Below are 101,594 nucleotides of genomic sequence, written 5' to 3' on the forward strand. Positions count from 1 at the left end.
TGGAAAAATGACAACTTATTTGTAAAAAAAACAATTATATGAGGATTTGATTTTTTAGATAGTTCCAAGATGGGGGAATAAATTTAAAGCTAAATGATAAGGAAATGGATCCCCTAACATTGCCAATTCAATATTAGGGGTGACATTGATCAAATTAGGCCGTCCAAATCAAAATGGACGGCCTAATTTGATCCATGTCACCTCTTGAAAAGGGAGGGAAAATTTTGGGCGAGAATTTTAAAAAATTTTGAAGATGTGAATAGATCAAATCAAGCCGTCTATTTTAATTTGGACAGCCTGATTTGATCAATGTCACTCTGGCAATGTTAGGGGATCCGGATTCAAATGATAAGTGAAGGAAAAATGTATGTTTACGTAATCCTATAAAACCACGATCTTTCCCATGACTCGATCATATGCAATTGTTATTCAATTTACGAGCAAGTATGGCCTTTCATTTTCCTTGCAAAAATTTGAGTTTGAAAAGTTGTTTGATTTTGTTTTACATAAAGTGAGGTTGTGTGTAAAATTAAAATTAACCTTGCCATGTGTATCCTTAACGTGTGCATTTGGAGCTAGGGATAATCTTCTCAGTGTGTGACCTTTTCCAATTGCGGAGCTCATATAAAAACACTAGCAGTATGATGTCATGGTTAACTTCATTTTGGTACAATAACGACTACTTTATACACTTTGTAGATGTTCATATATTTTATAGCCTAATACCCAAAAAAATCTCCAACTTTAACATTTGTGACAATTATATCCAAAACTTTTTTTTGTCTCATAAAAAATCATTAACTTTTACTTTTGTCCCAATTCTACTAATTTAATAAAAAAAAAAGCCTCAACTTTAGCATATGTCCCAATTATATCCGAAACTTTTTTTTGTTTCATAAAAAACCTTTTAACTTTTACTTTTATCCCAATTCTACTGCCATCAGCCTTCCGTCGATAATCATCATTACTTAATCCTACATGACTCCAATTTTCTAGCTGAACTTACCAATAAATCGTCAAAATTTAGAAATAGTAGGTTTTAGAAATGACGATATTTTAGATCGTTTGTCCAAATATTTCCATGTTTAGCCTTTTTTTTGGATTGTTAAGTGTCGAAGAGAATATGAAACGCGTTGTCTTGAGCGATTCTATATCTCCTGGCAATATGTAGAGAAGCAAACAACAAAAGAGAAATTCAAGGGCTTTTCCATGTCAGCTTTGTTAGATTTAATTCATTAACGAAGTGAAAATGTCACGTAGAATTAATTAATGGTGATTTTGGACGGAAGGCTAACAGTAGTAGAATTGGGACAAAACAAGAAAAAGTTTTGGATATAACGAGGACATATGCTAAAGTTGAAGTTTTTTTGTACTAGGCCAGTAGAATTGGGATAAAAGTAAACGTATGGGGTAGAATTGGGATAAAAGTAAAAGTTGAACTTTTTTTATGAGACGAAAAAAAGTTTCGAATATAATTGTCACAAATATTAAAGTTAGAGGTTTTTTTTTGGGAATTGGGCCTATATTTTATTCTAAAACTTCTAGTATTAAAGCAAATGCGACACTATTTCTACTTCCATTTTGGCTAAGACACTTCTTTCATCCAATTAACTTACCAAAATATCCTCATCTCTTTCTCCCACTTCAATTTATTATTTTCTTTTAATCATGCTAATCTACAAAACTGCCATTATTTCATCTAATGGTTAAATCAATTGAAAATAAAATCGATGTGTTACAAAAAGGACAAGTTGAAATGGATGACAAAGAATAACGTCACGTACATTTATATTACCCACCTTGGCATCTACTCATTCTTTTGTACTGTCGAATCAAAAAATATATTTGTTAGATTGGATTGTACCTAAACATAATCCACCAAAAACTATATTGTGCACACTTGTTCCTAAACATGATTTCTCAATATTTGCTTTAGTTACGGAAATCTGAATATAAAATTTCTTTTTGTTTCTGGATTTAAAGATAAAGATGGCTACCAAATTTAAGAAAGAGAGTGCAGAGCACTTATTTCATCTAATGACTAAATCAATTGAAAACAAAATCGATGTGTTACAAAAAGGACAAGTTAAAATGGAGGACAAAGAAAAACATTACGTACATTTATATTACTCATCTCGGCATTTGTTCATTCCTTTGTACTATCAAATCAAAAAGTATATTTGTTGGATTGGATTGTGCCTCGACATAATCCACCAAAAAATATAATGTGCACGCTTATTCCTAAATATGATTTATCAATATTTGCTTTAGTTACGGAGATTTGAATATAAAATTTATTTTCCTTTCTGGATTTAAAGATGAAGATGGCTAACAAATTTGAAATAGAGAGTGCAAATCACATATTTTATCTAATGGCTAAATCAATTGAAAACAAAATCGATGTGTTACAAAAAGGACATGTACATTCATTTGTACAGTTGAATCAAAAAATATATTTATTGGATTGGATTGTACCTAGACATATTCCACCAAAAACTATATTGTGCACACTTGTTTCTAGACATGATTTCACAATATTTGCTTTAGTAACAGAGATCTGAATATGAAATTTCTTTTCCTTTCCGGATTTAAAAATGAAGATGGCTAACAAATTTGAGATAGAGAGTATATAGCACATATTTCATCTAATGGCTAAATCAATTGAAAACAAAATCGATATGTTACAAAAAGGACAAGTTCAATGGAGGACAAATAATAATGTCACGAACATTTATATTACCCATATGTTCATTCCTTTGTACTGTCGAATTAAAAAATATTTTTGTTGGATTGGATTGTATCTCGACATAATTCGCCAAAAACTGTATTGTGCACACTTGTGACATCCTGAATTCCAACCCACTTTCGAAGCTATGAATGAATGAAATATCTCATTGATGTATTTCAATCTAATCTCACTCGGAGTTGATCCCTCTCGAGCAGACTAACCAAATGGGAATGACTAGTTAGGAAAATCAAGTACGTTGACCTAAGAACTTGATCCTGGATTGGCTCTTTGGCCATGAAAATTGTCGAGGAAATTTTCTAGACCAATATAGGCCAATCCTAGAATGATTAAGGAACGATTTGGATAATACCCTACGCTTGGATCATGGGTGATTCCGCTTGATCTCGTATGAGTTCGGAACGTCCCTAAATTATTTTCTAACGATTGTGTCCATTGGGACTAGTGATTGACCCTCGCAATTGAATGACAACCAAAGTCGCAATGGCTCGAGAAATTCTTAAACGTGATATTAATCACGGGTCGATATGTGTAACTCCTAAAAACCGCCCGTTAGTTTGAGATACGCTGAAATTTCAATTGATTGAGATTGATCATGAATCAAGCTTCGGAATTTGACGTCGGACCTTCGGGGTTTTCAATAATTAAATTTTGGGCGTTTCCTCATCCAGTGTACAATTTCTTTACGATTCGCCCCAAAAGGTTCAGGAAAAATAAAATTTGGACTAGAAATGGGAAAAGACCCATTTACCCTTGGAGGATATCCAATTTTTCACTTGGACCGAAGGGCATTTTGGTCAAATCACCCCTTGGCCGAATTTGACTATTCTTGTGGTGGGGAAATTTCATTTTTGCCCTTCTTGACTTTGAAGACCCCAAAATATCTACCCTTGAATTATCCTATCCTTTTATTACTAAAATAGTCTTCTTCTTGCTCAAAAATTTCAAGAACTCTTTCTCTCTCTAGCTCACTCCCTCTCTTGGCCGAACTCACCCTTGCTCACTCTCTCCCTCACCGAAAATTCTTCAAACAACCGCCGGTGTCGCCTTGAACTGCCGGAGCTCGACTACCACCGTGAACTACGGGGAACCGCCGCATCTTGTGGGTTTTTAGCTGAGCAAAGGGAGTCGCCGGAGCCGCCGGATTGGGGTCAAAACTTTTCCTGATTTCTCACCGGAAAACTTGTTAAAATTGTGGTAAGTTGGTCCCTAACCTTAGATTAGATATCTAGGTTTCCAATAGACTATAGATTGAGTGATTTTGGCGAAAAATGGGTTGGTTTTGTGCTAGTTCATGGAGTTGGCAAAAAATGCAAATGAAGGGAGGAGAGAGAAATGTGTTCTTGCATGAATAGTGAAAATGCATGATTGGTTTTGGATGGCTAGGATTTGATCTAGCTTATCTTGCTTTAATCCAACGGCCTAGGATGAATCTTGTTGAGGAAGATTGATTGGACGGCCAAGATTATTTCCTGCTTAGTGAAGATTAATCGAGTGGTGGAAAATAATCGCACGTGATGATATTTTAATCGGACGGCTCAGATTAATTGCTACGTTACTATAGTTTATTTCTATGGTACGTATTAATTGTACGTTAGTGGAATTTTGATCGTACGATAATTATTGATTGCTACATTAGTATAATTTCGATCGTGTGGTGTAGATTAATTTTTGTAGCAACAAAAATTAATCGTGTGGCCCGATTGGCCATTGGTCTATTAACCTTATCGGGTGGTCCCGATTTATTAATTCCCTAATGTGAGTGAATCACGTGGTACCGATAGAATATTTCTTTGGTATAATTAAATCGAGCGGTCTTGATTATGTGGAAGGGAAAAATTGGAAAGATCGTGTGGGCCTTATCTTTTATTGTAGAAAGTTGGGAAGATCGTGTGGTCTCGATCCGCTAATTAGGAAAATTAGCAGGATCATGAGATGAGGATTGATCGATCGGAAGGATATATGTGATCGTGTGGTATCGGATGAGCAATCAAGGAATTATTGGGATTAGATGGTCTCAACATGGAATTATTGAGAGGAAGTGTGAAATTTTAGCTTGAGGCGTTATGACGCGGGCTCTGTTATCATTATTTTACCCCGAGACGTTATGACACAGGGTACGTATCTTATGAGACCATATTATAGCCTAATGCGTTAAACGCGGGCTTTGGACCAATATAGAATTTTATATGATAGCCTGATGCGTTAAACGCGGGCTCCGGATCAACGTGGAATATTTATAATGGCTTGAGTCGTTATTACGCGGGTCTATCCAGTTATAATATAGCCCGAAGTGTTAAACACAGGCCTTGTATCAACGTGGAATTTTATACGATAGCCCGAGGCATGGAACGGAGGCTTTGGAACAACATGGAATATTTGTGAAGGTGTGGCAATTTTTGGAGAAAGAATGGAATATTCGGGTATTTTTTTGTGGAATTTTTTATTGTTGGATAATTTGTTGAAAATTGTTCGCCTAGGACGTGTGTAGAGGCACTAGAACCCTAACCCGGGGTTAGGGGCTTTCTTGCTGAGATTTTATCTCACCCCGTCGTGGGCTCTTATTTTTCAGACACTCCGCCTTAACAATGAATGATCTGCCTAGGAGATTTGGTATTCCCCGAGGTCATGGTACCGGGAGAAGATAGGAAGGTTGTAGAGCCATCGAATGCGGAACAACCACCTGAGCTTGACGAGGATGAGTTGGAGGCGAGAGATGATATAGTACCGGATAGTGAGGACGAGGCCTAGGGTAGTTGGCCTCTTGAGCTTTTGTAGAGTATTTTCTTTTGAAAGCATAGCGGGCCTCGACCACGTAATCTTTTATTATAGGTGATCACAGGCTTGTATAGTGGCCTTTGAAGCCCTAGGTTTGAAGGTTGTAACAATTATGTATTTATGTACATAAGTTCATTTTACCGTCCCAAGTCATCGTGATGTTAATTGGTTTCTGTACGGGGAATTGTTTCTGCTTCTGTAAGTGTTGTATTTGTTGGCCTTTGGATCCTGGAGAACCGTACACAGTCATGGTCAAGTGGGATGTCGACGGCTCGCAGGGTTCGGGTCGTGACAACACTTGTTCCTAAACATGATTTATCAATATTTACTTAGTTACAGAGATTTGAATATAAAATTTCTTTTCCTTTCTGGATTTAAAGAAGAAAATGGCTAACAAATTTGAGATAGAGAGTGCACAGTACATATTTCGTCTAATGGCTAAGTCAAATGAAAATAAAATCGATTTGTTACAAAAAGGACAAGTTGAAATGGAGGACAAAGAATTATATTGCCCACCTTGGCATCTATTCATTCCATTGTACTGTCAAATCAAAAAATATATTTGTTGGATCGGATGGTACCTATACATAATCCACGAAAAAATATATTGTGCATACTTATTCCTAAACATGATTTCTCAATATTTGCTTTAGTTATGGAGATCTGAATATAAAATTTCTTTTTCTTTCCAGATTTAAAGATGAAGATGGTTAACAAATTTGAGAAAGAGAGTGCAGAGCAAATATTTCATCTAATGACTAAATCAATTAAAAACAAAATTGATGTGTTACAAAAATGACAAGTTAAAATGGAGGACAAACAATAACGTTACATACATTTATATTACTCATCTCGGCATTTGTTCATTCCTCTGTACTGTCAAATAAAAAAATATATTTGTTGGATTGGATTCTACCTCCCCATAATCCACCAAAAAATATATTGTGTACGTTTATTCCTAAACATGATTTATCAATATTTTCTTTAGTTACATAGATCTGAATATAAAATTTCTTTTCATTTCCGAATTTAAAGATGAAGATGTCTAACAAATTTGAGATAGAGAGTTCAGAGCACATATTTCATCTAATAGCTAAATCATTTGAAAACAATATCAATGTGTTACAAAAAGTACAAGTTGAAATGGAGGATAAAGAATAACGTCACGTGCATTTATATTACCCTCCTTGGCATCTATTCATTCCTTTGTAATGTTGAATCAAAACATATATTTGTTGGATTGGATTGTACCTAGAAATAATCCACCAAAAAATATATTATGCACACTTGTTCTTAAACATGATTTCTCAATATTTGCTTTAGTAATGCAGATCTGAACATGAAATTTATTTTCCTTTCCAAATTTAAAGATGAAGACGGCTAACAAATTTGAGATAGAGAGTGCAGAGCACATATTTCATCTAATGGCTAAATTAATTGAAAACAAAATCGATGTGTTACGAATAGGATAAGTTGAAATGGATGACAAAGAATAACGTAACGTACATTTATATTACCCAACTTGGCATCTATTCATTTCTTTGTACTGTCGAATCAAAAAATATATTTGTGGGATTGGATTGTACCTAGACATAATTCACCAAAAAAATATATTGTGCACACTTGTTCCTAAACGTGATTTCTCAATATTTTCTTTAGTTACGGAGATATAAACATAAAATTTCTTTTCCTTTCCGGATTTAAAGATGAAGATGGCTAACAAATTTGAGTGGAGAGTGCAGAACACATATTTCATCTAATGGCTAAATCGATTGAAAACAAAATCGATGTGTTACAAAAAAGACAAGTTGAAATGGAGTAGATATTTCATGATGCAGTTGAACAAAATGAGGGGTAGCAGTAAAAAAGCACCATCTTTTACAAACACTCTCCAAATTAACAACCTAATCAGCAGGTAGCCTGCTGAGAATATTAGTCATGACATTATCCGGTAGGCTTTCCAAGCTGGCCATATGTTGACTGGTTGAGGAGTCGATGAAGTGACTCCAAGGATGTGAATGCCGAGTGAAACATATACAAATCCCCATATCTATGGATTAGAAACCAGACATTATGCGATTAACGATTAAGGTTTGTAGGGTTAAAAGGGAAAATAAGAAATTGTACCAAATCCAAAGAAAGGTAGAACAAGATCAATCACAAATTGGTTGTCAATTGTATGTACGTAGAAAAATTAAATAAAAAAAAAATTTCACGGTTGAGTATGCGAGTTTGACTTTATCATTATGCGATTAACGATGATGATGGATTTGGAGAATAAACATATGAAATGCACAAAAGAATTTCTGCTGATGTCGGCAATACTTGAAAAAATAAAATTAAGTAAATGGTAATAATTCAGTACGCAAATCTGACTTTATCGTTATACAATTGGAATGCATCAATGAAAATCTTGTCATGAATCCAACTGTTGTTAAAATGAGAATGAGAAAAGACATAATTGAACCCCCAATTCCTTTTAACTTATCCAAATGCCCACCGACAGACATCTCTTAAAAATAATTACTAGTACTACCCTTCCTTGTCAATGCGTCTACGTATACTTTTCTACAACTTTAAACAAATCAAAGAAACCTCTCAATGATGTAAGGCTCATCGTACTTTCAATAGCAATCACATCACAGAACTCAGGCATATAAGGTAGATGTGCAAATTGAGCTTTCGTAACTGCTTTTAGCCGCATGTGGTACCGAAAAAAGCCCTTTTCAGGCACTACCAAAAGCACTTCATCCTTCCATATGTCGATAAGCTTTATTTGGCTTAATTGGCGAAGATATGCCTGATAGCTCATCATGGGATCATAAACTGGATACTGTTCAAGATGGATTCTGAACTTTTTAACCCAATACCAATTTGCAGGGTCCTCCAAAACCCATATGTCCAAGAGTTTGCCACACATACCATATGCATATAGGTGGCCCTTGGTTGCCAACAAGTGCATCTTTTGACGAGCTTCACATTATTCATTCGCCTTAAATGGATGAGGCAGAAAACGAAATTCGCAATGTTCTATGCTAAAGACCATGATGGAATGTGTACACGGGGGCCATATGTCTTTCTCCCCTCGCTTCCCAATCGCCATCCAATGAAGACACCCATTTACAACAGATGGGGCAAATATTTCTCTAGGACGATAAGGAAAGCACCCAACTTTCCTCCATGTGAAAACTGGCCCTAAACCACCTATGTAAAATCTGAAGTCATCCATAACATTATCACATGCAAGCAACTCGTACTTGTTTGTGAGCGAGTCCAAAAAGAAGCCAACAATCAAACCCGGGGTAATGGTGATTTTCTCTCTTCTGATAGGGTTGAAAATGTAGTAAGTAAGTGGGGACACCCAATTTTTTCTGAAGATGAAGAGCCCATTGCAACTACCCGAAAATTGAAGAGAACTTTTTGACGGCAGGAATTCAATTATCGGCAATCGTATTTCCCTAATCAGCTGCTTCCTCTTCTTAGAGCTCCAGTCAACGGAGGACAGAGTGAATGTACCAAGTTCATTCGAAGAGGTCAGGAAATACATTACTGGAGTAGATCTTTCAAGATGCAGCTGAACAAAATGAGGGGTAGCTGCCAAAGAGCACCATCTTTTACACACACTCCGCGAATTAACAACCTGATCAGCAGGTAGCCTGCTGAGAACATCAGCCATGACATCATCCGGTAGGATTTCCAGACTGGCCATGTCTTGGCTGGTTGAGGAGGAGATGAAGCAACTCCAAAGATGTGAAAGCCAAGTGAAGCATAGACAGATCCCCATATCTAGGGATTAGAAACAGAGCAAACATTAGCTAAACCAATCGCCTGTTTCGACGGTATTGGAGGGGAGATCCACTCGGCAAATGATACCAATCAACCGAACTTACCTTAAAATTAGCCGCAAAAACACCAGGAAAGAGTCTATCTACGTCAATACAGGCACACCGCACATCTCCTCAGGCAGCAGAGGAATCTGGATACAGGGCAGCATTTGCAAAAGAAAAAAAAAATTACAAATTTAAGGCAGACAACCACAAGTTTTTCTTTTCTCTGTTTTCTTTCTGTTCTTTGGACATGTAAGCACACAACACAACTGATTTCACGATATTTCAAACTAGACGATCTGGAAAAACAGAGTCTTTGAAAAAGAAGAATTGATCCAACCAAGGTTTAAGGCGGAGATGAATCTTAGCAGAGAGAGACCGGAGAAGATCCATAAAGACAGAGAGAAACATAAGGACGACGAGAAGATGGCGATCCGTCGCTGTGACCAAGCAAAGGCAAGGTGAGTCGCTGCTGTGGTGGCCGTGCAGAGGCTGCGGCGCGGAAGAAGGGGAGCTTTTATAACTGGGGAAGAAAACTGTGGTTCGACAGTGAATCCGGGTTCTCAGTACAACTCCTTGACCCGCACGTGTGTACTGTTTTAGAAGAATGGTGTTCAAAATTACTTTCGTATAAAACAATTCAATAAAGAGACTCTATTTGTGTTTGGTTAACAAAAACAAATCACATATGCTGAAAATTTATTCTGAAAAGAAATGATTCTGGCAAGATAAGGAGAGACGCCGAAGAACTTGAAAATAATTAGATTTGATTTTGTTTGGAATGGCAAGGAAAAGAGGACAATACAATATATAAAATCAAATCTCATATGCTGGAAAGTTATTCTAAAAAAAAATGATTCTCGCAAGAAATTAATCACTAAATATTATTAATTTATTACCATACATGATATTGTGATAATTATTGATAGGTTTTTAGCAATATAAATAACAGTATTCTAACTGTCATCGATTACTTTTTCTAATTAAGTAATCCCTTGCTCGCCTCCCTAATTTAGTGATTTTTTTGTCTTGGATTGAATCTTTTAACTCATCTGTAGTTATAGATATAAAAACTTAATCTTGTTAGGTGCTAAACTAATTAATTTTTAGCACTTAATTAGGATGTCAAAGAGGCTCTAAGTTTATAAAGACAAAAAGAGAAGAAAACATCATGATGAATTAAACAAGCAATTTAGTTCATTACTAGATAGATACAATTAATAAAATCTTTTTTATGTAGGTAGATTAAAATAACAAATTGAGTAAGTACTGGTGAGAAAACTTTCTAATAAATTTTGAAGCCGATAAAACAATTCTTAATATATTCTTGACACCTAATTTTGGCAATCCCATATTATTATTATTATTATTATTGTTCGTTAAATAAGAATCGTCTAATTTATTTTTGTCTTATTGCAAAATAGAAAAAGTAAAAATAATAATAAATATATATAACGAATTTAAAAAAAGAAAAAGAAAATAAAAAGAAGAAATGAGAAAATAAAAAAAAAGGAAGAAAAAGAAAAAGAAAATATCGGGTCGGGCCAGTTTGACTCAAACCCGCTCGTGTCTGTCGCATTTCACATGGTCCACTTCATTACTCTTTCTCAACCAAATCGGGCCCAGACTTTTCTTTTCCTTTTTAATTTCTCGCAGCCCATTTTCTCCTCAGCCCACCTTTTCCTTTTATTTCTCAGCCCATCTCCCTTTCTTATTTCTCTTCACCCCACATTCCCTCCAAAGTCCATTTCTCATTTATTTTTTCTTCTTCAGCCCACTCACTTTGGTCTCTCACGTCACTCACCTGCACACACACACGTTACTTTCATTTTCACCGCACACCTCACGTGGTCTCTCACCAATCCACGTCCACATCGGTCGGTTTTTACTCTCGTCCGGAGAATGAAACTTGGGGAAGGAGTCAAGAAGGTGATAAAAGAAGGAGAAATGGGCAGGCTGTTGGTTCGGTGGTCCCCAAAAAAGAGGACGGAAGAACTGAAGAAAAAAAAAAGAGAGAGAGCACGAAGAGGACGCTCCGTGAGTTTTCGTGAAGTTCGCTCCTCTCCTATCCGCCAATCGGGTAAGTTCATTTCTTGGCTCTTCACTGTGGCGTCTCGCCCCAGCCAAGATTGGCATTTTCTTGTCCATGTATGCATCATGTCCACATATAATGAATGTATGGATTGTTTTCTTGGGAACCTGGATGGTCCCGTACCCACAAAGAGCCACGTCCTCACTTGTTTGATGCACCCCATTTAGTTGTAGCATGGCTGCGCCGCCACGATCTTGTTGTTGCTCATACGCTCTTTCACCTGTATTGTTGGTTGAGAGTTTAGTTTAGGTGCGATCGGGTCTCTTTTATGTTGGCGGTTGTTGAACCGGTTTTGAGGAGTTTCTTGTCATCGCTGTTCTCGTCCTGGGAAGGACCATCACGTGTGCCGTTGTTGGATATCGAGGCAAAGGTTAAACGCTCGAAGAGGAGGAGGTGGTGTGGGACGGTAGCGATTCGGAGCTCCATTCTTTTGGAAAGTTCTCTGCGGTTTATGGCGAGGTTAGACGGGTTCGGTGGTATGTGTCGATGATCCTCCCACCTCCGACATTCAATGGTATCTCACGAGCATGAGAGATGGCACACTAGCTTGGGCCGGTGACGACGAGAAAGTGAGTGAAGACAGAGTGCGAGCAGGTCTTCATAGTTAGGCGACTTGACGTAGTTGCGGGCGAATGCGAGCTTGGACCAACAACAACCTGCGACGTAGATGGACTCAACATTTGCGGCGAAAAGGTCCTGCGAGTGTCACTTACTAGCGGCAACGAGCGGGTTTCGTGGGCGGCGGCGCGACGAGCGAACCCCGGCGTGGTCATGGCGAGGCAAGTGAAGGCTAATGACGTCGAAGGAGTTACGCCGCCGTCTAGGTCACAAAGAAGGGCGTCGGAAGTGGGAAGAGTCGGTTGGCTTCCAACAATCCCGAAGGGTATGTCCCGGTGGCGGTGCGATCGGCGGTTTCCGGTGTTGCGGTGGCGAGGTGAGCAAAAAGCTATTGTCGTCGTCGTCGGGATGTTGCGGAAAAGGGGACCAGAGGAAGAAGACGGTGAATAGTGGCACGGCCTCTCCACGTTTTTCCTCTTTTGTTAGCTGTCATGGGCTTCTTGGAGGGCTGGCCCTAATGAAATGAAGGAGAGTGGGCTGGTTCGTGTGGGCTGCTGTGGAAGAAAAAAGACATGCATTTGGGCTGGGTTATTTTGTTCAAGAAAGGAGCTGGTCATGGGCTATGTGGTCTATTCGAGCGGGCTGAGCAAAAAGAAGGGAAGCTTCTTGGGCTGGGCTGTCTTGTTCAGGGGAGTGGCTGTTTTGGGCGTGAGGGAGCTGGGCCGGAAGTAGGGCTGAAGCCCGGTTCGTTTAAGAATAAAAGTAAAGTGGGCCTGAACTCCTTTGTATCAACAGGCCCGGTTCGGGTTCTTTCTCTCGGGCCTGATCAGGTCCGACGGCCCCGATCCAGGCCCGGATCCGAGAACCCGACCCGGACCCGGTTCCCTTTAATAAAATATTAATAAAAATAATAAAATAAATAAAATTCAAAAAATAAATAAATAAAATTCAAAAAATCAGAAAAATTTCAGAAAATTAGAAAAATGATTTACATGACCTTTTTACCCCTAATGTGATTTTTCAAGCCTCGGATTGGTGTTGATTGAAGACCGATGTCCAATCCGGTCTGATAATCGTTGTAATTCGACCTTCGCGTCGAAATTATTTGTTTAAATATCACCGTCATAGATTGGATCTGCATGTGCTTATCCTAATCTTTATTTGGCATATTTACACGATTAAGTGTTTACATACACTATCTTTTGAAAAATTGTCTGTTAATCGCTTTTCCTATCTATTATGTTAAGGATAAATAGGTAATTGCACGAAATGACGGAAAAACATTATGCATGATCATTTAGTATTGGTTAGATACCCGACAAATTTAAAATGAAATGCGGAATGTGTGGTCACCTTAGGGAATACCGATCGGTTAGGTACCGAAAGGACGTTAATTATCTAGTTAGCGTAAACAAGTCTCTCAACCTAGAAGCTCTGATTGCGTAGGAATCGAGATAACCCTCCCGTGTCTCGATTGGTTTCTAGCCGACTCCAATAGGCTAGTGGCGACTCTTAATAGTATTTTATTTTGCTAATCAATAAAAAGAAATCCAATGTCACGCGAGGTAGGACTTGGGAGAGTCCACGCCATTGACCTATGGCAATACCTCTAAACCCGCCGGACCCTCCGCGAGAGGCCGAAGGCGAGGTCGCGACATATATCTAAATCTAATAAATGCAAGTAATTATTTGTACGCATGTGATACTCAAGAAAAGAGGAACAAATCAATGTTGTTATGCTTTCCGACTATATGAGTTGAATTACGCAACTATAGTCCGTAACAGTGTTTTCGTGGACTTATCTTATATATATCCGCATCGTTGTTTCCATAAGTCAAGTCCTGGATATATTAAGAAACTAGAACGAATCGATTCTTAAAGCATTTGATATACTCAGTTATCATACTCAATGATTTATATTCAGACTAAGACCGAGGTTACTAAGTTTTAGACTTAGAGGGAAAAGTACCAAAAAATTCCTAAAACTATTGCATTGGAATTTAGTCCTAAATATATCAATTGGACTAATTTAGTCCTAAACATTTTTGTAACGGTACTAATTCAGTCCATCCAGTCAATATTTAATCGAAAATCGCTAATCCAAATTTTTTTTTAATTTTTTTTTTTTTTTTTTTCCCTTTTTTCTCTTAAAGTTTGGCTTTGGCCAGCGAGATCGCCATCAACCCTCATTAGCCCTTGGGTGAGGGTCGGCTGGCCCTTGCATGCCTTGGTGAGGGTTGCGGCCCTCGTTAGGGCTGGCCATCCCTCGCCGATCAAACCTAACATTTAAGAGAAAAAAGAGAAAAAAAAAGAAAAAAAATTGGAAAGACAATTATTTAAGAAAATATTATTAAAAAAAACTATTCACGTCAGCATGAGCCGTCTTACGTGGTACCGCCAGCTTCTACGTTAGTGATTTCCGATCAAAATTGCGCGATGAATTAATTGATGCCAAAACAAAATGATTTAGGACTAAATTGATTCAATTAAAAGCTTTATGACAGAATTGGTATCAATGTAATAGATTTATGACTTTTTTGGTACTTTTTGCCAAAGTTAGTTTGAGATGCAAATAATTTATATCATAACGGCTAGTAATCTGGCTTGGATTTCATATTTTGGCAACTATCAATAATGTAGATTGTCTCGAGAATCAAATATTAGAGATCTTCGCTGATTAGCAAAGACAAGATTTATTTCCAAATGAAGAACTCTACTTATGAAAACGTAGATTTAGTTGTATGGGTGACCGAATAATAAAATATTCTAATCTCATTTCTCAATAGCTACATAATTTTTATTTGACAATTCTATTCAACAAGTTGATTGGAAATTGATCTTCTAAAGATTGTCCAACAGGTAAATTGAAAGTTAATGAGTATAAAAAAAGACCGAGATGTTAAAGGGAAGTGTGAATGTAGAATCTAAAATCCCAAAGTCTGAAGAAAGTTTCGATCCTACACTTTTCTTTCTTGGGCTATAAATTAGTCTTTTAGAGGTTTTGTTAGAGTGATTGTGTGTGACAGTGGGACCTATCAACTTGAGTATCATCGCCCATTATAACCTTTGGGTAATTTATTAGTGAAATCTAATCGGTGTGCTATCAACGTGAAGAGTGGACATAAACTTATTCTAAGCCAATCGACTATAAACATCGTGTACAAACTCTTCCATCTTTTAGCCCTTACTTATTGCATCTTATGTTCCACTGCACACACGAGAATTTAATCATATTATTGTTTTTATTCAAACTCTAACTTAGTTATGAACCTAATAGTTTAAATTTTACATTAGTTTATGAAGTTCTTTAAAATCATTTGTCCACCCTCTCTAGGTGATACTGCTAGTTGTAAAGAGTGCCATTTATATGTTGTACATATGGTTAAAGACGGAATGAGCGAATGTTCATTCCAACTCCCATCATGTGGGCACATGCCACTTGTTGGATGGATCCACGTGTAGAAGAGCCAAATGAAGACGTGCCAGCGAAATGTCCAAGATAATCAAGATTTTCAGAGTTACAAAGCTTAATTGTAGACTGAATTTGAGCATGTCTTCTCTCCATCTATATATTGCTACTTCTCTTGCATGTCTTCAATCAGGTGGGACTCGACTAGTTAAGGGGCACTTGACGAGATATACATTCAACCTGTACATATGATGGCAACTTTCAATTACTCATCTTCATGGCTGATTTTTATCCCAATCTACTTGCTGCATGGTAGAGCCCCATGTAGTCAAGTCAGGTGCTGGTCCGTTCCAAGATCAATCTTGTTCCATCACTCCCAAATGCAACAATGTTCAGCCAATCTCGACCATCACAGCAAGCATATGATGCAACAGTATTAATCACTTATTGATTGAAACTCTAATTCTTCTTACCAATAAAAGCATAGTCGACCCTACCAGTATTGGCTCCATCCAAATTGTATCTATTACACTCCTTATATTGTGTTGTAGCGACCCATGTCCTACGTCTATTTTTAATTTGATATTAGTAATAATAATGGGCGCACGCAGGGGACCACCATAAAGCAAGTGCATGGAAAATATGCGGCAAACACAACGTCTAAAGAGTACGGCCTTAATTACATGGTTCATAACCCGTGACAAGCACGCATATAGTATTCAAGGAGTGAGAGGATATGATAAGTTATGAAGATAATCACATTAATGGTTCCATACAATCCATTAACGAGGACAAAGTACATTTGGGGGGATTTAAACTGCGAGACTACGCCGATGCACTAGCACCAACGGCGTGTCCCATCACCCCCTTCATGTTGAGCCGCCGGTATTTGAATATCTATAAAAACAAAGTTCAACAAGCAGGAGTGAGCTATAAGCTCGGCAGATAAAACATCAATTGTGCTACCAGATGAACATGACCCGCGGAAAATGCCGCGATGTGACCCGCTACTTGAATAGTTAAAAAAAATCGAACACCCGCTTTCGCTTTTTCCCAAATACTCTCGTCTTGTCAATTAGGGGTGTGCAAACTGGACCGGACCGGCCCGGACCAACCCGGGACCGGCCCGGACCGGCTAGGTTGGTCTGGTCCTTGAGGTGGATGGTCCAGTCCCCGGTCCCAATAAATGGGACCGGTGACTGGGCGGTCCGGTCCTCGGGTTTCTTGCATTGGGACCGGATCGGCCCGGCCCCGACCGGACCGCCAATAATATATAATTATTTATATATAAATATATACAATTGCAAAAAAAAATTGAAAACAAAACAGAATAATAAAAGTCCATTGCCCATTTTTTTCCCAACTTTGCACGGTCGCACTTTCTTCCTCAAGACTCTCTTTTTAGTTTTATTTTCCATCTTGTTTTTAGTCATCTTTTCTCCCTACGGGCTTTTTTAAGTGCGGTTGGTGATGTTTTTATCATGTAATGGCTGGATTTGGTATTGAATTCGAACATTTTGGTCAAGTTCGTCGATCATAAAAGTCATAGCGAGTCGCTATGTTTTAACCATGGCATAATTTATTAAGTTGACTAGATTTTCAATAGTTAGCGGTCCCTCTTGGGCGGGACCGAGACCGGACCGGGACCGGCATGGAACCGGGGACCGGCGGTCCCGGTCCGGTCCTTGGTGCTGAAAATATGGGGACCGGGACTACGGTCCGGTCCCCGGTTCCGTGCCGGGATCGGACCGGCCCGGACCATGCACACCCCTACTGTCAACGATCGCTCAAATAGTCCAACCTACAGCTATACAGTATTTGGCTCTACCCCTAGTACACCCACCAATATAGTTCTCTCATACATCCAGGCTCGGGAATTTTTTTTTTTTTGGTTGAATATTCTCTACCAAAATCTATTGCAGAACTCCCTTAATGCGATTGAAGCCCTTTTAACTGCAACTCCATAATTACATGGTGGATAGGGCAAGAACACCAAGTCTGCTCAAGTTTCACTTTCTGATTTCCAAGATTCACGGCCAAAGCACTGTCTAGGGCCTTAATCTACATTTGGACGAAGTAAAGACATCAACCAAACAATCTGATTTCGACTCCTGTCCACCCCAAAACTACACAACGTTAGCTGAATCAAGAGGAACCAGCCCGCCACTAGTAAACCTTAACCTTCGCCACTACCGCTTCATAGCCGAGATACCTGTTGAAATACTAACGCGCGGAAACTAATCAGGATCTTGCAAATAAGTCAATGCAAAAGCACAGAAAAATTAACGATGAACAATAAAGGACACCGGAGATTACGTGGTTCGGTCCGAATATCGGTACCTATATCCACGGGAGAGCCAGCAAGAACAATCCACTATAATCGAAGAATTGAAATTACAATCGCTCAATACGCTCGTGTTTCCCGCACCTAGATTATACCCAAATCCAAAGTGTTCACAAATAAATAACTTAATTAGATATAATAAAACTCACGAAGCACAAAATCTTCTTCTGTGTGTCTGAAGCACATCGTACGGCTGAACTCAAGAATGTCTGGTACGTTCACTGCCCTCTATGCGCGACGTTCTTCTTCGAGCGGCTCGTTGATGGACTTTCTGTGCATGTACGGTTTTCGTCCAGAGAGAAATAACCCCTTTTACGTCTTCTTCTGTATAACTTCTGTAGGCACATGTTAGGGATAGATAAAATCAAAGAAATCCTTCTTTCTTTTACTCCATGGGCCGCTCTTTCTTTTGTCTTTTAGTGACTCTCTTCTTTTCCAAAGAAGAATTTTCTCTTCTGTACGCAATATCAAGGATCGGTCAAACAAAGAAAAAAATTTGACTTTCTTCGTCCAAACAATTCAAACAATTCAATGGATTGGTTTCTGTAAACGATCAAACTCGAGACATAAATTAACAATACCCACCACTTAGTGCACTTCAATTCACGAAAAATCCAATAATAGACTCAACGATCTGACGTCAAACTCGGGTTACCCAAGACTTACAAAAGCTTACCCGAACAACAAATCAATTTACCAGGTGCAATTCCTCTTCCATGCAAGCCAGGAACCACCTCGGCAAACCCATCTTCAAGACCACCCACACTCGTATCAGTCAGATTTCGTGTTATGAAATTCGAATAAATTTCACCAATAATCCCGCAAAATCACCTCGTCCAAAGAGGTTCTTAAACTCATATACCCATTGCGTCCAGATGATATTAATCCTCTCAATTTCACACTTGTCAATAATTCGAACTTGATGAGTTATAATCCGTTCATTAATCCAATTGGCGGAAATTCAGGCTGCTACAAACTCTCTCCTCCTTAAAAAAATTTCATCCTCAAAATTCAGGGTGTTACATGTTCCTTCAATAGTTTGTCTCATGTTCAACTCCTTATGAGAAAGCAAATACTTCAAACTTTACTTTTATGGTCAAACTAACTGGGTATCAATGACTAGCATGAAATATTTTCTTAACTAACTGGGTATCAATGACTAGCATGAAATATTTTTCCAAAAATGTTTTATTGATATATATTACAACAACGTTCCCAGAGATCGAACCCTGGTCGACTTTGGACCACTTCACTCCCCGTACCACCTGACCGAAGCTCTAGCGATGTTCGAGAGTGTCCCCTTTTTCTTTTTATTTTAAGCAGTGTGGGGGCTACTCAACCGTATGTTGGACATAGCATATACCTTATGCTTTCTTAGGATCCTATTGCTGCAGTGTCTTAATTCTTCCTATAACTTCTAGCTTGATCTCTTGGGTAATATGAATTATCGAACATTCACCTTGAACTTAAACTCTAAGCATGAGGCTTCCTCCAAATAAATCCATTCTCGAGCCATCATACTTGTTGCCATTGCTGACCTTCGACTGAAGGCATCTACCACCTCATTCATCTTCCCCGTGAGACATAGGATCTGACAGTTGTAATTCTTTAATGGTTCTATCCATATCAGTATCCAACATCTCAAAAATTTCTTTCGAGTCCCTTAAGACAATAACTCACCAAATGGATATGGCCTCACTACGCTTCTGCTGCGCTACTCTAATAAATCATCTCTGAGAAACCCAGATTGTCGTACTTTTGCAATAATCCTTTTATCGCCAAATAAATCCTATGGCATCTATCCATACTCAAAATCTAACCTGCCATGTCCATTAGATCGTAATACCTTCAATCCTCGACAACCCTCATCATCGGGATTTTCACCAAATTTCAATGAATTCATCAAGATTCCTATCATCTTACTGAAATGTAGCCTATGAAACTTCACGCCAATCAACTCTTAGTACACAAAAACCTTTAATACTTTTTGTGAACTTATTAATTCCTCAAATAGGCTCCTTGCTAGCATAACTTCAAAAATCATTATTGCCAATCTCTGGATGGTTTTTCTCATACAAGCATCTCCAATTAGATATAACACCTTAGACTAGAAAGATTATTGTCTTTTATATCAACAAGTTAAGGGTTATGCTTAATCCACAATACTTAATAACAATATCATCGCTCGAATAATCAGCATCTAATTGAATGACCACAACTTCTCAGATCATCAAAGATAAGAACTTATCTAATCTCTATCCAACATTCCTCAAGTTCTGAACCTAAGGGATCATCAGTCAATTTTCAATTCTGATATCACTAAACCATCAAATGATCATCGCATACAAATATTTATCGCCTACGATTCATATTATTCTCTTTCTTGGTCATCTTCCTTACAATATTCAAATCATTAAAATCTACCCTTTCAATTAACAAGGACATTCATGCCGATTGGCAAAATAAATCTCTCAAACCACCAACATACAAATACACATTCATTCCTACAATCCTTGAATGCTAATCACCTCATCACCAATCTATGATTCATCCTCAATTGTATTAAACTAAGCACCAATCACATCAATTTAGACCTTTAGAAAATCATCACCTGTGTTTGTCACTCTAAAATCAATAACTTACATTTATCCTTCTTCTCTGAGGAGAGTACAATCATGTCCTCTATTTCCTTAAAAAAAATCTTTAAAATAAGATCATAATCCAATGTGTAGAAGTTGATAACTTGGTATATAAAATCGAACCTATTACTCTATCCTAAAAAAATTCATGCTTATAGCTTCCAAGATCAATCCCTATCACACTAAATATCTCCACATAACACATGAAGGCTCCCAACCTAAATTTTCCTTCAACCTAATCATGCACTTATGCCAAATAACCTCGACATCCATCCTTAAGGAGTCGATAAGCTTCCAATGTTGTATGAGTGGTATGAATTGATTTGCGCAGTTCCCATAAAATTTTAAAGCTCTAGTGATTTGATGGATTAAACTAGATGTCTTCCTATAACATTCCATGTGGACGCATTGTTCACTAAGCCAATCCATTTCGATTATCACGTCAAAATCCAATATATATCTGGGTAGATTATTCGTCACCACTCAAGATTTGCACTATTCTTGCTATTCATGATGCTACACTATATGCCATGCCCGTGATTATGTTGGTTACAGTCTTTAACAATTCCACAAATATCCCTTACACAGACATGATCGTCTCCCAATGCAATGGAGGCATTCCCAGACTTTTCACCAACTTCCCATGAGGCTCATTAGGCATTTTCTTATCCATGGCATCTCATTTCACTCATCCATCGCTTCAATTACACTCCTTTTATTCATCATCCGTCATTCGAAATGTAATGCAATGCTATGTTGTAACAAACTGCTTGAGTTCAAACTTAGAGACCATTTCAAACATTTGAAACAATTTAGTTTTAAAACATTTCACATTTTGAGAACTATTCCAACTTTAAAACAGTGCAGCTTTCAAAAATGAGTCAGACTTAAAACAACACTTATACCTATTTTTCAATGCATAACTTGGTTCATTCCTGCCCTCATTGCTATCTTAAAAGCCTGCCGGAAGCCGCTCCTTGCTCAGGCCATTCTGCCCTTGCGCCACTTCTCGCCCTTGTCGGACCAAGTCGTTACAAGTCTACTAGCTTTTACCTGGTTCGTTCCCAAGTCGGACACTTACTAAGAAAGTTTCGTTCGACATATCTTATACCATGTCTTAGTACGGTTTGTAGGCATTTCATACAACCTGTTCCATACTGAGCTGACAATTTATCAAGTCCGACTAAACATGAATGATATGCTCATGCATATACATTTCAAAAATTCAGCAATTTTAAAGGCAAGCAACTCGTGCAATGCATGATTGTCCTCACTAATCTTCGTGGACCACTCACTTTCACAACAATCCTGATCTTAAATTGAACTTTCTAATACCACAAGCGACCACCCACTTCAAGACCATTTGCCTAAATTCAATCTGTTTATCTCTTGCTTGGTCGCTAACAATTTCAGAATAAAAATCATGTAATCAAATTCACCCTTCGTCCAAAGCAAATCATTAAACCTTAAAGTATAACCACATGTTCAAGCCTAAACTTCTTATCTTCGTTCACTTTCTTGCGAACCTATGAATAATAATGCGATGTTCGCATTTAGGGCCTTTAGATAAGAATCGATATCTACAATCATCAATACGACAATACAAACAATACATACTTAAGCCTATAATTTCCAAGTGTCATTTCCTTTATCCCAAGTTTGCAATAACAATCGCAATGAAGTGATTCCATAATCCAAAAGCAACTATATCATATTAACCATTAAACTCCAATAATTCCAGTTTACAATAAAGTTATCACTAAAATTTTAGGGTCTGGGATGACCGTGCAAGTGAATCTCTAAATCAATATCTAATTTATCCTATGATATAACAAGCACGGTAGGTCAGGTAAGCATCAGGATTCCATGCAATCAAAAACTCAAATATCACCTAGTAATATACTACAATTCGTAGCACAACAATACGCCATGCTATGCATTATGACCATGACCATATACACATATAGTGAGTATTAATCATCTCTATTGTAGCTCGATCATATCGGTTATACAATTTCGATGTTGTCTCGTACCGCCTCAGAAACCGGCCTAGTCACACAGCAGGCCATCTAGTCACGCAACAAGGTATTCCTATAAACTCCATGGGGTGTATATGTCTGAGCGCAAAGCACATTTCCACGAACCTTATTCAATCCAAGTTCATGATATATAAGATCCTGACTATATTCCATATCAATGTTTTGCTATATGTCATGATATGTAGTGCTATGTTACATGAACACTCTTTGGAGACTTCCGTATCGTGTCATGTCGTGTCAGACACTCTCCGACAATCTGACGCTCTCTCACATGTGACCAACATATGATTAGCACTCCGGACACGCCAGCAATACGCGAGTCCAGCATCCCGACACGCCATCTTGACACGCAAAGGGTCAATTTTAAGCACAAAAAAAATCTAATTTTGAATCCTTAATAAATAAAAAAAGAAACACACCGCTGATATTTTTATATATACATAATAATTGATCATGTATATATAAAAATATACACATTTAATATACAACGGATATACAACGTGTTCCAACGCATCAAAATTATCTATTTTTTGAGAAATCACGTGTCGATATGTCATGTTGTGTCATATCATATCGCGTATCGTGTCGGTGCAACATAAATGTAGTATTCCACAATTACAAGTGTTATTACTATGAGGACGATGCCACCTATCAAGCAAATGCGAAACTATCAGTTCAACTGATCTAACCAATTTAACATCGCCACAAACATTCGCCCAGCATATCAAGTCAGAGATCAATGAATCAAGCTATGTCAACCTCGTCTGAGCCACTAGTTAGCATAATCTAGTAGTTCAATATCCCTATGTGTTATGAGGGCTATCCAACCATAATAACCCACCTCATGACCATGTTCGCCTAAAACCACGCTTTTGGGACCTAAAACACAACCATATGCACTTGTAAGTTTTAACGCATTCGTGACTACCAAATACTTCAACCACTAGTGCATCTTATTACTCCATTTAACCTAAGCTTGAATACCAAGTTATGTAGCGACTCATATCCAACGTCTATTTTTAATCTTATATTAGTAATAATAATGGGCGCATGCAAGGGACCCCCATAAAGCAAGCGCATGAAAAATATGCTGCAGGCACGATGCTCAAAGAGTACGCCGTAATTATAGGGTTCATAACCAGTAGCAAGCGCACGTATATAGCATTCAATCAGTGAGATGATACGACAAGTTGTCGAGATAATTACATTAAGGGTTCCATACGATCCGTTAACGTGGACAAAGTACATAGGGAGGATTTAAACTGCAAAACTACTGCAGTGCACTAGCACCAATGGCGTGTCCCATCACCCCTTTCATCTTGCGCCGCCGGTATTTGAATATCTAAAAAAAAAAGTTCAACAAGCAGGAGTGAGCTGTAAGCTCAGCAGGAGACTTAGGTGCTGCATGATAACACTTCTTTTTTTGGATTTCTCTGCTAGAAGTTAATCTCGCAGGGAAATCCGTTTGGAAAAAAAATTGACTTCCGGCAAGATTTTTAACTTCCGGCAAGATTTTTGGCCAATTTTGAAAAGCAATTTTTTTTTACTTCTCCACCTTAGAATGACTTCTTTCATCACGCTGCCGGCGGCCGCGCGCTCGCCTCGCCGGCCGCCGCCGCCGCCGCCGCCGGTCGCCGGCCGCCGCCGCCGCCGCCGCCGGTCGCCGCCGCCGCCGCCGCCGCCGCCGCCGGTCGCCGGCCGCCGCCGCCGCCGCCGCCGGTCGCCGGCCGCGCCGCCGCCGCCGGTCGCCGGCCGCCGCCGCCGCCGCCGGTCGCCGGCCGCCGCCGCCGCCGGTCGCCGGCCGCCGCCGCCGCCGGTCGCCGGCCGCCGCCGCCGCCGCCGCCGCCGGTCGCCGGCCGCCGCCGCCGCCGCCGCCGGCCGCGCCCGCCCGCCGCCGCCGCCGCCGGCCGCCGCCGGCCGCCGCCGCCGCGCGCCGGCCGCCGCCGCCGCCGCCGCCGCCGCCGCCGCCGCCGCCGGCTGCCGCCGCCGCCGCCGCCCGCCGCCCGCCCGCCCCGCCGCCCGCCGCCCCGCCGCCGCCGCCGGTCGCCAATCGCCGCCCGCCGCGCCGCCGCCGCCGTCGCTAATCGCCGCCCGCGGCCCGCCGCCACGGCTGAAGTAAAAATTTGTTTCGGTTATCAAACGCATTTCTCTATCAGAAATCAACTTATGAAGTAGAAATAGAAAAAACTACTTTTGCTAAAAAGCAGAAGCTGAAAAATTCACTTCTTGCCGGAATGACTTCTGGAACAGAGAAGTGTTATCATGCAGAGCCTTAATGTTCTTGCGCTGTCCACCACGTAATTTTGGAGTTGTAGTTAAAGGGCTTCAATCGCATGGAGGGAGTTCTGCAATTGATTTTGGTAGAGAATATTCAGCAAAAAAAAAAAAAAATTCCCGAGTCTGGATGTACGAGAGAACTATATTGGTGGGCGTACTAGGGGTAGAGCCAAATAGTTTATAGCTGTGGGTTGGACTGTTTGAACGGTCGTTGACAGGACCAGAGTTTTGGGCAAAGGCGAAAGCGGATGTTCGGTTTTTTTTTTTTTAACTATTCAAGTAACGAGTCACATCGTGGCATTTTCCACGGTCGTTCCTGATTTCCAATATTCATGGCCAAAGCACTGTTTAGGGCTTTAATCTACATCTCGACGAAGTAAAGACGTCAACCAAGCAATCTGATTTCCATTCCTGTCCACGGCCAAATCACACAAAGTTAGCTTAATCAAGAGGAACCAGCCCGCCTCTATTAAAACTTAACCTTCGCCACTACCGCTTCATAGCCGGGATACCCACCACTTAGTGCGCTTCAATTCACGAAAAATCCAATGATAGACTCAACAATCTGACGTCAAACTCGGGTTACTCAAGACTTACAAGAGCTTACCCGAACAGCAAATCAATTTACTAGGTGCAATTCCTCTTCCATGCAAGCCAGGAACCACCTCGGCAAACCCATCTTCAAGACCACCCACACTCGTACCCGAAGAGCTACAATTTAGGCAACCTAGTAGTGGAGATTAGATTGTTACTTGCCTGGAATCTAAAGCGACGACGAGCTCGAGAAGTGTCGTCCACGACCTCCAAGCTTCATCCTCCTCCTTCTTGGCATTGTGGGTCGAAGTGGGGGTCTGGGCGTGCGTCTAGCGGGCGGCGTGTTGTAGCAGATGTCACATCCCGATTCTCCAAGAAAAAGGACATGACACGGCCGTCCTTCTTTACCCAAAGGACGCAGCCTCAAAGTAAGAACAAAAACCTGATATCCAAAATATATACCTCCACATATATATGATAAACAGGTCACATGTTCACAAAAATTTAGAGCTCATCTCCCAAAATGGAAAGACAAACATACATAGCTTTCCATTTTGCTTGAACTCACCAACTATATACAGCTTATCCAAAAATATATCCCCACTATCCCAAAAGTCCTACGACTAACGAACGCTCGATCCTACTTGCGGCTCGCCGAAGAACCCGAAAAGCAAAAGAGATAACGGAGTGAGCAACCACGGCTCAGTGAGAAGTACAATATCTTCTAAGCGGATCGAGAAATCACTATGCAATCATCAAAGTAAGTCAAATATCAAATCATAATAACAACAAACTATCAATGGCTTAAACCATTGATTAATCTCATTAAACTAACTTTCGATGGTCCATCCATCGAATAATCTCATACTCATCATCAACTATGGCCACGTTTAACGCCATGGCAAGGCGACCAAGTTTACCCCTCTTGGTTAAGTCTACCACCCATTTTAGCCGGTGGTTTGGCTTAATGACGTCCCGACAGTATGCATACTACCCCCACCTCGGTGGGTTCTAATCATAGGGACATGAGTATTGAAACCCAATACCAAAATCCGGAAAAACCACAACAATCCAGTTTCACAAATAGAAGGCTAAAAATCAAATACATAGCCTTTTTTCATAAACATATTTCTCAACAGTATTTCAGCAAGATAATCTTCAACAAGCCATATCAAATAATCAAATGGTAGTAATAGCTCGATCCCGTTTATGCAAAAATAATGCTCCAAACGTCACCTTACATCACCTTGTCAAGAAAATCACACCAAAGTACACGTGCTCATCTTTAAAGCATGAGTTTTATAAATTCTTAGAAGATAGAGTACAACTCACCTTAAAAAGTCGCAAACCAACCTAAAGTAGTCATTGAACCGTAAAGCTTGAAATCCTAAAAATTAGTTGAAAAATAACATTGAAAGCTTGTAAAATACTACGCATGTGAAAAACTTGCTTAAATGACGTATAAACGCCAACAATCGGACACCTAGGGGCCAAAGAACTACCGGTCGTGCACTTGGACAGCTTGCACGCCGAACTTCAGAAATTTCGTTTGGACAAACCGTAAATCTAATTCACAAACCATCAAAAGCATTAGCTCCATAACATCCTTAAGTATATTTCGTACAATAATCATGGCTAACCAACACCAAAATCAGGCCCTGCGACATCAAATTCTCCAAAACTCGGATTTTCCAGCCCTAATTGCAAAAACTTCCTCAACTCGATCAAACGAAGTCCGATTGATGCAATATTGTAGTCAAAACGAAGATTATTTAACGTACTACAAAAGTCTCAACAGGGTCAACCTCAACTGACAACCAGAAACTAAAGAAAATAGCCCTCAAAGTCCACTGTTCGCGCAGTAAGTCTGCGCACCAGATTTGAATTGCTCGGTCCGGGCAAACCATAACACGAAATCATGATCCGTCGAATCCTACGGCTTCATAACATCCTAAAGTTTCATTCCCAAGCAAAAATGTGGCCAATCGCCCATGAGATAGGACACAGCAACTCAGTTTCCCTCAAGATCCGAATTTTGCCCTAAATCCAGAAAATCACTTCAATAGAGAGGGAAGAGAGGGCGAGCGCTTACCACGTGCTGCGACACGTAGGGAAATGACTTCAGCAAGGCGCTCGTGGAGGGTGGCGCGCGCACGTGACTGGTTTCTATTTCTCTTTTTCCCTTTTCTCCTTTCTCCTTTTTTCTTCTCTTCTTTCTCTCCCTTTTCCCCTTTCTGTTTTCTTTCTCTCTTCTCTTTATAGATGGAAGACTCCCGATGCCTCTTTTTGGAGAAACCATCTGCTCTCTTATTTTTTTTTATTTTTTATTTTACCAGTGGGTCCTACCACTTGTTTTGACCTAGTCAAAAAAACTCAAATATTACATTCTACCCTCCTAAAAAAAAAATTTCGTCCTCGAAATTTAGACGTACCATATTCATCAAATAAGTGAGGATATTTGCGTCTCGCTTCCTCCTCAAGCTCCCAAGTGGCCTCCCTCTCGGTGTGGTTTTGCCATTGAATCTTCACATAAGGGATTGTACGACGCCGTAATACTTGATCCTTCCTATCCACGATGCGTAAAGGCTGCTCTTTATAAGTTAAGTCTTCCCTTAACCTCAAAAGAGTATAATCTAATATATGATCGGGACTTGGCACATATTTTCGCAATAAAGATACATGAAACACGTCATGCACTCCGGATAACACCGGCGGCAATGCCAATCTATAAGCAACCTCGCCAATCCTCTCCAATATCAAAAACGGTCCCACATATCTAGGACTCAGCTTGCCACGCGTGCCAAATCTCATAACGCCCCGCATAGGAGAGACCTTCAGAAATACATGATCGCCCACATTGAATTCTAACTTACGTCGTTTGAGGTCCGCATAACTTTTCTGGCGGCTTTGTGCTGTCCTCAAACGCTCTCGAACAAGTCCGACTTTCTCTTCTGATTGTTGTATAAACTCGGGACCAATTAGCCTTTTCTCACCTACATTGTCCCAACAAACCGGTGTCCCGCACTTTCGACCATATAAAGCTTCAAAAGGAGCCATCTTGATGCTGGAATGGTAGCTGTTATTATAAGAGAATTCCGCCAAATGGAGGTGCTCGTCCCAAGAGCCGCCAAAATCAATAGCACATGCTCTCAACATATCCTCTAAAGTCTGAATGGTTCTCTCTGACCGGCCGTCTGTTTGTGGATGAAATGCTGTACTGAAGTTGAGTCTAGTACCCAACGCTCTTTGAAGACTCTTCCAAAAGTTGGACACGAATCGTGGATCCCTGTCAGAAACAATGCTCACTGGAACCCCATGAAGCTTCACTATCTCATTAACGTATCGTTTCGCCATGTCTTCAAGTGAGAGACCGAATCTATATGACAAGAAGTGAGCAGACTTAGTCAACCGATCGACAATCACCCATATAGCATTCTTACCGCTTGGTGTCCTCGGTAAACCGACGATAAAATCCATGGTAATATGCTCCCACTTCCATTTAGGTATCTCAAGTGGGTGTAGCTGTCCACCTGGTTTTTGATGTTCAATCTTTACCCTTTGGCAAACAAGACACTGGTCGACAAATTTGACAATATCTTTCTTCATGTTGACCCACCGGAAGTTTTCTCTCAAATCTCTATACATCTTAGTGCTCCCTGGATGAATAGAAAATCTGGTGCTGTGGGCTTCCCGCAATATCTCCTTTTTCAATTCTGACTCATCGGGGACACTGAGTCGACCACGAAATCTCAATGACTCATCGGCATGAATACTGAAGTCCTCTTGCCTTCCGGCTTCGACACCTTCTTTAATCTTTTTCAACCGAGGATCATCCTTCTGTTTCACTTTGACTTTATCTATCAATGTGGGTTGTACCCCAAGATTAGCTAACCGGGCGCCAAGATGATGTATCAACACCTCTAAGTCCAACTTTCGCATGTCCTCAAGAATAGGCTTCTGAGAAGTAAGTAATACCGCCATATTTCTAGAAGATTTACGACTCAAGGCATCAACTACTACATTAGCCTTACCCGGATGGTAATTGATGGACAAGTCATAATCTTTCAAAAGTTCTAACCACCTCCTTTGCCTCATATTCAACTCTTTACGAGTAAAGATGTACTTCAAGCTCTTGTGATCCGTAAAAACTTCACATTTTTCACCATACAAATAGTGACGCCATATTTTCAAGGCAAATACGATCGCTGCTAACTCTAAATCATGAGTCGGATAATTCTTCTCATGTGGCTTCAATTGTCTAGAGGCATAGGCTATAACTTTCTCGTCCCGCATAAGAACACAACCTAAACCTTCTTTAGATGCATCACAATAGACAATATAACCACCAATACCCGAAGGTAAGGTTAATACTGGAGCCGACACCAATCGTCTCTTTAGTTCTTGAAAACCGTGCTCACATTGATTTGTCCAATCGAATTTAACTCCCTTCCGGGTTAAGCGAGTAAGTGGATCGGAAATCCTAGAAAATCCCTCCACAAATCGCCTATAGTAGCCGGCTAAGCCGAGAAAACTTCTGACTTCGGTAACATTGGTGGGGCGTCTCCACCGAACAATCGCTTCAACTTTCTTCGGGTCAACTGAAATACCATCCTTTGAGATTACATGGCCCAAAAATTCAATGTGATCAAGCCAAAACGCACACTTACTGAATTTTGCATACGGTTTCTTGTCACGCAAAGTCCGCAAAACGATCCTCAAATGTTTCTCGTGTTCTCCTGGATTCCTTGAATACACCGGAATGTCATCAATGAATACCACAATAAATCGATCAAGATATTGCCCGAACACCTTGTTCACCAAGTCCATGAAAGCAGCGGGTGCGTTCGTTAATCCAAAAGGCATGACAAGAAATTCATAATGGCCATACCTCGTCCCGAAAGCGGTTTTAGGCACCTCATCTGCTTTAATCTTCAAGCGATAATATCCGGAGCGGAGGTCAATCTTAGAAAATACTTGACCTCCCTGTAATTGATCAAATAAATCGTCAATCCGAGGTAAAGGATATTTATTTTTTATCGTTACCTTATTAAGCTCACGGTAGTCTATGCATAGCCTCATACTACCGTCTTTCTTTTTCACGAACAATACGAGAGCTCCCCAAGGTGAAACACTAGGCCGGATGAATCCCTTATCCAAGAGTTCTTGCAGCTGTGTTTTCAACTCTCTTAATTCAGCCGGTGCCATTCGATATGGTGCCTTAGAAATCGGTGTGGTGCCGGACATCGGATCAATGGAAAATTCGATCTCTCTATCAAGAGGCAAACCAGGCAAGTCTTCGGGAAATACATCCGGAAAATCTCGAACAATGGGAACATTTTCCAGCTTTACCACATCCTTATTTGTGTCTCTCACATAAGCCAAATAACCATGACAACCCTTCTTCAAAAGCTTTCTTGCTTGCAAAACTGAAATCAACCTTGGAAAGTTAACCTTACAACTTCCCGAGAAAAAGAATTCAGCTTGATTTGGAGGTCGAAAAACAACTTTTTTGGCATAACAATCAAGCGTAGCATGATAAGTTGATAACCAATCCATTCCTAGAATGACATCGAAATCTTGTATATTTAATTCTACAAGATCCATAGGCATCTCGACATCATCAATCCGGAGCATACATCTCTTATATACACGATCAGCAATCAAAAAATCCCCAGTGGGAGTATCCACACGCAAATCACCATCAAGCGACATAGGTGGCACATCAAGTTTCTTAGCGAATTTCATGGAAACAAAAGAATGTGTCGCACCAGGATCAAATAAGGCTTAAGCATATCGTGAGGCAATAGAAACATCACCTGCCACAACCGCATTAGACGCCGCTGCATCTTCCTCTGTCATCGCAAAGACCTTCCCAGTTGTCCTTTGCCTTTGTTGATTCTCCCGTGGTCTATCAACCGGAGGTGCATTTTTCCGCATAGGGCAAGTGCGTGCTAGGTGTCCGGGTCACCCACATACAAAACAGGATCTGTTATCCGTTGGAGCCTTCCTTTGCATAGGACAATTTTGTCGTATATGTCCCGCCTTTCCACATAAAAAGCAAACTCCGGTCCTCCAATAACATTGACCACCATGAAGTTTCCCACAAGTAGTGCAAGGCTCAAGAATAGCTCGACTCTTTGCCTTCTCGGTCCTACTAAAGCCCCTTTGCTTGTTACCCTCACTTATACGACTTTCTTGAAAATTTCTAACCTTGTGCCTCTTATGTTGAGGAGCACCCGCAATGCCGCTCTCCAAGATCTCTTGCTCAATCCCGATCGCTCGTTCCAGCACGTCCTCATAAGTTGTCGGTAGGAGGGATGCGAGTTCAAAACGAATCTCGGGTCGTAGTCCCCTTTGAAAGTGCTCCGCTTTGTCCTTCTCATCGGCCACAAAACTCCCGGCAAATCTGCTCATTTGGTTGAAACGACCCGCATATTCCAAAACGGTAGACTCGCCTTGTGATATTTGTAGAAAATCACTTTTCATCTTCGATTGAAAAGACTTCGGAAAGAATTGAGCGTTGAAAGCCGCCTTGAAGTCCCTCCAATAAATGGTCGCGTCCTCATCTCCAAGAGTGGTCTTTAATCCCTCCCACCAATACTCGGCTTCACCCTCCAAGTATTGGGTTGCAAAGTTAACCTTTTTATCCTCGGGGACTTCTTCAACTTTAAAGATTCCTTCGATCTTCCTAATCCAACGTTACGCCATAAGAGGATCGGTTTTCCCATCATAAATTGGTGGCTTCGCCTTTCCGAATTGAGCAAAGGTATAAACTCGATCATTGCTAGGTTCAATGACTCCGGATACATTATTGTGGACCCTTGGCTGTTGGCTTTGCTCTCTTGTTTCTTGTGAGTCTGCTCTCATATCATCTTGACGTCTTGTCGAAGGCCCGCCTCTAGAGCCTTGAGGCACATCTCTAGGATCGAAGTCAAAAGCCCTCTTGCCCCTATCTCTGACAAGAAAAACAAGTGGTGGATCCGAGTCGGAGCTCATAACTACCTGAAACCACCCATAGAACATAACCTTAGTATCTAAAAAGATAACGCGTTAACATCTATCACACAATCTCACAACGTCCCATATCTATACCCAAAAATCATAGCTTATGCTCTGATACCAACAAAATGTCACATCCCAATTCTCCAAGAAAAAGGACATGACACGGCCGTCCTTCTTTACCCAAAGGACGCAGCCTTAAAGTAAGAACAAAAACCCGATATCCAAAATATATACCTCCATATATATATGATAAACAGGTCACATGTTCACAAAAATTCAGAGCTCATCTCCCAAAATGGAAAGACAAACATACATAGCTTTCCATTTTGCTTGAACTCACCAACTATATACAGCTTATCCAAAAATATATCCCCACTATCCCAAAAGTCCTACGACTAACGGACGCTCGATCCTACTTGGGGCTCGCCGAAGAACCCGAAAAGCAAAAGAGATAACGGAGTGAGCAACCATAGCTCGGTGAGAAGTACAATATCTTCTAAGCGGATCGAGAAATCACTATGCAATCATCAAAGTAAGTCAAATAGCAAATCATAATAACAACAAACTATCAATGGCTTAAACCATTGATTAATCTCATTAAACTAACTTTCGATGGTCCATCCATCGAATAATCTCATACTCATCATCAACTATGGCCACGTTTAACGCCATGGCAAGGCGACCAAATTTACCCCTCTTGGTTAGGTCTACCACCCATTTTAGCCGGTGGTTTGGCTTAATGACGTCCTGACAGTATGCATACTACCCCCACCTCGGTGGGTTCTAATCATAGGGACATGAGTATTGAAACCCAATACCAAAATCCAGAAAAACCACAACAATCCAGTTTCACAAACAGAAGGCTAAAAACCAAATACATAGCCTTTTTTCAGAAACATATTTCTCAACAGTATTTCAGCAAGATAATCTTCAACAAGCCATATCAAATAATCAAATGGTAGTAATAGCTCAATCCCGTTTATGCAAAAATAATGCTCCAAACGTCACCTTACATCACCTTGTCAAGAAAATCACACCAAAGTACACGTGCTCATCTTTAAAGCATGAGTTTTATAAATTCTTAGAAGATATAGTACAACTCACCTTAAAAAGTCGCAAACCAACCTAAAGTAGTCATTGAACCGCAAAGCTTGAAATCCTAAAAATTAGTTGAAAAATAACATTAAAAGCTTGTAAAATACTACGCATGTGAAAAACTTGCTTAAATGACGTATAAACGCCGACAATCGGACACCTAGGGGCCAAAGAACTACCGGTCGTGCACTTGGACAGCTTGCATGCCGAACTTCAGAAATTTCGTTTGGACAAACTGTAAATCCAATTCACAAACCATCAAAAGCATTAGCTCCATAACATCCTTAAGTATATTTCGTACAATAATCATGGCTAACCAACACCAAAATCAGGCCCTGCGACATCAAATTCTCCAAAACTCGGATTTTCTAGCCCTAATTGCAAAAACTTCCTCAACTCGATCAAACGAAGTCCGATTGATGCAATATTGTAGTCAAAACGAAGATTATTTAACGTACTACAAAAGTCTCAACAGGATCAACCTCAACCGACAACCAGAAACTAAAGAAAATAGCCCTCAAAGTCCACTGTTCGCGCAGTAAGTCTGCGCACCAGATTTGAATTGCTCGGTCCGGGCAAACCATAACACGAAATCATGATCCGTCGAATCCTACGGCTTCATAACATCCTAAAGTTTCATTCCCAAGCAAAAACGTGGCCAATTGCCCATGAGATAGGACACAGCAACTCAGTTTCCCTCAAGATCCGAATTTTGCCCTAAATCCAGAAAATCACTTCAATAGAGAGGGAAGAGAGGGCGAGCACTTACCACGTGCTGCGACACGTAGGGAAATGACTTCAGCAAGGCGCTCATGGAGGGTGGCGCGCGCACGTGACTGGTTTCTATTTCTCTTTTTCCCTTTTCTCCTTTCTCTTTTCTTCTCTTCTTTCTCTCCCTTTTCCCCTTTCTGTTTTCTTTCTTTCTTCTCTTTATAGATGGAAGACTCCCGATGCCTCTTTTTGGAGAAACCATCTGCTCTCTTTTTTTTTTTTATTTTTTATTTTACCAGTGGGTCCTACCACTTGTTTTGACCTAGTCAAAAAAACTCAAATATTACAGCAGATCGACGGCAGAGCTGGTCCCCCGTGGGCTACCGGTGCTGAGGGGCTGTGGCACCGCATGAGTTCATCCGAGCTCGAGGAGATCTCGACAGAGCGGGTAGAGCGAACAAGGCCAGAGAGAGCAAATGGGTGAGGGTCTCGTGCGAGGGAAATGGAAATATCGGAGAGATTATTGGGAGCCTTCATAAAAAAAAGAAGCAGAGAGAGAATAAAGGTGTCTTGAGAGAAAAAGGGGCGGGGGCACGCGGGAAAACGAAATGGGTGGCACAAAAGGATGGGTGATATTGAGGCTTAATCTGAAGAGCTTCCGTGGTTCGACTGTGAACTGGATTCGTATAAGTCCGATTTCGTGTTATGACATTCGAATAAAATTTCCCCAATAATCCCGCAAAATTACCTCATCCAAAGAGGTTGATGAACTCAAATACTCATCGCGTCCAGATGATAGTAATCCCCTCGGTTTCATACTTGTCACTAATCCAAATGTGATTAATATTATTCCGTTCGTTAATTCAATTGGAGAAAATTCGGGCTGCTACATGTGTTCTTCTTTATCACGATCAACATTAATTACCGTGTCATGACGTTCTACAAAAGGAATCATAAATGTCTACTTCTGCTGAAATTCAAAATGAAACTCCATTTAAGTCCTATATGTATGCCAATCTCCATCTATGCAAACCTCACCAATCAGCATGTGGACAGAAAAATTCTACACGTCATATTATTGTAACACCCCGTTTTGTAGTTCAAAATAAATAAGAATTGGACGAAACAAATTGGGAAACTGACTCATGTGACAGAACGTTGCGGTTGGTTTGGATGTAATTGCCGAATCAATTAACGGGCCCGAGAAGGGGGTGGTGACTGAGAGACAAATGATGGGCACCAGACCATTATTAAAGTTTCGCCCAAGCGAGCCTAAGTGCGAAAGGCAAGGAACCAGACCCATTGTGGGGGCTTCTGTGCCTCAGCCGTGTCGTCACCCACCAGCGACGTTTCGGCTCCCCTGCTAGTCTGGTCTTGCGCACAGCGACGCTGCGACATGACGTCAGCCGGAAGACTCAAGTTCAGCCGCCGTGACAGCTAAGGCAATTTTCTTTTCTAAACCGCCTTCTAGTCTGAGTAACGTGTGGCTGCCGCCGGTGAACTAGGTGGTAGTTTCGGGCGCTGGAAATTTCGGGTTTGCTGTAGTGAGTTGTTGTCAAACAAGCTGGTTAATTTGTGCTTTCGGCTCTAGCAAGGGTAGTTGGAATTAGTTATGGAATCGTCGCAAGGCGACGTCAGGTGGGTCTGGTCGTCGAGGAGCGCCGCTGCGTAGTCAAGTCCAAGGAAGACGTGTGGCGTTCGTTGCAACGCAAGATCGAGGAGTGTTGAGGGGGAGATTGGTGGGAAGCAGAGGGAGCTGACTTCGGTGAAGGAACAGGTCAAGAGGTTGTGTGATGAGTGTGAGTTGGGGGAGAAGCGATTAGTTATAACGCGTGGCGAGCTCAGTGATTGCGTTTCCTTGATCAGAGCCAAGGAGGAGGAGCTGAGTTCTCTACGGAAGTCGGCGGGGGAATGTCTTGGGAACTACAGTTCAAAAAAAAAAAAAAATTGTCGGAGGACGTTGATTTTAAAAGGCAGGACTTGAGTATGGTAGAAAATATGCTCAAGGATAGTTACAAAACAGTGCACACAAGAGAGAATAAGTCGAGCATTCTGGAACACTCTATCAAAGAGCTTGATAAGGTGACTGCATTCAAACAGGGAGAATTGCAGTCTCTCGAAGATGAGATAAACGACCGCTGCCTTGAACTTCAAGTTAAGGAGGAGGAACTTGGTCGAGTCAAGAAATGCGTCGAGGAGTCCACTGAAGCGCTCGAATCGAAAGAGAGTCTCCTTGATTCAACCGAAACATTAATCAAGGAGAAAAGGAAAAGCTTGAATCAAAGGAAAAGCAGCTTGATGCAATTCAAAAGTTGATAAGTGAGCGGTCGGTGGCACTTGATTCGAAAGAGAAGGTGTGCAGGTTTATCGAAACGACTATTGGAAAGCTCTTGGAAGATCTTAAATCCAAGGAAAGTCATTTGGAGGGTATCAGGAAGTGCATAGAGCAGCTTGAAGAGGAAATGAAGAAAAAGAAAAGAAAAGGAAGAGCTTGCTTCAGTCAAAGGAAAAGAAAGAAAGGCTGGCAGATGTCTTGAATATATATGCAGAGAATTAAGTGCTACCAAATCGTCTATAAAAGATCACGATCTTGAACTGGAATCCAAAAGGAAACAGCTAGAGTCCATCGAAATTCAAAATAGGGAATCTGCGGAAGGACTTCAACTGAAAGAATAAGAGTATGCTTCCATCCAAAGCTCAATTCTTGAAAGCTCATTGACACTCGAGTCCAAAAAGAAGCAGCTGGATTTGATGCAGAAGTCTTTGGCAGCTCTCAAGAGCTTGAATTTAGAAAAGGGCATTTGGGTTAAATTGAACAGAGGAGCAAGGAAGGCCGCAGAGATCTTGAACTCAAGGAAAAGCACCTTTATATGCTTGACTTGTTAACGGAAGAATGCTCCAACATACTCGAAATGAAAAAGTAGGATTGTGAGGTCCAACGTAATAAACTAGAATTGAGGGGGGAGCAACTCGATTTGATTGAAAAAGCACTCGAGACGCGCACTAGGGAATTGGAATCGAGAGAGAGTTTTAGTGCTCTTTCTGGGGTAAGGACACATGCATTAGTAAATGCATCTGCTTCGGCTTCAGAAGTAAATTCTCAACCCTGAATTGATGTTGATGGAAAGAATCTGCTGATGTTCCTAGGTCAGCAATTCAAGGAGCATGACAGGGCATTCTATAAGGCGCTGGAAATAATCCAAACATCAACTGAAGCTGCAAAATCGGTGTTAGTTGGCATTGACGGATTCTATCCTCAAGACTCTAGTAATAGAGATGGATTAGATATTGGTATAATCAGAAGGGTTTGCATCTTCTTATTAGAGTCTATGATAAAATTTTCAGCAAAGGTGAAGCCTCAGGTGAGGGAAACTGCAAGGAAACTGGCCCCTGAATGAAAGGCGAAGCTAAATGTTTTGCCATTACCAGAGAATTATTTGGAGAAAACAGAAGAGACGCAACAGTCATTTTTTTATGGGCAAGAGAGCTACTAATCTTGATGTTAGTCCAGTTCCACCAAAGCGCATGCGAACTACTCCCAGACAGAGAGTCTTAGGTCCCTTTACTGGTGGAGCTAGTTCGAGGGGTTATCCCAAAAATGATGCTTCTAGTAGAGATACCAATTCCCTTCAGGACGATCAGAGTACACTGCATAGTAGATCACAGGTTCAGAAAATTAGGGAGACCGAGTCATGTAGGGGCCTCTATAGTATCTATACTAGTCGGATAGCGCCAGTTCCAAGAAACGAAGTTTTCCCACTTACTTTCTGTGAGGAGCAAGCGCGGTGAAGTCTCTGTGGGCATGTGGGCCCGCGTGAAGAATGGTAAATACAAGGGGGATCTTGCACAGGTTGTTGCTGTAAATGATGAGCGAAAAAGGGCAACAGTGAAGTTGGCCGCCAGAATCGATTTACAAGCGCCCGGATTAATCAGGTCAAGTGAACTTGAGGAGTTTCGTCGTATGATCGAGTATCGGCACGATCGTGATACTCACAAACCTTTTGAGGTTCCTGATGGGTTGAGGCTTAACGATGGATATTTATACAAAAAAATGCCATTAGAAGCATTAAGCTTTTGGAGTGTCATGCCTTCAAAAGAGGATTTACTGAAGTTTTAGCCTTTTGAGAATAATGAATCTGGAGATGTAGAAAGCTTTCACAGCGTTATGGCGACTTGGACGGTTCCTAAAAACAATATTTACAATGAAAGAAACATAAAATAAGGTTTGACTTTATTTTGACATATTGGATGCTCTCTATTGAAGGTTCGCGATGGTAGCAACTATGGTGGCTCGATAGAAGGAGTTTATTGGAGGACCATGTAACACTTTTAAGTTTCGTAACAAGTACCCCTGCTAGTCTGGTCTTGCGCACAGCGACGCTGCGGCATGACGTCAGCCAGAAGACTCGAGTTTAGCCGCCTCGACAACTAAGGCAAGTTTCTTTCTAAATTGCCTTCTAGTCTGAGCAATGTGTGGCTGGCGCCGGTGAACTGGGCGATAGTTTAGGGCGCTGGAAATTTTGGGTTTGCTGTAGCGAGTTGAGTTGTTGTCGGATGAGCTGGTTAATATGTGCTTTCGACTCTAGCAAGGGTAGTCGGAATTAGTTATGGAATCATCGTAAGGTGACGTCAGATGGGTCTTGTGACGCCCTGAAAAATCAGACTTCAGTAAAATGCTTGAATTCAATAAAAAGGATAAAAATTGAATTTCATTCGGTACAATAATTTGGATCGTATGGACATAAGTGACAATTTTTGGACATTCCTGGAAAGCCGATCAAATTAGATTATGTTCCGATAATCTTAGTCATCGCAAATTATGATTGATATCCTCGCGCCTGAGCATAATCCTGACCGAGCCTAGCCTTTGAAAAGGCCAAAATTAACCTCCGTCCAGAACGGCAAAATTTCGTTCTGCCCTGAAATACCAAATGACTCTTTTTATCTCTCATTAATACACATGAAGACAAAATTCTTTAAAAATCCCAAGTGAGCCCCACTTATCCCCTCATCCCATCCATCTCCCACCAACCCATCACTATCAACTTCTTCTCTCTTCCTTTCTTTCCCCCCACATGCTCTCTCTCTTTTTCCTCCTCCCTCTCTCTCTCTCTCTCTCTCTCTCTCTCTCTCTCTCTCTCCTCCTCTGCCGCACGACAGTCCCCCCATCCCTCCTGTTCACTTTCTTCTTCTTCTTCTTCTTCTTCTTCTTCCCCCTGCAACTCACGAGACCAGCCCCTCCGTGTAAGAATTAAAAACCTGATAAATTGACGATCCCGATTCCTTAATCACGAAACGAAACTCGTACAATATCGGGAACGAAATGCGGAAACGTGGATAGTGAACGAACATACCTCCAGCTATTGATGAAGACGATGATCAAGAATGCTTGCGTTAAACGTCCGGAGAAAACGAGTTCTTTCTAGCCAATTACCCCTTACGATTCTGATGGTGTGTGTATTTTCTGTCAACGTACGCTCTGAAGTACGTTCTGAAGAGAGAAAAATGACGACGCAAAATACGTCATAACCGCCTTCTTTTAAAAGCTGACGTAGGGGGTTTGGCTTAGATAACCCATTTAAACCGACGTCCGCCTCTTATAGATAACTGTCTTCCATCAAGACGGTTATTTGGCGTGACGGTTATCACTTAAAATTAATATGCGTAATATAACGTTAATGTAATTCAAATGTCGGTATATCATTAATGTGGGATCATAATCAATTAAATATAACATTCTCCCACTTGATCCCAACATTCATCAACGAAATACTGAACCAAATACACATTAATTTCATGCTGAAGACAAAACACATGAATCATGGCGACAAGTCCTCTTAGAGTGAGTATTATCTTCCATGTATCACAATGCATCTTATCTCATCAAAATCAACCTATATGTGATAATATAACTTAATGAATAAACCTTATGTTTATTCCAGGTCTACTTAATGAATAAACCTTAAGTTTATTATAGGTCAAAATGACCGATTTTCTCATAATAACTGAATGTGCACCTTAATTGAGAAAAACATCATAAATATATAAGAGTTCCACAACTTCGTCTAGACGAAGAAAATTTACATGATGGCACGAATTCCCATTCTATCCACATGATCCTTGTAACTCCTTGGTGGCATGCCTTTAGTTAAAGGATCAGCTAACATCAATTCGGTGCTAACGTGTTCTATGACCACTTTCATTTCTTTAACACGTTCTCTAATGGCTAAATACTTAATGTCGATGTGCTTACTTCGACTACCACTTTTCTAATTTTTAGCCATGAAAACAGCAGCTGAATTGTCACAAAACATCCTTAATGGCCTAGCTATGGAATCCATAATTCTAAGCCCCGATATGAAACTCTTCAACCACACACCATGCGAGGTGGCCTCAAAACAGGAAACGAACTCAGCCTCCATAGTGGAAGTAGCAACTAAAGTCTGTTTCGCACTCCTCCAGGATACGGCTCCTCCAGCAAGCAAAAAAATGTATCCAGATGTTGATTTTCGAGAATCAACGCAACCAGCGAAGTCCGAATCCGAATATCCAATTACTTCCAAGTTGTCGGTTCGCCTATACATAAGCATGTAACCTTTTGTACCTTACAGGTACCTCATCACTTTCTTTGCAGCTTTCCAGTGGTCCATACCTGGATTACTCTGATATCTTCCCAACATTCCCACAGCAAAAGCTATGTCGGGTCGAGTGCAAACCTGAACATACATTAAACTTCCGACAGCAAAAGCATATGGGATGTTGGTCATTTCTTCCCTTTCTAAAGCATTCTTCGGGCATTGGTTCAAATTGAACCTGTCACCCTTCACTATAGGTGCTATACTTGGTGAACAATCTTTCATTCGAAATCTCTCTAAGACTTTATTGATATAGGTTTCTTGAGACAATCCCAAAATGCATCGAGCTCTATCCCTATGGATCTTAATGCCAATGACATAAGATGCCTCACCCATATCCTTCATGTCAAAACTTTCGGAGAGAAATTGTTTCACCTAATGTAACAACCCTTTATCATTGGTTGCAAGTAAAATGTCGTCCACATATAGGACAAGAAAACATATTTTGCTCCCACTGACCTTCCGGTATATACATTGGTCCATGACATTCTCTACAAAACCGAATGAAGAGATAACTTCATGAAACCTTAAATACCATCGGCGGGATGCTTGTTTCAAGCCATATATTGATTTCTTAAGCTTGCACACCAAATGCTCACCATCACTAGAGAGGAATCCTTCCGGTTGTTTCATATAAACCTCCTCCTCTAGCTTTCCATTGAGGAATGCTGTTTTTACATCCATTTGATGCAATTCCATGTCAAAATGGGCAACCAACGGCAAAATAATACGAAGAGAATCTTTCTTAGACACAGGAGAAAAAGTCTTTGTGTAATCGATTCCTTCCTTTTGAGTAAATCCTTTGGCAACGAGTCTAGCCTTATATCTCTCTATATTGCCCAATGAGTCCTTCTTAGTTTTGAAGACCCATTTACAACCAATAGCCTTCTTACCATCGGGCAACTCAACCAAATCCCGGACTGCGTTAGATGCCATAGAACTCATCTCTTCCTTCATGGCATTGTACCACAAATTAGAATTGTCGCAATTCATTGCTTGCAAAAACGTTTCAGGATCATTCTCAGCTCCAATATTATAGTCAGATTCTTGCGGATACACAATATAGTCATTAGAAATTGCTGACTTCTTCATTCTAGTAGATCGCCTTAATGTTGCATCAACATTCTCCCGAGGAGTGTGTTGTTCAACCGATTGTTCAACAGTTTTCGGTAAGTGTTCAACAATTGGATCTACCGGATCAATATCAGCAGGTTGTGGAGCTTCGGTGATTGGTTGTTCAATAGCCATTTGAACTGGAGAAGCATTATGAATAACAATCAATCTGGTACTTGAAGTGGACGGTCAAGCATCTGAATGATCTCCCTGAGGAACATGATCTCGAAATCGATCGCTCCCACTAATCAAGTCATTTTCAAGAAACTTTGCGTTTCTCGATTCCACAAACCTAGTTGTATGAGATGGACAATAAAATCTGTAGCCCTTAGACCTTTCAGCATATCCAATGAAATACCCACTTATAGTCCTTGGGTCTAACTTCTTTTCTTGTGGATTGTAGACTCTTACTTCAGAGGGACATCCCCAAACGCGTACATGTCGCAAACTTGGTTTCCAACCTTTGAATAACTCAAAAGGCGTCTTTGGGACGGCCTTGGTTGGAACTCGATTTAATATGTACACTGCCGTTTTAAGAGCTTCAGTCCACAAAGACTTAGGAAGTTTTGAGTTGCTAAGCATACTGCGCACCATGTCCAACAAAGTTCGGTTTCTCCTTTTCGCCACACCATTTTGGTCCGGAGAACCAGGCATAGTGTATTGGGCAACTATCCCATGCTCTTGAAGAAACTTCGCAAACGAACCAGGTGCTTGTCCATCTTCAGTGTATCTACCATAGTATTCCCCACCTCTATCTGATCTCACAATTTTGATTTGCTTATCGCATTGTTTCTCTACTTCGGCCTTAAACACTTTAAAGGCATCCAGTGCTTCGTGCTTGTTATGAAGCATGTAGAGATACATGAAACGTGAATAATCGTCTATGAAGGTGATGAAATATTTCTGACCATATGAGTCCATATCTGGACAACAAATATTTGTATGTATGATTTCTAATATTTCCGTACTCCTCTTGGCACCTTTCTTTGACTTGTTGGTCTGCTTTCCCTTTATGCAGTTCACACAAGTATCACAATCGATAAAATCCAAAGCACCGAGTACTCCATCATTTACCAATCGCTTAATTCTATTTACGGAGATATGTCCCAATCTCCGGTGCCACAAAATAGAGGAATTTCATTCACATCACATCGTTTTATACTAGCGTTATCATGAACATGCATCGCACTATAAAGGGCATTGTCTTGCAAATTAATTCGAAAAAGACCATCAGACAAAATACCATTCCCAACAATTTCAGATTTATATGACAAACCGAATGTCGAATCCGAAAAGTTAAAGGAATAACCAAACGGTACAAGTCTTGAAACTGAAATCAAGTTTCTAGAAAAACTAGGAACATAAAAGGTCCTTTCCAAATTTAAAACAAAGCCACTATTGAGGACTAAACTGCATGTCCCAATAGCTTCTACATGCGAACGCATCTTGTTTCCTGAATAGATGCACTGTTCACTTCCCACCGGCTTCTTGTGGCTTTGAAAGCCCCGCAAGGAATTCGAAATGTGGATTGTAGATCCGGAATCAATCCACCAAGTGTTGTGACTCACATCAGTCATATTAGATTCATAACAAACACAAGAGATTAGATTACCTTTCTTCTCGAGCCAAGCCTTGTATTTGACGCAATCCTTCTTTATATGCCCCGTTTTTTCTACAAAAGAAGCATTTGGATTCCTTCTTAATTTCAGCTTGAGGAGGTATTTTACCCTTTCCCTTACGCTTGCCTTTCCCCTTATTCCTTCCTTGTGTTGCCAAATGAGCACTCTCTCCCACTTCCATAAGCAGTCTCTCTTCCTCTTGAACACACATGGTCATGAGTTCATTAATTGACCATTTCTCCTTATGTGTGTTATAGGAGATCTTGAAAGGAGTATCTTGCTGTGGAAGAGAGTTCAGAATGTAGTATACAAGGAAGGATTCGGGTATCTCAACCTCAAGGTTCTTAAGCCGAGCCACAATATCCCTCATTTTCATAATGTGCTCACGCACACCTCTAACACTAGTGAGCCTTAACGATGAAAACTTCATGATCGGGGTCATGGCATGGGCTTTTTCCAAAGACGCAAATTGTGCATCAATAGCCGCTAGTAAAGCCTTAGCATTGTTATGCTGAGCGATCGAACCACGAATGCTAGCATAAAGTTTGCTCCTTATGAACATTACACTAAGGCGGTTGGACCGCTCCCATTGTTCATAAAGAGAAACTTCAGCTGGAGTGCTAGTTTCTATAACAGCGGGCGGTTCATCTTTCCGAATAGCATAATCAATGTCCATACACCCCAATTGAAGGAGAATTAATTCCTTCCGGGACTTATAGTTGTCACCGTTCAGCTCGGGAACATTAATATCGGAGATATTCACAGGTGGTAAAACCGCATAGTAAACAAAATAAACATGCTCACGTCATAATGTTCGAGGCAAATTCACTTAATACATGTCTCACCCATGCAAAACATGTCATATAATATGAATCAAATAACATCAAAAGCGCACTGTGGGCTAAGTTTCTAATTTAAATAGATTCATAATAACCGCATGATGAAACTATCATATTATATTCCTTTTTCCTAATCCCCGTGGGGAAATTAAGAAAAATAATATGGTATTTCAACCTAATTAATCATATTAATTTAATGAAAATTCCTGTGGGATAAAATTCATTATATTAATATAATTAATTACAAGTTAATGTCATTTACTATATGTGATCTAGAGGCTCTTAATATATAATTTAATCAATCGAGTTCTTTGTGGCTAAGCTCTAATTAATCAAATAATACATAGATCACTAAACATTTAATTTCATGCAAAATATATTTAATATTGCATATAAGGGCAAATCTGTAAATTTACGTGGGCAAGGATTGAAATATAAATTAACCAAAGAGGTAAAATCGTAAATAAACTGAATTGGGGTTAAAACTGTAAATTTCCGGCGCAATTAGGAGGTTGAACGATAAAATAGGCGGCGAGGGGCAGAACCATAATTTTCTTTTTCTTTTTTTTAAAGTAATAATAAAGGAAGGTGCCACGTGGGCATGCCCCACTTTCCCTCTTTTCCCACGCAGCATACCCCTTCCCTAAAAGAAAACCCCCCCTTTTTTTTTATAGCATAAAGAGGTCTTCCATGTGTGGGCGCGTGCAAGATGCTGCTTCAATGGGCACGTGTCATGCACGCGTCCCACTTCTTCCCCAAAGATCGTGAACAGAAGGTTTCCCTCGAAAAGCGGAACCTTCGCCGCCCTAAATCGCCGCTCTACCACCGTCGGATTCTCCTCCAATAGACCATATCCGATCAAAATAAATAGTGGGCCTTGAATATTATTTCGGCGCGACCACATAGGTCCAAGAATCAACGGAAACGACGAAGGATTTTACCCAGAATCGAGCGATAACCACTCGGATGCGAAACCCTAACCGTGAACTACCATCGGCAAATTCGCCTCCGTCGAATAACTAAATGCCGAGAAACCTTAGGGCTATTGTTCCCTATGACGAGGCGATCCTGTTGTAGCAAAGGCAAGCCATCACTCGCCGGAATCTGGCCGGAATCGGCGATTTCCCTTTTGGCGGGAAAAACCCCAATATACGATTTAACCAAAACCCACGAAAATTGCACCCATAATTCAATAATTCAACGCAAATCAAACGCTAAACATCAAGGCAGAGATTAACCTGGCTCTGATACCAAATGTAAGAATTAAAAACACGATAAACCGACGATCCCGATTCCTTAATCACGAAACGAAACTCGTACAATATCGGGAACGAAATGCGGAAACGTGGATAGTGAACGAACATACCTCCAGCCATTGATGAAGACGATGATCAAGAATGCTTGCGTTAAACGTCCGGAGAAAACGAGTTCTTTCTAGCCAATTACCCCTTACGATTCTGATGGTATGTGTATTTTCCGTCAACGTACGCTCCGAAGTACGTTCTGAAGAGAGGAAAATGACGACGCAAAATACATCGTAATCGCCTTCTTTTAAAAGCTGACGTAGGGGGTTTGGCTTAGATAACCCATTTAAACCGACGTCCGCCTCTTATAGATAACTGTCTTCCATCAAGACGGTTATTGGGCGTGACGGTTATCACTTAAAATTAATATGCGTAATATAACGTTAATGTAATTTAAATGTCGGTATATCATTAATGTGGGATCATAATCAATTAAATATAACACTCCGCCCTCACCTTGCCCGACCACCACGCCATCCCGTCACCGCCACCGTCCACCAGCTCATCCACCAATCATCGGTCCTCCGCGTGCCATCGCCGACCGCACCCGTTGACCCCGACCTCTGTCCGGAGCCGACCTGCGCCGGTCGTCGCCCGCGAGGTTAACTCGGCCGCGAGACCTCACGACCCCCAAATCTGTGGACCCGAAGCCCCGCCGACCCGCGACCTCCTACTTTCCTCCTCGGTCGCGTCGTCCCGAGCTCACCTTGTCGCCAACCGCGAGCGAGCGGGAGCCGCTTGTCCTTCGACGTGACGCCTCGCCACCGTGAGCCGCCGAAACCCCCGGATCCGGCAGCCTCGCCGAGTCCCTACGCCACCCTCAACATTCTCGGTCGCAAGCCCGGGTCCTCGACGCCTATCCGACTCAGATCCGAGCCGTTTCGCCGAAATTACTGTTCGGTGAACAGTATCATGAACAGTAATTCCGGCAGTAAACGGTGCGTGATGAACAGTGTTCGGTGAACGATACCGTTGTGAACATTGCCGACGGACGTGAACAATGCGGTGAATAGTACCCCCGTGAACAATACCGGTGAACAGTACCCTCGACCCGAGAAACGTCCGACCCGATCCGAAAGTTTCGTATCCGACCCGACACCGGCCATCGGTTTTTCCGTAAGTCAACCTCTAAACCTCGATTAGGGCCCTAATTGCGCTCAGTTAGTGTAATTAGCGATAATTAGTTTTTGTAATTAAAGTAATTAGCCTAATAGGGTGTTTAGGTAGCCTAGTCGTGGTCGGTTAAGTAGAGACTGTATTTAAGTTAAATGACCACGATTAATTAAGTTAGTTTGCTAGTTAGGATGTCTACGGCTATTTGGTAGTAGATCGGATCGATTGTTTGGGCAGTGCTTGCCGGTGTGTGATCGCGAGCGAGCGATAGGACAGGGCCGATTGGACTCTCGATTGGTGGTTGGCTTGGAATTTCGATAGTTGAATTATAAAATTTTGATTGACTTTTATCGTCAGATTATTGAAAGATATTGGTTGATTGTCCCGATTGCGTGTCCGGATGCTTGATTTTGCGTGTTAGATGTTTTGAGCGAAAATTGTGGGTGTCGGTCCCATGTTTCCGGATGCAAAGTCTAGTGGACAATTTGTGCATCCATGCGAACCGAGTGAAAGCAAACTGCATATTTTTAGTATGAAAACGGCATGGTGCCGAGTCTTTGATCATGAATACATGAGCATCCGGCTAAGTCTAAAGATAAGAATTTGACCGATTGTTGTCGGGTGCGATTGAGTGGTCACTTAATGGTTGTTCCCGTTATGATCACGCCGTGTCAACCGGAATTACACAACTTGTTAGATGCATGCCTTTCCGTGTCGTCGGATTGAGCGGATGCCGGTCGCAGCTTGTGACGGACCGACGCTCCTTTTAGAATGTCTGCTATATCGTGCCATGTCGATCGAAATTACACTGGCATAGTAGTCGCCATCGCCGAAGTAATGGGACAATGTCTGATCCCGCCAATAGAGCACCAATCGTCTAGTGTGCTAGACACCAACCGTCTAGTGTGTCGGGTCATGTGGCCTCTTCTGTTAATAATTGGACTTCGTGTGGTGTCCCATGTGTGCAAGTTGATGTGATGCCTTGCCGGTTATCTGTCTGTCGTGATTGTTGATTAGAGTCAAGCATTGCATTACGCGTGGCTAAAGACTGGTAAGTTCGCATGTGGTTGGAAATATCTGCTCTTGGATGATATGGCTATTTGCTAGGATGTACGAGCGAATCAACGCCCTAGCCGGGCTTAGGCGTTGACTCATTGAAATTTATTTCTCATCCCGTCGTTGTTAACCCTTTTTCGGGTCCCGAGTGATGGAACCCGTGGAGGTTAGGGCCTGGTTGTTAGAGCAGTTTTTGGGAGTAGATGAGAGCTTAACCTTACCGGACCGTATTTCTTTTTGAGGTCTTAGTGAGCCGCCCCGAAGAATGGGGTTGTTTATGTCTTCGTAACTCAAGTAGGGTTAAAAATCATCTACTTTGACTCCATGAATGAAATTGTCTTTTGTGAATGACTATTGTGTCTATTTCCTACTTTACTATCCCATGTTGTTTATTGATTGGAGAGTTCACGTTTCCGCGTGTGCCGTAAGTGCGAAGGTTGATAGCTTGCCCGGGTCGCTATCTTTTATGACCTGTAGCCAGACAATGCCAAATGGACCTGTGGGCCCGGAACCGGCCCGTTGACCGAGCCCACGGTTCCAACCCGATTTTTTTTTTTTAAAAAAAGGGAGTAGGTTTGATAAAAAAGAGTAATTGGGCTTTGGAACCGGCGGTTCCGAACCGGAACCGGCCCGGAACCGGCGGTTCCAAACCCGGAACCGGAACCGGCTCTTTAAGGGCCGGTTCCGGTTCCACCTTTTTTTGGAACCGGAACCGCCGGTTCTCGAACCGGAACCGGCGGTTCCGTCGAACCGGCCCCCTCTACCCGTGGCGATATTGGTAGGGATGCTGCGAGCTCGAGAGTCGGGGCGTGACAGGTCTAGTTGTCGAGAAGTCAAGATGTAACGACCCCATAACCATTGCCCCGTTATCCTACCTTTTTTATAATTTATTTATTATTTTATGCCAACATTTATTTTTTATTTGTGAAAACATTGGCAACTAACTTGAATTAACAGACATAGCAATTTCCAATATATTTATAAACATTACTTAGTTTTACACATTTACCTCGAGTGTATTTTACAATACGCTAACCTCCTTTATTATATACCATCAAATTTGAAGAGGTTAATTTGACTATAGTTTTACTAAACTATTAGAACATCTTCCTCATCCCGACTTGGGTACTCTCCTAAGGCATCACTTCATATTGAAGACATGATAGTTCATTGAAATTGCGCAGAGGACTCATGAGTATTGTTCCACTTACTCTTCGAAGCCGGTTTCTACATTGACATCTTCCGACTAGAAATATTCCATGCAAGTCGGCAATCCAAATAGCGAGGCACGAGGCAAATCCATCTTAGTTTTCCGAAAAATAAAGGAATGAGCGATCAGCCCGGAAAATGAAATTACTAAGCCTAAACCAGGAATGTCAACTTTATACTCAACAAAGCTATCTTGTGATCTATTGTAAATATGAGCATCTTCATTTTGAATCATCAAATGCGTGGAGTCCACCACACAACTTTTGTTCAAATGCTATGAACACATCAATCCATGCAAGTCACATCAAACGGCCATTTCTAGCTCGTCAATTTTCATGCCTATTCGGGCCATAAATATTTGCATATTCGGGCCATAGTAATAAGTCGTATCACGGGAACGATCACTTGTGGGTTCAATGTTATCAAATGGTAAACGTCTCACAAAATCACCTTCACGGGAACGACGGCTCAATATACTCACAATACGAACCCTTGAGACTTTAAGGGAACGTGGTCTATCCGGACCATACGTTGTTCCTCGGATGATTTGCGCAAACGCATTCTTACAGACGCATGCGTCAAATCATTTTAATGCAAGAAAATATTTTCGTAGCTTGATGCAATAACACTTATGTAGCACACGAAATGTACACAATTCATGTCAATCTAATGCAATACTTCGTTTAAGTAACAAACCGACGTTGCCGCGTTAGATCTAGTGATCCCATTTACCTGGTACCCTAATTATGGTGTCCTACGTCAAGCAACAAGAAAACAAGATGAGAAGTGATGTGACGGTGGTGGTAGCGGCGATGGCAGCACAATGTGGTAGCGACATGAGGTGGTGGTAGAAGTTGGTATGGGGGAGAGGAATGGGCATGAGAGTAGGGGAAGAGGAATAGAGGGAGAATTAGTGGCTATGAAAATTGAAGAAACTACACCCTTATTTATAATAGTTTCCTAGCTTCTTTCGTAAGCTTTGTAGCTTCCTTTACAAGATTCTTTGACAGCGACTTGATGCTTGTCCTTACCATTAATGCTTGAAAGTGACTTGATGGTTATTTCTTATCATTAATGCTTGAAAGTGACTTAAAGTTTTTCCTTTAGAAAATTAACTTATATCCTCTTAATTGACTTGGCCTTGATTTAGATGTTCTAATTGACTTGTCATTGACTTGTATATTAATTCTAAAAATATTACTTTGAGTCATGATTTCTAATACGAAATTTTTGGAAAAATTTCTTAAATAAGTAAGGTAATAGCTTCTTCGAGAAGCTTCGGGATAACTTTCTCAAGAAGTTACGAGATGGCTTTCTCGAGAAGCTACGATATAGCTTCTTTGTCAAGTTTTCTATAAATATGAACGCATTTATATCATCTCAATGTTGTCAATCCTACAGTGTAAACTTATTTATAGTTTATTGACTTTGTAAATCGTATAGCGTGAACTCACTAATAATTTGTTGACTTTGCTAGTATTATAGTGTAAATTCATTTATAGTTTCTTGACTTTGTTCTTGAAAGTGACATTGATCTTATCCTAACATTAATTACTTGAAAACGATATTGATATTATCCTATTACTTGAAAGTGATGTTGATCTTATCCTATCATTAATTACTTAAAAGCGACGTTGATCTTATCCTATTTTTAATTACTTGAAAGCGACGTTGATCTTATCATATTACTTGAAAACGACGTTGATCTTATCATATCATTAATTATGTGAAAGTGACGTTGATCTTATCTTATCTTTAATTACTTGAAAGCGACTTGAATCCTATCATATCATTAATTACTTCAAAACAACATTGTGCTTATCTTATTAATTAATGCTTGAAATTGACATTCTTCTTTTCCATTAGAAGACCTAATTGATTTAGCATTGACTTTTATTCTTATCTTTTAGAAAATTGACATGTCGTTGACTCAATTCAAGAGCTACTTTTTAATATTATGTTTTCTAAGGAAATTTTCGCATAACTCCCCAAATAAAAAGATGAATTTCTTGAGGAATTTAGAAATAACTTTCTAAAAGTTATGAAATAGCCTCTTCTAAAATTCCTTGAAGAAAGATCAAGAGAATTTATTTTACTCTCTAATTATTTTTAGTGTAAGGAAAAATTTGGAATGTCACATGAGAGGGTGGGTAGGACATGGCTGGCCGGGAATGTGGTTGCATGTCGGAATGGGTAGTACGGTAAGCCTTGGTGGTTGCTGGGTTAGTTAGAGTGGAGAAGGGATTTCTGAGATGAGCAATGAAATGCGCTGGTGGTATGGGAAGTTTGGCAAGTGACGATAGGAGTGCGTGGTGGTCTCTAATTTTGGTTTGTTGCTGAAGACTGTGAACAACTGCTCGTACTCTAAGGCCGAGTAATATGAATTTGCTGTGGGGTTATAGCATATCGGGTGAACCATGAGTTTTTGGGATCACTGGATAGGTTCGAGCTGTGGGGTTGCGGGTACAAGATAGACTTTTAGTGAGGTAGCAAGCTAGTATTGCAACTGCGAGAGGACCTTGCGGGAATAGTTAGATGATTCAGATGGCGACACACTTTAGAATGCAGGAATGTGCGAAAATGTATCAGTTCGATCTAGGGAGCGCTGGATTGTAGTATACAATTTGTATTTCAAGAACAAGGCTAAGATGCCAGACTAGCTTAGCTATTAGCCCCACCGTTATTCATATAGGTGAGGCTGGTGAGGCTGTTTCGTGGTAACGAAACTTGTGTTTGCAAGGCACGACATAAGTCTGTATTGATGTTACTCTATGCATAAACTGGCATGACATGTTGCTGGTCGAGAAAGACGCTTGGAATATGGGTCTTGCGTTCGAAATTGTATACCCCATGGAGTGTGTGGGAAAACTCCGCTGTATGACTGGGTGACCCTCCTATGTGACTAGGTGACCTTGCTGTGTGACTGGGTTAGTTGTATACCCCATGGAGTGTACGGGAAGACCTTGTTGTGTAATCTGGTGGTCCTACTATATGATGTGGACCAGTCCCCGAGGCAGTACGAGAAACCTTCTAACCATATGTATGAAATACGCACGTCTTGCAGTAGTGGCAAAAATGCATCTTGTGCATGGGCCAATCGCACTCTACAGTCTTAGATACCTTTATCTTACCACCCTTGATATGCTCTTTGGTAAACACTAAGCTAGGCTATTTGGAAACTGTGAATCTTTCCAACTGATTGTTGCTCGTCCTTTTCATTAGTTAGATTAGTCGGTGTTTTAGAAAATTAACTTGCTGAGATTTATCTCACCCTTCTTCGTAGGCAAATTTTTTTTAGGTGAGTGACATGTACTCATTAAGGTGTCAGAGCTGATGTTTAAGGTTGGGCTGCTACAGACGGTATCGGAGAAGGGGGATCGGCGGTTCGGTTTGTCACATATTGACCATTGTAACTAAGCAAATTGAAAGTTCACCCATGAAATTTGCAAGAGTCAATCACAAATTGATAGACCTCAATACAGACACATAATTCAAGTGGTGCTCGAAGATTTGAAGCCGAGGGGTGAATTGGGTATTTTCGTACCAATGTTACTATAGTTAGTCAAGCAGAATAGAAATGATCTTGAATGGACTTCTGTACAATTCGTTTCGATAAAAGACAAATTTAGTTGACATTGTAACAGCATTCATTACTTTGAAGAGGATTTTAGAAAAAATAACTCCTGCCCCATAATTCTTCGAGAACGCGAACCGGCCCAAAGATGATTATGTGATCTTGGGTGCACTTAGGCCCTACCATTTTGTGAAGAAAATTATGTGATCTTGCCCGCAGATAAATTAAGTGATATATCTTTCAGCTAAATTTTATCTTGAGCTTTCAATTTCACAAATATGCATTTATTTAATTTTTTTACCCTTTGGACAATAACACGTATATATACAAACATGTATGTATACATATACACACACTGAAGCCCAATCAATATGGAATTGGAATTGGGCTTGACCTTAGCATTAGAACCGATCCTACCAACAACACTGCAACCTTTCAATTTAGCCAACTACCTAGTGAAAATACCTACCCTGCCGGCTGCGGCGGAGATGAACACATTCCTCCTTGGCTTCAAATCTCCAAGCACCACTATTCCCACACATGCTACAAACTCGGGAACCCTTGCATTGAACACACCAAAATTGTCAATCCTACATTGATCTTACGTTATCGTGTATTTCTTTTGTGTAACAGTATTCGTTGAAGGCGAAATATATTGAATACTTGCATTAACAAGAGAGGGAGTAGTTGAACTTTGATTAGAGATTGGGACTTCGGGTCATGAATTCATTAACAAGTACCATTCTCAGATATTTGTCATAGGATTTTAAGAACAAATGTCACTGTTAGAGATTTGTTGTAGATTTATTTCACGTGAAAGTTGCTTCATACAAGATCGAATTGTTATAGAGGGTACAATTTTAGTTTTTTTTTAATCTATTTTGGATGTTTTAAAGAGTTTTGACTTAATGGGCTGGAAGCGGGGCTCGTTAGGCCATGGCTTGGTCTATTTCCTAACCCTTTCTAGTGGGCCTGGTGTCAATCGGTGTCAACCTCACTTGCAATAGTCCATGATTAGCTCCCAACTGTCATCCTGACAGTTGGGAACGTATCTATAATTAGTTTTTTAGGATTTGTTTATTGACATGCTCTTTGACTTACTAGAAAAAGCTTGTCCTTATAAATGTGTGAGTTGGCTTTGCAAATTCATAGGTTTCCCAACACTAGGGGTGTCAACGGGCCAGATCTCGGCCCGGCCCGAAACTAAATAGTACCTACCTCGACCCGGCCCGGCCCAAATTACATATGCCCCAACTTTTCGGGCTGGGACGGCTCAGGTCAGATTCTGTTTTCTTTTTTTTTTTGAATTAAAATCACTTGACAAAGTCGTTGAATGAAACAATATAAAAAATAAAAAATGAAAATAAATTAAATTAAAAATAAAACGTGGGTGCCAAAAAAGAGCCAGCACCGGCTGGCCCAATTAGGCCTGATGAACAGTACCAAGACCGGCCCAAAAAGCCCGAAAATTAGGTGAATTTTCTAACCGGACCAAGCCTGATTGGGCCAGCGCGAGTTTTTTTGACACCCCTGCCCAACAACGTCAAAATTGGACTCGACTCTTTAAAGATTTCAGACTCAATCTTCCTTTCCTTCACTTCCAAGCATTCTCCAGAGTCGCACCTCGCCCCTGCCCTCGCATCGAATCCGGTCATCCTTCTTCTCTTCCCTTCTTCCAGGTCTCTAACGTCCGAGAAAGCTATAACAGTTGTGTTGGTAATCGGTGTTTCCTTTTTTGCAAGCCATGGACGCTCGTGTAAAGCAAGAGGCCGTTGTGTTCGTGTCCTTTGTGGAACTCAGCGGTACGATAGCAGACCATGTTCGAGACGGGGAAGCTGGGCGTCGTTATCCTCGAGGGTCCCCCATCAGGGCAATTGCTGCTGCCGCCTCTTGCTGTCGCCTCTGCTAAGTCAGAAGTTCTGAGAGGCTGGGGATTACAAGGGCTGCCCTGGTGGCGTTTGGTTTAGGTTATTGTTGGTGGGGAGGGTACATTGCATTGTTGCTTCTGTTTCGTCCTCGTTTTAGTTTATTGAAATGCATGATTGGAAATATTTTGAGATATTGCTCCCTTTTTCAAAAGCATATCGCTTGCCAGTTCCAGGTTAGAGCATCGGTGTCTTGTTTGTGGTGTGGCCTTTCTTTGAGTTCCGAGTGTTGTGTCACCTGTACATATTCTTATGTCTGTTGGATGATCCAGGGGGCATTGATCATGTCCCGGTTCATCCAAGTTTCTACACTCCAATGCAACCAGTCATGAGTGGGCTCTTGGAGGCAAACTTGCCTATCTTTCGAACTTTGATCTTCTCTGTATCTCGAAGTTACATGTCTTTAAGCTTATCCAAGCACCTTGTGCATCTTTTGCAAAACTTTTGGATAACGCGTTGGATGAGGTACGCATAGTTCCTATATCTGTTTTCAATCATGTAGTTGCTATTTGTTGTCTTTACGTCCTCTGTCCTGATTCATGTTTCTAACGGGTTACCATATGTTGAAATAGAAAGGCTATACAACTAGAAAGATGGGAATAGAATGTTGCTCATGTAAGGTGTTTTGCTTTGTTGGTTTCTCTCTATTTTATTGCATCCTCCTTTTCCCTTCTGAAATATATGCTTTTGCTCGCATCATATTTTAAGCTTGGTCATGCACCTTCAGGCGAGTTGTACCCAATTGTTGATGGTATTTGGGAAGTATGGTGGCAAATTGGCAATCAGTTGTAACATCTACAATCGTAAACCAACTACTGCAATGTCAAAACTTTTTAAAAAATGAAAAATGTGGCATCAGAAACGGTGGACTTTTACTTTATCATATTAGATTGCTAATCTTGACTAAGTGGATAGAGCCTGAACTATTTGTAATATATCGAATGAGAAGCAATCAGAATAGCATGTAAACAGCTCTGCTCGTCAATGCTACGCAGAAACTTTTATGTCCATCGATATGGGGAGGTTAAGCAACTATCTATAATCATAGGATGCTGGGGAAGTGGTGAGTTGGACAACAACGTGGTTGCTAAAATTGTGGTTCAAACGGGAATGACTCTGGAGATGGAAGTGACATCATGGATTTATTCAGTTTCACACAGTTGCTGCTGGAGCTGCTTTCTTTAGAAGCGACTGGGTTTCTTTTTCCACGTTCTTTTCTTTCCTTCTCTGCTGTTTTGAACCAGGATGACGGCTTTGTTACCACTGAAGTGCATAGTGCATAATATAAATGACTAATGTACAATCTATATCGTAGATCTCAAATTCTTCATTTTGTTGCTTACCTTTTTAACTCTTTGTCTAAGAGTCGATTGTGTGACCCTTCTCAAATGTTGACTTTCTATCGTCCTTTGATTGCAGAAAATGGCGGGTGGCATGGATCCAGATAAAATGCGGAAAGCGCATGTCTCTGGGTATTCTGCTAAAAGCAAACTGGCAAGTACAATTGGAAAATCTAAAAACCTTTCTGAAGGGAATTCTTGTAGTGTTTTCAAGTTATATGCTCGATAGCATGGTGTTCTTTCTTTTCCATCTGCAGATGGCAAGGGTTTTAAAACGAGTACATTGAGGCTAGGGGCAGATTTGATAGGGTAAGTGGTGGTTGATGCTGTACTTTGTCGTGTGACTGAAATTAGTCGTTTCACTCTCATCTGCAAGTGACGAGTTTTTATTCTTACTTTGGTTCAATTGAATGCGTGCTTGGCTTTAACTGGACATCTAATTGAAATGCGAAACAAACCAAACAAGAAAAGCGAACCTCCGCCGCCGTCGCCGCCGCCGCCGTCTTCTCACCTTGCCCCCCCATTAACGGCCCAATTGAGGATCTCATGCTTTGGATTCGCAAACCAAAACAAAAACAAGAAAAAAACGGATGGACGAAACGCAGCGGCACAAGCGGTGAGAGAGTCGAGGATGGATGGGACTCGCTCGCGCCACTCGATCTTGAGCTCTTTTCTACATGGCCTTTGTCCACGGAAAGCTTGTTGCTGAATTGAAAGTGGGAGAAAGAAAAAGATTGTCTCTCGAGCCTTTGCGATTGTGTTGTTTTGTCTTGTTTTGTGGCGTGGAGAATATTAAGAAGGAAAAAATTCACAAAAAATTCTAATAATAATGCCAATTATGACACATTGACCCTAAACTTTTTTGGGCGACACAAAAAAATCTCAAAATTGTATCCGCGCGACATACTTACTCCAAACTTGTACCAGTATGATACTTGTATCCATGTGACACATTTACCTCAGAATTTAAGATAAACATGTGTCACCTACCTACAAATTTGAGGTTATTAGTGTCACATGAAAAAAAAACTTGGGGTAAAGTGTCGCACGGGCACGAGTTTAAGTTTCGGATAAATGTGCTGCAATGGATAAAATTTAGGGTATATGGTGATTTTTTCCTATTAAAAAAACAAGTCCAAGCCTGAAAAGGCTGAAGTGAACAGCTTGTCAAGTGGATGATTTTCTTGTTTCTACAAAATTATGGGACCTAAATTTACTGTTGAACCAAAAGCTCTTTTATGCATTTCATTCGTTCATGCTCCAAATCCATCATAACCCTTAATTGTATAACAATAAAGTTAGACTTGCATATTCAATTTTTAAAATTTTCTTTATTTTTTTCTTTGTAACATACAGTTGAGAAACAATTTGTAGATGGACTTGTTCTTCCTTTCTTTGGATTTGGTACTTTTTGTTATTCTCCCTCTTAACCTCACAAATCTTGGTGGGTCTGAATATCGTCAAAATTTTATTCGTGGATCTTTTAATTGAATCACTGCCATCAAATAAATTTCTTCAATTAGTTGCAACGGGCTGTTCATCGTCAAAATAGTCTTGATGTGTCTCCACTTAGCACATTTTCAAGGAAATCACCGTGATGCCGGGGTTCGATTGTTGTTTTCCTTTTTCACAAGCGAGTACAAGTTGCATAGACTTAATAATAATACCGATAGCTTAGGGCAGGGAAGTTGGGTAGTTCAGTTAAGGTCCTAGAGAACTAGTTGCCCCCATCCTTCATTGGGTGAGGAACGGATGGCGATGGGGACCCAGAGAAGGAAGACAAATTGGCCCGACGTGCACATTCTATCATGATCTTTAGCATAAGAAAGGTCCCCAAACTCTCTCAGCTTTCTGTTAGCTTATTTACTAAGTGTGTTGTTTTGATTAGTTTGCGCAGTGTGAAAAATAAGTACGATTAATCAACGCCAACGACTATTGTCTTATTTATCAAAGAAAAATAGAGGAGGTTCTACAAAATTAATTAGTCGGCTGGATATTCGGGAATCAAAAACTCGTACAACTTTCTGTTGTACTTCGCTTTCCAAGAGTGATTCATCTTTGTGAAATAACCCTGACGAGAAGAAGAAGAAAGAAGATATTATGTAACGATTTTGCTTGTGGGAACCCATTTGGGATTGCGATTTGTCAATGAGCCCATCTGCTTCAGCTTTGCTAGTGTATAAAGGTAAAAGTATTGGATTTGGAGTCATGTATTTGAATTGATAGAACCAAGTGAGGTTTCTTTTTGGTTTTCCTGTTAATTTTTTGGCTTAATTTGAGAGCACATTTTCCTTCTTATCTCTTGAGGCACTTTTTTTACTATGTAAGATCTCTAACCTATGGGAGGCTATGGAACTCTGTACTCCATTTGCGAATAACGCAGGGCGGATTAAAATTTGGACTCTACATCAGTTAGGGAGTATCATGGTGAATTAAAATTCTAGTTAGGCTTTTTTTATTAGGATACTACACGGCTAGAAATACTAAAACTTGTTACGAAAGTGTCATTGAGTATTAAAACTTTCAAAAATGCAATCAAGGCCTGCTAGCATTTGCCATTACTAAACATGAAGCATAAGACTAAATGAACCCTCATGTCCTTACTACCACCATTTAACTCGGCACAAGGAAAAATCCAGTCCAATCTTATAAAATTCAAAAAGCCGCAATCCCATATTATAATGGCTAGAGCTTGGATGGAAGGTCCAACACATTAAAACAACTAGGAAGTATAAGAACACCTCAGCTCTAATACCAATCTTAAAAACCACAGATTCTTCAGATATTATACCTCCCATGGTCTCTGCTCCTCTTCCTTGCCTGTATTTTTAAAATTCAAATGGTGATTGTCACTTGATGCCGATTGAAAAACAAACAAAAGATCCCCAGAGCTTTTCAAGACGAATAAGGAAAATTCACCTACCCTACGCATGTCGATCATCAAAGCTAGATCGAGGCGCAGTTAACGAGCGTCATTACAATGCTCCACCATATCATCTCACCCCACAACCGCCGGCAGTAACAGAACACTACACACCAATGTTCCGATCTTTTACTCCATTCAAGCACAACGCAAGCAAAATAGTTGAGCCATTCAATGGTCACGCTAGATTTGTGCACCACGGTCTCCATTTAACTGAAAACTAAGCATCAGTTCATTCCCTTCCCGTTTGAAGATACAATTGAATGTGACAAAAGCTCTAGGGTTTACATCGTACCTATGCCATTACATGCAGCTGGCTTGAGCACATCATCAGACCATGGACTAATGGCACACCCCGCCGTAAATGGACTTTGTCCCTCACTAAATAGCTCTAAAATCAGAGGGTAAGCAGAATCTCACCATAATTGCATAACAGTGAAGTATATCAAAGTCTACAATCTTCTAAACATGAAGTAGTTAGACACCCGTGTCCGATGCCTAATATCTTGATTTTCCATTGAGAGATTTCATCTTTTCCAGCGGCTTCACCTTGTCCAGCAAATCTTGGATGGTAGCAAAAGCTTCCTACAAAAATGTAGATGAACAGGGAAAAAAGAGATGTTCAGTGACCAAAGCCCCAATTCATGCGCCAACATGTGAAGGCTATGATCTTGGGTCTGTGATTGATATAATGAAGATCCAAAGCATAAGGGTATTAGGGGGTCAACAAAAAAGTGAAAAAACAGAGAGATTATTCATGAAGACATTGAGCATTTTTATAGGAAAAGGGGCACGAAGATAAAAGATTGAAGTGGATATGGTGCAGAGGTATTTTTTACATTGAAGTTACATGATGTGTGTCTACTTCTTGTGGAAGGCACTTGACACTTGAGAAATAACAGCAAAAGGTTGCAAGTGTGGAAATTACAACAGATGAAATCAGAGCACTCAAGAATCCTCCTAACATTTAACAAAGGAAATAACGAGAAACCATATTTCACTGCCAAACTAACGAAAAAGACAATATAAATAAAAAAAAGGGTATTGCTACAACACAAAGGGTCAAGAAGCCAATATACAAGAGGAGGAAGACCATGGTACCAAAGGATCCACGCAGCTTGGTTCAATCATAATAATGACTTCATACAATCAATCGAGTTTATCGAATTTGAGAGGAAAACGGCTAAATGCAAATGCTCTTTTGGAGAAAGAAAATAGAATGCTTTTATCTCTAGACACCCATGTCACAGTTACTTTTGCGATAACTTCGCTCTGGTCATTTATCCCTTTATGGAAATCAAGTGGTTCATAAGCAGTTTAGAATGTGGGATACATAATTACACAAGTATCGGACTGAATCCCCTAAACATCTGACAAAGGATTATTATTAATGAGTAAATTTACTATATTCTTCTTATACATAATTACACAAGTATATGATTGTAATGAAAGACAGAGATGAATGAAAGTGATAATCGAAACTATCTTCTTCTTAGTCGTGCATACAAATCCACAGTATAAAACAAAGTTTACCTTTTAGGTATCTTTAACTTCATCACACACTGTCACATATCGCAGATGTTATAGGCGACATGTCTCGGCGTCCTATCTATTCAAACAAATTACACAATTACTAGTTGAACATCAACTAAGGAGAACAAAAGCAAATTATCGTACCGCAACTTATATGACCACCAATAATGATTGCAGCGAAAACAATGAACAATGCGGCCGATGGGATACTTAGTTGCACTAAGGAAGCGTAGTAAAATCTTGACAAGCTCTTCTCCAACTCAGCTAGCATCTCAAAAACCTTAACTCGTCTTCAATTGTTTGATTTCGTCTATTGAGTCGACCATACTCGGTGGCAATACGGAACTAGCCTGCGCAGCCTCAACCCGCTTAGCCTCGACAGTCTGATGCTCAGCAATAGAGTGGACCAATCTCTCAGCCTCCTGCCATGTTTGCCCACAACCTTCTAAGTAAAATTTCAGCCACCCTCTTGATATTCTTTATCTTGAAGGTGGATATCAGAAATTCTGCAACCAATCCTACAAAAAATACCATCCCAAATACCAAACATATCCAAACAGAATAGTAGCAGGAAATGTGGGCTTGTAGTACAGCATGGCTGTGTTGCAAAGCAATGAATAGATGCCTAAGTGAGTAATATAAATGTACATCACATTGTTTGCTTTATCCTTCATCTCGACTTGTTTCTTTTATAAAAGATCAATTTTGCTTTCAATGGATTCATCCGTGAAACGAAATACGTCTATATCCATCTTCGAATCCTTGAAAGGAAAAGAAATTTTATGTTGGAATCTTAGCAACTGAAACAAATATTGAGAAATTATGTTTAAGAACAAATGTAAACACAAATTGTTTGGTGCATTATGTCGTGGTACAATCGAATCCGACAGTAATACGCATTCGTATCTTTGAGGCATAATGTCAAACCGATCGCAAGCTTTGAGAACACTAAGCTGAATCATGGAATCAAAACAACTCGTGTCTAAAATGGATATGAGATCACGCATATTAGTGCAAGTCATCAATAGCATCTCTTCTCTTTTGATATAAACGATCATCAATACGGTTTGGGTTGTACTTTACTAAAACACAACAAAACAAGCAAGGGAGGAAAACAATTCACCTTTGTCAATTAAAAGAATACGCCGTAACGAATTGTGATTACATGCGTGTAGGCGAGAAACGAGTTGTGGCTATTTCAAACTCAATTGCACAACTATATTCGGTATATCATCTTTAGAATCGAACGCACAATCTCACATACGAGAAGCGCGGTAATCTTAGATTTTGGTAGCTTTCATTTGTCTTGGGTCTCGTTTTACTTCGTTTAGAGTATGTGAGATCGTGCGTTCGATTCTCAAGAAGATATATCGACCGTTGACGATTACTTTGGTAGCGAGGTAATCTCGGATTTTGGTAGCTTTCGTTTGTCTTCGCTTCGATTAGATCTCGATTTACTTCGTTTAGAGTATATGAGATCGTGCGTTCGATCTCGAAGAAGATATATCGACCGTTGACAATTACTTCGGTAGCGAGGTAATCTCGGATTTTGGTAGCTTTCGTTTGTCTTCGCTTCAATTAGGTCTCGTTTTACTTCATTTAGACTCAGCTGTATGTAAGATCATGCGTTAAATTTCGAAGATGATATATTGAATATAGTTGTGTAATTGAGTTTGAAATGGCCACAACTCGTTCCTCAACCATACACACGTAATCACAATTCGTTATGGCATATTCTTGTGATTGACAAAGATGAATCGTTATCTAAGTAAACTCCATTGCCTGTTTTGTTATGTTCTAGTAAAGTACAACCCGAACTACATTGATGATAATCGATCGTATTAAAAGATAAGATGCGTTATCGATGATTTGCACTAATATGCTTGATCTCAAATCCATTTCAGACACGAGTTGTTTTGATTCAATAATTTATTCCATAATTTAGCTCAATGTTTTCAATGCCTACAATCGGTTTGATATTGTGCCTCAAAAACACGAACGCGTATCATTGTCAAATTAAGACATGAGTTGTTATGATTCAATGATTGATTCCATGATTCAGCTCGGTGTTCTCAATGCCTACAATCGGTTTGACATTGTGCCTCAAAGACACAAACGCGTAGACATGTCAAATTCGATTATACCACGACATAATCCACCCAAAAAAATTTGTCTACAATTGTTCTTAGACATGATTTTTCAATATTTATTTCAATTATTGAGATCCGAACATAAAATTTCTTTTCCTTTTAAGGATTCAAAGATAGATATGGACGTATTTCGTCTCACGGCTGAATCCATTGAAAGCAAAATTGTTTTTTGATAGAAGGAACAAGTCAAGATGGAAGATAAAGCAAACAACATGATGTAGGTTTATATTGCTCATTTAGACATCTATTCATTACTTTGCAACACGTACATGCTGTTACTACAAGCCCACATTTCCCGTGACTATTCTATTTGGATATGCTTGGTATTTGAGATGGCATTTCTTGAAGGATTGGTTGCAGAATTTCTGATATTCTTTCCAAGATAAATAATATCAAGAGGGTGGCTGAAACTTTACTTAGAAGGTTGTAGGCAACACGACAGGAGGCTGAAAGATTGGTCCACTCTAAGACACCGAGACATGTCGCCTACAACATCCGTGGTATGTGACAGTGCGCGATTAAGGTAAAGAAATCTAAAAGGTTAACTCTGTTTTATGCTATGGATTTGAATGACCAAGAAGAAGATAATTTTGATTATCACTCTCATACATCTCTATCTTTCATTGAAGCCATATACTTGTGTAATCATGTGTAAGAAAAAGATAGTAAATTTACTCATTGATACCAGTCTTTTGTCAAATGCTTTAGGGATTTAGTCTGATACTTGTGTAATTATGTTTCCCATATCCCGAATTGCTTATGCACCACTTCATTTCCACATAGGAGTAAATGACCCGAGTGAAGTTATCGCAAAAGTAGCTGTGACATGGACGTCTAGAGATAAAAACATTAAATTTTCTTTCTCCAAAAGAGCATTTGCATTTAGCCGTTTTCCTCTCAAAGCCGGTAAACTTGATTTGTTTTTATGAAGTCATTATTATGATTGAACCAAGTTGCTTGGATCTTTTGGGACTGTGATCTTCCTCCTCTTGTATGTTGGCTCCTTGACTCTTTGTGCTGTAGCAACCTCTCTTTTGTACTTTTACTTGGACTAATAATCGTGATAGGGATGCTTTGGTGAAATAGAGACTAGATAGGGCCATTTGCAATCTTGAGTGGAGAGTGTCTTTTCCTAATGCAGAGGTTTATGCCTTACCAGCTTTCAGCTCTGACCATAGTCCACTACTCCTTCACCTAGACCAATCTTTGACTAAGAGAAAGAAAGAGCTTAAGTTTGAGGCTTTCTGGCTTGAAGAGAAAGAATGCAATGAAATAGTCAACAGAAATTGGGTTGGGCAGCTTGCTGATCTGAACAACTTCTCTAGTAAACCAAGGAAGGTCACAGCCGCTTTGCTTGCTTGGAGTAAGAAGTTCTCTAATGCACATCATCAAATTGAAAGGTTGAAAGAAAGGCTTACTGAGATTACGAATAGGGGTACTGGGGATTCTAAGAAGAATGATGCCCAACAGCCTGTCACGCAAATTGAAAAATTATGGAGGCAGGAAGAATTATATTGGGGCATGCGTTATAGAATCAGCTGGCTCAAATGGGGAGACAAGAATACTAAGTATTTTCATGCTACTACTATTCAAAGACGGCACCAGAATAAAATTTCCATGCTGAAAATCAGTGAAGATAATTGGTGCCGCAACCCCAGCACCTTGAAGCAACACATAGCCACATTCTACCAATCTTTGTATGAGTCGGTGGGGGCCAGGAATTTTCGACCAGTTCTTGATCAATGCCCAGACTTAGCACAGGAAGGAATGAATGATGCTTTCCGATTGACTATGGAAGAAGTGAAGTTCGCTACATTCCAATTGGATGCTGGGAAGGCTCGAGGGCCTGATGGATTGAATGGCCAGTTCTATCACCATTTTTGTGGGGAGACCCAGCATGATGTGTTCAAATGGTAAACAGCTTCTTTGAATCAGGTACCTTTGACCCCATTCTAAATAGAACTCACATTGTACTTATCCCAAAAGTTTCTAATCCGGAGGACATAACTCAGTTTCGACCTATAAGCTTGTGCAATTTCAGCTTTAAGATCATTTCCAAGGTTATGGAAAATTGCCTTAAACCTTGGCTTCCTGCACTTATTGCCTTGGAGCAAAGTACCTTTGTTAGTGGCAAGCAAATACAAGATAACATCCTTATAGTTCAGGAAGTTTTACATCAGCTGAGAACCAAAGAGAGAAAGCAAAAATGTCAGGCCATACTTAAATTAGATATGCAGAAAGCTTATGACAGGGTGGAGTGGGATTTTTTGTGTGCTAGAATGCGAAAGATGGGATTTTGGGATAAATGGGTCTCTACGGTCATGCAATGTATATCCACAGTAACTTTCAGTGTCGAAGTCAATGGAGAGCCTCCGGATTATTTTCAACCATCTCGAGGAATCAGGCAAGGAGACCCCCTTTCTCCATTCTTGTTTATAATTATGTGGAATGCCCTATCCTCCCTCCTAAATAATGCCGTCGAGGAAGGTTCTCTAAAAGGAATCAGGTGGAATAGAAACTGCCCGGTACTCTCCCACCTATTATTTGCAGACAATGCAATCTTCTTTATGGAGGGAAGTGTTCTGGAATGTCAGAATTTGGCCAATATTCTGAATCAATATTGCGTCGCATCTCTCAAGCAATCAACCTGAATAAGTCAGGGATATTTTTTAGTAAAGAATGCCCACCCAACCTCAAGAGGAACATGGCACATGAATTGAGCGTTCCTGCTATCGAAAACACCGGTAAATACCTAGGAATTCCTTCAGATTAGGGCCAAACGAAGAAACAGATGTTTGCATGGCAAGAGTTACCATGAAGCTCGAGGGATGGAAAGAGAACTCAATTTCTAAAGCTAGAAAGGAGGTTTTGATTAAAACCATGGTACAAGCCCTTCTGCAGTATGCTATGTCTATTTTCAAAATCTCAATATCTGTCTGCAAAGCCATAGAGCAAAAGATTGCCTCCTTTTGGTGGAAACAAAACACATCTAGGGCAGGAATTCATTGGAAGAGTTGGGAGACACTCAAAACAAGAAAAGATAATGGAGGATTGGGTTTCAAGGATCTTGTTACCTTCAACAAGGACAGGCTGGGTAAACAAGCGCGGAGATTAATACATTTCCCAACAGCTTTGTGGAGTCGTCTTTTAAAAGGCATTTATTACCCAAATGGTGATTTCTCAAATGCACGAAAGGGCTCTGGCCCTTCCTTAGGATGGCAAAGTTCACTGATGGGAAGAGAAGCAATTGGTTCAGATGTCTGCAGGGCGGTAAGTGATGGAAGGAGCATCAAAATCCATGAGGACAAATGGCTTCCAAGAGGAATCATTGGCGGTTCAACAATCAGAGACAAACCCCAAACAGTTGCAGAGCTAATGCATCATGACTCTACTGAGTGGGACGAGCAAAAATTGAACAGTATGTTTGATGAGCATACAGTAAGATAAATTTTAACTATACCAGTTAATTCCTACTCGGGCAAACACAAGAGAGCTTGGCAGGGCAGCGAGACGGGTGACTATTCAGTCAAAAGTGGCTACAACAGAATTTTATCAACATCATCGCAGCCAAACACAGTCAAAGCGTCATCTTCATATCAGAACCTCCGCGCCCTATGCTCTATGATATGGAAATTAAACGTCCTCCCAAAAATATTCTTCTTTTTATGGAGTATGTGCCAAAATGCATTACCCACAAAGGAAAACTTGAACAAAAGGAAGGTGTCACCTGACTCATTATGCCCGGTATGCCAGCACGCCCCGGAGACGTTGGAACATCTCTTCCCTCTGTGTGACTGGATCAAAGGCATATGGTCAGACCTGAGAATTAACATCATGATATAGCCAGTGACTCTAACCAGAATAGATAAATGGTTGTATGAACTAGTGGGAGCTGGTCATACCTCATTACCGCTTGAGCAAATCGCGGGTGTCATGTGGCTGATTTGGAAGGAACGCAACAAGTGGGTCTTTCAAAAAAGTAGACCAGATCCAGCTTCGATTGTAGACGACGCTGTAATCTTGAACAACAATATCAGCCGACAACCCATAAATGAGAAGCTACAGGGCAAAGGAGATGGAGCCGTACCTGATTTGTCGTCCGGCAAGGCCTGTTTGAGAGTGAACGTCGACGCGTCTTGGCTCGCCGGCTCGTCGGAGGGGTCGATCGCCGGAGTTCTTCGAGACGACCGAGGATTAATGATTCGTGGGTATGCGAAGTCAGTCGCGGCCTCCTCTGCACTGCAAACAGAAACCCTTGCCCTAGGAGAAGCCTTGCCGTACTTAATCGCGGAGAAGGAACAAAAGAAGACTTGGAAGTCTTCAAGTGATCTGTTGGAGGTTGAAAATGATATGCAGGCGCGGATATCAACCAATAGCTTATCGATTTTATTAGACCAAAAAAAAAAATATTCTCTGTTTTTTCACTCTTTATTTGCCCACATATACCCTTATGCTTTGGATCATCATCATATCAATCACACACTTAAGATCATAGCCTTCACATATTGGCGCATGTTCGTCACTGAACATCTCTTTTTTCCCAGTTCATCTACATTTTTATAGGAAGCTTTTACTACCATCCAAGATTTGCTGGACGAGGTGGAGCCACTGGAAAAGATGTAATCTCTCAATGGAAAATCCAGATATTAGGCATCGGACACAGGTGTCTAACTACTTCATGTTTAGAAGATTGTAAACTCTGATATACTTCACTGTTCTGAAATTATAGTGAGATTCTGCTTACCCTCTGATTTTAGAGCCATTTAGTGAGGAAAAAGACCATTTACGGCGGGGTGTGCCATGAGTCCATGGTCTGATGATGTGCTCAAGCCAGCTGCATGTCATGGCATAGTGACAACGTAAACCCTAGAGCTTTTTTTCACATTCAACTGAATCTTCAAACGGGAGGGAAATGAACTGATGCTTGGTTTTCAGTTAAACGGAGACCGTGGAGAAAAAATCTAGCGCAACCATCGAATGGTTCAACTATTTTGCTTGCGTTGTGCTTGAATGGAGTAAAACACCGGAACATTCGTGCATAATGTTCTGTTATCGCCGGCGGCTGTAGGGTGAGATGATATGGTGGAGCGTTGTAAAAATGACGCTCGTTAGCTGTGCCACGATCTAACTTTGATGATCGGCATGCGCAGGGTTGGTGAATTTTCCTTCTTTGTTTGCTTTTCACTTGGCATCAAGTGACAATCAGCATTTGAATTTTAAAAATACAAGCAATGAAGAAGAGCAGAGACCATGGGAGGTATCTGTGGTTTTTAAGATTGGTATTAGAACCGTGGTGTTCTTCGTACTTTCTAGTTGTTTAAATGTGCTGGACCTTCCGTCCAAGGTCTAGGTTGTGAGCTTTTCGAATTTTGTAAGGTTGGACTGGATTTTTCCTTGTGCTGAGTTAAATGGTGGAAGTAAGGACATGGAGATTCATTTAGTCTTATGCTTCATGTTTAATAACAGAAAATGGCACGTGAAAAATGAAATAATGTTAAAATTCACATCTACATACTAACCAAATTTGATGGAGTTAAGAGAAGGACTTAATTGCACAAGTTTGTCAATTTTTATGACTTGATCGCACTTTTGAAAGTTTTAATACTCAATGACACTTCTGTAACAAGTTTTAATACTTCTAGTGGCAAAAGTGCCTCTAGATATTGAAAGAAATTAAACCGAAAAATTAATAGGAAAACCAAAAAACTCACTTGATTCTATCAACTCAAATACATGACGCCAAATCCCATACTTTTACCTTTCCACACTAGCAAAGCTGAAGCAGATGAGCTCATTGACAAATCGCAACCCCAAATGGGTTCCCATAAGCAAAATAGTAAAATAAAATCTTCTCCTTTCTTTTTCTTCTTCTCATCGGGGTTGTTTCACAAAGATTTGCCATGATAAGGAAGAATGGTGGATGAAACACACTTGGAAAGCGTGGTACAACGGAAAGTTGTACGAGTTTTTGAGTCCCAAATATCCAGCCGATGAATTAATTCTTTATGACGTCCTCTATTTTTTTTTTATAAATAAGATAGCAGTTGTTGGTGTTGATTAATCATACTTATTTTTCACACTACCCAAACTAATCAAAACAACACACTTAGCAAATAAGCGGATAAGTGCACTAGAAGTGTTATAACTTATGTGCGGCGTTCATTTAAGGGCCATAACTTTTTTTTTTTTTGCTTACTTGAGTACCGCAATTTTGAAAAACGATCGAGTTAAGTGTCATCGCGGATTTGCCCCGCCGGAAATCCTACGTGGAAGCTGAAAAATGTGACGTGGCATCGCTAGAGCAACTTTTTGAATTTTTTAATGTACACGTGGATTTTATTTTATTTTGAATTTTTTTTCTTTTTTTTCTTTTTTTATTTCTTTTCCCCTCTTGGCCGGCAAAGGTCACTGTGAGGGCCCTCGCTGGCCATGGTCGGCTATCCCAAGGGCGAGGGTGGCCTCATCCTCAGCCGAGAGGGAGGGAGGGTGCCTGAGTACAAATCTAGGCATTCAGGGGCGGAAGTTTCTTGTGTTTTCACTGCTGCTTTTAGTACTTCATCTTCGTAGTCATCACCATCACCAAGCGACCCAGATATGTGTGGGCTTCATCGTGGTCGTCATCATCATCACCATCGCGACCTAGATCTACGAGGGGCTTCGCACCCTCTTCTGCAGCCGCCAGTTCCATGGCGGCTGTCGCCAAGGGCCGTCAAGGCCCCCCTGCCGAGGGCGAGGTGGCCGTGGTCGGCGAGGGCCCTCACGATGACCCTCTCCGACCATGGGGGAAATTCAAGTTTTTTTTTTCCAAAAAATATTAAATAATAAAAATAAAAATATACTAGAATAAATAAAAATAAAAAATTCCATAAAATATTAAAATATATATAAAAAATTCATGTGTCACTAAAAAATAAATAAAATAATAATAAAAAGTCCACCTTTGACGATTTGCTAGAAATGGTATGCAAGTGGACGATTTTACTCCGATGAGGCATTTAGGCGAACGAAAAAAAGTTGTGCCATTCAAATGAACTCCGTATATAAGTTATGGCACTCTCGGTGTACTTATCCCGCAAATAAGCTAACAGAAAGCTGAGAGAGATTGGGATTTTTTTATGCTAAAGATCATGATAGAATGTGCACGTGGGGGCAATTTGTCTTCCTTCTCTGGCTTCCCATCGCCATCCGTTCCTCACCCAATGAAGGATGGGGGCAACTAGTTCTCTGGGACCTTAACTAAACTAACAAACTCCCCTGCTCTAAGCTATCGGTATTATTATTAAGTCTATGCAACTTGGACTTGCTTGTGAAAGAGCTGAAAAGGAACAATCGAACCCCGGCATCACGGTGATTTCCTTGAAAATGTGCTAAGTGGAGACACATCAAGACTATTTTGACGATGAACAGCCCATTGCAACTAATTGAAGAAATTTATTTGATTGCGGCGATTCAGTTAAAAGATCCACGAATAAAACTTTGAAGATATTCAGGCTCATCAAGATTTGTGAGGTTAAGAGGGAGGATAACCAAAAGTACCAAATCCAAAGAAAGGAAGAACAAGGCCATTTACAAATTGTTTGTCGACTCTATGTTACATAGAAAAAAATAAAGAAAATTTTAAAAATTGAGTGTGCAGGTCTGACTTTATTGATATACAATTAAGGGTTATGATGGATTTGGAGCATGAACGAACGAAATGCATAAAAGAGTTTTTGGTTCAACAGTAAATTTAGGTTCCATGATTTTGTAAAAACAAGAAAATCAACCACTTGACAAACTGTTCACTTCAGCTTTTTCAGGCTTGGACTTGTTTTCTTAATAGGAAAAAAATCACCATATACCCTAAATTTTATCCACTGTGGCACATTTATCTGAAACTTTTTCTGTGACATCAAAAACCCCAAATTCATGTATGTACGACACTTTACCCTAAGTTATTTTCGTGTGACACTAATAACCTCATATTTGTAGGCATGTGACACGTTTACCCTAAATTCTGAGGTTAATGTGTCACATTTTGATGTAAATGTGTCACATGAATACAAGTCTCATACCGATACAAGTTTGGAGTAAATATGTCTCACGGATATAAGTTTCGGATTTTTTTTGTCACCCAAAAAGTTTGGGGTTAATGTTTCATAATTGACACAATTATTAGAATTTTTGTGACTTTTTTTCTTGTTAATATTCTCCACGCCACAAAACAAGACAAAACAACACGATCACAAAGGCTAGAGAGACGAACTTTTTCTTTCTCCCAGTTTCAATTCAGCAACAACTGCTTTATTTTTTTTTAGGTCGAAAGCCACTGCTGCTACATTTGCTTCAATGTCTTTTGAGTGCTATAAGAAAGAGTAAGTACACCTGCAGTGTCACAACTTGTGTATGACGCTCAGTTGAGAATCATAATTTTTTTCACTCACTTAAGTACCACAACTTTTAAAAATCGATCGGTTGAGTACCATAAGTGGTTTGGCTTACCAAAAATCCTACGTGGACGTCGGAAAGTCCAATGAGGCATCGCCCGCACAATTTTCTGGAATCTTTTAATATTTTCTGGAATATCTTCATTATTTTTTTATTTATTTTGATTTTTTTTTATTTTCCTATGTATTTTTTTATATGGTTTTTTACATTGGCCGACGAGGGTCACCGGCGAACCTCGCCGGCCTCGAATCTGTTGTCGAGGGGCGAGGGCTGCCTCGTCCACGGATGGTGGGGTCGCGACAACCATGTCGTGGCGGCCACGACCGAGGGCGCAGAGGCCCTCGCGCCTCTGTTGGCAGTCGGTGGTCCGGGCGAGGGTCTTCGCGACCATGGCTGGTGGGGTTGTGAGGGCCCTCGCGCCCTCTCCCATGGTTGTTGCTACCTTGCCGCAAGGCGGCCCTCACCCCTCGGCGACGGATTCATGGCCGGTGAGGGTGGTTGGTGAGCCTTGCCAGTCAATGTCAAAAACTAGAAAAGAAAAAAAAAAGGAAATTGACAAATAAAAATAATAAAAAATAATGATAAAAATTCATGTGTGACGATAAAATCAATACAAAAATAAAAAAATTCACATAGGATGATTTGCTAGAAATGGCAATTTTGCTCCGATTTGACACTTAAGTGGGAGGAAAAAAGTTATGGCACTCAAGTGAACACGCCGTACACAAGTTGTGGCACTTGCGGTGTACTTAGCCCGCTATAAAAATCTCGGGTTTGACTTAACGAAATCATGGTTATGACATGAGCTTTCTAATGAATTAAGAAAATTATTTGCCATATTTAATTATTTATTTTCCAGAGTTGTTGTTGAATAATACGTTTGACTTAACTTCTCTCTCAATTGAAAATCTAATCAAGGGGCATAACTTGATTGACACTTATAATAACCATTTTAACAATATTTAATTCTACCAAATTTAGGATAGATAGATGTCAAAATATATCATCATGCAATTTTGATGGCGTCAAGAAATCTATGAATTTGCTCAACGAAATCATACATTTATAGAGATCAAGCACAAGCTTTCCGATGAATTAAGAAGATTTAAAACAACAACAAAAATCAAACACTTCTCCATAAGCATTCTCTAAATCAATTTCCCCGTGTTTCGAAAAATTCAATTAATAAGGAAAAATAAATTAAGTAAACTTTTAAATATTGAGTACGCAAATCTGACTTTAACATTATGCAATCAGAATGCATCATCGAAAATCATGTCATATTTCCAATAGTGGTTAAAATGAGAACGAGAAAAGACTGAATTGGACCGCCAGTTCCTTTTAACTTATCAAAATGCCCACTAACAGGCCTTCCTTAAAGATAATCACTACCCTTTCTTATATACATGTCTACATAAACTTTATTCTACAACTTGAAACGAGTCAATGAAATCTCTTGAGGACACGAGACTCATCGTCCTTTCAGTAGCAATCACTTCATAAAGCTTACGCATATAACTACCATCTTCAACTGGTACATGTGCAAATTGAGCTTCCTTAATTGTTTTTAGCCGCATGTGGTACCTAAAGAAGCCCTTCTGGAGCACTAACAAAAACACCTCATCCTTGCATATGTCGATAAGCATTATCCAAAAACACGTCAGATAGCTCATTATGAATATATCATGAACTAGATACAGCTTTAAGTCCCATTCAAGTTGGATGATGAACTTTTTAACCCAATGCCAATGTGCAAAGTCCTATGCATATCATATGCACGCAGTTGGGCCTTGGTTGCCAACAAGTTTATCTTTTGATGACCTTGACATGATTCATTCACCTTTTCCGGATGAGGCAGAAAGCGAAATTCGCAGTCTTTTATGCTAAAGACCATGATAGAATGTGCACGCCGGGGCAATATGGCTTCCCTCACTTCCCAAACACCATCCAATGGAGACACCCATTTACAACATGTGGGGCAAATAGTTCTCCAGGATGATAAGGAAAGGACCCAACTTTCCTCCATGTAATAATTGGACCTAAAGTACCCATGTAAAATCTGTAGTTCATAACTTAATATTAAATTATCTCGAGTTTAAACTGGCTTATGAAATCGATTCAAATTGGCTGATGCAAAACAGAATTATAAATCGGATCTTTCGGATGTTGAAGAATATATTGTAGCCTTGTTTATTATCCTCAAAGAAGACGTGCAGTAGCTTCTGTTCTCAAATCCTCATCATTAAAGGGAATGAGATAATTTGGTGGGTCCCAGTCAAAGTTAGATTTGTTGACTTTCTTTTAAGGGAGGCACAGATAAATAACGTGGGGATTTGTTTTTTACTTTCTGATGAAGAAGCCGCACAAGCGAAGGAGCTACACAGAGGAAGGCTTCTGATATTCGCACAAACTTCGAACGGGTACGAAGAGGACGTCTGGGTTCTTGTTTTGTTGGCCGTGCGAACGTGCTACAACACGATTGATTTGTGCTTCGTGAGTTTAACTTATTATATCCAATTAAGTTGTTTATTTGTGAACACTTAGGGTTTGGGTATAATTTAGGCGTGGGAAACACGAGCGTATTGAGTGATTGTAATTCCAATTCTTCGATTATAGTGGATTGTTCTTACTGGCTCTCCCGTGGATGTAGGTACCGATATTCGGACCGAAACACGTAATCTCTTGTGTCATTTATTGTTCATCGTTATTTCTCGTGGCTTTTCGCATTGATTTATTTGCAAGATCTAGTTTAGTTTCCGCACGTTATATTACAACAATTGGTATCGGAGCGCCGGGTTCGAATATTCTAGATTGTGATTTGGGGCTTTTGCTTGTTGTCGATTATTATCTGGATATTCTGTTATTGCAATTATGTCTAGAGTGAAAGCTGAAATTGAGAAGTTTAACGAGAGGAACAACTTTGGGTTATGGAGCCTCAATATGGAGGCGTTATTGACAACTCAAGGTTTAGCAGAAACATTGGAGGGCAAGGCTGAGTTGCGCGAAACGATGACGGATCTTGAAAAGGATGTGGTAATGAGGAAAGCTAGAAGTTTAATCCTGTTGAATTTATCGGATGAAGTGTTAATAGAGGTAGGCGAGGAGAAGGATACCGCAACATTGTGGGCAAAACTTCGGGCACTCTATGTAACGAAGGGTTTGAACAATCGCTTATGTATGTTGAAGAAGATGTTCCGGTTCGGATATACTGAAGGTACGTCTATCAGAACCCATCTAGATGAATTTAATAAACTCATGATGGATTTGAAGAATGTCGGTAAAACATTTGATGATGAAGAGCGGGGCATGATGTTGTTAGCTTCCCTACCAGAGTCATGGGAGCACTTTACCGATTTATTGTTGCGGGGGCGTACTACGATTACCTCGGAAGAAGTAAAGTCTGCCTTATTTTCTAAAGAGTGGCAGAGAAAGTTGCGAGATGACAGTCTAACGCAGGATGTGGCGCGAGGACTAGTGATTCGGGGTAGAGAGCAACAGCGAGGGTCCAGATGCAGCAGAGGTAAAAGCGGATCTAAGTCACGTCATAGAAAGTCCAAGGGACGCATGAAGTGCTTTGAGTGTCACGAAGAGGGGCACATCGGGAGAGATTTTCCTAAATTGAAAAACAGAGGTGATAGGCAGAAAGCCACAACCAGTGTGGCGAACATTGCTGAAGAAAGCACTAGTGATGCAGATGCTGTCTTGTGTGTGATTGCAGGTTCGTCGGGAGATGAATGGGTGCTAGATTCGGGGTGTTCTTATCATATGACGCCTCATAGGAACCGGTTTACTACTTACCAAACTGCAGATGGTGGTAGAGTTCTGTTGGGGAATAACGCAGCCTGTAAGGTTGTGGGGATAGGGACGATTCGGATTCGGATGCATGATGGCGTAGTGCACACATTGACGGACGTGAGGCATGTACCGGAGCTCAAGAAGAACCTTATTTCTCCGGGGACACTTGATGATATCGGGTGTAAGTACACCGCTGAAAGTGGAGTGCTGAAGATCTCTCGAGGTGCTATGACGGTGATGAAAGGGAAGAAAGTGAGTTCTCTCTATCATGTGCTGGGAGAGACCGTGACGGGAGCTGCTGCGGTTTCATCAAGTAAGTCATATTCTAATTTAACTCGTTTATGGTATATGCGTCTAGGGCACATGAGTGAGGCGGGTATGACGATGCTGAGTGATAGAGGGTTGTTAAAGGGTCAGAAGGCAAGTAAGTTAGACTTATGTGAGCACTGCATCTTTGGGAAGCGGCGCGGGATTAAGTTTGCTACGGGTATTCATTTGACCAAGCAACCGGTAGAATATATTCATTCGAGCGTTTGGGGCCCGTCTCCGGTTCCTTCGAAAGGAGGTGCTCGTTATATGCTGACATTTATCGACGACTATTCCAGGAAGGTATAGGTATACTTTCTGAAGCACAAATCTGATGTGTTTGATCGATTCAAGAAATTTAAGGCATTGATTGAGAAGCGATCGGATAAACAAATCAAGTACACGAGAACCGATAACGGCATGGAGTTACGTGGTAAAGATTTTACCGAGTTCTGCGAGAGAGAAGGGATTGTGAAACACCGCACCAGTGCACGGGACACCACAGAGAATGGCGTGGCGTAACGGAAGAACAGAACTTTACTTGAGCGGGCTCGGCGCATGCTTTCGCATGCTGGAATAGGCAAGGAATTTTGGGCCGAAGCAATGAACATGGCCTGTTACCTAATTAATAGATCTCCATCATCTGCTATCGAGTGGAAAACTCCGGAGGAAGTATGGTCGGGGAAACCCGTTGATTACTCCGGATTACGAATATTCGGATGTCCTGCGTATGCTCATGCGAGTGATGGTAAGCTTGAGCCGAGGTCGAAGAAGTGCATATTTCTAGGTTATGCACATGGGGTGAAAGGCTACCGGCTGTGGTACACCGATCGCAGATCACCCGATTTTCTAATCAGCAGAGATGTGATCTTCGACGAGGCTGCAATGCTTCAACAGAGGAGTTTCGAGACACAACCAGCAGAGCGGACGGATCATGGTGTTAGTAGTGAGGTGGAGCTTTAGGTGGAGATTGCGGAGACCTCGGAGGTAATAGATGTTGAGATTGCAGATGAGGCCGCAATTCGTGAAATCGGTGATAATGAACAACCAGTACGATCGCAGCGTAGTATAGCCGCTGACAGACAGAGAAGGCAAATTAAACCACCGGTACGTTATGCTTATACTGATTTTGCTTATGCTTTGACCGTAGGTGACGAGGTGGAGACAGATGAACCTTCGTCTTACTGCGAGGCGATGGCTAGTTCCGAGTCGTCGCGGTGGCTAGGGGCTATGAGTGAAGAGATGGAATCACTCCATCGAAATCGGACATGGGAGTTAGTTAAAGTACCCAAGAGCTAGAAGATTATCGGAAGTAAATGGGTCTACAAACGGAAAGAAGGCATTCCCGGTGCCGAGGCAACGAGATATAAGGCGAGGCTTATTGCGAAAGGGTATACCCAGCGAGAGGGCATTAACTACAATGAAGTGTTTTCTTCCGTGATAAGGCATACTTCTATTCGTGTTTTACTTGCCTTAGTTGCTGCACAGGATCTCGAGTTGGAGCGACTTGATGTGAAAACGGCGTTTCTTCACGGTGAGTTGGAGGAGCAGATTTACATGAGGCAACCGGAGGGATTTGCTATTCCGGGTAAGGAAGACCATGTTTGCTTGTTAAAGAAATCATTATATGGGTTGAAACAATCTCCTAGACAGTGGTACAAGCGGTTTGATGCTTTCATGGCTAGTCAAGACTATTCAAAAAGTCGGATGGATAGCTGTGTTTATTTTAGGAGATTGGAGGACGGGTCTTTGATATATTTGCTATTATACGTTGATGATATGTTGATAGCGGCGAAAAATATGTCTAATATTGATGTCTTGAAGAGGCGATTAAGTGCTGAGTTTGAGATGAAAGATTTAGGTGCTGTGAAGAAAATATTGGGTATGGAGATTTTGCGTGGACAGAATGCAGGATTATTAAGTCTATCTCAAAAGAAATATATTGAGAAAATTGTCGCACGTTTTAATATGCGATCAGTGAAATGCGTGAGTACGCCATTAGCGAAGCACTTTAAACTTTCGGTTAAGTTATCGCCGCAGACCGAGGAGGAGGAGGAACATATGTCTCGTGTTCCTTATTCTAGTGTCGTGGGTAGTATTATGTATGCTATGGTATGCACTAGGCCCGATATTTCACAAGCTGTCGGTGTAGTTAGTCGTTATATGAAGCGTCTAGGTAAAACTCATTGGGAAGTTGTGAAATGGATCCTCAAATATTTAAAGGGGACAGCAGACGTTGGTATAGTGTACCGGAGGGACGGTAATGGCAGTGAGACCACTAGTTTTGTGGATTCTGACCATGCAAGTGACTTGGATGAGTGCAGGTCTTTAGCGGGGTATGTATTTACGCTTGCAAGTGGTGCGATTAGTTGGAAGGCGTCCTTACGGGACCACGTGGCCTTGTCGTCGACCGAGGCGGAGTACATGGCACTAACCTTTGTAGCGAAAGAGGCGATATGATTGCAAGGTTTACTCATGGACTTTGGGTTAGAACAGAAAAATGTTGACATATCTTGTGATAACCAAGATGCGATTTATCCGGCGTATAATCCAGTTTATCACGAGCGAACGAAACATATCAATATCGGGTACCACTTCATCCGAGATGTCTTAGCGAATGGTAAGGTTGTTGTGAAAAAGATTGCTACAACAGAGAACCCTGCAGACATGATGACTAAGCATGTTCCTTTGGCGAAGCTCAAGCTTTGCTTGAGCACTATTGGCGTCTGTAGAGAGTGATCGCCCGTGGGGGCGTTGAGAGAGCAGCATGGATAATAAGCACTATGATTTGGTTTCAAACCTCGAGCTAAGGTGGAGAATTATTAAATTATCTCGAGTTTAAACTGGCTTATGAAATCGATTCAAATTGGGCGATGCAAAACAGAATTATAAATCGGATCTTTCGGATGTTGAAGAATATATTGTAGCCTTGTTTATTATCCTCAAAGAAGACGTGCAGTAGCTTCTGTTCTCAAATCCTCATCATTAAAGGGAATGAGATAATTTGGTGGGTCCCAGTCAAAGTTAGATTTGTTGACTTTCTTTTAAGGGAGGCACAGATAAATAACATGGGGATTTGTTTTTTATTTTCTGATGAAGAAGCCGGACAAGCGAAGGAGCTACACACAAGAAGGCTTCTGATATTCGCACGAACTTCGAACGGGTACGAAGAGGGCTTCTGGGTTCTTGTTTTGTTGGTCGTGCGAACGTGCTACAACACGATTGATTTGTGCTTCGTGAGTTTAACTTATTATATCCAATTAAGTTATTTATTTGTGAACACTTAGGGTTTGGGTATAATTTAGGTGCGGGAAACACCAGCGTATTAAGCGATTGTAATTCCGATTCTTCGATTATAGTGGATTGTTCTTGCTGGCTCTCCCGTGAATGTAAGTACCGATATTCGGACCGAACCACATAATCTCTGGTATCCTTTATTGTTCATCGTTATTTCTCGTGGCTTTTCGCATTGATTTATTTGCAAGATCTGGTTTAGTTTCCGCACGTTATATTACAACACTTAATCATATGTAACCAACTAGTACTCGTTTGTGAACGAGTTGAAAAAGAAGCCAACAATCAAACGCAAGGTGACGGTGATTTGCTCTTCTCTGATATGGTTGAAAATGTAGAATGTATTGGGAAATATCCCGATTCTTCTGAAGATGAAGAGCCCATTGCAACTACATGAAAATAGAAGAAAACTTTTCGACGGCAGTTATTCAATCATTGGCGAACGTATTTCCGTAATCAGTTGCTTCTTCTTCTTAGAGCTCCAGTCAACGGAGAATAGAGTGTACTTGTTATGAGTTTGTGAAAGTCAAGTCCAGCCAAGCAAGGGCAAATCCCCATATATATGGATTAGAAACAAAGCAGACCTTAGCGAAACCAATCACCAGCATTGTCCAGTCCCAGCGACAACTGATTCATATCGCCGTACTGGATGGAGATCCACCAGGCAAATAACACTAATTAACCGAACCTACCTTAACGTTAGAGGCGAAGACAGCAGAAAAGAGTCTATCTACACCAATAAAGGCACACCGCATATCTCCCCAGGCAGCGGAGGAATACTGGGTACAAGGCTGAACTTGCAAAAGAAAAAAATCACAAATTTAAGGCGGACAACCTCTCCTGTTCCTTTCTTTTTTCACCTTTTATTTTTGGTTTTTTGGATACGAAAATACCATCCTACCACAGAGAGACCAGAGAAGATCCACAAAGACATGGAGAAACATAAGGACAACGAGAAGATGGCAATCCATCGCTGTGACCGAGCGAAGGCAAGGTGACGCGCTGCTGTGGTAGAGCTTTTATAAATGGGCCTACTTATGTTATTATCACTTTAAGACGATATCAAGTTTAATTATCGAGCCAATCTTGATAAAACTAGAAAAGAAAAATTGATCAAAATATGGAAAAGGTTAACATGTTAAAGCATGATCAAATGTCAAATATATTTATATTTGGATAATCTCTACCTACTAACAAAAGAAAAAAAAAACATGAATCTTAGTGTTGTTCAGCTCCTGCTATGAAGAAAGTAATTAATATGGATTGTAAATTCAATTTGATAGGAGGGGGGGTCAAAACTTTACAATATGATTAAAACTTTCCCCTTCAAAAAAATTATGTGGATTTGAAAATGCAAAATGTGTAAAAACAATGTCAACCCACCTCATCTTGTAACTCATATTAAAATGTGAAAAGGTTGAAAGAAAGAACAAATTAGCAATGTTTAACCTAAGAAACCTACGAATTTGTTTGGAAAATCACCCACAAGGTGAAAATGTCCTTGCCAATTATATTGAATTTTAATTTTCAACTTTATAATAAAGTTTCCCTCAAACTATTTCGTAAAAAACAAAAGAATCCAAATAAGGGCATTCATTTTCTCAAATAATGGCCTAAAGTGTAGCTTGTTCCAAATAAGAGCTTGAAGTGCTCTTGTTGTTTCAAAGAAGCCTGACCAATGACATTTCGTCATTTTTTTTTTCATTTTTTTTTCCCCTTTTTTTCTTTTTGTCTTCTTTTTTCCTTCGTTCTCATCGAGGCGTGGTGAGGGCAACCCTCGGCATGCCTAGGCAAGGCCCTCGCCGGTGGCCAGCCATCAAGAGAAGGAAGGGGAAAAAAAGAAATGAAAAAGGAAAAAATAATAATAATAAACCAAATGATGAAAATGCCATTGCTCATGGCCTTTTTTTAAAAAATGAAGCAGCTGATTACAATTTTCTCCTATTCGAGGCAAATGTACAACTGGAACGCGGTTGCCCGGGCACTATCGACGGCATCCACACTCTTCAAACTGGTTTTCTGAAGAAGTAAAAACAGGAAAATGATTCTTTTTTCCCAATTTTATGGTGGGTCACCAATGACACTTGACGGAAGATATTCCTTCCCGATTTGTGTTTGGTGTTGCTGCAAATGTGATACAAAGTGTCCTTTTGTACACTTGTATGTGGATACAATGCTGCTTGAGTTTTTCTGTGGTTGCGGAAAGCTTATAGCTTTAAGGTACTATGATTTGTGGTGTGTGTATACTCTCGTCAAGAATTCTTCATCAACAACAAAAAAAAAAAATAAATAAGACGCCTCTAAAATCGATGGATGATGCCCGCCGATCATATCCAACACCTTCTTGATGTGCAAAGACAATATTTTTGGTAGTGATTTTCATTATATATGTCCGTAATGATTTTATCACTTCTTGAATTATTATCTATAGAAATATCTCACATCGCTTGTATACACTATACAGAATTTACGTATTCTTTGTATGGATACGGTCTCTCTCCACCTATTATCTCGATAGTTGATTTCACGGGTGTGGTTTTCCCATTCATCTGAAATTCATAGTTACTTTTTTTTATATCCATGGACGCTCTAACATCCATGTAAGATGGTAAGCTCTAACATCCACGTAATTTGGTAAGCGCTAATTTGGATATTCAGAGGCTGGAATTGGTATATAAGGTGCGTTGTTATGCATGCATCAAAATGAAGTCTTAGCCCGTCAATTGGGAGAGAAAGCTGCAATGAAAGTCTTGCTATGTTCAGTATTACTTTGAATGTGGGAAATTCAAGAAAGATCAAGCTCCAAATAGCACTAACCGCTTGTCTTTTTCCTCCCGCAATACTTAAGAAACAAACCTTTGTTTGAAGCAGCACCTCAGAAACTACCAGAACCAAATAATCACAGAGAGAGAGAGAGAGAGAGAAAGAGAGAGATGGAAGTGGAAAGCAAGGAATGGATCCTAGAACAGTATGTGAGTAAAGGTGTGCCGACGACTGAACATCTGAAACTCCGAACCTCAAACCTCAAAATCACCAAAGATGTCGTGCCAGACGACCATGTGATGCTCCGCCTCCATTGGCTCTCCGTCGATCCTTACCTCCGAGCCAAAATGAGCTCCCAACAAGATGGTCTCTACCTCTCCCAGTTTCAACTCAATCAGGTCTTCAATCACTTTGAATATTTAGTTTTTTCTCTATTTTGCAATATTTTCTTCTTTTACAATTACCCTTCTTAGTCTTTTTTGGGTGTGTTAAGGCTGTGACCACATTTGGGGTAGGTGAAGTGATAGAGTCCAAGCGCTCAGGCTTGAGTGTTGGAGAGATTGTGATCCACCCATTTGCTCCTGTGGCTGAGTACTGCATTGCACCTGCCTCTTTTCTCAGGAAGATTGACCCTCATTCTGGGGTCTCAGTTCCTGATTATCTCAGCGCTCTTGGTAAGTTTAGACAAAACAAGCGAATTACTCTCTCGTTGTTCTTGTAACTTGTTGGTCAGCCACTGGAAAAACTGAGCATTGAAATGTGTTTGTCAGATGGCTGGCAGGGAACAAACAATAGAGTGCTTCTTCGTCAGTGTGGAAATGATATATGCTTGATCGATCCAGTTGTGATTGGTTTTTTGGGCAATGGTTGAAATAACTATCTTGAAAACCATGCTAGGTGTCGAAAATGGTTTTCAGGTTTTCCCATGAACAGCGTTGGGAATGTCTGGCAGATTAAGTTTTGGCAGATTCCGATCCAAAGTCCCAATCTCTAATCCAAATTCAAGAATTTGAATATTCAAAATACATGTTAGACTTTAATGTATGTTGTTAGACGAAAGAAATAAACACTAACGTAAGATCGATTTAGGGTTAACTGCTTTGGTGTGATCAATGCAGGGATTCCGGGATTTGCGGCGTGGGTGGGAATAGTGGTGCTCGGAGAAACGAAGCCGGGGGAGAATGTGTTCATCTCCGCAGCAGCTGGAGGAGTAGGTGTTTTCGCTGGGCAATTGGCTAAATTAAAAGGTTGCAGAGTTGTTGGCAGTGTTGGTTCTGATGTCAAGGTAAAGTCCAGTTGGTTGACAGGTAGCGCTTTCCATATTCTCAGAGTGGTAGAATTGTCAAAAATTTCAAGAGCAAATCTCTATTTAATAGTAAAATATTTCAATATGATTTAGGTACTCTGTATGCAATAAACACAAGATTGAAATCTTTACTGTTGAATTGAAAAGGTAGATTAACCTCCATAACGTTCTTTTTCCAAATTGGTGTTGACCCTTTCGACGAGGTCCAACAATTTCTGGCTCATGTTTTTCACCATTTAACAGCTTCTTATAGCAGTGACTAGGACCTGCTCCTTTAATTGAGCAATAGCCAAACACATTTGTCTGGTTAATAGAAGTTTCAAGTTCATGAATCTTTCAGAGCAAAGTAATCACCCCGTTCTCAGTCATGATACCATCATGATATTTGACAGCACCTTAAAGTTTTACATGCTTCGTTAACCGACTTATGATAGGCTACAACCAGTTAATGTGGTTTAATTGATAACCAAAGCATAACCGCGAACCAGTGCTGAAGGAAAGAAACCCTACCATTCTATAGCTTAAAAGATCTCTGTGCTGTGATCCGTGTTTCATTGTGTTAGATGGTGCAGAGAAATCATTACACCACTCATACCATGAGTTCTTGAATTGAGAAAGACCTGTTCCAATCTTGAGCAGGTCAAGTTTTTGAAAGAGGAGATTGGATATGATGAAGCATTCAACTACAATGTCGAGACAGATTATGATGCCGCTTTGAGGAAGTAAGTCTGTAATACTTTTATCTCAATCGAACACTCACAAAGAACAGCCACCCATGATGTTTGTTTCCATTGATGAATGAATGGATCTTTGATCATGCCATCCATATGGACACAGTGAATGAGTATTCTCTGCCTCCTGCCCTCTTTATCTTCTGATATATTAGTAGGAATTGTGATGTCATGTACTGATACACGATTGCTGTAGGTACTTCCCTAACGGTATCGACATTTACCTCGACAATGTCGGAGGCAGGATGCTCGAGGCCGTCCTTAACCACGTGAACTCCCACGCACGTATCCCTCTCTGTGGCATGATCTCGCAATACAACAAAGTAAATGTCATATCTCGAATCCTAGTTTCTTGGATGATGGAACTGCAACCTTCACAATAGAAGCCAGTAATGCCTTGAACAGCTAGTTGATATCTAATTTCCTTATTTGTGTGCGTTAGGTTTGGACCGAGAGAGAAGGCGTGCGGAATCTATTGAACATGGTGGGGAAGGAGGTGAGGATGGAAGGCTTCATGCTGGCTTCGTACATGAACCGGTTCGGAGAGTTTCTGGAGGAAATGATCGGCTACGTCAAGCAGCGAAAGATTGTTTCCAAGCACAAGATCTACCATGGAATCGAGAGCTTCTTAGAAAGTTTCGAATCGCTGTTCACCAGCTCCAACGTGGGAAAAGTCATGATTCAAGTGAACAAAGACGCAAAAGCTTAACTGAAGTAACGTGACGATGGTAATGACCGATGGAAACATCTTTCATAACCTGAAGAATTTACCTAGATGAGGTGAAGTCTGGTCTCCTCGTACTGTACTACTATTCAGTTCTGGTGTCCTGTTTGGATTACAAATGGCCTTGTATGGTCTCTCAGGGACCAATCCCTCGGTCGTAAATCGGTCGATCACATTTATTCTGTCGTACTTCCTATATAAAGTATGGTAATATGCTAAACTTGGATAATATCCAATCAATGGCGGCGATCCTTTTATAATCATAATTGAACGGCTATCGCCAGTTAGTCTAAATCAGTGTGTTTAACTAATAACAATCGGCAACAACGAAAGGGTGATCGATATGCAGCGGACAAGCATTGATATGCCGATCGATTAGGGACCCGAGTTTGCGACACCTGCAACTCCAAGCGAATTGTCTGGCAAATTTTGGTCCTCAAGGTAGGTGCACTTAGAGCCAACATCAGGAGGTTATTTTCCTTTTATTGCTCCCCTAGGGTTTTCCCCATCCCAACAACCGCCAAGCCCCTCTGGCAGCAACCTTACGAGGGAGAGAGGGGGTTCATTCTCTCTCTCTCCCTCACCCCTCATCCACTTCCTTTCCCTTTGTGTTTTCCTGTCTCTTCGTATCCTCAACTTCTTCCTTTTTTATTGATTTCGCAGACGATCCTGCCGACTTCTTCCATATGAAGAGTTTTGTCCAGTGAGCTCATAAGTTCGAAACGTGAGCGTCTCGGACAAATCAACTATTCCGGATCTGTTTGCTCGTTTCAACTCCGATGCTTGCTTCATATAATCGAGCGGGGTTCCTCTCTTGCTTCAACAATCGGCTTATCCGAAAGTAATTTTATGATCAACTAGTATCTCTTTTGCAAGTCTTCTCTCCCAATCTAGAGTTATATTTAGATTTGGTACTGGAGACGTCGAATCTAGGTGCGCACCACCTTTTGACAAAACAGTAAGTGGAGAAGGATATCTCGGAGTGTGCAATCGGTGATTGGCCGCTAGTTGAACTTTGATACTATGACAGATCCGTATTTATGGTGGGATGAGCGAGTCTCTGCAGCCTATACCAAATTAATTATCTTTCAGATTTACTTACTTTATTAATTTTCATATTTATCTTGAAGCGATATACCTCTCGTTCAAGTGAAATGAAAATTTGCTTCTGACACAAAAAAAAAAAAAAAGTGGGTGAACTTCTTTTATTTCTAGCCTAAACCTACTTTTTATGGTTTGCAATGAGCGCTTCATCTAACCAAGAGAGGGGAAAAGAAGAAGCAGTGATCATGAATGGCCAGGAAAAAAAAAGGAAACAAACAAATAGGTCATTTTCCTCATACTTACATACATAAACTTTTGAGTTAATACCACAAAAACCCACAAACCGGCATATACATGTGATAAGTTTACTACAAACTAGTACATCTATGACAAATTTACCCTCTGTTAGTTTCCGTTAAAATTTACCATCAAATTACTTAGTTGGATGACGCATGAAAATTGACGAGTATACCAGTTTAGGCTTTTTACCCTCTTTTTGTCATGTGTATCATCGGTTTGAGATTTTTCACGGTGTTAACCCAATTTAACGGAAACTAAAGAAGAATAAATTCATCATAAGTATACCAGTTTGGAGCAAATTCGTCATACGTATACCAATTTGGGATTTTTTTTGGGGGGGGAAGAGTTTTAGGTAAATTCGTCACTGATGTATCAATTTGAGAATTTTTATAGACAAATAAATAGTTTGGGATTAATTTGTCACAAGTATATCAATTTAGAGTTTTTTATGATATTATCCCTAAACTTTTATTCCGAAATAGATTTTTTTCAAGTTCATCTCGGAAATGATCTCCCCCTCAATTATGAAATAGACTTTGTATTACGACGTCGCTTTTGGAGATTGCCTAGTCATCATCGTCTTATGCTAATCCCACGTGCCCCTCTATCCTTACAAGTGCTTAAATGATTTGTAGCACTTTGCCCCCATCTTATCGTCTTTTTTTTTTTTTTCCGAAGTTCAATTTAGCATAAATAACTAAAGTCAGTGGCAGAATTTGCACGCATTCAACTCTAAATTCTCACCTGCCAAAACAAAAACTCTAAATTTTACGACAACAAAAAGCTCCAAATTCCAAATATGAATAAAAAGTTTAAATACATTTTTAGAATAATCATTACAAAGTAACGCGGGGCTAAATTATTTCATTTGAAAAAGCAAAGTAAATTTAAAAATTTAACAACCTAATGACATGTATTGGTCATTATCGATTGAAATATTACAATATCCGGAGTAGAATCATTTCATTAAGTGAAATTGCTCTTGAACATATAAGTTTATTTAATTATAACAGAGAAAATTGCTTGGTGTCAATTCAGTCTCAAATCTTTTAATTAGACTAATTTAATCCTAAATCTTTTTTATTGGTACCAATTGAGTCCATACGACCTATTTTAACCGAAAATCGCTAACGTGGATGTTATCCCTCCTACATGGCACTTTATTTTTATTTTTTATTTTCTTTTTTGTTCTTTACTCTCTCTTTTTGCTGAGGGCTAACAAGGGCCATCGGCCATCCCACGCCGGCCACCGGGTGAGGAATCGTAGAGCCCCTTGCCCAAACCCGGCGAGGGCCGCAACACCCTCACCCCGATCCGGTGAGGATGTCCTAGGTCTCACCTATAGCCGGTGGCCATTGCCGGCCCTCAGCAAAAAAGAAGAAGTAAAGAATAAAAAAGAAAACAAAAAGAAAAAATCAAAAGAATTGTTAAAATATTACAAAAATGTCCACGTTAGCACCAGCCGTGCCACATCTATAAGCCAATTAGCATCCACATCAGCGATTTTTAGAAAAAATAGATCGGATTGACTCAATTAGCACCAATGTAATTGTTCAGGATTAAATTGATCCAATTAAAAAGTTTAAAACCAAATTGGTACCAATGTAATATTTTTATGATTTTTTTTACACTTTTTTCTAAAAATTACCCAATCAGTCCTAAACATATTGTATGGTTGTCAATTCAATCCTAAACTTTTTAATTTTGAAGATTTAAATTATAATGTAATCCCGTTGATCAATTCTCACAAAAAATCACCGACATGACAATCTAGTCATCACCGAGTGCCCTATGTGGCGTACAGCTATGCTTGCAAATTTCAACAAAAATATAGAAGTGTTTTGGGAATATAAAATTCACGTAGTGAAAGGTTACAATTAAAGTAAAATTTGAAAAAAAAAAATGGAAAAAGAAAGTTGTATCCACAAATATAACTTACCATCCTGTTCTGGAAAAGGGGACGCGGAAATAAATGAGAGTTTCTTTAGAAAAACCATTATAAGATAGCTTAAGATAGCTTACTTTGTATTTAACTTACATTTTTGTACTTAACTTACAGAAGAAAGTAAGATAGCTTATTTTGTATTTAACTTATAGAAATAAATAAAATTGGTCCATTTAATATGATTGGAGTTAACCGAACCAATTTAGCTTCTTTCTTTCCCTTTGCATTTGTCAGAATGAATTTTGTCAATATTTTCAGTGAACTAGCTCATATTCACAATTAAAAATATAAGACACAAAAAATATGGTAAGCATCTTTGTTTATGAAGATGACTCCCCATCAGGAAGGAGGTGGGTCGGTTCCCGATTCCTCCCGGTACCAAAAGATTAGGACTGGGAACCGATCCGGCGGTTCTGGAATCGGCCAATTCCGACCCATGTGAAAAAAAAAAATCAAACTCTTATAATAAAATACAAATTTTAATACAAAATATATGTTTGTCAAGTGGTTATTTTAGTGTTTCTTCATGTTTAAGACATGGTTTGAGGCATCAAAACTGATTTAGAAACAACTCAACTCGAGAATTGGTTTGAATCGGCGTCCGGGAACCAAACCAATCCTAGGCTGATTCTAAGTTTGTGGTGTCGAAACCGAACTGGTTCTCCCTACAACAATGGTTGAATCGGTTAACCCGATCTGGTCCAGTTCAATCCACCTCTCGGGTTTAAACGGACTCAATGCACGGTCCCTCATCTAATGTCTCATGTGTCACTTTTTGAAATAGATAAATAAATTGATGTATGTTGCAAAAATGAATGGCGAGAGTAAAATAAGACGGATGTCTTTGTTTTAACTTATGTCGATATACTTAAACTAAGCTATGTTATCTCAATATCCTTTTTCAAAAAGTTCTCTTCTATTATGTGCCACCATTCTTCAAATCTTTATTTCCATATACCATAGGTTCTTAATCATTAACAAACGACAAAATTCTCTTTTTGCCCTTTTGATGCTGTAGTTTCGTTGTAATCTTTCAACTAGGTCAATTTTTACTTTTAAGAGAAAACTCACTCGATGATAACGAAAATATTAGTAAAAAAAAGTTTGGTTATGGTACATATAATATCAAGCAATTATCTCTAAATTCAATGACTTTATTTATCAGAAAATGTATTTCAAATTCTTTTATCTTTATCCATTTCCCTCGGTAATCTATTATTAACGACTTCTTTCCAACTCCATTCATTGTAAAGGGGAAAAAAAATAATAGGATATTCTAGATTTACGACTTCTCATAAATATCAAACAAGAGAAAGAAACAAACATAAAACTATTCATAGATCTTTATGATATGTTCCCTATGATAACTGGGTTCATGAATTATGATCAACAAATAATACGAGCCGTAAGGTACATTGATCAAGGGTTCATGATTATCTTATCCCACATAAATCGTTTACCTATAACTATTCAATATCCTTATGAAAAATTAACTGCATCCGACGTTTCCGGGGCTGAATCCATTTTGAATTTGATAAATGCATTGCTTGTGAAGTATGTGTTCGTGTATGTCCTATAGATTTACATGTTGTTCATTGAAAATTGGAAGCTGTTATACAAAAGAAACGCTTGCTTAATTACAGTATTGATTTCAGAATTTGTATTTTTTGTGGTAACTGTATTGAATATTGTCCAACAAATTATTTATCAATGATTGAAGGAAAAATTACCAAAAAAGTTTTAAATCTATTGTAATTGTGTCAATTCGGTCCTAAACATTTTTTTTTTACCGTTTCAGTCCTAAATTTTTTGCAATTGTACCAATTTAGTCCATCCGGCGAATTTAGGCAAGCCGGTGCTATCATGGAAGCCGGCCAGCCGACGATACAATATTTTAATAATTTTTGTGATATTTTTATGATTTTTTTCGTTTTTTTTCTTTTCCTTTTCTTATTTTATTTTTTTCTTCCCTTCCCCTTCCCTGTTCTTCGGCTTCAACTGCACCAGTTCACCGAAGAAGAAGAACCCGAAGCAGCTGCAGGCCACGAGTACGTCCTCAAAGGATCGGAGCTCCTCGAAGCTCCTTCTCCATCGTCATCGTCTTCGACCGCAAGACCTCTCGAGTCGGTGTCGTTTCACTCCCCGAAGTCAATCAACACGCCCAAATCGAGCGACGAATCAGACTTCCTGATCATAGCTCGTCGGAGGAACCAGCCGTGGAGCTCGATCGACCTCCACGAGTATAAAGTCTACAACACCGAGTCCAACAGCGAGTCGACGCCGAAAGCGGCGGTGTACTCGTCAGCCCAAACGGATGACAAGAGAAGACGAGGACGCACATGAAAGAGAGGGAGAGCGAGATCCGTGAGCTTCACGGAGATGGAACCGACGAAGCAGATCAGAGTCAAAGTCAGGATCCAGGTCAAAATCAGAAGACGACGGAGCTGAGCAGGGGCAAGATCTCACCGCCACCGTCGGATTCAAGCCCCAAGACGCTGGAAACTCTGATGAAGGCCGACGGACGGCTGATAATAGGCTCGAGCGGAAGCAAAGAGGACAGAACGGATTAGGCGGCTAGGAAGTCTGATTCGTCGTTTGATTTGGGCGTGTTGAAGCTGAAGAACAGGGAAGTTGAAACCGAAGAACAGAGAAGGGGAAGGGAAGGAAAAAAAAAGTAAGAAAAGGAAAAGAAAAGGAAAAGAAAAGGACAAATAGGAAAAAATCATAAAAAAATCACAAAAATTATTAAAATATTATGTCACTGGCCGATCGGCATCCATGTCAGCGCCGACCCGCCAAAATTCACTGGATGAACTGAATTGACACAATTACAAAAGGTTTAGGACTAAATCGGCAAAAAAAAATAGTTTATAACCGAATTGGCACAATTGCAACGGATTTAAAACTTTTTTGGTAATTTTCCCAATGACTAAAGACTGTGAACTTTCTAATAATGATCATCACAAATTGAATTATAATGAAATCGCTTTGGGTCGTTTGCCAATGTCAATAATTAACGATTATGCAATTCAAACAATTTCGAATTCATAATAATAAAATCAAAAAAAATGTTAAAACCCTTTGATTAAAGAGGAATCTCCACCAATTGGTAAGGTTCAATTTGATCTAATCTACAGGAATGAGCTCTTTATTTTTTTTTTGTTGGACAATAACTATAAATTCCAATTAACTGTTGATTTGTTGGTAAGAAGTGCAATTCATGTAGGATTAAAAATTAAATCTAATAATAGAATTTGAGTTTTAAGCTAAATTACCATTTTCTTTGGTGTAAATCTTTTGGGTAAAGAGAAAACCATATTCTATTGGTCCACTAATTGGACCTAGACCCATTTTAAATCCATTCGATTAGAATTAAAAACAATTAGGAGCATATCCTAAAAAAATTAAAAAATTCCTTGTTGGGTCAATAAAATCATGAAAAAACATTTCATAGTCCTTTTTAGGGATTGACGACTTACCCACTCAGTGACTTTGGCACTGGACGTTCTCAAAATGGGTATTATCGCATCGGATGAATTCAATACTAAATGTATATTGGCATTCCAGCCTTCCTTCTCCTTTCGGGGCCTATTCGAAAGAGAATACAGCACTTCTTGGTTGTGAATATCCGAATAGTATGAACCGTTTCGTGGACATCTTTGCTTCGAAACAAAACAATTCGAATTCTACCCGATATGATATGAAGAGAAAAGTCTATATATTTTATTTAGTTATTCAGTTAAACTTAAATCGATGATTCATTTTTGGAGCATATAGTAACAACCATTTCATCCGACATGTACAATTTTGATTTTCAATAGATTTACATCTTTTATTAATGGAAATTTTTTGATGGAGTGAGTAATAGCTTTGGTTATTATTTGTTAAAAAATTATTATTTAGGCAGTTCATATCATCCTTACATAGTGTTTTGATCTAAGATTTCAATTCTTCCGTGCTTGAGCAATAACATATTATTCTGTGGAGCTAAGGTCTAAAATAGGGAAGAAAGAGGTATTTCCAGCACTCTACCACTCAGTCAATTCTGTTCCACTTAATCCCTATTGCATGGCCACATATTTTTCTGGCTGAAGAGTGGGAAACCTTTCTACTGTTACATGAATCTGATATTAATTTCATCTGGGGAAAAGCCATTTTTTCTCACGAAATTTGAAAGCTTCGCTTTTTTTTTTTGTGGGGGGGGGAGAGAGGCGCGATAGCTTGGCTTTTCAACGTGTGCAAAATGCATTATTTTATAGGCGAATCCATGCTTATATTATTAGCAGAGTAAGATTTGAGATCAGATGAGCATACTATACTTATAATCACTACCCTTCCTTATGTACACGTCTACATAAACTTTATTTTGCAACTTGCAGGTAATCCAAAAAAATCTCTCAACGACACGAGACTCATCATACTTTCAATAGCAATCACTTCACAAAGCTTAGACGTACGACGACGATATCCAACACGTAGATGTGCAAATTGAGCTTCCACTATTGTTTTTAGCCGCATGTGATACCTAAAGAAGCCCTTCTCAGGTACTACCAAAAGCACTTCGTCCTTCCATATGTCGATAAGTTTCATTTGGAAATATGTCTGGTAGCTCATTATGTGAATATCATCAATCGAATACTGCTTCAAGTCCTGTTCAAGATGGATACTGAACTTTCTAACCCAATACCAACTTGCAGTCTCCTCCAAAACCCATATGTCCAAGATTTTGGCATACATACCATATGCATATAGGTCGCCCTTGGTTGCCAACAAGTGCATCTTTTCATGACCGCGACATGATTCATTCAGCTTTCCTGGATGAGGGAGAAAACGAAATTCGCAATCTTCTATGCTAAAGACCATCATCGAATGTGTACACGGGGGCATTATGTCTTTCTTCCCTCGCTCCCCAATTGCCATCCAATAAAGGCACGCGTTTACAACAGGTGGGGCAAATAGTTCTACAGGACGATAATGAAAGGACCCAACTTCCCTCCATGTAATAATTGGACCTAAAGTACCTATGTAAAATCTGAAGCCATCCATGACATTATCAAATGTAACCAACTGATACTTGTTTGTGAGCGAGTTGAAAAAGACGCCAACAATCAAACGCGAGGCGATGGTGGTTTGCTCTTGTCTGATAGGGTCAAAAATGTCAAAATAAAATGGAGACCTCCCATTGCTTCTGAAGATGAAGAGCCCATTGCAACAACCTGAAAATCGCAACGAACCTTTTGACGGCACTGATTCAATTTTTTGCCACCGTATTTCCCTAATCAGCTGCTTCTTCTTCTTAGAGCTCCAGTCAACGGAGAACAGAGTGAACTTGTCATGAGTAATATGTTCGTGCGAACACGTTTGGAAAATCATTACTGGAGCAGGTCTTTCAAGATGCAGTTGAACAGAGTAATGGGTAGCAGTCGAAGAACACCAGAAAAGAGTCTATGTACACCAATAAATGCACAGGTAGAAGAAATAGATTTCGAATTTAAGGCAGACAACCACAACTGTCCTTTTCTTTTTTTCACCTGTTCTTTTTGGCTTTTTGGATATGTAAGCACACAACAAAGAGACGATCAGATAAAAAAAGTACGATCTTTTGAAAGAAAGAACTGATCCAACCAACGTTTGAGGCGGAGATGAATATTACCAGAGAGAGACTGGAGAAGATCCATAAAGACAGAGAGAAACATAAGGACGACGAGAAGATGGCCATCCGACGCTGTGGCCGAGCGATGGCAAGGCGGGTGGCCCTGGAGAGGCTGTGGCGAGGAAGTGGCAGTGTGACGAAGAGGGAAGGCCTTTTATTATTTCTTTTTTTCGTGTGTGTGTTGGGGGGGGTGGGGGGGGCCACTTGTGAGTGAGCGTGCCCCCTGCCCGCTCGGCAGTATGACTACCGAGCGGAAGGGCCTCCGTCTGCAAGGCTGCCCGCTTGGCAGTGTAGGGGCCTCGCGGGCCTCGCTCGGCAGCACAAACGCCAAGTGGACTATAAACTAGTAAATAATTTTTTTTTTATCTATTTTGGTAAATTTTTTTAATCGTAATTTGGAAAAAAAAAAAACCCGCAAAATACATTGTTTTATAGGCGAATCCATGCTCATATTAGTAGCAGAGTAAGATTTGAGATCAAATGAGCATACTATACGTATAAGGAAAAGGATCTTACGAAATCCAAACTTACCATAAAAATGGTGCACAACATATTATAAGTTGGAAACGAGAGAGAGAGAGAGAGAGAGAGAGAGAGATGGAGGTTGAGAGGAAGGAGTGGACATTGGAGGAGTACGTCCATGGCGGCGTGCCAACATCCAGACATCTGAAGCTCCGAACATCGAGCATGGTAGTTTCCAAAGACGACGTCCCAGATGGCCACGTCCTCCTCCGCCTTCACTGGCTCTCCGTCGACCCTTACCTCCGATCCCGGATGGGCAGCCAAAGAGATGGTCTCTATTTCCCTCCGTTCGAGCTCCATAAGGTCATATCAGATTCTCTCTCCCTCCATGAATATATAGTCGGTCGCAACGCAAAAGTTGAGGGCCATTTGGTTCTTCTGTCTGAAATCCACGGCATGGAATGCCATATACAATCATATACAGAATCCTTTAGGAGGATTCAGAACAGTTTTCGCGCGGTATAGGTAGAGGATGCCAAATTGACCCGTGGGCCCGGAACCGGCCCATTGACCGGGCCCACGGTTCCAACCCGGAACCGGAACCGGCCCTCAAGGGCCGGTTCCGGTTTGTAAATTGTTGGAACCGGCCCGGAACCGCCGGTTCCGGGCCGGTTCCAACCCGGTTTAAAAAAAAAAAAAGGTAGTAGGTTTGATAAAAAGAGCAATTGAGCTTTGGAACCGGCGGTTTCAAACCGGAACCGGAACCAGCCCGGAACCGGCGGTTCCACCTTTTTTTGGAACCGGAACCGGCGGTTCCGTCGAACCGGCCAACGCTAGGTATAGGCTCGGATTTTTCTCTTCTTTTACGTTGACCCTGTGGAGGGTTTGACTTTTTAGGGTCTCCCTTTGCTTTGTGTAGCCTGTGACAACGTTTGGGATAGGAGAGGTGTTGGAGACGAAGCACTCGAGCTTCGGCGTCGGAGAGATGGTTCTGAACACGGTTGCACCGGTGACGGAGTATTGCACTGTGCCTGCCCATGCGCTTAGGAAGATCGAACTTGAACCTGATTCTGGAGTCTCTGCTCTGGACTATCTTAGCGCTCTTGGTAAGAATCAGAACTTACATTTTACTTTCTAGTATATCAGGTGGGAGATGGTTAAGAATATGTCGTGCCATATTCGTCTCGAATTTGGCTCGAGAGTAGAAAGAAACGAATATCGGATTGGATATTTGCCTATACATTGAATTTGGTTCGAGTGTAGGAATCCCAGGGTTTGCAGCATGGATAGGAATAACGGTGATCGGAGACCCGAAGCCGGGAGAGAACGTGTTCATCTCCGCTGCAGCTGGAGGAGTCGGCATTGTGGCCGGGCAGTTGGCCAAGTTGAAAGGTTGCAGAGTGGTCGGCAGTGTTGGTTCCGATGCGAAGGTAGGTGAAACAATAGAGGTTGCACTTAATCTCCCTCATGCCTAAAATTGCACGTACATTAGAGGTTGCCCCAATTTCGCTCTTCCGCTCATGGACCTGGATAGATATATGTACACGTTATCTTGTGCAGGTGAAGCTCCTGAAAGAGGAGATAGGATACGACGACGTGTTCAACTACAATGTCGAGACTGATTACGATGCTGCCCTAAGCAAGTAAGCCGGCGCTTTTCGTCCAACATAAATAACAACCGAGTCCCGTATGTTTGATTGAACACAGCGATTCTAATCTAACTGATACTCATTATTAATTTGTGTAGGTATTTCCCTGATGGTATCGACATCTACCTCGACAATGTCGGAGGTAGGATGCTCGAGGCCGTCCTTAACCACCTGAACACCCGCGCACGCATCCCTCTCTGCGGGATGATCTCCCAATACAACCAGGTAAAGGGAAAAAAAAAAGGCATCCGAAGGTCTCATGCCAGTGAAAATCACTACTTTGGGCTTCTAATAAGTTGGTTGTAACTTATAGTTATTACCTGAGTAGTGAAAACATCGTGTCATCGTCCTTGTTTTTTTCATTTGCTGCGATTAGGTTTGGACGGAGAGATTCGGGGTGCGCAATCTCTTGAATATGGTGGGAAAGGAGGCGAGGATGGAGGGGTTCATGCTGGATTGGAACCGGTTCGGAGAGTTTGCGGAGGAAATGGCGGGGTACATCAAGCAGAGAAAGATCGTTACGAAGCATGAGATCTACCGCGGCACGGAAAGCTTCCTAGAGAGCATTCAATCTCTGTTCGCGAGCTCGAACGCGGGAAAGGTCATAATTCAAGCGAGCGAGGACGCGAAAGCATGACGTTTTTTCTTCCTTACTTTGCAAAGGCGGAAATTTCATGTGCGAAGCAATAACTTATCGACAAATCGGAACTATTTTAGCTCGGAACGGTGATGAGAAACGAACGCATCATACGCTTTTGTGATTTTGGATCAAGAAAGGGCAAGTTTGAACCACCGTTGCATTTATGATTTTGGCTCTGTGTTTTGCTTTCTTTCTCCTCCTTTTTCCAGCTTTAAAAAGAGTACAAAGGCTCCACTTTCTTCATTTTTCTTGCCTGCCCATCTCGTTTCCTTTTCCTTTTAAGCCAAAACAAAAAATTTTAAAAAAAAAAGAAAAAGAAAAAGAAATCCATTAGACCTACTACGACTTAGATTTTCTGACTGACTTGGATTTCTTCATCTTAGGCGATTTATCATCGATTCTACTCCATGTATATCCGCTAGGTATTACAAAAGGATCGGCCTGCTGAGCAGGACACCGGGACTGTTCCTTGCCCGATCCTGCCGACCGGCTACCACTCCGCCGGAGCCACGATGACGATGATGACGTGGTCGTCGACGACGAGGACGACGGCCAGGACCAGAAGTGGCCGTCCGATTTCTGGTCCTCCTCGGACCCACTTCTCGATCCGCTGTTGAGGAGATGCCTAGGACTCGAGAGCGGCGTGTAGAACCGTTCGGTCGGTTGGAGGTCGATGAACTTTGTGAATGTAATCACCACCCTCACCGTCGGGACCACCGGAATTGCTACCTGCACCCATCAAGCAGAGGACCACTAGCGTTTCAATGATGCACCTAAAAAAACTGCACTGCACAGCAAAGTTGACGAGAAGCAATCGATAGGAGGCCCAACATAGCATGCCTAACAGGACAGGACAGCTCTCATGGCTAATAATGTCTAACTCCAAGACAAGAAGTGGAGTCCAGACTGAGAAAGCTTTCCTTGGTTTTCTCAGCACACTTTCTCACTTCATAGAGCTTGAAAAGTCATAGACTACGCCTGTAGGTTTCACCTTAAGTTTGAAGCCAAAATTGCAGCAAGACGGGCACCCACATTGCTGTATCAGGATTCAGGTCACTAATTAACAGAAGGTTGGAGGAGACGAACCCTAGTTTCAGGGCCCTAACTGAGCTATTTGAGAGTAGCCCAACGGCAGAACGGTCTGAATACTGAGCCTAATTGAGCACTCAATGCTGTTCACTACATTAACCAGTCGCTTTCCCTGAATTAACTACCATCCAAGGAGGGGAAACATGATTCTCCAAACCCTGTCCCATGTTCCAAGCCAAGTCCTGAGTTGGGTCCAGAGTTCGATGGATAAGCTCAGCAGTTCACAGTAAAATATGGTGGAAACCCGCTTATTCCCATTAGAAGAGGGGGAAAAGACTATCATAGCGGAAGAAGGACAGCAGTACGGGCCCTCAGATTCTTGCCATTGGTCCCTGCGGTGGACTACCAAGATCAAGAGGTAAACCCCCATCTCACGCTACCCGACCAACGAGGACCCACAAAAGCTTCCGAAAGCCGGTCTTTGTCACGCCGCTCAAGGAATTCCATTGCAGGGTTATACACTCCAAGGAAAAGGGGCAAGAACAAAGCCAAAGTCGAAGAACAGCAAGAACAAACGGAAAAGCCAACCATGACCCCGAAGAAGACATGCCCCCAAGTAGACCCCACACAGATCATTTCAAAAAAAGGAAAAAGCGCCTCTTGATGCGATATGAAAGAGTATGATCCCTAATACTTTAATCGATGCATCTTCTGAACTCAGCAAAGAATCTGCAGTATAATAATTTAGGATAGGCCAACCTAGTCTGGTCTTCTTAGTATCTTCTCAAAATTTTTCAAGAAGAAAGACCCACGAATCAAAACCAGATTTTTAATCTGAGTAATCTCGCAAGGGTGTTAACCGTTCGATTCTGTTTGATTTTTTTTTTATGATGAAATTCAAATCATTCGGTTCGATTCAGCCGCTCAACTTGGTCTTTCTTTATTCACAAAGAAATGGGGACAAGGAAAAAAAAAAGTACTTTAGTTGATTTAGGGGCTCGCCAAATGATTTGAATTTCATGGTCAATGCCGAAAAGTGCCGAAAAGAAACATTCCTTACCTTCACCGGAAAAGTGCCCGGCGGGAACTTCGTCGTGAGCAGCTCCCTCATCCTCCGGACGGCCTTCACTTTGTTCGCCAATATGTCGAGCAGGGGCAGCAGCTCCTCCGTCTTCAGCGGGAACTGCTCGGTCAGCCAGACCGAAGGCCTCAGGCTCTTCACGTACTCTTTCTCCTTCGTCTGCGGGGCAGGCGCCACCGCGATCGCTGCCCTCCTGTGCGGTGGAGCAGCCGCCGCAGCGAAGGGCACCACGTCCACGCTCTTCCTCCCCACGTGCACCCATTCTCTCTCCTCCCTCACGAAACTACTGTGCCTCCGTCTTTCGCTGTTGCTATTGCTAGTGTTCGAGAACGTGAACTGGGGATTCTCGGCGACTAGGAAGCCATCGTCGTCCTCGTCGAGCTCAAGTGGCAATACCTGCGTCAAAGGCGTAAATAGAGTGTCTGGTTATGTAGGAGTCAAAGTTGAAATTTGAAGTGAAAACCATGAGAGACGCTCCAACAACCTGCTCGCTGCCTGCGACGTCGTTCTCCGACGAGGTGACCTTCCGTGATCGGAAGCTGAATACTACGTTGTGGACTTCGTAAACCCTGGCCTTCCATTCCCCGACGGACTCGGTTTTATCTTGTCTTCTCCAATTAGTTCTGCTCACGAGCTCAGCTTTCGTGACGTCCATGCCCGGACGGTACACGCTCGTTTGGGAACAGAACCCGGCGATGTCCGAGTCGCTCATTGGCGCTCCGGCATTCTCGAACGCGTTGAAGATCTTCCGGTCGTCGTGGTTGAGGACCAGGAGCGAGCCCTCGGGGACGCCGTGGCTCTGGTCTGCTTCCCCGAGGAAAAGGAAGCTCTGATCGGCGCGCTGGATCTTCAGGCCGTCGAAGCCTGCGAGGGAGGTGTCGGCCCGGAGATTGCCGTCGCGCTTCCAGATCCGGTACGTGTCGGAGGGCGCGATCTTCCCGACGAACGGGATGACGGAGCTCTCGAAATGGAAAGAGATCTCCATGTAGAAGTCGCGCATGCGGCGGAGCACGGCGATCACCCGGGGGAGGCGGCTGCGCCACTTGCACCAGGCGGAGCGGTGGTGGTGCTCGAGGAGGACGGACGCGATCTCGGCGTTCCTCCGGCAGAGCGCCTCCTGGAGCGGGTTCCACCCCGCAGCATTCTGGAGGGAAGCGTCGGCGCCGGCGGAGGCGAGGGAGCGGGCGGCGGAGGCGTCGGAGAGGCGGACGGCGAGGTGGAGCGGGGTCTCGCGGAAGGGGACGTCGCGGCGGTCGACGGCGGAGGAGATGCGGTCGGCGAGGAGCTCCTGGGCGAGGGACTCGGACTCGGAGTGGACGTGGCCGGGGTCGGAGAGGCGAGGGAGGGAGGAGAGGAGGCGGGAGAGGGTCTTGTGGTCGCCGAGGGCGACGGCGTAGTGGAAGGGGCTGTGGGCGTAGTCCTGGGGCTTGACGGAAGCGGAGGACGACGACGACCCCGCCGGAGGCGTCGAAGAAGACGACGGCGGCTTCGACATTGCGGGCTGAAGACGAAGGTCGTGAATTCACCGAATTGAAGTGGCGATCCTTTTCTTCTCTCGAGAGAGAGAGAGGGAGGGGGGGCAGGAGGGAATGTTATCGGAGGATGAGAAGGAGGAGGGCAGTTTCGTCTTTTCGCGTGCGGGCCCGTTTGGGGAAACAGAGAAGACGCCAATCTGGCACGACTTTTAGAGAGAGAGAGAGAGAGATGTGAGTGGAGAAGACAGTTCGCTTTTTTACCTTCACTTCTTTTGTCTGCTCCTCTTTAAAAATGGAAGAGTTATAAAAATTTTAAAAAAAAAAAAAACAACGCAACCTTAATCTTCTTACTACACTAAAAATGAATTAATAACATCAAATTTGAGATCAATACTCCATAATACATTCACACCAAAATCAATTTTCTCCATCATAAATTCAAAATCGGTACTCCTCACTCAAATTCACTCTCCGTCTGCATTCCGTCTAATATCTCGATAAAATCTATATGCAATCCACGCACGTGGCGAAATTCGAGATTATGGATGGGAGGTGAGGCAGACGAATGGTGGGTAATCCCGGAGATTCGAACCGGGATTAAATTGTAAAGCGAAAATGTGGGGTGGACGGTCAGCATTTCTTTAGTTACCACGGGAGTCGGGACGATGAGGAACGAACGAACGAAGGACTGGGGAACTTGTCTTGTCTGCATTGTTCCGGACCGAATCCAAAACGTAGGATTTCTCGCAATTAACAGCTAATTATTGAAAAATTTTGCTGCTGCTTCTTTTTTTTGGGGTTTGGACGAATGCTTTAGTCACGTCTCAGTGTCTGCGGCCGATCCTGTGTTGCGCTTTACCTTTTTGAACGACGAACGACGATTTTCGATTTCCAGCAGAAAGCCCAACCACCACCCCCAGCCCCAGCCAAAAGCCGAAAATGGTCAAAAGGGCTTGGCCGGGCACGTCCTATCGTGCGGAAACGAGCCCGGTTTCTCCTTTTTTTTTGCCCTGTGGTTGTTTTTGAATCGTGGCCCTCCAAGGGGAGAAATTGACCGCGGCGTGGGATTCAGAGACCGGACAGGATTTTGAAGAACGAGAGCCCCACTCCCGTCCCTCCTCTTTACGCCTCTGATTCTTCTTCTTCTTCTTCTTCCGTCTCGGCTTGGAACAACTTCCGGCGTTTCTAGGGCCGGTCGATTGGTTTTTCGAAAGACCGTTGCGATGGCCAATGGGCCGCAACCGGTGCTTGGGCTGGTACGGGGAGAGGGAGCGTGCATCGGATGCTCATGGTCCGTCATTATCGGCGGCGTAGGGGTGGCATGTCCTAATCCTGAGCACAAGAATCCCACCTCGTTTGCGATTCCTCACGTTACCGCATCAGTTTTTTATTTTCTGTGTTTCTTTTTTTTTTTAGCCGGAAGTGAAGAATTTGATAGTGTTATATATAGGGGAGTGCAAAAGAACTCGGAACCACCCGGACTGCTCGGAACCCGACCGGACCGATAATACATAAAATATATTTTATTTATAATCCCAGAAATGAAAAATCTTAAATCTTTAATTTGAAACTCAATCATCTCATCTCGAACTCTCACTCTCGTCTCGATTTCTACTCTCTCTCGTCTCGGATTCTCGATGTCTCACTCTCACCTCGGTCTCTCCGTCTCCATCTCTCGACTCCCACACACTCATGGCCTCAACTCTCAATTCCCATCGACCAAAAAAAAAAAACGAAGGTAATTTGGAATTATTGACCAAAAAAAAAAAAGGTTTTCAATTTTTTTTCCAACAGGTGGGGCCACAATCGCCACGTGTCGGAAAGGGAATGCATTTGGGTATTGCTAACTTGGCAGCCTTGCGTAATATTTTCTCGATTTTTTCATGTCAGCTTTGCCGATGTGTGATCCATTAACACGTGAAAATGCCACATAGGATTTACTAAGGATAATTATGAACGGAAAGCTAACGATGGTAAAATTTGGGCAAAAATAAAAGTTCGGGATTTTTTTATGAGACATCGAAAAAGTCTCGGATATAATTGATACTAATACGCTAAAGTTGGAGGTTTTTTTTAGGTATTGGGAGGTGTTTTATGTGAATAACATTATCTCACTCCAACGACCAGAAAATATGAATTTGATTTGGAATGGGCACGACACGAGCTATGATTATCCGGAAGTTCGGAGCATTTGTGGGGGCTCGCAGACGGGCCCACCCAGCGCCCGGACAATCCAAGCAATTAGGTGGGGACCCTGCCCAGGTGCGGCCGGGTCGCTAGCCAGCCGAGCATGTGTCCGGGCCCAGTTTGGTCCGACAAGGACCTAATCCATGCTTGTTCTAAGACCTATTTTGAAGATTACAGCTTGCAAAAATCCTATAGAGCTTTTAAAAGTCGTCATCCAAGAGACTCGAGAGAATGCGAAAATTTCCTCCCTTGCGAGCTTCGTTGTTCATCTAGGACTGGGAAATTTTGGGAAAAGTAGCAAAAAAGTTTAAACCTATTGCACTGAAGTATTGAGTGAGTCCTAAACCTTTTAATCGAAGAATTGAGTCTTAAAACCTTTTTTGCATTGGTACCAATTCG

General features: G+C 41.0%; 4 protein-coding genes and 1 long non-coding RNA gene across 5 annotated transcripts; 3 read left to right on the forward strand and 2 right to left on the reverse strand.

Annotated features, from left to right (window-relative positions):
• Positions 1-8,221: 8,221 nt before the first annotated feature.
• LOC115742936 (F-box protein At3g07870-like) lies at positions 8,222-92,750 on the reverse strand. Its single transcript, XM_048284878.1, has 2 exons — positions 92,673-92,750; positions 8,222-9,310 (listed from the first exon to the last, which is right to left on the reverse strand). Exons 1-2 carry the CDS (start codon positions 92,713-92,715, stop codon positions 8,505-8,507), a joined length of 849 nt encoding a protein of 282 aa, XP_048140835.1. The 5' UTR covers positions 92,716-92,750; the 3' UTR covers positions 8,222-8,504.
• LOC125316511 lies at positions 62,867-67,226 on the forward strand. Its single transcript, XR_007199650.1, has 2 exons — positions 62,867-62,924; positions 66,948-67,226. It is a non-coding gene; the product is annotated as an uncharacterized LOC125316511 (long non-coding RNA).
• Positions 81,038-83,961, forward strand: LOC115742869 (2-alkenal reductase (NADP(+)-dependent)-like). The gene is made up of 6 exons (XM_030677390.2): positions 81,038-81,367; positions 81,463-81,643; positions 82,088-82,254; positions 82,915-82,997; positions 83,203-83,329; positions 83,449-83,961. Exons 1-6 carry the CDS (start codon positions 81,140-81,142, stop codon positions 83,713-83,715), a joined length of 1,053 nt encoding a protein of 350 aa, XP_030533250.1. The 5' UTR covers positions 81,038-81,139; the 3' UTR covers positions 83,716-83,961.
• Positions 92,751-93,242: 492 nt separating the features above from the next.
• On the forward strand, positions 93,243-95,420 carry LOC115742890 ((+)-pulegone reductase-like). The gene is made up of 6 exons (XM_030677412.2): positions 93,243-93,497; positions 94,054-94,240; positions 94,398-94,564; positions 94,695-94,777; positions 94,882-95,008; positions 95,160-95,420. The coding sequence occupies exons 1-6, from the start codon at positions 93,270-93,272 to the stop codon at positions 95,418-95,420; spliced, it is 1,053 nt and encodes a 350-aa protein (XP_030533272.1). The 5' UTR covers positions 93,243-93,269.
• Positions 95,421-95,440: 20 nt separating this feature from the next.
• On the reverse strand, positions 95,441-99,143 carry LOC115742868 (ankyrin repeat domain-containing protein 13C-like). Its single transcript, XM_030677389.2, has 3 exons — positions 98,018-99,143; positions 97,513-97,929; positions 95,441-96,152 (listed from the first exon to the last, which is right to left on the reverse strand). Exons 1-3 carry the CDS (start codon positions 99,026-99,028, stop codon positions 95,763-95,765), a joined length of 1,818 nt encoding a protein of 605 aa, XP_030533249.1. The 5' UTR covers positions 99,029-99,143; the 3' UTR covers positions 95,441-95,762.
• Between the last annotated feature and the right edge of the window lie 2,451 nt (positions 99,144-101,594).

Source organism: Rhodamnia argentea, chromosome 9 (assembly GCF_020921035.1).
Source record: "Rhodamnia argentea isolate NSW1041297 chromosome 9, ASM2092103v1, whole genome shotgun sequence".
NCBI classification, from domain to species: Eukaryota; Viridiplantae; Streptophyta; class Magnoliopsida; order Myrtales; family Myrtaceae; genus Rhodamnia; species Rhodamnia argentea.

Coding starts and splice junctions, on each gene's coding strand:
- LOC115742869 (XM_030677390.2), top strand. CDS start 81,140: ATGGAAGTGGAAAGCAAGGAATGGATCCTAGAACAGTATGTGAGTAAA. Junction 82,255..82,914: donor GTGTTGGTTCTGATGTCAAG/GTAAAGTCCAGT, acceptor AATCTTGAGCAG/GTCAAGTTTTTGAAAGAGGA. Junction 83,330..83,448: donor TGATCTCGCAATACAACAAA/GTAAATGTCATA, acceptor TGTGTGCGTTAG/GTTTGGACCGAGAGAGAAGG.
- LOC115742936 (XM_048284878.1), bottom strand. CDS start 92,715: ATGTTTCTCTCTGTCTTTATGGATCTTCTCCAGTCTCTCTCTG. Junction 9,311..92,672: donor TCTTCTCCAGTCTCTCTCTG/GTAATATTCATC, acceptor TCTAATCCCTAG/ATATGGGGATCTGTCTATGC.
- LOC115742890 (XM_030677412.2), top strand. CDS start 93,270: ATGGAGGTTGAGAGGAAGGAGTGGACATTGGAGGAGTACGTCCATGGC. Junction 93,498..94,053: donor CTCCGTTCGAGCTCCATAAG/GTCATATCAGAT, acceptor TGCTTTGTGTAG/CCTGTGACAACGTTTGGGAT. Junction 95,009..95,159: donor TGATCTCCCAATACAACCAG/GTAAAGGGAAAA, acceptor TGCTGCGATTAG/GTTTGGACGGAGAGATTCGG.
- LOC115742868 (XM_030677389.2), bottom strand. CDS start 99,028: ATGTCGAAGCCGCCGTCGTCTTCTTCGACGCCTCCGGCGGGGTCGTCG. Junction 97,930..98,017: donor ACGTCGCAGGCAGCGAGCAG/GTTGTTGGAGCG, acceptor CCTTTGACGCAG/GTATTGCCACTTGAGCTCGA. Junction 96,153..97,512: donor CGGGCACTTTTCCGGTGAAG/GTAAGGAATGTT, acceptor TGATGGGTGCAG/GTAGCAATTCCGGTGGTCCC.